At 38.9% G+C, this 131,257-nt stretch overlaps 1 protein-coding gene across 3 annotated transcripts; it reads right to left on the bottom strand.

The window, feature by feature from the left end:
- Positions 1 to 10,769: 10,769 nt before the first annotated feature.
- Positions 10,770 to 127,501, bottom strand: ATXN7L1 (ataxin 7 like 1). Of its 3 annotated transcripts, none has more exons than XM_050898167.1 (12): positions 127,421 to 127,501; positions 126,826 to 126,894; positions 86,423 to 86,527; positions 43,987 to 44,209; positions 34,847 to 35,130; positions 29,836 to 29,918; positions 28,721 to 28,977; positions 26,297 to 26,489; positions 23,706 to 23,827; positions 19,548 to 20,502; positions 15,279 to 15,353; positions 10,770 to 11,333 (listed from the first exon to the last, which is right to left on the bottom strand). In XM_050898167.1, the coding sequence occupies exons 2-12, from the start codon at positions 126,842 to 126,844 to the stop codon at positions 11,292 to 11,294; spliced, it is 2,358 nt and encodes a 785-aa protein (XP_050754124.1). In that variant the 5' UTR covers positions 126,845 to 126,894; positions 127,421 to 127,501; the 3' UTR covers positions 10,770 to 11,291. The 3 variants fall into 3 exon arrangements, with proteins under 3 accessions (XP_050754124.1, XP_050754139.1, XP_050754132.1); XM_050898182.1 differs by having other exon boundaries at positions 10,770 to 11,330; positions 127,421 to 127,500; XM_050898175.1 differs by lacking the exons at positions 86,423 to 86,527; positions 126,826 to 126,894; positions 127,421 to 127,501 and adding an exon at positions 49,376 to 49,419.
- Positions 127,502 to 131,257: the final 3,756 nt, after the last annotated feature.

Genomic DNA, 131,257 nt, shown 5'->3' with positions numbered 1-131,257 from the left:
ACATCAAAGAACCTAGCTTAAGTTACTAACGATATTCTGCAAAAGGCTCAGCTTTTGTTACAATAGGTATTAAGTCTTTCAACAAAATTCAATTTATATAAGCAGGACACTTTAAACACATGAAAATAGATTTGATCCTTTAGTTCTTGATTAAAACTCAATTAGCAGTATCTCTATAACGGAACCAGAAAACTTTCAGATGTTTGTCAAATCCTGTTTTTCTCAGTCACCAGAAGTTCAATTTCTCTGACAACAGTCCATGTGAGCTTCTCACAAATTGTCCTAAATAGACTACCAGGAGTCTTGAGGGTTGTAATGAAGAGGAACAGGGACTGCAGGTCAGAAATGAAGCTGGCTGGTTGCAGAACAAGCATTTGTCTTGCTGAGGAAAACCGGCAGATGGACATGTTATTCCAAATGGGAGTGTTAGAAGACTGAAGTCTAGGGCTGTGGGAAGAGACAGGAGCAACAAGGGCTGGGAAAGATGCCTAGGTCTGCCATACGCTTACTGTGAACATGCTGAGTAGCAGCTCCTTTAATGCGTTACCTGCCTCTGCTCCTCCTCAACATGGACATTAAAAAGCACTCTGTGTTAGGGAGCATGGGGTGGAGCTGTAGGGATTGGGTCCTGCCATTTCTGTAGCTGCTTTGGAAGAGCTCCGCTGCACCCTTCCATTGTGTATCATCTGCAAGGACTTCCAAGATACAGGTGAGTTCCTCGCCAGGGGATTTTACAGTATACATTTATAAGGGAAAGTGCTTAACAGCAGAAATATTAAGCTTCTGGGTATTAATTCTCTCAACAGCCAGAACCCTTTCTTTTGGTTTTGTTTTTTTGTTTTTGGTTTTGTTTGTTTGTTTGGTTTTGTTTTTACTGTATAGAACAGCAGAATATTTTAGGTTGGAATGGACCTCTGGAGATCATGCGGTCAACCTGCCTCCCTCCTCAAACTGGGCTAAAAGTTGAGATCAGGTTGTTCACAGCCTTGTTCAGTCAAGTTTTTACTATCTATCTCCAACATGGAGATTACACAACATCGCTTGGTCCCTGTTCCAGTGCTCAACTACATTGCAAAGAATTTTTGCCTTGTGTCTAATCAGAATTCCCCTTGCTCTACCTTGTGTCTATTGCTTCTTGACATTTTGTTGTGCACCACCAGGAAGAGTCTGGCTCCATCTTTTCTACAATCACCCATCTGTAGCTGAAGACAGCATTCAGACCCTTCTCCTCTCCTTAATCTTCTTGTCTTAAAACTGAACATTTTTTTTTAGCCTATCCTTATACATCATATGCTTCATCTATGTACAGTGGAGGCCCAAACTGGACATGGTTCTGCAGATGCAGTCTCTCAAGTGACAAAACGGAGGGTGACAATCAGTTCCTGCTGACTGCTGCCTACATTGTTACTGCTGCAGCTCAGGCTGTGGTTAGCTTTCAGCACCCCAGGGGCCCTTTACTGACTCATGTTCAGCTTGTCCACCGGCCCCTTTTCCTGCAAAGTTGCTTTCTTGCCAGTCAGCACCCAGCTTGTTCAATGACATGGGGTTATGCCTCCCTCCCAGGTGTAGGACTCTGCATTTGTCTTTGATGAACCTAGTGAGGTTCCTGTCAAGCCCAATTTTCTAGCCTGTTGAACTCCCTCTGAAGGACAGCCCTACTGTATCAATCACCTCGCTACCCCCAATTTGTTGTTATCCATGAATCTGCAACCCATCCCAACATCCAGGATGGTAATGAAACCCTTCAGCATTATTTGGCCCAGTATTAACCCCTGAGGCATGTTACTAGTAACAACCAACCAACCAGACTTCAAACGGCTGACCTCAGCCTTCTGAGCCCTGCTGTCAAGATGATTTTCCACCCACCTTATAGTCCACGCCTTGAATCCATATCTCTCCAATTTATCATAAGAATACAAAAGCAGCTGGTGTCAAAAGCCTTGCTAAGGTCAAAGGAAACAACATTCACTGTGCTCTGGTCAGTACCTGAAGGCACTCATTTCATCACAGAAGGCAAGCAGGTTGGTCAGGCATAGTTTCTCCTTAGTAAATCCATGTTGTCTGGACATGGCTTCTAGGAGAGTTTGTTCCATAATCTGCCTAGGATTGAGGTTGGGCTGGGCAGCCTGTAGTTCCCTGCGTCTTTCTTGAAAATGGGCATTGCATTGGCCTTTTTCCAGTCCTTAAAACCCTGTACCCTGTTCACCATGATCTTTCAAGGATGATAGCAGCCTTGTAATGATATCAGCCTGCATCCTTCAGTCGAGCCCAGCTTTTCCCATAGACTGGTATAGATACAAAGTAGTTCTTTACTCAGGCTTCCTCTTATGCGGGTAGTACCTCACACCCCAGACTCTGCCCAAAGATCTGAGCACAGACCCCTCCAGTTAAAACCTGAAGCAAAGGCAGCACCAAGTGTACCTCAGTCGTTTCCATGTCCTTTGTCACTAGGTTACCCACCCCATGTAGTGGGGCCCACATTTACTTAGCCTTCCTTCCATGTTAATATACAGAAAGTGTCCTTCACATCCCTCACTAATTCCAACTCCAGCTGAGCTTTGGCTTTCCTAGTTCTGCTTCAGCATGCCTAGGCAGCGTTTCCATATTCCTCCAGGGTAGCCCACCCCTGCTTCCACAGTCTGTATACTCACGTTTCAGATTTGATTTCAGTCAGGAGTTCCCCATTCAGCCATGCTGGCCTTCTCCCATATCTGCTCAACTGCCTGCATATCAGAACGGACCGTTCTTGTGCTTCAGTTAGCTCCCCTGGGCCCTTCAGAGCAGTCTTCTGTGGGGTTCTGCCAACAAAATGTCTGCAGGAGACAAAGTCTGCTCTCCTAAATTCCAGGGTTGCAATTCTACTATTTATCTTCCTCACTTCCCTCAGAATCTTAAGCTTTGCTATCTCATAGTCACTGCTGCCAAGGCTGCCACCAATGTCAATGTTCCCAGCCAGCCCTTCCTTATGTGTGAGTAGCACGTCTAGCATAGCCAGACTCAGCTTGTTGAGCACTTCTGTCAGTAGCCTGACAGAAGTAGCCTGCATCACTTGTGCCTCCACCACGTTGCCATCCCAGTCCCTCCACAAGAACAAGAGCCTGCAGTCGTAAGGCTAAGCTGTGAATGTGGTTTTTTTCAGTCAACTGCAAAATAAAGAGTAAACCTGCCATCAAAAATCATATACTGGGAAAAATTAAATATCAGGAATTAGAAAAATACTTCCAGTTACTGTTTCTGAGTCAAAGAGAAGTAAAAATAGGTCACAAAAAGGCTAGTTCAGTATCAGGAGACTTAGCTCTCTTCTTACAGAACTGGCCACTTCCCAGTTGACTGAAAACCCAAGAAATTGATTTCCTAGAACTATGGTGGGACTCTTGCTGAAGGCAAAGGGAAAAAAGAAGTTACTTAGCAGGAGCCTTCATTCTTTGAGATACATAGTATATTTGTCTGTTTAAGTGTGGGTCTGAGCCCATAGCTCTTAAGACCACAGATGCTTTTATTCTAACAGTATCTGTAGAGCAAGTTCACACTACACAGGGTGGTGGAGATCAGAGATCCATCTCCATCGCCTTAGTTTTTCTGACCCCCCCCCAGTCCAAAAAGAGACATTTTGAACAACAGAAAGGCTGGGCATGCAGTTAGGAAGCAAAAGTAAGTGTGGATTATGCATCTCCAAAGACTCATGTTACTGATGAGTAACCTCTGTCTTTTCCTGTATTTGACTGTAAGTCCACGTGTCTATTCTAATGGTAGTCACTTCAGTCAGTACGCTGTAAAAGCACAGTTACCAGGAAGAGGTCTTGGAGTGCTTCCTGATGTCAGCATTGCTCTACCAAATCCAACACTTCTGGATGCATCAACATTTGGTGAAGGTGAATGTCAATGTAGGTGATTTCCCACAGGTGTCAAGAATAGACATGCTCTTCCTATGTCCTGGTTTTAGCTGGGATAGAGTTAATTTTCTTCCTAGTAACTGGTACAGTGCTGTGTTTTGGATTTAGTGTGAGAATAATGTTGATAACACGCTGATGTTTTAGTTGTTGCTAAGTAGCGTTTATTCTAAGTTATGGACTTTTCAGTTTCCCATGCTCTGCCAGCAAGCAGGTGTGCAAGAAGCTGGGAGGGAGCAGAGCCGGGGCAGCTGACCTGAACTAGCCAAAGGGGTATTCCATACCATGGAACGTCATGCCCAGTATATAAACACGGGGGAGTTGGCTGGGAGGGGCAGATCACTGCTCTGGCATCAGTCAGTGGGTGGTGAGCAATTGCATTGTGCATCACTTGTCTTTTCTTGGTTGTGGGTTGGGGGTTTTTCTGGTTTTTTTTTTTTTTTGAGATAAGAGCTATTTAATAACTAAAGTAAAATAAAATATAATACTACTAAAAATATAATAATAATAATAATTGTAATGAAAAGGAATATAACAAAAAAATGGTTTTGTTTTAAAAAAAAAAAAGGGTTTTTTTTGGTTTCCAGCCGAAACCAGGACATCGTATAAGCTGCAATAATGCAAGTGCTATAACAGAGAATGTGCTGATTACTGGGGATAGCAGATTTAGAAAATAATGCCATCTAGTCTGTTACACAGTTAGCCATCCTTAGTGTAAAGATGCTCATGATTCCTCAAAAGAAAAGATTAACATTCTTAGAGAACGTGTTAAGTGCTTGGTTCTGTGAATGTAAAAAGACAAGGCTTAGAGTGGACAGTAGTTTCTCTGCCTCATCCTATGCTGTCTTAGAAACAAAGCAGGTAAATTGATTCAAAGGAAACTCTGCCAGTGAAATATCTATCTAGGAAAGACATAGTAGAGTGAGAAAGGCCAATAACAAGGTCTTGGGTGTCACCAGTGAGTGGGAATTATAGCTACCAAAAAAGCTGGTTAATGAACAACATAAAGACCAAGCAATGAAGAGGGTTTGGTATTAGAAAAATACCCTAAGAAGGCCCTATGGAGTATTTCTGAGAAAATGACCCTACAAGATGAGTCCTTGAGAGAGGAGTTAAATTGTCATTATTGCTTTCTTCACATTTGGATCATAGGACAGGAGGTCTGTAGTCCAGCTTCCTGCTCAAAGCAGGGTCAACTCTGAGGTCAGACCAGGTTGCTCAGAGATGTATCCAGCTTGGGCTTGAAAACCTCAGAAGTTGGAGATTGCACCTACCTCTCTATAAGCAACTTGTTCTAACGCTTGACTGTCTCCATGACAGGAGGGTTTTTCCTTGTATCCAGTCTGAACCTGCCTTTTATCAACTTATGTCCATTGTTTCTCACCCTCCCACCGTGCAGCACTGCAGAGCCTGGCTCTCATCTCCTAGTGACCTCCTCATAGGTATTGGCAGGCTGCTGTTATGTCCCCTTAAGTCAGGGCAAGTGGCAAGTTGGAGCAAGAGGTTCATTACAGTGCTGACCCACTTGCTTTGTGCTTCAATTTCTTTTCCCCTTTTCTTTTCCTTTCTTGGCAACCTCATAAGGGATTTTGAAGGCAAGCCTGGGCCCAAAGGCCCTGGACAGAAGCTCGAGATGGAGAAGCTAGTATCTTTCAGGCTTCATTGGCATTTAACTGCAGATGAAAGGAGTTCAGGATTGGAAGATCAGCAGTGGCAGTCATGGGAGTGAGTGGTCCAGTAATATGCTAGGGGCAAAGTAGAAGAGGCATTAGAGAATTGTCTGTTAGAAAGGAAAGGCCCAACACGAGGTCTGTTATGCACTGCAGGAGCAAACATGCACTTGGCTTGTTCTAGGTTAAGGAGCACAAATGGAGCATTTCCCTTTGAATGTTTTTTTTTTTTCTTCGGAAGCTTCCATGCTCAGGATGTGAAGCTGTAGGCCTTGGAAGCACTCTGCAAAATAACACAAGTGAAAACCAGCTTTCTGCACCTTCTTGGTGTCTCCTTGCTAATGAAGCAGCAAGCCCAGTGTGTTGGTATTACTGTTCAGGCTATGCGGCCCAAACACGACCTAAAGAGAATTAACAAGGAAGGAGTAACTCAAGGCAACATTAAAAAAACCCCCAAACCCAAAAAACCCCACAATACCCCAAAACACACCACAACCCCCCCCGGACTGATTATGGGTAAAAATAAGAGAAAACTAAAGAAAAAGGAAGGCAAATAGTTGCAATTTAAGAGCAGAGCTGACCAGAAGGGAAATTTTCTTGTGTAGGCTGTTGAGAGTATCTTCAGAACTAAGGTGACAGGCCTATATATTCTGCATCTGTGGCGGGAAACTCTAAAGGGTTGAGCCTGAGTAATCCTTTTCCAGTGACCTGTCTACTCACCTGTGACACAGCTCTCCAAATCAGCACTGAGTAAATTTGCCATTGGGAAGGGATGATGGTTTCTCTTCTGCAGTGATGCTTACTCTGTCACCATTTCCTCCTCTGCCTGAGTAGGGGCCAGGCTGGAAATAGCTGACACAGACACAGGACTCACAGGGTTGCACTCATGAGTTCATCAGGCCATTCATTGTATTTACACCAACAGGCCTTTATACCTGTAGCATTCTGTAAATATACTCTGTTCATGCTAGACAACTTTTCTGAAAAACTAGTCTCTTGTGGTGTCGCATCAACCATGTTAGTAACTGCTCCAAGTTCATCAAACCCAGATTCAATTTCAGACTTATATCTTTCAGGTTTGGGAAATCTGCAAAGGGGCAGCTGAATGTTGTGCACTGTCTTGAATCCCTACTGGTGTCCTTACCCTCAAATCAAGTTCTCCTGGATCCTGATTGTTACTTCTGGCAAGCTTCCCCTAAACAGCGGAAGCTTCCCTAAAGCTTCCCTTCTCCCTTCTGTAGGGAGAGCAGATTACAGACTAGATCTAAATATTTCTGCAGGTCAGCCATAAACAACAAAAAACTACACACAGAAGAATCCTGCCCATGTCATTTGTGATGCATTACAAAATGAGAACTGAGTATGCATACCATCTACCGTGGATTCTCCAGTCGAAGGGCAAACAGCGATCTGCTGCTGAATTATCAGCTTTATCTTTCTTCTACTTAGGAAAGTATGTTTTAGAAGAGGTCTGTACTTGTTTTGAGTAGTAGCTTTCAAGAGGTACTCAAGGAGCAGAATAGCATAAAAATTTGCATGAAATAAACATTCTTGTGTTCCGAAGTCTGAATCTGTTGTATGAATCTCCTCCAAATATTTCTGGAATCAGTATTTGGCATTTCTTCCAATTGTGAATCCTGACAGATTTGGAAGAGTAAAACAGATACTGGTTGCACACAGCAATGACTTTCTTCTAAAATAAATAGTTCTGTGGTAAAAACAGAAGCATAAAAACTAGAGTGCAATGAATAAAAAAGTTACAGTGTGATCTGCTTCCCTCTGAAACTGGTGGTATTTAGAGCATGTTAGATAATACAAGCAAAAGAGTACTGCTACAAGCAAAATACTTGTTGCATAACCAAAAAAAGGGTGGAGGAACCAACTCCAAATAGAGAACAGCTTGTAAATCATTCTAATGAACCTGCAAGTGCTAAAAAATTACTCAGATTTATATTTGGAAAATAAATTCAGTGGTCTTTGGCCTTTGCTGGCCATGGGCAATGACGACAAGCAACTAATAACTCATGGTTGCAATATTCCATTTTCTTGGCTGTAGCTTTAATTTCTAATGGCTGCTAGAAATAGAAAAGCATCTTCCAAACACAGTGTCACTCTTCAGCCATACATGGGGACCACGCTATCCGATGAAACTTCAGTATCTACTGTTACTTCATGATGTTTGGTTGGAAAAGATAAACTCAAGATTAAAAAAAAAAAGTTTTCAAAATACAAGCAGCTCAGGCCAAGGCACAAATTGGACAGTGAAGAGGAAGTTCAGGATTAGCTTTTATGACAGGTATCAGAACATGCAAGACATTACACAAAAAGCTGTTTACCTAGAAGGTAAAATTTTCCTCCTTCGATTCCTGTTTCCTGTAACGCAGGCCAGCTTTCTGTCTCCTCTGCCAGTTCTGAGTGTATGCATACAAAAATGCAGTTTGCAGTCCAAATTTCTTGCTTTTAAAAAAGATCATACCATAATTGTGAGCATCTTCCCTACAGTATCTCCAAGACTGAGTTTCCAGATACTTCATAAAAGGAGCAGAAAAATGTACATCTTGCCCAGATTTGCAGAAGAGGTTTGTGCGAGAGAAAAAACTGCAGTCCTCTCTGCAGAGCTGACAAGCCCATGAACAATTTAAGTCTCATTTGATCTGTAATTGGAACAGGCTTTACACAGAACAAGAATCTTAACACCTAGATAAAAGTTGCATTTTTAGTATTAGCAGTGATAAAAAGACTGGTTATAAATTTGTACTGCCCATTGAAGTGAGAATTCCTAAATCTAGCAGCTGTAGCAAAGTTAATTCTTACACTGATAAGGAATGAGAAAACGCATTCAGCTAAGGAAAGGAATTTTAAAATGATTTATCAGTGCAAAAACCTCAGTAGCTGATCATCACACATGTCCTGACATGTAAATACAGAAATATTTTTGACGTGAATGCCAAAAGTAATCCCAGGGCAATTCAGCCCTGTACAGAGAGCTGGGCAGATCTTTTGTACTACTAGTTGAATTCTCAGTGCTGGCTATCTGCACAGTCTGTTTCAGCCTCTGGGAAGAAAAAGGGCAGTCTTGCAATACATACCATTTTTGCTTTGCAAAGATAAATAATGACAAAACCCATCTGTTTCTTACAAACATATAAATTATTTTATTTACAAAGCCATGTTACAAAAAAAAAAATAATAATAAAGCAAAAAACAAAAAATACAATCGCTCACTAGAGAATATCTCCAGGCCCGGTGTTGAACCATGGCAGTATCAATCAGATACATGTTTGTTCTGTTTTTCCTTTTTTCAACTGTAAGCCATAGAATTTACTATTTACACCTACTTTAGACATTTATTCTGCTTACAATTATCACAAGCATGGAATGAATTCTATTTGATACTGCTAATACATAAAGGTGCAGGACAAAGAATGAAAATACTTAGTGTTACAAAATATGGATTGTAGAAAAGAAATTGGCTGTACAAGTATGGCATTTTTTTTTCTTAGAATGATTGGACATGCTTTCTTCAAAAGTCTTCTGGAAAAGGTTCTAAAATCTGTAGTAGGAAAGCACAATATAGCAGGTGCAAATTCATTTCTGTGCAACAACAGTTATTTAATATATCCCATGACTGACCAGCTATGCAAAACCCACAGAGTTTTGTTAAAGTGCCATGGGTCAACAGCATAACAAAATATAAGGTGTAAATAGAAAAATTTCTTTTTTTCTTCTTTTTTTTAAAACAATAGTTCACTGAGAATCAGCAATAATAGAATATGCTGTATAAACTATTCTCTACAAAGGTCGATCAGCACTATTTACAATTGTTACATCAATACAAAAGAAGGCATACAAGTTATCCAAGTTGCTTTTTATGGCTGACGGGCCTATGCATTGCGTATGTGTAACAACCAAAGCTTCTGAGCCTCTATTGCTGGAAACAAATCACAAGATTTTCAGGCAAATGGGGAAGAAAAAGAACTACCGAGTGAATGCTACACTAATAATGCATTATAGGCTGGTCCAGTTTGTATCCATGTTTTTCAAATTTTTACTTCCATTTCACTTTTCAGGCTGAAATTTTTGATACATATAATTAAATAATGATTCTTTGATGATGAAAGAACACTGTGGGATTTTACTTCGTGCTTAACTTTCCTGAAATGCTGTCAGGTGTAAGCCAGTTGAAAAAAAATTTAAGCAGCATTCAAAGGACAGGCTCCATATTCCAGCTTTCCAATTAAAAGATGCATGGAAAGAGCTAAAGCTTCCTAAAACTACAAAATTGCTCCTTCAGTCATTGATTAGCATTATTTCTCAGAAGCAACCACTGAATCTCACAACCACTGTTTTCCCTCAACAACTAGAAATAGCAGTTCATTGATTACAGAGGATGACTTTGTTACTGAGATTTTTAAACTCCTGCAGTTTTATAACTCAAAATAAATTAAAAAAAATCAACATAGTACTGCTCCTAAAACTGAACAAGACAAAAATTGTGCAAAAATAACAAAGATATGTACACATTTTTCAGTCTGAAGAAATGTACAATAAAAACATAATTCAAAGAACATTTTAAAAATATAAACATTGCTTAAACTTTCCTAAGTTTCATACTGTTTCTGAAACTATACCGGTCAGTTAGCTCTGAAGTATAGCAAAACATAAATTATTACAAAATTAACACTATAAAAATTTATTTTAAGAATATTTCTAAACTTTTTTCAAAGGGTCTAGCCTTGTTTATAATTGCTTAAACATTTTTAGTCTTAAAATTTGCCTTAAGCCTTCTTTTTTTAAAAAAGAAAGTAGTAATAATCTCCCTATTTGCAGTCTCTCGCCTTTCCCCAAGATGTAAATAAACCAGCATATAAGTGCACTTTTAACACCGTAGAAATAAAAATTAACTCCTCTGTACTATTGTTCCAGTACCTAGTATTGGCTTCCTGATTATAAAATCTATATTTTATTAAAAAATTATTCAGTAATCCTATAAGAAACACTGTCAGTGCAATTCTATTAATGCAAGCCAATCTGCTCGACTCCTGTCCTTGCAAACTCAAACTGTTTACTGAAGTTATCAAGTGCTATGATCTTAAGGGTCTAGAAATCCACCCAGATACGGGGATTTTACATGTTGAGCCCCTGATAACATTAATTACAGTTTGGTGCAAAAATCTGCTATACATTGATTGAAGTATAGATTCCTTAAGAGCCTGATCCTGGAAGAGGCTGAACACTCGGAATTCCCACTGAAATTATTAAATGCTGTAGGTACAGAGCACCAGTCAGGATTAGTCCCTAAAGTTGCAGTGCCCCAGCTGTTTGCAAATTACTAAGAAATGCACTCAATTTTTATCCATAGGACAAGCTTAAATACAGAATTACTGTAATTTTTATTTAATGAAAAAATTTGGAGATCCTTTAAATAAATTCAAATCATGATCTGGATTTTTTTTGGAATGTCCGCTGTGTTCTGATAAGGAAACAAAGGGAGCATTGCAACGCTAACAGCTTTAAAAGGCATGAAACATAACCAAGCAGAACACACAGATCAGTGGCAAATACAAGTGAAAAACTAAACAAATCACTATTACAGTTTTCTGTAAATTTAATTCTCTTTAAAACCACAAATTCATAAAAGGTTAAATCCATCTGCAGGACATAGAAAAGAAAAACCCTGTGGAGTAGGGCTGCTGAGAGCTAGAGATTATAGGCTGGTTCCTTTTCCTTGTTATGGAAGAGTCCTTATTCTACCAGTCCGGTTTGATGTCTTCTAAAAGAGAAACCAGAGCCAGGTTCAAAATCACAAAATGTCTTTCAGTATACAATACTTTAATAACATCTGTGTCTGACAGAACTGAAAGCAGGAATTTATTTCAAGTCCCTGAACTAAATTCCCTCCCTGTTTACTGATTACATTAGATCGTTAAGAAAAGGAACTGCTTTCAATAAACAGTGTATTTCCTTTTGGGACTGTCTGATTTTAGTAAGCTTTGGTGAATCTCATGTTCATTAACTTGATGTATCATTACAAATAAAAAGCAGCAATTAGACGACAACTCTGAAGAATCTTTTCCTCTACACAGCATGTTTTCATGCACAAGGAATCCCCACACAGCATACACGTTGTCACCTTCCCTTAATAAAATGATCTAGTTACTCAGTATTTAAAAACCACCACATACTGAGGTCTTGAAGTGTTAACACATTCAGGCACCTAAAAGCACTATGAAGACAAAAACACTTGATTAGTTATAAACCTAGAACAAGGATAAAATCTGGAGAAAACAAGCTTTTAATACGTAATTTTTATTAACAGGCACAAATAATTTGACTGTAAAACTACCATTCCATTAATGTTTGTTAAAAACCAAGTAGTTTTTGTAGGGAAAAGTAATATTTTTTTTTTTTATTAAAGCAACAATAGTTGGAAAAACAGGCACGCTTTTATGTATACAAGCCTGCGTTCAGGTCTCAAACAGATGCAGCAACATTCAAATTACACATGAATTGAGAACAATTTGTCCAAGTTTAACCTGACTGAGTTTAATGCAACGGGAGAGAGCAGACAGGCCCACAACAGTTATCCTCACAATCCACCAGTCCCCCCACAGGAGCAGCTGAGAGTACAGTGCACTTCAACAAATGCAGCTAATGACCAAAAGAAACTACTAGGGTGAAATCAAAACAACCACGGGGCACCTTTATCTCACAACTGAATAACGAGAAACACCCAGTTATCGGTGGCAGGTGACTTTTACAGCACTGCCGGATGTCCTCTCAGCTCCGACTGGACACCTTCGGAAGGTGAGCGGGGAAGCTAGCTTTCTCAGTAGGACTGCACGCAGGCGATCACACGTTCAAACGAGACTGGGTTTACAGCCTACTGCAATTTCCTGAATGCCTCATTCTCACCCAGTCACTCAACCCTGTGTTAAGGACCCCTCTCCTCTTGAGAAACAACAATCTTCTCCTCCCTTCTTACTCCCCCTCTGCACCAGCAGACAAACCCCGACAGGTTGCCTGACCAGGTAACACCGTGGAAGCAGTCCAGGGTAATTGCTCTGCACACACATTTAGCTTGACAGCTGCAATTCTACTTCAAACTGCATTGTTAAAAGTCTGTTGTTCTGACTTGTATTCGTGAAAACTTGCCTGATTTTTCCAACTATAAACCCCAGTGTATAGCAGAGATTCTCTGCCTACAGACCTTGCTTCACTTGGAGTCCCTGATTATCATGGTTATAACACCACTAACATTAAAAATGAGAGCTCAGATTCCCCCAGTAACACCTTTACTGACACAGCATACACTTGCAGATCCACTTATTGTTACCTAATTAATAACACCTTTATAAAGAAATATTATAGTACAGTTTAAGACTAGAATTTTTTTTAGAGACTATTCAGTTGCTAGATTGGTGTCCTGGTTTCGGCTAGGACAGAGTTAATTTTCTTCCTAGTAGCTGGTATAGTGCTGTGTTTTGGATTTAGTAGGAAAAGAATGTTGATAACACACCGATGTTTTTAGTTGTTGCTAAGTAGTGTTTATACTAAGTCAAGGATTTTTCAGCTTCTCGTGCCCAGCCAGCAAGAAGGCTGGAGGGGCACAAGAAGCTGGGAGGGGACACCATCAGGACAGCTGACCCAAATTGGCCAAAGAGCTATTCCATACCATATGACATCATGCCCAGTATATAAACTGGGGGGAGTTAACTGGGAGGGGGGATCGCGGCTCGGGAACTAACTGGGCATCGGTCAACGAGTGGTGAGCAATTGCATTGTGCACCACTTACTTTGTATAGTTTAATTCTTTTAATAATATGACAATAGCAATACTATTATTATCATTATCATTGTTTTTCATTCCTTTCTGTCCTATTAAACTGTCTTTATCTCAACTCACGAGTTTTTTTCCTGATTCTCTCCCCCATCCCAGGGGTGGGGGGGGCAGTGAGCAAGCGGCTGCGTGGTGCTTAGCTGCCGGCTGGGGTTAAACCACGACAATTGGAGATGAAAGCTGCCAACAAAGCAGCTCAGCTTTATGTTGACAGTGACAAGCATTTATTAGATAGGCAATCATTATTCATGGTTCCAAATACTACAATCCTGTGTTAAGAGTTAAAAAAAAAAAAAGTTTAATAAAAGTTAATACAAAAGAAAATCAAGATGTATTCTGAGCTCCATATTCAACTACCAAACTGACAGAAACATATTTTTAACAATAAAGAGTTTGTGGGGCTTAAAACAAGCACACACTTCTATTTTCGACAAAGTTACGGAAACAGGCAGCTGAAAAGCTCAGCAATAGCTTCTGTTTACATAAGGCTGCCACAAAATTAACGTTTTGTACTGTTAGGTTTTCCCCATGGGATCTAGGCGACAGATCCCAACAAGCTCTGCTCCTCAGGTAGTGTGTATTTTATACTAGCACAGGAGCAGGAGGTTAAAGCAAAGACAGTTTTGCACTCAGAACAGCTTTATCCCATGTTTGTTACTGGCAGTGGGATGACAGTGTCTCACACAGGAAAATGCCAGTCCCTAGAAGTATGAAGAAACTTTCCACTTTTTTCCCTTTAGAGTAGTTCTTCCATACGTATACTGCTTTGCATTCAGCACCAAGAGAAAAAAAAAAATTTACTGTTTGGGAGTTCATCTCAAGATGTGAGCGATTCAGAGTATTTTTAATGGGGATACAGTTGTGGGTTATCATTACTACAATCATTACTATTCTTTTGCTGTGTCTACACAGCAGAAACTAAGCAGCACAGCCATTTGGAATAACTACTCCTGTATAACTTAGCCAGAATATGTAACAGAATTCTAAAATACTGACTGGTTGTACAGAAAAATCCTCTGGTATTTTTGTTTAGTTGTGACTACACCTTGCCGAGATGGGAAACCTCTTCATACCAAGGATCTTGAGAATGAATTCTTGATAAACTACTCAACTTGGAGAGTCAAACAGTAGGAACCAGAATAAAAAAAATAAACTAGTCTATCAGTCCTCCAGACAGATGAGGGCTGGATCACAGGTCAAGCACCTGTCCTCACAAAAAAGGTGAGTTACAGAATTTATTATAATTATCTGACTAGTAGTCTGTGTGATAAACAGGTAGGGTGGGAGCGCTAAGGATTTCTCACAGAACTCAGATTATGGATTAAGGATTTCTCACAGGATTTTCTCACAGAACTCAGATTATGCTTAGCTTAGTTATGCTTTCAGATTAGTTTCTCTGAACAGCCAAATGCCCTGTCTTCTCTGTCCTGTTTCTGTCCTCCCTTTACTGCTTTCACTTCTGGCCTATTTTTAAATGCTGTCCCTCCTGTGCCAGTTTGGGGACTCTGCTGTGCCATCTCGCTCAGCAGGGGAAGTTGGACACAAAAACCACAGCAGCTTAGCTGGATCCTGTGCAGACAGTTTCCGCTGCTGCTGAGTTTGTATCACCGAAGCAACAGCCAGTGAGCAGCACGTAAGCCAACCTGAGGTGTATTACAGGTGGTGAAAAACAAGCAGAAAACTTGTTATTCATAAATCTCGGAGGGGAAAATAGCTGGAAAAAAAATTAAGTAAGAAGAAATCTAACATTAGTTCACCGAGAGACAGGTTCTATAGAATTGTATTCATACAGAAATTGTATTTTAAAGTTTTACAGTATTAAATATTTCAAAACCGCTTACAGACGACTTAAGTACACTTTCTTTTAAAGCAACTTACTTGTCTGTTGTGTACTGGATTTGATGTACTCGAAGGACTGGATTGTGACAAAGCTACACTGCTATTTTTTCCAATCTGAAAGACATTAATTGAGCAGTATTGAGAGGCATATTTGTCAGTTGAATGCAGATGCTGGTAATGGCCTTCCCTTTCCTTTGTAAAGTGGCACTAACTGCTTTGCATTTGGAACACAGGTATTTTGCTATTGCAAAAGATACACTTCAGATAGAATCGTAATTATCTCTCAGAGCCTGGATACTTTACATAAACTCTTAAAAGGCACATAAATACTATTACAGGTCAGAAAACAACATAAGAAACAGTTATGAAGGGAATATAGACTGTAAACACCCACCTCTCGACCAAAATACTAGTTTCTCTAGTTACTGGAGTCACTTAGTGCAGCTAGTCAGCACCTGAAAGAGCACAGAGTGCTCAAGGTCACAGACTCCTCCCCAGGGGACCTTCCCCACTCCAGGGGAGTTTCAAGCAAGTGGCCAAGCACCATAGCATGTCCTAAGTTACTCCATTTTCTTCCAGAGAGAGTCTTCATTTTTTATTGCTCAATAAAGCAAATATTAACCAGAAGAATCAAACTCAAGAGGTTTAAATTTGCAATTGTATCAATTTACTGCATCAGAGAATTTCTTTGGGAATGAGTGCAAATTGATAGTACACATACATACATTTTAAAATTACTTAGTTAAAATACTGCAATATTCAATCTGCATATTTCAGTGCTTGAGAGATTACAGCACTCTGCAAGGGCAGTCTGTCTTAGGTTTTTCTACAATGACCCATAAACATAGTGTAGATATTTCTGTTGCAATACAAAAGGGGAGACAGCTGTTGAGTCAGGAGTACTTCCTCGGGGGTTACAAGGCTGATAAAAATTAACCATGGACACCTGCCTACAAATGGCAGATGACTGGAGTTCTAATAGTTATTCACAAGGTCAATGGACTTCAAGTAACATCAACTTTAATCATCTGATGAAGAGGTAGCAAGGACCTGTCTTCTAAATAGTGAGAAATGCAGTTGCAAGTTTCTTACTGAATAGATGGGACTGTGGCATTGGCTGGCAGGGTTTTCACCAAGATCAATTTTCTCCTTCCCTTCTGCAACATCATTCGTTGTTTTGCCATTTCACATATATAGCGAAAGGTAGCCTTTGTCCACCTCTCCCTATCTGCCCTTTCTCACACAGTGACTGTTTAAACAGTGTTCTCTGTTCACATTCTAACCAGAAGAAATGTTTAAAGTTTTTATTTACAGCCAGTTCTGAAGGTGCACAAAGCCAGCTCCCACGGCGCACAAAGATGAAAAGGGTAGGCTTCTGTCTGTCCCGTTCCCTTTAGCTTGTTGTTTTGCATGCCACAGCTGTAGTAATGTGCTTTTCTGCAATATACAAATCTTGACTAAAGCTACACAACCTTGTAAAATCTTTCCTAGCCATTCAGCTCATCATGACACACCTGCAAACCTTTCTTCTCTACATCCACCATTATAACGTTCATAAAACCCTTCCATAATAAAATACATGTCCGTCTTTTAAATGAAAAAATAGCCACTAGGAAATCGACTTGCTGAGATCCTAGAATCATGAGAGGGAATATTATACCTCTTTAGGCTTTCCTTCATTCAGTGCTCCTATGACTACCAGACTGACTCTCTACCTAAGACAAAGCAAGGAGCGACACAGCTTGCAGCACTGTGGTCAGCTTTGGGCTGCTGTACCATCCTGTCTTCATTCAGAGCTGGAAGGGCAGCGCTCCAGAACAGAGGGGAAATTCAGACAGACTGAACAGTTACAGCACCCAGTGAAAATAAGAAAGATTCCCAGTTGTGTTGGGTCTTTAATGATGGGAACACCATTTCAAAAGGATTAGGGTGAGGCCAAGACTCAAATCCTTTGTTTTCTTCCTCTTTGAAAAATAAAGTATACTTCAAAACCCAATGACTAACACTTTCAGTTACTATCTATCCAGGCCAGACTTCAATTAAATTAGAAAAAAAATATACCTGAGCCTATCACCAGTCACTTGGATCCTTTTTCTGTGTTCCTAGTCTCTTTATTTAATTTGCCCTATTACATCAAGGAACAGGAGCAAGATTTTAAGTAATACTGATTTTTTTGGTGGAATTTTTACTGTGATTGCATTTCCAGAACACAGCAAGTCAAAACGGCACAGCTTAAAAGTGATTTCAAGTATTGTATTCTCCAGAGCTGTAATATTCACATGTAGAGTACGTAATATTATTTGACCCATATGCTTAAGTGGGTAAAAATTTCATTTATTTACAGCACAAATAAACAGTAGGAAATGTCTATTTTGTATTGCATACAATTGCAGTATCCTTGTCACAAAGACAGTTAGCTGCCAGCCAGACATCTGAAACACAATCAACTCCACTTTACCTCCTATTTTTGATTACTAGTGTAGCTCCAAAGACCAGCAGTATAAGAGGAAAGTGTGACCAACTTTTACATATATACACACACATATATGCATGTATACATATATATGTATATGTACCTGTACATTTATATAAAAACATTACGTTTAAAAATCTGTATATCATTACACTCATTACGTATATTGAACCTTTTACTTAAGGAAAAAATATTAGTGTGAATTACATTATTTACAAATATTCAAAAAAGACCTCTGATTGATTCTTTGTGGTTTATTTACTTCCATTACTGTGCAACACGCTGAAATACATCACAAACTGGAACAGGAATGTCCCACAGGAACAGATTTAGTTACTAGGGGAGTCAGAATTTGCACTCAGAACCTCCTGCGTATATATAAGACTTCCTCAGACTGCACTAGCTACCGATACAGTCTATGTACTGTGAAAAGACGGTAAAATCCACTTCCTACTACCGATGTTTGTACCAAAGTAACAGTCTGTACTTAACTTTTTCTTCCCATTTGAGATCATATATCTCAGGGCAATTTAATCTTTTTGGGCACAAACATATTTAAAAAATTAGATGTGTGACGGAATGAAGAATTTACAGCATCCTCCACTGACTTCAGTGACTTCAAGATTGGTTCTGATTACAGGACACATTTAAAAGGCTTAAAATAGAACGACAATGCCACTACCCATTTTTAAAAGCCAAACAAGTCATCTCAGTTGCACTTCTGCTGAAGCAGGAAAGAGAAAATATACCTGCTAAGCCATTCTTTGAGACCTTCATTCTGTCTGCTATACCATTTATTCCTTTCTTCCACTCCCATTACTGTCTGCTATTACCTATGGATTGCCTTGCCCAAGATTACCCTCTCCATTTCCAAATTCCATTTTACGTGCAATATCCTTAGGAAATGAGAGTTTCCCAAACAAAAAATTTTTCCTAAGCTAACTTCTCTGGATTTTCTGAGCTATTCTATTTGCTATGGTTTTGTCTTCCAGTCGCCAGGGCCAAGCTTTGTTTTCTGTGCACTGCACAGCACTGGACACGGTAGCAGAATGAAACTGTAGATCATTATAAAGATCGCATTGGCAGTTTTTCCACCAAATTTTACTTCACATATACTTTTGTCCTTATATAGCATCACTGAAAGAGAAATCAAAGCTCTATTGCTAGTGACAATGAAGTAAGAGTGTGTAACCTTATCTGTTGCACTGACTTCAATATTCTGAACACATGCACACTAAAAAAGATAACCAAATGTCCACTCAAGGTCCTCTGGTTAAGATCTTAATTTCTTAATTTTTCCAGTTTCAAGCAGGAAACGGCATCTGAGGTCAGCCATCTCAGACTCTCCCCAGGGGAAAGGTAGATGTAAGCGTTTTACATAAGAGAAATGAGGAGACTTGCGTAACACTAAGAAATTAATCAGCAACAAGTTTGGGAAAAGAAACAAACAGAAATGCTGACTCTTATCTTCCTGTTTTAATGACACAATTTATTTCAGACAGATGAGAATTAAGATAAAAATTAATTTCTGAAAATTATTTATCCATTCTGGACATTCAATTTTACTTTCAGAGATACAAATGGCTACTTTATTAATTGAATTAAAAACCTCATAAAAATATTTTAAGAAAGTAGATTTTTTTTTTTAACTCTGAAAACATCTTTCTATGATTGGTACAAAACAAATACAAATATGTTTCTGTATTAACCTAGAAAGTAAGTTGTGTGATGAAAAACAGTCTGAAGCAAACATAGTATTTTCTTTTCAGAACGCATGAAATATTTCAAGTAAGTCAGACATGACCTGCAAAAAAATAACTGGAAGAGTCCCTTACCTGCCGAGAGATGGAGCTGCTTGTAGGATCTGGCACCGCAGAAATAAGGTTGGCAGTGCTCTTTCTATGAACACTATTCATACCAGGCATTTTAGTGATTTTACAGGCTTTGCTACTAGAACTAGAGTTTTTACGTTTTTTTCCTTCTGATTTGTCAAAAGAAAGGGGTAGAGAAGACACTGCATTATGTGCTCCCAGGGAGTGGTCCCCTGGGTGGTGCACAAGAGAAGATACAGACAGATTAGAAGAGTCAATACTGCTTACTACCATGCTCATATGTTTCACTGAGTCTGTTGAACTACTTGATAATGAAGTCCGTCCTGAGGGCTCCGATTTGGCACTGAGTGGGCTTGTTCCGTTATTTGTATTGTGCACAGACATGCTGTTATAGGAAGATGTAGCCTGATAGGAGTTCAAAGTTGAACTGGGGTTCAGGACACAGTTCTTTTTGTGGGACCCTGCAAATGAAGACGAGGAAGATGTCTGCAAAGATAATGAGGATGATGACGACGAAGATGACGATGACTGCGGCTTTTTCTTTTTGTTACTTGAAGACTCATCGCTCCGAGATGACAGGTCTTTCACTTTTGAGGATTTGCTGGTTTTTGTTTTGGATGGCTTGTGGGATGGGGAAGGGATGACTGCTGGCACTGGTGACACAGCTGATGGCGCCTTAAAAGTTGAGTCCATGATACTTAGGCTTGCAGCCACATGAGGAAAAGCTGTAGTGTGTGACATAATGGAATTCGTATCTGATGTCGTCACAAAGGCTGCATTTGATAACATGGCTGACGTCATTATGTAAGAAGAAGAAGTAATTCTTGAACTGATAGGTGTTGAAGGAATATACACAGCATTGGGGTTGCTGAAAGGCTGTAAGACTGATGCTGGAAAAGGAGTGGAGACATGCGCTGCTGGAGAAGGCATGGGACTATCTGCCGCAGGAGGAATTTTCCTAAATAGAGAAGGAAAAACAAAAAAAAAAAAAAAAAAAAAACAAAAAAGAAAAAAGAAGAAGATATTTAGATACATAAAAAATTCCATCCAAACAATGCAGATAGAAAACAATTTCTGGGAAGGACAAACTTAGTAAAAAAGGCAAACCTAGTTCATTCTAATTTTGATTCCTATTCTACCAATCACACACATTTTAATATTCACTGTTCAAAATCAGCTCTGCATTCTACAACAGCTTAAAAATGCTTTTACTTGTGATTTTTTTCTTCCTCTTTTTAAACTTGCAACTCCATTATGAAGTTCTTTGGGATTTAACACGAACAACAAAACCCAAACCACATGTGTTTTAATGTTGTAAAGATTCAGGAAAGCTGGATTATGAAGTATATTCTCCTAAAAATTAATTTTGAAATGAGGCACATTAAATCTGTGAAGGCAGCAGAGACCTAACAGAAAATGATTAGGTAAAGAACTATGCAGCGTAATTTTCCCTATAAAATTCTGTCATGGCACATGAGCCCTAAACTGTGTAACTCAGTTAAACCAGAACTGAGCTCCACTTCAGCACAAGTGCCCCATGTAGCAATTAAGTGCATAGTGTTACAATTTAATCACTTTATTACAAATTTAATTTCCTTTTTTCCTCTCCTGTTTTACCAAACAATTAAAAAATGCAAATAAAATGCCTGATGGTGGGATCTATAAACATTCTAGTCACTATGTTTCATTCATTGCATATGTTTTGCTTGAAAGTTCAAGCTGTGGACAGTTTCAATATCAACCTAAACTCACAGGTTGGATTTGCTGAGGGTAGTAAATGAGCCAGTCTGGGGGTTTGTGAAGCCCTTAGTCACTGAGCTTAAAGAGGAGAGCGCATCCCTTTCCAAGTGCAGTGCTATTCCCAACAGCTCATCTGAGAGCTGGTTAGGCGGGATTAACTAGGTAAGTTATTGATTAATTTCACTGATATTGAAAAATTGACAAAATATTAAACAATGCTTGAGAAGCTTTATAACTAGTTGAATACTATCCCGAGAATAAAATCTAATAATATTACCTGTGAAATTAGTAGATTGTATTCAAATTCCTTTCTATTCAGCCATCATCTTCTCTTATTTTATCTAGTCCAGTGTTAACAAAGAACCAGACTTCCATAATGTCTCTTGGAAAATTATCATGTAAGCTTTTCTCATTATTTAGACTAAAATTTAATTCACAGTTTAATCCTATTTCTCTTTGTTAAGAAGCTGTACAATCACCATAACTCTGCCCTTGTTATCCTCACTGCTGACACCTTTTCAGTTTTTAAAGGCTTACTCTTGCCCTCAAAGAACTATGATAAAAGAGCAGCACTGGGTGTGCTGTTTTATCATAAATCAAATCCTAATTACAAGTGTTCTCTGCTGGTATTCTTCCTATGGAGACTGTCAGACAGAACACTGTTTATGGCACAATTACATAAGGGATTACATACAGTCCATGCCGCCAGAAAAGAGGAAGTCCTACTGCCTGTGACTTGCTACGCAAACAAAGCTGCTTATCAGATCCATTCCTCAGTTCATTTTTAAAGAAAGGCCAATAATTCTTACCCACCTTTGTAAAGTTCTTTGAGAACTAGGGATAAAAAGTACTTTGTAAATGTTATTATCGTTCTCAAAATATGGCCTTGCATCGCTTTACCCTTTGTCTCAGCTGGATGAGCCACAGCTACAGAGCTGCACTAGCACTGGTTATAAAACAACAGCTTTACGCATACCCCTGCTTGGGGAAGACAGGAAAAGATCAGTCCAGAGGAGGGTTGAGGACAACAGAAGAATACAATAGGGGTTAAGCACTGTGAGCTTCCTGTGTTACACAGACAAGTAAGTACGGATGGAATTCATTAAAATATTAGAGATTACATAAACAGCTAGAATTTGGGAAAACATTTACAATTGGATTTAGTGGGAGCAGGATGAGGCCTGTTTATTTCTTGTGTCATGTAACTACTACAGAGGTTATTTTTGGTTTTTGTGACAGTAGTGGTACTAGTGACACATTTTCTCAGATGCCTGAGTATCTTTTCTCCTGACAAACAAAGCCAATAGATAACAAGTTTTAATCTTCCTATTTAAGGAAACCAAATTAGTTTTATTTGTGGAAGGCGACAGACACTAGTTAACCGCCAAATTTACAAAGTAGAAGAGAGGAACCCCTTGCAGATCAAGCATGATCTGTCTCTGTAAACAGACATGAAACTGGCCCTTTTACGGCAAACCCAACCATTTCCAAACTATGTCTCCCAGCACAGTAGCACTGTTATCATCAAGTTACCAGGTTAGTCAGACAAGCCAAGCTTTAGTGTTTCAAAAATATATTTAAATAAAAATCAAACCTTGTTTATCTAATGGCTGGCATCCAATGAATATAACACAGTCCTGATAATAAACAGTGACATGAAACACTGCACTTTAGTGTCATTACATGGGAAGAATGCATATTCTGTAGCAGAATACCCCCAAAAAAATCAATCCTATCTGCAGATGCCATGAGCTTTTCAAGTATTTATTTTTTTAAAAGAATTAGCATCTTTTTTAGAAGTGCAGTCTATTTTAATGTATCTGTGTAGCCAAGCCTATAGTGCTTGGAACCTGCATATGTGATATAGAGGTGCTTCAATAGTGAGTAGTAATCAGAATTTTAAGACCCCAAAGCCAGTAAGAGCACTATGGACTAAAAAACTGTCATATTCCATCTTATGCACAGGCAAATGTGTGCTGAGTTCCTTATCTTACAACATGTGGGTCTTACAGAGCAAAGTCTGAATGGGTGATATGGGTGCAGGATACAGGTATAAAAATCTAGGCAAAATCTAACCTGTGTGTTATAAAACGGTATGGTATCAAAACATAGCTCCAAACCCAGAAAACACCGAGCTTTAATGCTTTTAAGTAATGTTAACAGAACTACTGAATTATTCCTCCCCAGATTCAGAGGGCCTAAAAAAAAAGTCCTAAATCTGGCAGAAATTTACATCGGAATAGGAGATTGTTCTGTTGTGCTGCATATTCCTTAACAGAGAAGAGAAAATTTGTACTCATATTACTGCTATGCCTTAATACAGTGGTAATTTTACAAATGCTTCCCATGGAGTGTTTAATTCAGAAGTTTTACAGAATTAAAAATGTTAAACTACCCACCAAGTGTAAAAATCCCACTTACTTCCACATCTGTGAGTTCAAGTGTTTTTCTACCATGGAGTTTAGTGCGAATCGAAAATGGTCCCATCTTCTGTCAAAGACATAATACCCTCTTCCCATTAAGCGACTGCCGTATGAACAAAACTGAAAGAAAAGACATTGCAACGCTGTTTATAAAAAAATATTTCTACATTATAAAATAATTATCATTTATAGATCAAGGAACACCTTTGTAATTTGTATCATGCATATAAGACACCTTTAAAAAGGTGTTTTTCACTATCTGCAGCATAAATACTTTTTGCATGATATATGGAATACGTGCATAATGTTTCAGCTTACTGTAAAGTATACTTCACACTTCATTAACAAGTCAGTTTACTATCAGGTGCCTATGTGTGACAGGGAAAGAATATAAATGCCGAGGTACTGTTAAGGAAGCAATTCTGGCTAATAATACTCTTACTGCCTCAGAAAGACAGTTATGCTATTCTGTGCACATTAAATCTCATAATTGTGTAACAGGAATAAAAATGTAACTGAAGAGGAAAAAGGTGCAATGGGAGCATCTTTAGTATCTATTTAATGAACAAACAAACCAGTGACATTTCAGTAAAAAAAAAAATTATCATCCATGGCACCTGCGCTACAACAGAACACCGGATACGCTCTTCACAGTGTATGAAAATCATCTAGAGGAGTAGTAAATATTTTGAGAATTCTGCAGAGCTCAGGAGTATTTGCACCGCTTCCTCTGGCGAACTTCCTGAAAAGTCCTACTACACTGAAACGGTATGATCAGGAATCTACCCTTTCTTCAGTTCAGTCTTACTGATCTCACATTACGTAGAGAACTGCCGCAACACCTATTTGTGGGAGAGAAACCTGTTATACATCATCCTCAGAAAACAAGACAACTCTCCATCATGCAGGGACCAAGTCACACAAAATCTGGCTGAGAGCAGAAGCTACTGATGCAGTGGAAAAGCATCCCTTTAAAGTACTTTTCACCTTAACGGACAGCGAGTGGTGACTGTAACCGTTTATCTTAAGTCTGTTTCACAACAAGGTTAAACAGGTTAATTAAAACCACCACCTAAGTTGATAAACTAGCCTCACCTCCCAGAGGCACAGATCAGTTACCACTAAGAGGTAGTTTAGGAAGCTACTGCCTTTTCCCCATCAATTACTACCACCTAGCTGGGAGAGGGACTATGTAAGGAAAACAGTCCGCTTCAATATGAAATTTAGCAAGTTAGCATGAACTACGCTGAAGGCGATTTACACCGTCTTTTCTGACTTCACGCTGATATGGACTAAGAACAGTTGTGCTATCAGTAACTGCTTCAGTTGAGAGATGCTAAGATTTCAAAGAACAGATGAGTTGGTGGGATTTGCCTTGAAACAGAACTAGGATCCTAAAACAAAATGGCTATCGACAGCCATGCCTCACTGATGATGCCTGTACAAGAACTGGCTGCACTTAGATTATTTTTTAAATTGTGTGGACAGACATGCAGTGAGCCTTTAGTTTTTAATTAAAAGAGAAGCAGTCAGCAAAACCAAAGTAGAATACAAGACTACCAAGGAAGCAGGATGTTCCTGCATATCATAGTATTATACGGACTATAATAATTCTTATTTTCTGTGTATGTACCAAATACAGAATTTCATCTGACAGTCATTTTATGTTCAGCTCATACTTTTTCCTGGTATCGGACAGTAACAAGTTCTTCTTTGCTCTAGGGAATATAGACAATGCTACAGTTATCACAGTGTTCGTTTTATTCTGCCTATCATACAGAAAACACGTAAGTGAAGTCTTCATTAATTTTATTCCTTGGCTCAACTTTGATGAGAACCAACTGCTTAGAAGTTCAAGAGTTCTCCCATTGCTTCTTGGTTTGTACAGTGTAAACAAACTCACACCGCAGAGATAATGCCACAAGGCAGCTCTTACCACTTACAATGAAATTTCTCACTAATTTTCACACGGGAGAAAGACAAAAACAGCTGCCAGAGAGGCACACACTTAAGCCACTGCAAAGGCAGATGGCCTATGCCATGCTCTACACTTTCCATTTTTAGATGAATGAAGCAATAGCTTCTCAGTCCACATACACTCACATAAATGATATTTAATTACTGCTTCAAACCAGACTACAAAAATCAACGAAGCACTGTAATAGCCCTTTGCTTGCCATATGATTTTCAGAACTATAACCAATTGCAAGGTACAGTTTCGTAAGAATTACGACAACAAAGAGATTATCTGTTCATATCACATTTAAAACAATGCAACTTTCCTCAGTTGAGCAGAATTACACCTGAGTTGCAGGCTACTGAGAAGAAAATCTAAAACTAGAACTTCTGATTTTTTGCTGCTTATCCTCTTCTGCAACCTAGCAATGTTTGTCACATGCACTGACCAGTCTTCTCTTCCTACCTTATCCCATCCATACCATTTTCTGTCAAATGTATTTGTTCTCTTTAGAATACAGTTTTCAGAATGTAAGGTCCTCATTCCTTACATTTTTACCTAATTAATTCTTTTTTCTCCCCTCTCTAATTACATAAGAATAATGGCAAGGCATGCCAGAGACAGACACATACCCCAAGAGGTCTGGGATGGTGTCCAGAAAAATGACAGTCTAATTTCTCAGATTCTTCAGCTCCATCCACTTCTCCTTCATCACTGGACAATCTGCTCGTTAAATCTCCTCCCATGGAAGGCAGTGGCAGTTCTGGTACGTACCCACTGTGGTTTGAAGAACTGTTGCTGTTTATGCTATTTGCAGATGACGGTCTAGAAGGAGAGTATATATTTAAATCATCAGTGTTCAAAGGCTCTGCAAACCTGCCTGCTGGAGTCAAGCATCAAAGTTAATCATACCAGAAATGATCGTACAAAGAAGGACAGTAAAAGATACAGAATAGCTGACATTTGGTCTTGTCAGAAATATATCATGGATTACCATCAAGTTAATGTTAGCAGAAGCACTTTTGTATTGCCTGAAATTTTAAATTTGCCATGAAGTTGAGTTTCAGATCTTGAGAGAGGCAAAGTACATTAAAAACGCAAACAAAAATCAGATGTGTAAAATCTTCTTACATTGCACCATTACTCTGCTACTTGATTAAACCCAAGGGTCCAGTTATGAAATTTTAGTTCATACCAAAATCCTACTGAAATTAGTGTACTAAATATAACAACAGTGTTTAGCTGACACTCTCTACAGCTAGATTAGTAAGTGAAGTAACTGGGAGGACCTCTTACAGCATGTAGGTTTTCTTTACCTTTGTCTAAAATCCGATAAAACAAAGTCGGAATGCCTTTGCACCACAGGGCACAGTGGTGCCTTGCCTTTCAAAAGTAGCTTTGAAACAAACTAGATTAGAAGTGGGCATGCAAAAGGATTCTCAATTACAGTCTGTACAACCAAGTACGTATGTGGACCTCTGAGGCTGGAGGAGATGTCCGCGTTGAGCAAAATCTGAAGAAGATCATCTTCAATCTCACGAAGTTATGCCATCAGGACACAGCAGTCACTAAGACTGTGGACAGGTGCCCTCTTCTGAACTGAGCAGGGATTGCTCACCAATGTCCGTCAGCTAGAAATAACTGCTGCAGTTGCTGTTGCAAGGGATAGATTGTGCGAGTGCTCCTTAGCCCTCAGGAAAAGTCAGCCAGGTCGAGCCAGTCACCATCAGTGAAACCAGCAAGCTTTGCCTCAGCAGAGCAGGGAGCACTCACATAACCTCTTCCAGCAGCGGCAGAGCTGCAGGCTTGCTGGCTCCCAGCAGAGCAGTAGCGAGGCTTTCCTCTGGCACGGCTGCTTGCAAAAACAGACAGGACGACAGAACTACCTTTGCAATTTCTTCAGCTGACTCTCACTGAATCGCATTCCAGTTTTGCTTCTTTGACTGTAACACCTACTAAAAACAATGTCTGTCTGTCCCTCTGTGCGCCTCTCTATGTAAGGACTGTGTAAGGTCACTCCTCTTACAAGAATTTTGCAGACTTGTCACCGATTTATCTATGGGTATTCTTTCGTTGTCCTTTCACTCAAACCCTGGAAGGCCCACCTCTGCCACTGTATGAATAAAATTTCATTATGGCTTGATGAACACACAGAAAACATTGGAAATGGCTGTCTCTGTAAGACTTGAGATAGCAAATACAACAAATCTCTCTTTGAAATAGGGACTATCTTAGTACAAAAGCCCCCAAATGGGCACCCAATCCTGATCAAGGCTTCTGCAAAGAAAAGAAATCTGAAACAAAGTAAACATGAACAAAACCAACTAGTTTAGCTCTATCTACTCCAGCCAAAACGAGTACCAAAAAAACCCCCAAACAAACAAAACATACGGGAAGTTTACCAGAGGATAATTAGAATTCAGTAGATCCAATACCTCATTCTAGTTTTTCTAAAGGGATGTCTTTAGAAGTCTGCACCGTCTGTCTGAACACTGTTTTTGTCCCTTCTAAAGAAAATCTTCAAAATGAGGAAAGACATGCTATGGACAGTTTCAAATCAACAGTTTTAAGAACCAGCTGCTTACATTGTCATTTACACTAAATTACACCTTTTTTTACAAGACATTCCGTTGATGTAATTGGTGAAGTATTTGCAGAGAAAAATTCTACATAGATGTGCAGAATTTCAGCACTGATACCTACCCTGACTCATGTAAACAGACTTTTATTCCCAAATGTGCCAGAATAACTTGAATGTAAACTTTCCTAATTATTACTGACCATTTTAGCCAAAAAATGCAGTTAGTCTGAGATTCTGAGCCGACGGTGGCCACCACTCGTTACCTCATTCCCAATCAGACCACAGGCTACCATGGAGAGATTTAGATAAGATAAGCATAGTCTATCTTCTACTGCTAGCAGAAACTCTTATATTAATATGTTTTACTTCATGCCTAAAGAAGTACCAAATGCTTATAAAATAAACTGTATGAAAGACTAAGACATTTCTTACAGCACCTTCAGAATGCAACATTCCACACTGGAGAATTGCTTACCTTGGAAGTACAGAATTTGGTGGTCTAGATTTTGCAGGAGATGTTACTTTAGATTCTTGCCCAGAGTTCACTGAAGATCCTGACAGAGAGTCTTGTGCTGGTGTGGGCTGGCTCTGATAGCTTTCTCTTGCAGATGGTGGATGCTCTTTGTCTTTTGCAACTTCTTTTTCCCTGGATCGAGCTTTGTGTTCAGCTAGAAGGATGTCAAACTGTTTTTTACGGCCTGGAACTGCTCGTCGATGATTAAGTGAATGAGTCTAAAAATAGGGTGGTTAAAAAGCATTTGTGTGTGCATGACATTGTTTATGAGTCCTCTATACTTCCGATACACCACAACTCTAAAAGATAAAATCTACTTCAAACAACTTTAGCCACAGTTATGGAAATAAAGCTGTTATTCCACATTATCTTTGATAATTTATGAAGTCATTCTTAAGAAATGCCAACATCAAGGCTAAAATTACTTTTTGCAACAATTTTCATATAATAGAGGCTATTGACTTACCTTTTCCAAGACAGAAAATATAATTCCAATAATTTTAAAATATTAAGTAGTAACATCATTGTAGCTCTTAACTTGCAATGAAAAATTTATTTCATTGGATTGAAAAATGTGAATACATTTTAAAGCGAATTTAACTGATCATCTCTACTGACAGGCAGCCCATACACATACAAATGTTCATTATAAATGTCTTACATTGCTGCTACTTTTTGACATGAGACTTACTGCTATCACGAGGGCAGCCTCCAAGTAATTTATTATACAAAAATCATGTTAATTTTTTACTAAAAATTGACTATACGTCAACATTGTTGCACACATGAACCAAAAAAGGAGCATTTAAAATAACACTTGTGCTTCTACATGAAACGTTAATGCTTTTTGCATAACAAAGTGACAAGAAAAAAAAAATCGTTTTAGAAATATCAGTGGAATAATGCAGATGCTCTGATTCAAAGAAACAGAATTACTCAAAAGAATTACCTGAAGACAGCGTCTGAATACCATACCCATTGTCTGTAAGACAGGAGCAGGTATGACCTCTCAAACTACTGTGGTAGGATTAAAACTATAACAAAGCATCTGATATTTTATCTTCTAAGAAAAATACCTTGCAGGTGAGCGATCTTGTGCAAGGTTTCTTTGTTTCAGGATCCAGTACTCCACAGTGTTTATTTGGGTCAAATTCTCTTTCTGTTTGATGGGGGGGTGGGTAGAAAAAGGAGAAAAAATAGATTATTACAGAAATTTTAACCAGAGTAGCTATAGAACTTTGCCTGATAGAACTTAATTCAACCAGGCTCAGCCTGAACCACTGATCCCAACCCCAGCACCCCATGGCCACGTACATCTCTCATACAGGTGTGCATTTTTTTGGTCCTTACATGTTTCAAACTATTTAGAGCAGGATTTCAGTCACTGACTTCATAGAAATAAGTCTGCTTACAGAGCTGTACTCAACAGAGTGGCCCAAACACAGGACCAAGCCAAAAACCTGCAAGTTCAATTCCTTCTCTAATGCTGACTGCCTGTGAGGCCGTGAAATACAGCATGTGCAAATCTAGCTTCTGAGTTTGGCTAAGACACATATAGACTAAATATCACAAGTGCTTTGAACAACATTTCTTTGACATACTCAGAAACTCTGAAAAACAACCCATGGTGTCTCAAAAGTTAATGCACAATTACTAGTGGCATTTTAAAAACAAAATTGATCTAAATCTGTCCTCTAAATCTATGTAAAAATAATGTGTATGTTAGTTCTTATTTCCCTAAGTGAAGGGAGGCATGGAGTTTAACGTTTGCAGAGATTATGAAAAAAAGGCATTTACATGAGTTCAACTCATGATTAACATTAAAAGTGCATTAATATTTAATATGTTGTATTTGCATATTTCATTTTCATTAATATTTTAGTATTTATATACCACAGATAGCATCACCTCCTTTAGGTTATGTTAATATAATTTTAGGGTTTGCACTACAGAGCTGTAACAAAACTACAGGCATATGCTTTTTAGTTTATGCCACCAAAAAAATCCACCATTATCTTTATATACCTTGACATCACATGTTTTAATTGGCAGACTGGTTTGCTTTTGTTTGATAGTGGAATATAAACTATTTGCCAAAGCCGATTTCAACTATGCAGTGGTGTTACATTCAGATATAATAAACGTCCTGTACTGAAATACAACATTTAATCTGAGGGTCTAAAAATTCTTTATAAACAAACAAATCAGAGCTAAGATGAAGACAGCAATTCACAGCTATGTTACAATGTTATGACAGCATCACAGCAAGTAGAACAGCCGGAAGAAGAAACGTGAGGCCAAGTAGCCTACGTTAGACAACAACTGTCCTCCAGATATCAAAACTACTAGCGGTTTTATGTATTCTGCTATATGGACTTAAAAATGATAAAGCAAACATGAAATGGTTATGTTATCGACCTATTAGCAGAGACATATCAAAAAGTGAGCTTGGAAAAAACAGTTGGCACTGTTTTTTTGGCGAGATCTACAAAGGGACTGAAATCTGTCACAAGTAGTTGTAGTTTCTGTGGCCTTTACAGCACAACAGAAACAGAAAAGTAGCTGCATATGACTAAATATAATAAACATTTTTTTTCTACTTAATGGATGAAAACACATGTTCATGAACTAAAGGAGTTAATTACTCCTGGTTTTTGAGTGTATGATGTTCCTATCACAGTTTCCTGAATCACCCGCCTAAAAACCCTCAATGCAAATTAAAAACCAAACTAAATAGACTATATGGACTTATAAATATGCCTTCAAATAAAAAATCCTGAGGGTAATCATAAGGCTGTGGAATGTGTTCCGAAAGTCACCAAGCGAGGACTGTTTTGGACCAACAGGGAAACATACTTCAAAAATCAAAAGTGCTCCCTTTGGGAGCATCCAGATTGCTACTTGTCAGTAAGTGTCCCAACCAAGCAAGACTTGCAGGACTGATTATAGCAAAGCCAGTTATTAGGAAACCATATAGAGGTAAAATCAACATAGGGAATTAGAGACAGAAAAAGTGGAAGCCTCCACCATCTACCGAACAACAAAATAACATGCTTTCCCTGAGAAACAGAAAATACTAAACAAACAGGGAACCGCTTCTCCTGGCTGAAACATGCATGGCTGTTCCGGAGAAATCGTGAACATCTAATTGCCAGCTACAGACGTGCCTGGTTTGGGCAGCACATTAAATGAAGATTATAATCTTCTTATCAATAACGAAATGCAGCTTCTGACTACCTCTGTATTAGGGAATGTGTAGCTTGAGAACCCCTAGATTCCTGTGCACAGGCACAGCTTGAGAAAGCTGCTTCTCCAGAATGGATTCCACTTCTTCAGGTTCAGTGGACGAAGCAAAGAGCATTCATTATAACCTCACTGAAAGAAGAGGAAGGGCCAAAACTGAATTGTCTCAAACTCCTGTTTGCAACACAACAGATATTCCTGGTGTAAACTGGGCATCTGCATTCTTTAACTTCACCCCAAAGAGAACAAGAACTAGGGAAGATTTAGGAAAAAAAAATTTTTTTTTTTTTTTTTTTTGCAGTTTGCGACTAGGGAACGCTGATCCACTTATGCTGGGCAGCTACAGACTGTCTTTTGTGGTTCCACAAGCTGTTTCCTCTCTCTCACCAATGACAGCGCTCCTGAAAAGAGGGCAGGTTCATTCATCACCCAAACAACCACCAGCTCTCCGCAAAGGAAAAAAAAAAACAAATTTCAGCCACAGTCAGGGAAATGGTGTGAGAGGGAGTGGAGGTTGCTAAAAAGGAAAGAAAACAGATGTAAACTGGCCAGACCTATTAAGGAGCTTCAAAAATTAACAGCTGTACAGTTGCACAGCAGCAGACTGAGGGAAACCTAAATCCCCTAGCCACCGTCTCATTCTTTTAATGTGAAATGAATGAAATTTATGGGCTATCTAAAATAATCATCTCGTTGACCTTCCCAGATCTTTTTCTCAGCCTTTGCACAGTCCTGTATAATAATGGAAAGGAATCCATCATAGTGACACACAATCTACAGGCAATTCATCTACAGTGCTCTCAGGACTTCTCCTATTTGCATCATCGCTAAATTATTGCGTTGCTGCATCAATACATGAGGCAGTAGAAGCAAGACTGAACAGATTCTAAATCTGATGACAGAGGAGCTTTAAAAAAAAGTATCAATTCTGTGGATTTGTTAACCATATAAAAGTAAACTAATGCCTATCAGAGTGCTCAAACAGTCCTGTGCAGAAATTTCCACCAGTGAAACGTTCCCTAGCCTAGAAGGCACTGCAAGGAACAGCTTAGAGACAGAATAGCGATGGAGTCACCTCCACAGAAAAAGCAAGCAAGCTGAAGGAAGGCCCTACATAAATGATTCTCATTTATGAACACATTTCAGCAAGCACTTGTACAAAAAAGGTACAAGTATCACCTACAGCCCTGCGGTGGTACGTGGTGACATGAGGAAAACAAGTATCTCAAACAGTATCAGTTTCAATTGCCCAAGTAGGAATTCAGAATTGATTAGCTAAATGAAGCATCTAAACCATTAAGGGAAATAACAGGTTAAAAGAAACCAATATTTTAAATTAACTGCAAAATATACAGAGTTTTTATTAGAATAACAAATTGGATCTTAGCAAGTGAAATGTAAGGTTTAAAAGCCTAATCAGCTACTTTCTCATAATATTTTTTCGTTTTGTGGAGCACTATAAATGAACAACGGTTCTGTTTTCTATATATGCCACCTTTAACTAGTTAAGAAAGCAATCAGTGTACTGAATCCTTTAAGGCAATGGCGTTGTTCCATACCCCACACAGCCCTAGCAAACACCTCGCACTGGTCTGGAATCAAGCCAAGGTAGCAGTACCACAGGCTAACTGCCAAATTTGAGAAAATGAAAAAAATAAACCTGATATTCAGTCAAAAAATAGGGCACACTCATTAACTGGAAATGAAAGCATTTATCTTGTACAACTTATACTTGGTTCATAACTAGTGCACATTTAGAAATCATGTGAACTACCTTTCTGCCAAAGTGACGATCTAATGCGGATCATGCTGCCGTTAGCAAAATTAGCCTTTCAGTACACACAAGAAGTTCCTGCCCAAATCACAAAGTACTGCCAGCTGATGAATAGACCCTGCACAGCTTCTGAAGCCGTAAACTTGAGTTGGTTACTTTCGCTTTAAAAAAAAAAAAAAAAAAAAAAAAAAAATCCCTCAAAATACTTTGTTTCCTTTCATTCAGAACAAAAATAGGTTTTCAGCTTTAGGGGGCAAATTCTCTACTCACTGCCCAACAGCTGGCATGGGTCACCTCTGGGGAAGTCCACGGAAAATAATTCTTCCTCCCAATGGACGGCAACCTTTCTAACAGAGCCTCTGCCCTCCCACGAAGGGGCGTTCTGTGCTTCGGTGGCAGATTTGCACGGGGACCTACATCCTCAATACTGGTCTGCCTAAGACCATCCAGGGCATTTCCACATTTAATGTCGCTCCCGCAACCCCACCGTCCTGTCTTCCTGAGAAAGATCAAGATCCCCGCACTACAATGTCTTCGCTCCAGTGTGAATCACAGGGGGAGCGGGGTGGAGGGGAATTATGACTTTTAAGACTTCCCCAGCACTTCCCATATCTTCTTAGAATTTTCTGGTAAAAATCATGACTCAGTGGATAATCCAATGTCTTAAACCTTCAACTGTTCAACTTGACCATGACTATACTAAAGTCACCTAACCAAGGCACATGTTCTTTTGTTGTAAACAGACCCAAATTACATAATGGCTTGAGAAAGGCTTCTGCCTTTCTGTTTTAATGAATTCACTTCCTTAAAAATTTATGTTTGGCTTGACCAGTTGAGAAACACATTAAACACTCTAATTTCAAGCTAAACAGAGTGTGTACTTTGAAAATATTGTACGCATGCTAAGAGTGTGAAAGCTTTCTTTTTCATATATGCAAACTGGCATCTTACAGTAAAAAAATCAAACCCAAAAGAGGCTACAGCATTTTATTAGTACATTATTTCTGAGCTATAGAGATATTAATGAAGAAAGCGGACTACCTCAAAAGATGAACTACAACATCACTCACCTGAAAGTCTTTTGTAAGGCTTGTTACTGCTTTTAGTGCCATTTTGGTGTTTCTTGTCTATTGATGGAGCTACAATTCCTTTGCCGTTCAGAATCTTTTCTGGTGACGGTGGCACTGACTTGGATGTCAAACCAGATTTAACCAAGGTTGGAGCAGGTATGGTGGATGAAGAGGCTGAGGAGGAGGTGATGGTGGTAGTGGTTGCAGAATTCATTTTAACATTGGCACCATCTGCCTTCACTAGGTTAGGAATTTTCTCTAGACTGACTACTGGAACAGGAACGCTGCAAAACCAAAGAAAAATCTTCACGTTATGTTTTCTGTACCAAGGATTTACAGTTACTTAATCCCCTTCCAGAGATATAAAAATTTTGATGCAAGTGACACAATATCTTCAGACCAGACTAAAATGAAATACTTAGTGCCATTATTGACTATTTTTGTTCAACCAAATGTTTACAAAACCAGGCATCTGTAAAGCCTGGCAATGTAGGGAATTATGAAATGAACCTTTTTATTCTTTTTTAAGATCCAATTCCCTACTACTCATAAACAAAATAAGTCTTTGGTACTAAGCAAAACATACCCCCTTACATATATGGTCTCATGCCTTTAACACAAGCACATATCAGATATGTGTATGCTGTACTAAACTCACCATGATAACAAAGTAGTTTGCTAACAATATTAATATTTTTAAATAAACACAAAAATAATTCATTTGCTCAGATGTGTCTGAATGACATACAAGTTCTGGAAACAAGGAGAAAAGAGATTTTAAGCATAGAAATCTTAACAGCGGTCCCTTTATAACTATTAAAATCCTTGATGAATTGAGCATTACTAAAATGTATTTTTAATAAAATCTTATGAAATTAAAAATAAAAAGTCCCAATATAATTATTAGCTTAGTTGGTCCTTTTCAGAATAAAGTTTGCAATAAATAACTTCTCCTAACTTAACTACCATCACAGCATATTTGTGACACTAACAAATGTTACCTTCTCAATTTGGCAGCAAAAAAGACTGAGACAACTCCAACATTATTTTAACATTTCCGGCTCCTATCTGCATGAGGAAATACCCAACAATGATAGCTGCTTTTTACCTACCCAACAACTCCAAAATTGGATGTCTTGTGACTACCAATTAATATATAAATTATACACCCCTCCTTACTGAAACAAACCCAGAGAAAAAATATTAATTTAAAAAACTAAATTCTCAGAGCTTTAAGCCCAGGTTTCATTGGAGGCTGCAAATGAAAACATCTCACTCAGTTCTTCCCATACACTGCCTGAAGAGTTGCTTTTGCCAAATAGTTGACTATCTGCCTTGTAAGCAAATTCACCCACGGATCATGCAAAAATGACAATTTTCAGATGATCATTCCACAGTGAGTAAACAAAAGAAACACAAGTTTTCTTAAATACAAATGCAATGGTAATGTTTAAAAGGTAAACCAAATTCCTCATCTAGAAGCATGAGAGCCTCCTTAACAGTATTCCTATCTTTTCCTTTCTGAATTGCACAGAACTAAGCTAACCTCTGTAATTTTAACCCCCAGCATAAAGGTGACACTCGAGGAGGCTGTCCCACACAGAAAAACTTCTTAAAACTCAGTGATTCTTTAATCTATTATTATCTTAAAGGTTTAACTTGATGCACATGCTTAAATGAATGTATTTATAAAGAGTGCGAAATTACTCCTTAGCAAACTGTACTCAAAGAACAATCTGCTTCTTGCACGTCACTGCAGTAATTTTGCATGGCAGTGCAGAGCTTCTACAAGTGCATTACTCATGTGACGTTTGTTAAACACACAACCGCTGCTAAATCAGTATATATTCTGAAGTGTGCTGGCATGTTGCAGTTCAGGTAAGCGGAGTTTCTTGCCAGAGACCACACTGTTGTCAGTGTCCCAAAACAGGCAACGTTTCCCCGTCTGCACATCACTGTATGGTTTGGGGCTTCCCTCCATTCACAAGTCTCACATAATTTCAGTTTTTTGTGTCTGAAAAAATGGCATCTTCGCTGCATTCCTCCTACGGAAGGAGTGGTTAACAGGTGTGGAGTTTCTACAATCAGAAAAAGATGACTTTGAGATGGCATTCTCCATGGGACACCCTTCGGAAACATCGGAAGCAGGATCCAAAATAACTCAAGTCCTGACCTTCCTGGGCGACTACAAAACCTCTGTTTCTCTGTAGCTGCTGAAGATGATAAGCAAAAAGTGCGGCTGGAGCGGACTCTCCCGTACCGGAAAGCTGTTAATCTTTGTTCTAAGGGTATTTTAACATAGAAAAATGTATGAACCTAGATATAAACAATACATGTATAAAACTAAAAAGAAGATTTAGACACCAAGACATATTCTGGAACTGGAATTAAATTATATGAAACTTCGATATCCTGTGGTACCATAAATACAGCAGTCAGCTAGTCAGAATACACATCTGACTGCAGTGAAATGTGGAGCATTGGCCAGTAACTAAGCAAAAAAATGTAACTTACTCACAAAACCAGAACTGCATAGATATTTCAATGAATGCAAACATGGAGCTATGAAAGAGAGGATTTGCTCCTCTACTTTTTTTAACTGCTCTGAATTTATTAAGTTAAATGACAGACAAAAATTATAACATCTCAGGGTAGGAATTAATTTTTTTTTGCTTTTAAACAGATGGCAATTACATTTTCTGAAAACAGGAGAATTTTTTTACCCTAGATCAAGTCGTTTTACTATAGAAAAACTATGTAAAAACATATGAACAAATCTTCATGCCTAAGTTCTATCTTAATTCAAAGTACTGACACATAGTGAAAGGGTCAAGTTCATTATCTCGTCTAGCAGCAAAATACAGTTAATAAATATGAAAAAAGTTTCTCTGTTTTGCAGTGCCCAGAACCTCAAATCCTAGGGCACATACGGATGGATCACTGTGACAATGAAAAAAGCCCAGGGGAGGGAACATTTTCACTTAGTTTTGTTACGGATCAACAAGTCAACCTTCATTATGCACTTCATTGCAATGTAGAAGAAAAAAGAAAAATACTCCAGTATTTGAAGACACACATTCTATAGGACTCCTGGCAGTCTACAGTAAATTATTTGAGATTTTAGAAGCTACAGATGATAATGTCTCTTTTTTTTTTTTTTTTTTTTTTAAATATAAGTGGGTAGTGCATTCAACATTAAGGAACTCTAGTTTCACCTTAGCATAACACATAAAGATGAATCGATAACCAAACAGCAAATTGGAAGCTGCACAGGACCAGTGACAATGGTCAACTACTCAGAACTAAAAAAGTAAATAAATCACAAATGCTTGTATTTATATTTGATGGTTAAAGACAGTTCTTTTCCCAAACTGAGTTTTTTGAGTGAAAATTGAGAATTTCTTTTAAAAGTTTGTTAGCAAAATAAAAAATAAGGTTTTTAATCTTATTTACTATATTTTAAAAAGACTTTTTGAATGAAGAGCCTGTTTAGATTTATTAAACACAACTGCGGAGAAGGACAATTATAAAAATGACACGCAATAAACAAAAACTGAGGAAGGGCACACAACAAACAGTAAAAATGAGAAAAATGGGAGTACAGATCATTGCCAAAGATAGGTGAGAAAAATCTGTATTCAGTAAAGACAAGTTTACATTTTTTTTTTTTTTACAAAATAAATTCTAATAATAATAGCAGTATCTACCTAAAGGACAGTAAAATAGTTATTAGCGATGCAAAAATGACAGAAACGTTCCGTATTTCTTCTATACTAAGAAGGAAGCATGATAACGCTCTCCAATCAGATAAAAATGTTTTTTGATTCCCTCAGTAAGTGTAAAGAGCCAGCTGAAAAATCATGATTTTTTTTTTTTATTTTTTTTTAACATAAGCAAACCTGGATAATGTGGCCATGAGTTCCGAAAGAGTTGAAAAGATATTGGGTCTCAGCATATTAATTTCTAATTGAATCTTGGAATATTTGGCAACTTAGAGAAGCTAGCTGAGTGCTCCTGTTGCATCCACACTGAAAACCCAAACCAGAGTGTCTTGGAAGAAATAATGGAAAAGCTAATAAAAATAAACGGATAAACAATTAGTTCACATGGTTTTGCTGAAAATCAGATCTTGGCAAAAAAATCTGGTTGCACTTTTTGACAAGGTTACCAGTTAAGCTGACAAAGGTAACTGTGAAAATGTTCCAACTTTTGAAAGGCGTTGTAAAACACAAATAAGAACACTTTAAAAGCAAATGTTAAACAACATAAAATTAAAAACTAGTTTTTCAGAGATTTATGATTCAATAAGGGTGTTTGCTAGGGGGATCTTTTAGCCATCATTACTAAGTCTAACATGACCAAAAACTTCACTGGTCTTCAGCAATAAATATAAGATTACTGGTGACAACATTTGCTGATGGAATCAGGATCGAGGGAAACTAAATAATGAAGAGACAAAGGCAGTTATAAAAAGTAGCACGGAGTGTTTGGTAAAGTTCATTAATTCAAAAAGATACTTTAATACAAGCAAATGTAAAGGTACACATGAAATAACAAGCTATTCAGTCTGCCCTGAAATACGGGGAAACAACATACTGGAAAATAGTGACAAAAATATTTAGTGGTCACAGTGGATAAGCAATATGACCTTTTACTGTATTGTTATATTAAAAAAGGGATATGGCAAATAAGTTTAAGGAACAAATTTAGTTTTCATACGTCCCTGGTTATGCTGATACTGGAATATGGCCTCCAGTGTTGCTAACCAGTGGTTCAATACCAATGGTGATGAATTAGAAGGGAACCAGAAAAAGGCGACAAAAATATCCGAGCGCTACACGAAGTTCTTGATCATGACAGGCTTCAAAAGCTCATTCTCTTTTTCAGATAAGATAATTGATTTCCTTCTGTTTTCTCATGTTCTTGGTCAGGTACTTGGACTAGATAATCACTGTAGGTCCCTTCCAACTGAAATTATTCTATTCTATTCCACCCTATTCTATGCTATTCCACCTTATTCTATTCTATTCAACCTTATTCTATTCTATCCCACCTTATTCTATTCTATCTTATCCTATCCTAACTACTCCTTCAGCAGAACCCGCGACAAACTCCCGAAACAAGAGTGAATTTCCCTCCTAAGTATCTTGTGGCAATTTTTTTAGTTCCAAGCCATTGCTTGTCACTGTCATTCCCAAGCAAGAAAAATAATTGTAGTATGTCACAACACTCCTTGTACCTGGAGCTCCTTATTACCTCTGTTTTCCTTTCTTCAGGCTTTTAAAAATTATTTTTCCTTGCTGTTATGTAACTTTGCTGGGTCATTCATAACTATATTCATGCTAAAATCTCAGCCACTCATTCAACTCTCTTCAAATTTGTGTGAAAAGAAAGTCATAAACATTTAAAAACATAAAACATTGCTCTATTCTACATTGCTGGGATTGCCTCTACAATGTAACAAAGTATTTGTGATTTAGTGTTAGAACATGTGGTCCAAGTTAATTCTGCTGAATTTTGTTTCCAATTCCATGCTGCAGTAGGAATATCCTTAAATCTTGACTAGCTTCGCGTTCTCAACCTCAGTAAGAATAATGGTATTTCCTAACACAAAAAAATAAAGACTAAGAGATGATTAAAAAAAATCCTTTGAAAAGTGACATTATAAATTGTAAATGATTACCCATAGGTAATCATTTGTGATCCTATTTCTGTTTACAGAAAGAGTGTCAGTTTTCTACATGTTGATGAAAGCCACATCATTTCCATCTCATTTTCTTCATTTTCAGAACTTCTGGCAGGCAATGGCTAATCTGCATGGAGAGAGGTCAAGGAGACTTGCTTCAGCTGGTACCTCAAGGCTAGCTTTAACACTTTACCCCAATTTGACACTGCCTCAGGATCATGGATGGGTGGAAATGAACACCCTGTGGCATCACAGCACCAAAATCCTCCATGGCAGTGCTCAGAAGCTGCGCTGGGGCACGGCAAGTGAAGTGGCATCCTTTGGGCAGGTCAACAGCGAGGGAGAGAGCTCCTGCCCGCAGGAATGCCTTTTATAAAGGGTAAGTATCTGGGCTATTCTTATGAATTATGATCGCTTGTTCATTATTATTGTTATTACTACCAATCATCTTATTCTTTGCCTTTTTCTCTCTATTTTCTACCCTTTTGCTATACCTCTTACCACCTCAACTGCAAGCTTCAGAAAACGATGGTTTACATTTATCTTCTGCACAGCGCAGTGGTGCTCCAGCACTGCTCCAGTCTCTAAGCACTGCCGTATTAATAGCAACAATGTTAGAGAGATACAGGGGAAAAAAATCAGAGCTGACAGATATTTCTGGATGATGTATTCACAATAATCCTTCATATTCCAGCCACAAGAAGGGAAGTATTAAAACAGCGGCTACAAAAATGAAATAGTTCCAGATCTCTTTCATCTGATCATTCTGATCATGCTTTTTAAAGCATTAGCCGAGGAGCACCACGAACCTCGGCAGCACATCTTAGAACAACACAGGATGCAAAGAAGAGAAAGAGCTACTCGGCCAATGTTTAAGATGATGACTCAACCAAAACTATAATGAATTAAACAACAGAAGAGTTGGGTCTACATGCAGGCAGGCATGACAACAGACAGATCTACTGGGCCATGCTGTTGCAGAGTCCATTGCTGAAATACTACTACGGATTGTAACAGCTAAAATTTAAAAGAGATGCCGTATGAAAGGATCAGGCAAGCACAACCAAGGTTATTCCAGGTCTGGAAAGCAATCATTACAAGTGATACAACTCCTGAATTAAGCTAATCTGATAACTGTCTGGAAGAACCTATGTCAAGTAAATATTTGTGGTACAAGACTACAACGTAACAGACAAAAGCACTGAATTAACTGGAAGCTTCTGAGGATGATAAACCACAACACACTTGGATACATGATGAATCCTATTTGCATTTTTGAGACAAATGTATTTGTGTCAATTGAGTATTTCTGTCTAAAAGATAAGTGGGTGACATTCTATGGCTTGTACAGACAGCTGAATGGAAGGCATAATCTTAAAAAAGAATAAATTTTATGAATAATTTCTCCGTTGAGAAAATCAGACCTGCTGAATATTTTCTAGAATTCTAAATAAAAATTATAATCCACTAATGGAACAGGAACGAACACTTTCTTCTGTAACAGCTGTCAGCTCTCTATAACCTGTGATGATTATCGGACTGATTTTTTCTTTAACAAGTCATGTAATCTAAGGCACTTAACAGTAAATTTTGAAAGACAATTTCATTGATCTCCACTTCAGACTGTTTGTGATTTGTTATGTGTTTATTACAATATCTTTAACTACCATATGCCGCATTTTTCCCCACTGGTAAACAAAACCACAGTATTATCTCCCAGCAGAGCCGCAACAATTGGATAATTCACAGGTACAACTACTGACATATTCATTGCCAAAGTATTAACAGAGCAGTGCAACAGTTTTAAATGGCTAAATCTACCTTGTTAATCATCAGTAAATGTTTGGGATGTTTCCCAATAAAGGGAAAAGGGATTGATGGAAATGCTCGGTTATTTTGTTCCCTTCCAGCTTTTACTGACTGACAGAATGCCATCTGTTGCCAGAACGGAAGATATTGTTTATAGATTCAGTTAGTATGCTGAAATGTGGGTAAGTTGCTATCTGTAACACTAGGATAAGAAACGGGTTTACAGTCAATAGTGTTAATACTCTAAAGTTCTTTCTGATTTTCTTTTAATTAGACTTAAAAAAAAAAATCCTCTCCTGTATAAAATTGCTCTCCAACATTCAGAAGAAAAGGTCACTATTCAGTCAATATTTTTTTAAAATAGTAAATGAGGCACACCTTAACTAGAATAGCCCCTATCTCATCTCTCTGTGTGTGCGTGTATGTAATCTAAACATCCAAATTTTCTATTTTCAGAGTTTTATACCATAATTGTCCACAATGCTCATCATGCTTATAGAGCTGGTGGGTTCAGATTTATAGAAAGATTAGATTTTGATCGTTTGTTCCAGTGCAAAGTAAATTCTACAGCTAGGCAGAAGCTGCTCTCTTTGAAATCATACCAACTAGTGCACATTGCAGGTAGAAAACATGAGCTATTACTTTAACATAATTTGAGTTTATGCTTTGTCTCATGAGTGAATGGTTTGCATTAGATTATTTACTGCTTTAAGGCAGTTGTGTCCAGAAACCCTACCTAAAATCATGACCTTCTTATGCTAGATATTACATATAAAAGGGAAGGATCTTTACACAGTAAGTAGATAAAGCTTAAGAAAAAGGAAGTCCTACTATCTCAAGTTCACAGACACACAACTGAGGCCGATGAGACTAAGCCGTTACAGTAGCCTGTGCAGAACCAGGAACTGAACCCAGATCTCTTGAGTCACCAACCTAGTGACCTAATCACAAAGCATCTTTTCTGTAGATAACTAAAGACAAAACAGTTTCTTATGGGATAAAATAGTGACCCAGTTCTGCTCTCATTTACATTTTTGCAACTCTGCTGCTATCATCACAGTCACAGGAGGATGGGCCTGGCAGTCTCAAAGCCTATATGTGTATATATATCACAGCACATGATGTAAGACTCCCCCAAAATAGTGATTTTTGCAGCCAGAATTTTCTTCGGTCTTCTTATAAGGCATCAGACATTATCAAAATACAGTATGAGCTCCAACAGCAGCTGCTGTTGAAGATAAATGACTACAACCAGTAAGTTTTCATGAACATCAGCTAAGCCAATATTAAGAACTCTGCAAAAATTATCCTACTGTTTAAAAGCATCAGTTTTAAGGGCTGATACTGTAATGGAAGATGGACCTTAAAGATAGCAAACTGGGTCAATATCTCACTTGCTATATGCATCTTAGAAAAGCAGACATTTGATGGAACATCAGAAAAGTAATCCAGTCCTTTTTCCTCTTCCTATATATTTTTTTTAATTTAAAAACATCCCAGTTTCCTCCCTTAGGAAATGTAGAAGCTTAAACTGTAAACTTAGATAAGATGAGAACATGGATTTTTTTGATGACTGTGAAATATACATAGAGATACTTACTTTTTGAACACCAACATCTTTGGTAACTAGTATTTTGGTACTTACCATGGTTTATCCCGTGATACTTTTGAAGGAAAGACTGTGTGCTGTTTGCTACTGGAGGTAAGTAGATTGTCTTTGGGCGTTTTGAATGGCTTTGAGTTGCTGCTGACAGGGTTATGGCCGCTGATACAGGATTTCGGTTTCATCTGTACTAGGGATGTCCTGGAATTGCAGGCTGGAGAAGCTGGAGAAGGGGAAGGTTTACACATTGAACCGTGTCTTCGTTCTGTAATGGAAAAATAATAAACTTTACAGCATTTCATAGGCTAAAAGAAAAAAAAAGAAGTCAGGGAAGAGGAAACTGTTGTGAATGTCACCAAGCCAAATGATAATTAAAAAAAAAAATCAACTCTGTGAAGTGCTCTGAAAAATGTAAAAAATAGTAAAATAAATGCTAATAATCTCCCAGAAAATTTCACCAAGAAATCTCAAACCATTTTTTAAGAAATAAGCAACCACCAGCATCTGTGTGAGGTACACTAGGTGTCCTAGCTCTTTCACGTAAAAAGGAAAGAGGAGAGTATGTAACAACAGCTCAGATGACTCGGTGAAATACTCTGTGACAGACAGGAGCTTGCTTCTATAATGGTTTATGAAGAATTCATGTAACCTGATTATTGGGCAGTTTATGACTATCTTGTTTCAAGTTTAATGGGAAGCTATAAGGAAAGAAACCGGAAGACTGAGAAGTAGGTGGTCTACTGCTCCCAGCCCTTCCAGAGAGGCAGGCTCTGCCTGGTTCGTAGCTTGGAGGTTATCTCCAAGCACCAAGCAAGGTAAAAGCTTGTTTTTTTCCACACAGAGCAAATGGCAAGTGCAAAAAAGCAGGAAGTTTATGTATCAGTTACAAACATTGCATCTAGAGGTCAGGCCCTTGTGTAAGCACTGTTCACCCTCACACAAGAGTCCTCTTAAGTACTGCAAAAAGCAAGGCCTTGCTGACCCCACAACAGAAGAATAGGCTTCAGGACAGACAGACTTCAGTAAAATTGTTTGGGTTTGGTTATTATTGGTTGTTATTATTGTTTTTTAAAATCTAAATGCCCTATCCCTGATATTGTTAAATAAAAAAAGATTGTTTTAAGAAGGTATTTGGCCATTCTTTACAAATTATATACTTCTCCAGGGAAGAAGCGCTAGTGCTTGGCCAGCTGGCTGCATCACAGTGTGCTGCAAACAATGGGCTTGGTGCTGTGAACTTAAGCACAACTACAAAGTATTACAAGAGATGAGAGCTTTTTTTGCTGAGAGGTGCTATAAATCCTTAACAGTCCTGTCCCCCCATTTGCGGCAACACCCTTTCCCCAACCCCTTCGCCCTGCAGCCAGCCAGCCCTGGAGCTCCCCAGCCAGAGGCAGCGGGCAGCATGGGCAGGCTGGGGGAAGAGGAATTTTCCAGTCAGCAGCAGCTGACTCCAGCTTGCCGGCACCCTGGCACCAAGAGCCTCCACGGCGAGGATCAGCCAGGTACCCCCATTACTGACACAGTAATCAAACGCAGCAAGCGTAATTTAAGTATAGACCGAGAACTTCAGACAAGCTGGAGTTTCTCCTTCAACACGCAGCAAGACGCTTCCTTGTCTAAAGCCTTCAGCACTCAACTTGAAGAATCCAAGTGGGTGCTACTCTTTGAGCTTGCACAGCATTGCCCCGTCAGCCAAGAGCAGGTTAAGGAAGCAACAGCGACCTGCTGCTGCAAGGGAAGGTTTTGTATTTACATCACCAACCCTGCGCTTGCTAGTTTGGCATTTCAAGGATAACTAAGAAAAATTGTCCCACAGAGAATCAAAACATGGCAATTTGTCTGGCATCCTCACAAGTAAAAACTTGCCAGTAGTAGAAGGATTCATCCATGATTAATTTGCAATAGGCGAATACCTCAAGAAGAAAGAGAAATGCTTAAAAAAAAATGTAAAGAATATTCCAAACTGTTTCTATTTTATCTCCAATGACTAAATAAAGGCATTTTCTATTAAAGATCAAGCACTTCCATATCTTCATATTCACAGCTTTAATTACAAATGCTGAAATTGTCTCCAGATTCTCCTGCAACTGAAGAACAAAACAGTCTTAATTTTTTTTAAATACAAAAAGTATCTCCCCTCACCCCCCCAAATGCCAGCTGCCATTTACCAGTTTTCACCCCACCACACGTCTCGGTGTGCAGCCTCTGCCTTTAAAAGTCCTTTGCAGGATGCAGTTAATTTACATTCATTTCACTTCACATTTGTGGCAACAACCGTGTAAGCTACGCATCTGCCTCTGAAATGCAGAGTTCCATTCACAGAGTATTTATTTCGTTAAATAATAGTTATTGTTTCAAGATCCACCAACCTTCTCAGAAACAATTTAAATTAGCTTAATAAAAATTTGCAACTTTCCCATTAGTTACTTGAGGACTGATGAAAAGGAACAGCTATGTAACCAACAAAACCAAGCTGTATATAAAATGAAACTTGGGAACAAACATGATTTCCATACACAAATTATATAAATTTAGGATTAATTACTCCAATCTTCACCACGGCTACTGATTTTCTCAAGACCGACTACCTTCTAGTAAACTGTGTCTTTGATATCATCCCTATGGATACATTTGGAAGTGAAATACACTACTCTGTTATTAAAATTAATCTGCCGGAAAGATGGACATTCAAGATACTGACCATCTAAAATTATATTTCAAAGTCATCTAAGTATCACATGCCATAGCAAGTTATTTTTTAACAGTCTCTTTACACTGGATTTTTAGTCAAGCTAAACATTGGATGCTTTTCCCTAGACAAATTTCTCAATTTATTAACTCCCAAGAGCAAACCAGTACATTAACTTAGGATTTTTTACTATAACATAGAAAATGGTGGAAGAGGCACTGTTGTGATATGACAATGTAATAAAGTGCACCCCACTATTTTAAATAAATGTTTACTTAAAAGATAGGAAAGGAAAAGATTATAAGATTACTTATTTTATCTGACTGTCAGATTGGTGGTCATTCTTGTGATCAGAACCAACTGCTATATTTGGCGTTTCCTTTTACCTGCTCAAACTCCCCTCTTCCCCCAAAACATGGCTACTGAAAGTCTTCCACATTTTAGACAGACTCTGATACATATTTGAGAATTATCAGCATTACCCAGCTTCTCTTGAAATCTCCTAGAAGCAAAATGGAAATTATGACCACTGTAAAGTCATACAGGAGGAAGAACGTAAATAGCCAGTGCCACACAACCGTCGGTGTTCTCAGACACTGCTCGGATGGGTAAAATCCGCACGTTTACTCATGTAAGCGAACATCACTTTAGTGTCAGCAGGAGAAGATGGCAGCAACACCTTGCAGGTAGGGCCACAGTGGAGAGCTGGAAGAGTAACTCCCTCCAAGGGGGCAGAAAACCACTGTTTGAGCTGGGCAAGCACAGCCGCAGGAGGCTGGACTTGCTGAAGGCATGAAACCTCATAGACAAATCTCGATGGTGCGGGCATAAATCATAACTGCATATTGATATATTCCTTCTCAAGAGCTATTAAGTCACCTCTCGCTTCCTCCTTCCTTACTACATATGTGGTAGTGAATCAGCCTTAGACATTGGTAATAAGTTTCAAAGAATAATAATGGGAATATATGACAAAGCAAGAAGGCTGTCAGCTGTCAAAATCAACTGCTTAAACCAGGTGGCGGTGCTCCTCTATCAAACTGAGTTTCCCGGTCATCCATTTTTTAAAAATTTCTACTAATTTGTCTATTCATGTTTTACATATATACAACGAATTACACACAATATAAAAATCTGCTATTATACAGCCTATGTAATAAATTAATATGTGAATAAAAGACATTTGCACATCCAATAGTTGTTATAAAATTAGATATTCACATACTAACATATTCAGGAGACAACCATCCATCTGTGTAAAAATTTCCATGCTCGTTTGCAGTTCATGTGTAGACAGATCAGATCTAGCAGGGCAGGTGAACTCGTACACACACAGCTATGGACATGGCTGTCCCTGTTTACATACAGAAGTGGCATAGTCACTGAACATACATGAACCTAAAGCAGAATGAAAACTTTTGCCCCTAAAAAATGAAAAAATCCTGCAAGGCAACTAGAAAACCAGTTATCACTCATAAGATACTACCCTAAATTCTACATGCGTTTCAGTTTCTGCAGAAGCCTGCAATGCTATGAATGTGTGCTTAAGTTTAAAATATGAAAGAGAACTTTTCCTATTCATTTAAATACTTCCAAATGGATGTTTACACTCCACATAAATAACACATATTCTGTTTTGTTTCTAAATACCAGTTGCTGTCAAATCCAAGAGCAGAGAGAACACAATCAAAGTTACAATCCTCTTTACCGCATTAATCCTCCTGCAACCTCTCAGCTGTCTCAGCGCAGCCGCTGCAGCAAGTGACAAGCAACATGTGACTTCTGCTGTCAAACAGTTAATGTATTAATGACATTAATCTCGGAGGAAAGTTTAACACTCTCTCACTGAATTAACTGCACTTTCTAAAGAACCAATTTCAGATCAATATCTGTTACTTTTTCTAGTTAGTGGCAAGAGTCTAAAAGCCCAATGCTACATATTGTCCTAATGTGCATTGCAAACTCTACATCAGTAGCATTGCGAACGATCTTAAACTATTCCAGGAGATTCTCCACGTCCTATGGAAACATGGATATAGTCCAACTTTCTCAGCCAAATCTGAATTGTTTGTAGATGTGAAGTCCTTATGTTGTTGGAGACTTAACAGTCCCTGAACCTCCAGAGCTTCTCTCCCATGCCTTTGTACTCCATTTCTAATTCTCCTTCCTGCATCCTACACAATGCAACCCCCTACCTTTCCCCAAAACCTCTGCTGCAGCTGCCAAAGTCCTCTAGGTCTGCCTTTGAATCTGTAATTCCACTGGATCCTTTCTGACGGGTCACCAGGGAATACTAGCAGCTGTTTTGCAGGAAACGCCACATCTCCTTCTAATCATAAGCAAAAAAGCAAAGCAATAGAGAGGCAACATGAGCTCCACAGCCACAAGCACAGCGTGTGGGAAAAAGAGGCAAAACCACATTCTGAGTAGAAAGTCTCTTCTCGAATTTTTGCCTCGACTCTCTCACACAAGATCAAGCACTCACTTAGCTCACAGCAAACCTCACAGACAACGACAGAACAGTAAATATGTTGCCAGCAAAATACGCCAACCATATGTTTCCAGGTGGACTGCAGTAGTTTTGTACCCAAAAAGATCTTTATATGATCCTGAAACTGCAGATATCTCTTATTTGGACTACAAACAAAAAACATTTCTTAGTATATCCCACCTACATCCATTCTTACCCAACACGCGCTACTCAAAATTGATCAAATCAAGTGAACAGTTTTTGCCTACAGTTAAGTGTCTTCTCCATCGGTGAGACACAGAAGATTGCAAAGGAAAAAAGTCACGATACAGCTTGAGCGTAGATAAAGATATGCCTTTGGTCTTTCAGTATTTTTTTGCAGGTAGTTGAAACAAAACAAAAAAAAATTCCCTCTAACGTTGTCAGAAGAGAAAGACTAGAACTTTGTCAGCACTAGTCATTTTGAAACATTACTCTTATTTAGCACGATCCGACTTCCTGCGTACAAGAGGCCTAAAGCAAAAATCAATTTTAGGTTGACCCACAAATAACTCAGAGACCCAGTCTTACAGATTATAGCCTGGTATTACATTTGGTAGAAACAAACAAAACATAATTGCTAAAACCCAGAAAGGTGAGAAAGTTATTTGCCGTTAGTAAACATTTACAGTAATACAACTCCTTTTAAGCTTGTATTCATCATAACCCTTGAGTTCATAGCCCTTTTACTTAAAATAGCATAAAGTAACTGATCCGACTGCCCTTAACACAATATGAATACTGTTTGTTATTCCCCATTTACAATATTTAAGCAGATGGTAATGAAATTTAGTATCTCATCCACAACGAGATTATGTTCCAGTAACATATCACAGTCCTGTTGATGAAGATGTTACTTATGGTAACTCCATACACTACCTATGCAGAAATTACAGTTTTTCTATTTACAGCATATCCTGAGGTGTTTTGTTGCACAGCCCTTCACTATGCAAAGTTGAGCAATGTATACTTACAATTTCAGTAAATAGTAAGTGAAACCTGCCACCTTGTACTGATCTCAGTTCAAAGTTTGCAAATGTACTTGGCATTAATTCTAATAAAACCAAAACAGAAAAAACCCACACATGCCCAAAAAGCGACAGCCAGCGACCAGAAAACTGAACAACTAGACTGCTCGCAGAAATGTGTCGTCCTGCAGTAACTGGCAGCTGGTTCATAACAAGAGTTCATAAACACCTTGTAAGCACTTTCATTTTGCAGCCACAGTCTGAAAAAAACCTAACAAAATCCAGTACATGAGGTTAAGCAAAAATAAACTTGGATTTGATGTTAGCAAACTACAGCATAACGTTGCAAGACCGAAGGATAACTTTACCAGCTTTTCTGACAAAACACTATTCCAAGTCCAGCTGAAAAAGTTTGGAAATAATATCCGCAAACCGTTCCACCCTTCTTGCACTGCGCACTGGAAAGGAAACAGCACAGTCGGTTTCATTTTGATACTTCTTGTAAACTGACAAAGGAAATAAACTGCCAGCTCAAACCCCCGGACTGATCCACTGCATAAAACGCTGCTCGACAATCGCAAGCTTCATTCCAGGTCAAATGACATAATTGGGAAATTATCAAGTGCTAAAATAACCACCGTTCTGCTGGTGTTTATTTACAATAAACACAAGCTTCACTTTCTGACATAAACCCACTAAAACAATTCTCCATTTCACAAAGTCTACAAGCGAGTAGGATCAGCAAAATTATGCAAAACATCCTGCTAGAAGAAGAAATGTAAACTGAGCCACTTACAGAGAGAAGCAGGCTGCCAACTTAATCTGATTCTACGACGACTGTAAACATGTACTTTTGGAACGTGAAACGATTCACATTGCCACAGATGCCGTCAGAGAAACCCAGCAACGTGATTAGGTATTCTGCACACGGTAAAAAATCAGGCAGATGACCTGCCGCAGCAAATACCAGATCAGCGCTCGCACACACCAACTGTTTTGACTACAGGCACTTGTTAAGCACCAAGTTTCAGGTCCTACCAGTTGGACACCAGAACTGATCCTGTGCCAAGAACAACAAGAGCTGAAAACGGCTGCGGGGTTTTTTTCTTTTCTTTTTTTTTTTTTTTTTTTTTTAATAATTGTTGATACAACTCAAGTAACTGCAGAAATGAACCAAAGTGCAAAATTAAAAGCAGCAAAAAACACAAGTGTATATTTAGAGGAAGACACTGCATTTTTTTCTGTCTTGATTCAGGAAAGGAGGAGGGTGTTTGTGTTTAACACAGTCGGACGAACCTGCTCTTTTCCTGAAAAATCTTTTATTTATGGGGTAACTTGGCACTTGCCAGGGTAATTATAAGAGACAGGAGGAATAATCTCTAGAATATCACTAAATTACACTTAAGTGGCCAAATCTCTTAAAACCGGCCAAATTCCATAAAAAGCCACACACTCAGCATTTCCCAGAACACTTCCATTCCTCTTTGGTAGAAAGCATAAAAAAAAAAAAAAAAAAGGGTCAAACAGAACTCCAGCACGGCAAAAAAATGCTTCAAATAGTGCGATTAATTACACTAAATGTAAAATGAAGCTGCTGGGTACTTCTCTGCTTCTTTTGCAAGGATTTTGAGATCTAAAGACGAAGCTCCAAGGTATCACTGATGTATCAGAGAGACAGGAAAATGATGGAAGAGCGAATACCTTGCCCTGGTGACAATGTCAGTCTTCACATCACTGAGCTGGAAGACCTAGATTTAACTCTGGTGTCAAGGCCCGTTTCTTTGGCTATAAAAGGGGATATTAATGATTTAGGGTATTAACTTGATTAAAAAAAAGAGTTAGAGATTTAAGCAGGAATTCATCACTTCTCGTAATGACACAATTCCACACGTGTAATCAGCATTTGCCACCTGACGCACTGCTACTGCAGAAAAAACAACAATTTTCAGCTATAAGTCATACATATTTCTCAGCTCAGCAAGGCCAAAAATCCTCAGGCAAAAAAGAAATAACAGAGCAAGTGAATCCCAGGTACACACTTTTTTGAGTGACACTCTACCAAAGAAAAGCAAGAAGAGCTTATGCACAGAAATTTCCCGTTCTGCTGGCGGAGATGCTCTGGTAGTCCAACATAAAACTAGTGAGACATCCCGATGTGTCTGGTACGTTTGAGGTAAATACCATCTCACACCTCGTGTCCGGTGCTTACACCACAAGGACAGCCCTCACCATCCTTTTGCACCAGTTCCTCTGCACTGGTATCTTATTACGCGCTGACCACTGTAATGGTATTTCCACCATTTTCGTTCTCAGAGCAAGGAAATGTATTATCAGCCCTAAATTTAGGGCAGCTACATCAGGTGAAATGCTAAAATATTTCTAGCAATCAAGCAACAGTACTTTCCTTCAAGCAAAGGTAAGCACCGCCGACAAATCAGAATTTTGTGGGTGATTTTATATGTGAAAAGAAACCTTTTATTTGGCTATTTGTTGGATGTAAGAAAAAAGTACCTTTACATTTAACGCTGAAATATAATATGAGCAACAGCACTTGTTTATTAAATATACAAATTTAAGAGCAACTCATGTATTCATTCCTCCAAACACCCGACTTAAATAATTTTACTCCAGACACACTGTTGCAAATAGAGGAAAATTTACTATTGCCATCCTCTCATGCTTCATATTGTGTAACAGACCTGTTTCCTCAGGCCTCAGGCAGATCTTTCACATTCAAGGTCATTTGATGATACATATTTTTATTTATTTACTTATACTTATCAGGTAAGATATTTCACTGTATCTCTATCTCCATCTTTAATGATATTTACAAAACAATAACAAAAAAATTGATTTATGTACATTATTGTTTTAGGAAATCATCAGATGTTTCCCCTCATCTATCATAAAACTATTACAGAAAACTGATACTTCTTTAATGGTTTACTTAATCCAAAGAGATATAACAGCATTTCTTTTCACAGATAAGAAAAGATAAGCCATAGAAGAGTGAGATGGGACTATTGAGGTGGTTTGGCAAAAAACAATGCTGTACTACGACTCCAAGAAAACAAGCTATTGTTTTTAGGAGACTTATGTTCTTCATCTGTTTTTGTGCACAATATCATGTCAGATTTTATTCAATATCAAGATAAGACATCACCAGCTCATTTTATTGTTCCTTGGAAGAAACTTGTACAAAAATGGTAACTTTACTGAAATTAGCCCAGAATAATACCTTTGCAGGACTTTTATATAATCTATTGTTTAACCCTTCTGGCTTTTTCAGCTCTAACTGTTATTTGGGATCCAAAACCAGCATCTGGTGAAACAATATATTTCTTAACAAGCTGTTTTATAAGCAGAGAAATAATGAAAAATGTTTTTCTAAAAATCCGTGGGTTTGATCCCTAAATTTGCTCTGTCTCTGTTACCCTGAGCTTCTCTGCCCCCCCGGACCCTCACTGTTTCATCCCATATCCACAGTCCTTTGCTCCCCAGCAAGAGAGACAAGATAAACTCTGTCTGGTCTGTAGGTACACGTGTGACAACTGTCAGTACAAGCGTGCTACTGCCACATGAAACACTGTTCTCTGGGGGCACATTAATTAAGGTTTCTCTCCACAGTTGCTGATTTTCACAAGATTACCGAAACTTCATATTTTTGAACCAAATTAGCAAAGATTTAAAAATTCTTAGACAAAATTGGTATAATCACATAAGCCTTATTGCTATTATTATTACTACTACTACTACTACTGTCATTATTACGATAATTATCATCTTTTAGGAAACTCAAGTTAAAATTTATATATGAAATTTTTTTTACTTGCTTTTCTGTGTTTGCCACTCCTCATGGATATTCCCAGGTATCAAATTAATCCCCTTGGAATATTCTGACATCTTTTGAAAATCCAGGTAACCAAACAGATCTGCCCAACTAAGGACACTGTTTCGTTTTGAAAACTGAATGAGCTTATATTTAAGTTTCAATTCGCTTTATCAAACCCTGCTACAAAAGCAGCATAACTGTCAGTGCAGAATATTTCCTCATTCCAGACGTTTTACATAAATCAGCTCACTCATCTTTCAGGCACATTATTTGCCATAGGTAATAAAATCTATTATTTAGAATGCTGCAGGAATACCCACAAGTGATAACCCTCTAATACACAGCCTCCAAAGTGAATGTGCAAAATAATTCCTGAAGAGGTCACTTGTTCCTGTTTCCCTCACTACATACAATAGCTCTTAAAAACAAGAAACCAAACTCTCAACCTTCTACAGAACAAAACTGAACAGACAACACTGAAAGACATACTCAAACACAAAAGTGGGTTTGTAGGGCATTTTTTATCTGTTCCTCTCCCTTAAAAATCTCTTTAGTTCTACATTTACATGCAACTTCAGATCTAAAAAGATGGCTTCTATTTTAACTTGCATCATTTATGACTTCTAACTGTGCAAACTAAAGAAACTCAGACCTAATCGCACATGAATGAAATAGATGCACATCAACCTGAGAGTCCAAGTGACAACTACTTCGTATTCTGCCTCTGAAAGCGCCTCTTAACCATTCTTCACTGCAATGAACTTCACGTATTACAAATTACTTGTTTTGGATAAACTATTTACCTGTTCACAATACAGCTTTCCCGTCATTGCCCTGAATAGGAGAAAGTGTTATATGTCTACAATTTTAAATGTCTGTTCTACCTACATAAAAGATTTCTTTCAAATGGGCCTTTACTCAGTTTTTTCAAGCTACTATATAATGAATAACAAATCGAGACTTCCCAAATTTGTTGAAGCATGGTCAGTGTTTCAGATGCTGTGTGAAGAAAGGTATTTTCCAAGGCCACACAGCGATTAGAGTGTGGATCTGAATTTAAGGCATTCCAAGTTTATTCATCCACTCATGCTGCCTCTGTCATGTATTAATGTGGCAAGAATGGCACAGGGGAAAGAGACAGATGATTTCCATTACAACTACCTACAAAGGTGCATGAACTGCACAACGTGGCACAGCTGTGACAGCACAGCTGTGCAATTCAGCTTTCCCTCCTACCACTTCCAATGCCTTGAACAACCTGTCATCCAGTGCAGGTGGTTCCAACTTTCTATGCATCTTCTCAGAAGCACACACATGCTATATTTTAGAAAAACTTTTAGGAAAAAATAAATGTGTAGATGGTCATCAGCTGAAGACACGGGATATTTTTCCTATGAAGTTCTCTAATTACTTTCTATAATTACTTACATAAGCTCATTGAGGAAAAAAAAATCACTTCTTATTAAAACAAGGCATAGCTCAACTCAGAACAATTCTTGCGAGTTTTAACATGGACAGTAAGCAAACAAACCAAGATCATTAGAAGTCCAACTTGCAAGCAAGTCCATACAAAGTAATGTACCTTCTTTACCTGAAGACATTTAACTATGAGATATGCAGCAAGAGGTCTCCGAGAACAAGCACGCAATAAACATCTTTCCAAGGTATCAAATGTTTGACATGTATCAGTCATTTTTGATTTAAAGCACCCGACTCAACTGGAGCATAGGTAAAACATATTAGGACGATAATTTCCTACCAGGGCTTAGCTGGCTTTTTATAGTGCTAGAACCTGGCTTCATCCATGCTTGGTGTAACATGTCACTTCAGGTGGGAAGAATGAAGAGTACATCTGTTTGTCAAGAGACCAGAGTAGCCTTTGGTCAGCCAAGAAATGATTACAGGGGGAGTAAGCTTGGAAGCTAACAGGAAGAAGAGAAAACAATTTTAAGACAAGGATTTCAAAGTGGGTTATTTATAGAGTCAACACTCAATTATCCATGGTCAGATTATCTGTACCAGAGATGCAGAAACAAATCAGCCCCAGCTGGGTCTCATTAGCCTAGGTGCAGCTCGGTGCAAATGTTCCTATACTTCTAGGGATGGCGTGGGTCCAGAAATTATGCAACAACTTTTTTCAGCATGAAAAGGACTTAAGTCCTTTTTTTTTTTTAGCACTTCGGTTGTCTCTGTATGGCATTTCCAAAAGCAAGAGCATTGGGGAAAATGGCAAAGACTCCAGATGAAGCCACCGTCTTCCAGCGTTAACCCCGTGCTCTGGGTCCCAAGAAGTTTTATTAACTCGGGCACAGCGTCAAGCCCGAGCTGGCTGCGTGCATTCCTGCCATGCTGCGTCAGGGCTGTGTCGTCCGCCTGGATGCCAGGGAGCTGGGGAGCTCGGTGCAGACAAGCACAAGGTACTTGTGACAACGCAGGAGCCGGGCAGCAGCCAGGATGGCAAACACTAATAAACCCAAATACAGCTGGGATGGCCTCCGTGCAGAGGGACTGAGCTGTGAGATCACTTGAGATTATGATTTACAGTTAAGTCATTTAAACGAGATATTCTAAATAAGGGAAAACTTAAAACACAAGTGCTTTCCTAACTGTAAGAAAAACACAGCAACAGACAATACCAATCCAGCTTGAAGCTGTTTTCCCGGCCACGATGCCAAAAGTGTAATTGACAGTGAAATAAAAAGGTAGACAGGGAAGGAAATGGAAAAAATCCAACATTCTATTTCCTACCTGCCAATTGCTTCCTCTGAATCAGACTCTCTGTGTTCATGCTGAAGGGCTGAAACCTTTCTCCATCTGTCAGGAGATAGCAAACTCCAGAAGAGACTTTATGCTCTTTAGACTCTTCTGGAAGTTGTCCCTCCTCATCAAATTGATGCTGCTATAGTTGAAAGAAATCCTACTGTTTAAAGATAACAAGAGATACTTCTAAATTGGAGGAGTTTGAGATTCAGTTTATTTTTTTCCAGCAATGGGAGTCACTTGACCAAAGAGGCAGGGAAAGGACAACAAGCAGGATACTGGCATGAAAAATCTCAGCTATAATCAGCTGACTCCAGCTTGATTACAGAGGAGGAACTAAACTCTGTATTTGGCAAATGGATCACAGAGCAAGTCTTTTCTAAAGCTTTTTGCTGAGTCTGCCAATTGGTAGCTAGACAGTACAGCAGATTTAACCACCAATGGCTAACAAGTGAACCAAAACTAACCATGCCTGAACTATCACCCCTGGGATTTGCCTACTGTATCCAAACATTGAGAGAAAAAGGTTTATTTACACTGAAGAGTACGTGTAGCAGAGAACTGCTCAAGTAGTTTCAAATGATAGCAAGAAACAGAGGGTCACAGCTTAGGACGAGGTAGAAGAGGGTTACCTATCCCACCAGAACATCATTGTAACACTTGAGGAAATCTGCAGGTCCTAAATCTACAACCTTATTACCTCTCCTTTCCTTCTCCCTAGTCCCAAATGCCTTGACTTTCCAGGTTGCTTAAGGTCTGAAAAACAAGTAATTCAAGAAAAACAATAGTTCAAAACCAAAATTCGCTATGATAGATGTTACTTATCAGAGAGCTCTGGCAGTTTTAGTTGTTACTATATCTCCTCACATTTCAGATCCCTAAATGCCTACTGCCTGAAAGGTGACAGCAGCGGAAGTTACAGAAGGTTTATTGCCTTTGCTGTTTTACCTCAGGACATGAAGTTTATTCTCGGTATTAGGGACTAACATATTTTGGAAGGTGTAACATTTAGCAAACAAAAACAGAAAACATATCTTCTGCTGTACAGTATTTGCAGGTCTTGTGTATGGTATTTATCTTGGAATACATACTAATGAGGACAGCAGCACAAGCACTAGAAGGGAGAGGACTCAATTACTGTAAACAACTTGGAGCAAAAGACGAAGACCGTTAAACATTCAACAATGCACATCAAGGGAAGGTTTAAAAGTTTTCACCTCTTATTTACTGTAACAAGTTTAGGTCAACACTCCCCTCCTCCCCCCCATCAAACTAGGAAACACCATAAATGCAAAACCACTGCACTACCTCACTGCCCTGCTGAAAGTCTCAATCGCTGTAAGGTTTGAGGAAAGACACCCAAGGTATTTCCCCTTGCTGGGGGCTACAGCCACAGCAAATTTCAGCCTGTAACTTCCACGTAAATTAGCTGCGTATCTGTCAAGCACATACACGCGAACCGCACTTACATAAACTTTCCGCTCCATTACTGCTCCCCCCACCCCAAGATATCAATTCCAGCCAGGAACCTGATTAGCAACAGACTGTGAAACACTTTCAGAGAACTCCAGAGGTGGCACTTACAAAAGGACAGTGAAATTTTATGGCCTGAAGGCCCCACAGCAAAGCATGGCGGCTGGCATCGGGCCTTGTGTGTTACAGCTGCAGTCATACCACGGATCAAACAGAGATGCAATTCTATTTCTGTTCTTCCTCCCTTTCAAATCATTCCTGGCTCACCTTTGGCTTCAACCTGGTATAATACATGGCTGAATTACGGTGTAGGAATAGAGACCGGGCACGTCGTATAACATAACCTTGAGTCTTTCAGCAACTGCTTCCTAGAATAGGCTGCTCTCATCCTGCCAGTGCAGCATGTATTGCTGTCCCCAGATGTAGCCTTGTAGATTCAGTACATTGAAACAGGCTTGCTGAACCCGCTTTCACAAGCAATCTTGATTCATCCTGTATTGGGGACCTCTCTCTTTTTAATAATTTTATGCCAATTTACCAGTCACAAATCTTACATGCTCCCCCCGCCCCGGTTAGCTGTAAAATTGTTAAATACTGTAGTGATATGGACTACTTTTGTATGACTTCTGTCTTCCTCTTCATAATTACCTGTCAAAATCTGTTACACAGCGAGTTTAAAACAAATCATTCTATGCTGGTTTTGTATTTTAATTAAACATACAGCAATACTGGTCAGATACCTCAGGATATTTCTAGCTTTACAGAAATCAGAGCTCATTTAACAGCCATAGTATTTCACAGATTTAGACAGATACCACTTCCATCAGATAACACTGGTTTCAGGTAAACAAGCAGGTTTTCTTTTTTCCCCTGAAAACTCTAATAAAGTTTTCTAGTGTCACTTAGATTTCAGAGTTGTAACCATTTAAAAAAATAATGTAATGGAGATACGGAAGTTTAAGTTTTTTTCTCCTTCTAAGTTCATTAGTACAAATAGAGGGAGGCTGTAATCCATGCACACAGCAAGTAATTCAGCTGTAATTCATACTACAGCATAGCAGAGGTAAAGCGGTAATGCCGACATTAAACCTGATACTACGTAGCCCTTAAAGCTTGCAGGTAATCCCTCTCTTTCCAAGAACTCCACACTGAGAGGAATCAGATACATTTAAAGAATAACTCAGTATCATGAAAGTACTCACTTCCTTTTAATTTAAACTTACACATCTAGAACCATATCAAAGCTTCCAAAAGCAAATGCTCAGCAAATGCCTTGTTCTTTATTTAAAAAGCTCTATGGAATATATAGAAAAGAGTCCATAAAAAGTTGACAGCTGCTAATTGAAGAGTCAGCAGTTTCCCATTATAGTGGCACATTGTGTTTAAACTGCTTTGGCACCACTGTCATGTTATTAATCAAATAAAAAAAAAAACCCTTTGAATGACATATTTCTAAAATACTACCTATTACCAATGTAATCAGACACAGTTCACACTATTGTTTTTTTACCACACTGTGACATGTGAAATATATGTGGCAGAGCAAAACATAGAACATACAAATACATACTATGCATATGGGAGAAATCATGACAACTTCTTTGCATATATGGGTCTAGCTAACTTTCTAGTTACCTGCCTCTGTTTTTCTTTAACCTTTCCAAAGCAGCTGCAAATGGAGCTTAGTGTCTGCTCACAAGTTAAAAATCTTTGCAGTAATTTGTGTACATTTGTGCAGATAAAAATAAAAATCACAGACTATATTAGATTCCAACACCGTAAGCAACATGAGCTATCGTATTTGCACAACAGCATGCTGATATAGTTGGGGAAAAAAAAAATAATGACAGTACAGATAAGCAAGGGTCAAAGTTCTGGTTATGCTTGAAGTTTCAGTATTGGCACTTCCTGTTCTGAGACCAAAATACTCTTAATTAAATCTATTTTGTCCTTCTATGCTAAAGTAATGAACTACTATTCTCCCCTCCCTTCATATATCTACTTCTGCTCACTTACATTGTCATAAACCATTAGGCCAGTTTTAAAAGGTCTTCAGTCCACAGGAGGCATTGCCACAATTAGTCATACAGGCCAGAGCTGCGCTTAGCTTTCCTGCACGAAGCGCAGCCCAGGAGAAACCTCCCGGAGCGGGGTGGGAGTTGCAAGGTACCCTTGCACCCTTTAACATCTTGGCCAGTTTGGAGACCGTTAAGAGTTGCTGACAACCCTTCGGTACATGCCACCTCCCTCCACATTATACAGTTATCTAAAACTGTGGATGTTTCTCTCCAGCAACAGTTGCGTCCTATAACCTCGTGCGGGTCCTGCAACAGGTTTCTCACGCCGCTCATCCTCAGTGGCAACAAACCAACCCAGGGCCTTTAGCGACCCAGACTCACATTCAGACCCCGCTCCAAAAAACCCATCAGCGACACCTTCCCCTGGTGTGCTGACAGGTCCACCTACGGAGCCTCCGGAGCCCACCTTCGGCAGAGGCTGCGAGGCTGCCGGGCCGCCCGGCGCGGTCAGCGGCGGGGAGGCTGCCGCGGGAGCCGGGAGCGGGCCGGGAGCTCCCCCTCCCGGGCCCGCCGCCCGCCGGCAGCGCCCCGTAAACAAGAGACGTATTTATTGACGCATGCTCCCGGGGGGAGGGGGGGGAGCATTAATCTTTTTTTTTTTTTCCCCTCCCTATTCAACACAACGAGCAGGAAAAGCCCAAACAGCAAATAGCTCAGGATCGGCAGAGTAAACGCAAAAATTTTCATCGTGAAAACCCTATTTCATTTATCACTTGATTCTTCTCCTGAAAAGCTGTCAAACTCCTAATTTAGTTTAGGAAGGCAAGTCCTTCAAGCAGACAACGAGCCAGCAGCTCCACAGCTTCAGCCACCTCCAGTAAGGTTACACGCTCCGTCCACCTCTCTCAGACTCTAGCACTTGCTAAACTCCACAGAATAATGCACAGTAACCAGTAATTAAAAATTACGCTTCTGAGAATCTGATTGTCTTTAATTTTTTACACAGTGGTGTCCAAGTGCACCCAGAATTAAGATCCTGTTACAGTCAGCTGCTGGATAAACACTAAGTTCTTTATCACCTATTTTTCTTCTTACAAGTACTCCGTACTCACAAGTACACAGATATCAGAGCTATGGTGTCACCACCCAAAATAAAAAGCTACATCAACAAGCTGAGCTTTGCTGCGGCACAGCTCTGCGTGTTAAAGCATCCTCAAGCCTAACCTCACCCAGCCGACTGCTACTGGAAACAGTGGGTTCCCCGTTAACAGGAAATACTTCCTTCGGCATAACTGGCAAGATTTGGAATGGAAGTGTGTTTAATGGTTACCCGATGCCATTATGAGTGACTGGTTTCAATCATATTTAAAAGGGCAGCCCCTCAGCTCTCCCCACATACATGCAACTCCTCTTGCAGCCGAGTAGTTGTTGGCTTGTCCACCAAAACCAGCCAAAAACATGAATTTGCAGCAGACCAGCATGGGACCCCAGTTTAAATGTAAATTTATTCTCACAGCTGTGTCCAACATGAAACACACTGACAAATGCAAGCTCACATCATAAGGTACTTACAAAAGTTTTAGGATTAAATTCTATATATTTGCACACGTGTGGAGCAGTGTTGCCCAGGAAATTAAGCTGGAAGATGCCTCTGGAGTGCTGCGTTCCCCAACTGCACACCCTCCCTGACTCTGCAGAGATCCCAGTGGGGCAGGAGCAGGAATGGCCCCAATTCATTCAAGTTTCTTTCTTAATCACAGAATCCTCTGCCTGAGGCCTTGGAAGAAGAGAAAGCAGACGGGGAGCGTGAAAACACAGAACCAGGACTCTCAAAGATTAGTTACGGTAAGTAAGCTCTTCAGCGGGCACTGCGGACCCTTCTGGCAATGGTTTCAATAGGGCAGAAGACAGAACTGGATTCAAGACATCTTGACCCACTGGACCCAAAATGGAGCCCAGAAATTTAGTCAACAGATCTTTGAAGGTGCATAACCTGCTGGTTTGTGGGTTTTTTTAAATTTAATTTGAACATGGGGCTTGAAGTCAAAAATAAAACAGATTATATGTTTGGGGCATGAACCTACCTCAGCAAAATAATCCTGAATGCTTCTGGGATTTCTGTGCAGGAAAGCATTCACTGCAGGTATACACGCCTCACAGAAGAGGCAATCACTGAAGCCAAGGAATAATGAAACAAAATGAAATATGGAAGAAGTAAGCAGAAAAGAAACAAGTAATAGGTATAGAAATAATAGGTAAGTAATATCAACATGTAAATAAATAATAAGACAAATAGTTAAGTAAAAAGTTTAAAACTGACTGGAAAAAAATCCAGCAAAAATATATGCTCATAAAAAGCTCCACCAAAGCTGAGAAATTGAAGGCTGAAAGAAACTACGGGTTGTGTTGCATACCTCCATCATTTTATGGCTAGGATGTTAGACACTGCTAATACCTATTTGTATGTCTCAGGTTGATGCCTGTGGAGCAGCTGTCAAAGCATGCTGTAACACATAATCCTGGGGATCCACGGAACTGCAAGGCTGCTGCAAAGTGAGTGGTGATTGCTGCCTCATGTGAGCATGTGATAAAGGTCATATTGCGGGTCTTGAATGGCCAGTAAGTCATTGCGTGGTTCTGAATGTTTAAAATACAACACAGGGTAATGTTAAGGAAGGGTTAACTTCCACATAGAAACAAAACAAAGCACCAGAACTTGGGGGCGGGGCGGGGATCCATAGTAACCATGCAAACAACCTAGCAGAAGTAAATTGAAAATGATGCTTTCGCTATCTGAAAATAAAACCCCATCTTCTGAAAAGCAAGACTAATGTTAGCTTTTGTTTAAGATACAATCAGGATGTTGACAGTTTTCTGTATCTTAATATTAGGCATCTCAAGTGATCCATCGACAGATCGCCTGAACCAAATGTTTCAGGAAGTGATAACCAATGCTTTCATTTTCAATCTAAAAAGGGGAATTTACCAACAATATCAAGATGCTTATTTAAATATAAAAGGACTTCTACAGTTGAGATGAAGACCACAGACATTTACCTTATAGATTAACTTCTTGTAAGTGGTTTTCTTTATACAATGTGATACTAACAGAGACAGTTTGTGCTAATGACAGACAAGTTCTGCACTCAATCATACAGAGAAAATATCGCACAGTAAATAATTATTTTCTAACTCCAGAATCTTAATACAGAAGTTTTAGCTACAGAATCCACAATCTGTAAAAAGGCTGAGAACAAAACAAGCCAATAGTTAAAGTACAATTCATTGTAAGTAATATGGGGGAAAAAAAAGGATTTTTTTCGTAAAGGATCACTCTGCTCATCTCACAGGCTTTAATTAAGTGGCTAAGAAATAAGGAGCAGCTAAGAGTGATTCCTTTGTAACCTGCTTTTTTAAGGCTATAAATGTGGCTCTGGTAATAGTAGTACTACATAAAAATATTAAGGAGACTACCTATTTACCAATGCTTGGATATAGACATTAACTTGCCTGATGTCAGCATGAAGTTAGGATATCAGGGTGTTTTTAAGACTATCTTGAAAAGAAAACATCTAATCTCTGTAATTAGTTTTGGACTGATGGAGCTGGGTTTGTCCCTATTGAAAAACAAAAAGCGATATGCCAGCAGCACTTCACAGCAACTTTTTTGTGCTATGCACGAGAAGAATATTCCCATAGAGTTTTCAATAGGACGCCCCACATTTAAATATTAAGTGCTTTTCTGATGGAGACTGGCACTATCAGACAGCTTGCACATTTAAGCTACTTGAACTTGGGAACATTTCTTACTACACAGTACACAGAGACCGCCTAGTCTGGAATGCGTTCTGGGACTAAAACTTTAAAATGCAGAAACAAGAGTCCAATCTGTTGGGAGGATACATGTTTCTTGCTAAAGCTGTGCGGGCCTAAAATAGTGCCAAAATTAATGTTCTTTCCTCATACTGCTAGGTAGGTCAACATGCAGGGTTTTTTTTTCCCACCTAGAAACAAGGCTACAGCTTCAGCAATTCAGCACCAGCAAAAACAACAGAACAGACTTCAGGCAAAAAACTTAACCTGACAGAAACAAAACACCAGCACATATATTTGAGTGGCAGCTGTATGAAGTGTTTCGGGTTTTTCTGTAATTGTATATTAATCTCACTCTGAGCTCCAAATCAGATTTCTTATGTTTCAGTGCCATGGATATTTCAGCACCAAAGGACAATTAGAGAAGTGCAAGTCAGGGCACTTGGGAAAGCCAAAATTGTACTGATTTTGCCTCCAGAGATTATTTCAGAAGAATCTCTAAAACTCCAGCTGATCATTGCTGCAGACGGCTCGTAAAAACTACCAACAGGTATCTTATCTAAACCATATTTAGCAGAAAACAGGAGAGGGAACCCAGATTTCTATGAATTCCCAGTATCCTGACTCAACAACTCCAACAGATCAAGCATCTGATCCGTTTTCAGAAACACACTCTATGAAGCTGTGTTTGTGGCCTATAAAACACTCCTGCTACTCTTAAAGCATCATAGACCTTCATAAACAAATCAAACAACTGTTGTTGTACTAAGGAAAAGCACAAAGCCTCGACTACCAGGTGGTGCTTGACAGACACTCAGTTATGCTTACGTTACCCTACAGATCAGACTGATGCCTCAGCAGTCCCGAATTTTCACAGCAGCTCCTCCAGAAAGGCCATGGCATTCTGGCTTCTTGTTTAACCTCTTGGAAACGAAAAGGGATGAATGCAGGTTTAACTGAGGAATGCCTTAGTCCTGCACAGTTCACTCCTAGATCCATAAATTAGACTATTATTTTTTGGAAATCCTAGAAGGCCTGAGATATATCCATACCCTGAGATACTCCCTTTTTTCCTGCTTGTCCTATCCATGTATCTGGGACTTGTCCGTATTTCAGGCAAGGAACAGCCACTCCAGTCCCTTTCACTTGATTGCAGTCAGTCCTTGCATGAGGTTTGCCCCATCCTTCCCATACAGAGATGTATGACAAACAGTTCTCTCCCTTTTCATTCTTCATCCAGGCCAAAGTGCTGCCCATTTAGAAGTCAATATGCATACAAGTGACATTTTAAAAACAGCTTCAAATACTGTAAAAACATAAGAAAAGACAACCTACCATCTGCTTTCTTAGGAAAAACATCTTTCTTCAAAAAGTGCTTATTTAATGTCTAGCACAGGGTTTCTCTTTCTTAGTCATGATCCCTAGCGGTTCCTTAGAGGTAAGTTTCTCTTATTAAAAATAAAGTATTGTAACAACAAAATTAAGAACAAAATTTTGTTTCCATTTTGAGTTGAACACAGTTTTCTTGCTGTAAAACTTCTAACCTAAATCGTCTAAGCAAGTTAAAGTACCAAGAAGTGAGCACACTGTCTTTCCAAAACGTAGCTAGAGTTAATATTGTACAAACACATAAAACCCAGTCCTTGTTCTCAATTGCTTATAAATGATGATATCAAACACTTGGGCACCTCACCAGCGCCATGGAGTTCAGCAGTACCACTATAAGTGCAGCGTCGTGCTTATGTACTTCTAGGATAACTGATGAAACTAACCCAACAAGGAACGATCATTCGTCCTCCAACACTTAAACCTGCAATTCTTCAAGCAAGCTCATGGAGACAACAGATCCTTCAGTACTTCTCTCATACAACTTTTTCCACTGCTCTAGGGCTCTGAAAGCTTTTGAATATTTTTAAAGAATATTTACATGTTAAATGATACAAAAAGAGCTAATGAATGCACAAGTAAAATATGCAAAAATAGTGTTTCTTATAGGAGCAATGCTGCTGTACATTGTAGTGGTTTCCTAAGTTTATTACTTTTGTCCTCGTACACATATTGCTTCCTTAAGGTGTTACATGGAAAAGGCCTCAAAGGTATCCTTTAACCACTTAGAGCAAATGAGCAAACTTGTTGCTTGATGTGTGCAATGCTGCATGCATCTTCACAAGCACCCCAATGTTACATTTCTCAGCTGTGAGATTCCACAATCCCAGGTACTAGTTGGTATCTTTTACTGACTTAATTTAACTAATAATAAAGGTTTTATTTCGATTAGTCTCGCATTAGAATCAGTGATTGAGATTTAAATTAAATTCACAAAATTTTCACGTCCTGTGGGTATGCACGTTTTGACAGTACTGCAAAAATGTACTGCAAGTTGCATAGAAGTTGATTGAAACCGTCAAAACAGTATTTAATTGCTTGCTGACATGTACCTCAACATTGACCTATGAAAAAAAGTCCAGAGTGGATTTATCTGAACATACAAAAGTACACTCAGAAAACATGTTTTAAAGTCACTTGCATGCATGGAAGGAATACAGGTTTTATTAATACATTTTTAATTCCTGAATCACACATCGCAGCCTTTTTCCATTATTTGCTCTGCGACTACATGTACCAACTCAGACTGCCAGAATTATTTTTCCACATAATGGATATTATAGAATTCTACTTTTAAGATTCAAAAATATTAAAAAAAAGTTTTAAACATAAAAATTTCCTTACTTCTTTTGTTCTGTACCCCCACCTTTGAAAAACTGTAACATCTGTGCAGTCTCATTAAACACATCTGCTCAGATAATGTACAATAAAAGCAATCCATAAGTAAAATTCACAAAGTTTTTGCAGAAACTTGTATTCAATCTATTATCTCTTCCCTCCTGAATTGAATGCTGCAGAAGGCAATATTTTAGATATGCAATCCAGCAGTCCTCACCATTTTTTCCCCATTTAATTCTCATTTTCTATAATTTACAACTTTTACTTTACTCCTATGCAGTCGGAATATGTGGAGTTTTAGAGTTGTCCTTCTAGACTTTCTGTCTTTTGATAATATTAACAGGCTTAGTCCACACATTAAAACTTACTCCCTATCACATCCTTCAGGGCTGTGAATTCCTATTAGAAATGAGCATGCCTTTTGGGGGAAAAACAAATAGCATGCCACCACCAATTCTTAGATATATCAACAGTCTGTAGATACCAACTACCAAAAAAATACTCAAATTCAAGCAGCCCAGAAAAATACCACTTTACGATTAATTCAAACAGTAAATCTTTCCTCTTCAAGGTCAGGTGTCCTTTTCAAAAGATATGCTTTTAAGATTGTAGTTTAGATAAGACAGGCAGAGCTGATTTAATAATTAATTGCTGCTGCTGTTCCCTCTGTAAGTGCTACTCTGAACCATGCATTCTCCCTGCTTTTTCCTTGCACCATCTCTGGTGTTCCCCTGCCGCCCTGATGGGCGAGCTTAGCTTGCCAAACCAGCAGAAAACTAACCAAAGAAAGGGGGAAAAGGTGTGAAACCACAAATAAATCAAAGTGAATAGCTTTCTCCTATTATTCAATAGCAAGTTGAATAGTGTCACTACAGGGTGAGACGAGCAGCAGAAGCACTGCAGGTAAGGAAGAGGATCCCAGGACTAGGTAGGAAGGGCGAGATGAGAGGAGCGGGCTCTGCCCTCTCTGCAGCAGCGTGCCATTAGATCCATTCAGGTGCCCATCAGATACCCAACGAGCGACAACCTGGCACAGTGATAGCCAACAGAGCTGTAAAAAGGGCACCGATGTCACCAACAGAGAAAACATCCTGGAGAGATGATAACATTTTAAAGCTGCTGAAAGTTTTGATGCTGTTGAAACAGGTTCTTGCTTAATTTACAAGGACTGCGGCTGTCACTCGGTGATCAATCCTTGCTGGAAAAGAGCACTGTTAGACCTCATGAGCTGGGCCTGCTCTCACAGCTGAGCCTCCAACCTGTATTGTCTTCTTCCAATCTACCAACATTTACCATCAAGGCTCAACAGTTTATTCCCACAAAACATCACTGACCACTGTCCCATTTATAACCATGTTATTTGGGGAAACAATGGCAAGCGTTAACAGTCTGGCATCAGTTGCCTGGTACTTGTACTACACTGGCTGGTCTTAGCTAACCTAGCTGCCTTCAGTTATGGCCTTCATACAGTAGAGAGGACATGACAAATGTGGTAAGAATGAGTACCTAACTCTTCATACAGTAATATTTTTAGAAATGTAATCAGGAGTCTGTAAAGAACTGGATACAAAAGGAGTAAAACTCTTCATTCACTATCTCTGTACATCACCAAGAAACAGCTTGCTTCATTTTCAAGAACAAAACACTAGAATAACTTAGAGCTGCTGAGCCTACTGGACACTACAGACCTACTTCATCAATGACTTTTACATATCTAAGACAAGACTATTAGAGAAGTAATACAGAGGCACAGGGAATTTGTTGTAACACTTCTATACTCAGTGCACCTTGCTAGACTTGGGACTCAACGCTATCATATTATTAGTACCTTACTTGTGAGACTAATACATTTCATGACAAAAAAAATCTAATCCTGCCACTGAAAATTCTCTAGAACCTAAACTTTAAAATAAAAACATTTTGCATTTTTAATTTGCCCCAAAGTTTTCAAATAAAAGATGAATTGGAAATACAACAGTTGCACTGTTTATTTTCTCTCTTAGTTAATTAAAACCCATTTTTTTTTAGTTAAATTGAGAATTTAAAAAAACCCACCTCACTACATTAAAACTAAGTTCTACATTAAAACAAAGTTTCACTATACTAAAACCAGTAAGTCAGCATGGAATAAATAAAACATACGTTGCCCATCAAAAGAAAAACCAGTATGAAAGACAGTGTAACACTGTTAGGCATGAAGATGTAAATGTTCATTTGCACCACAAGCAAAGTGGTTATTGCATTTCTTGCAACACTATATGAATATTCCATACCTTAAGGAAAGAGAGATCACTAAAGCAACAGGCATCAGGAAGCCTTTCGATAATGTAAGAATAGATGGATTGCAATGAAAGTTAAAAAAGCAAACTGCTACAATATGAGAACTTTTCTGTAAATGGCTAATCCACATTAATAAAAACACTACTAAACGTCACTGCAATTAATCTTTTACTTTAGATTAATATCGACTAAGACAAAATATATTTTAATATAACAGTGTGGTTTACATTTTAAAATTGTTTAGTCATTTTTGCCATCAGTACAATCTAATGTTTCTAAGAATGCAAGTTATTTTTATTAGGCAGCCAGCTGCAGACATTGCTGCAACTATGTTAAGTTCCAGAAAAACTGGAAAAATTACCATTCATATGCTTTCAAAAGCTTCCTGAACACGTGAATGGAAGCTGTGTTTGAATGGCAAAAGTCAAACAATTTTGAAACTAGATTAAAGGAAATAAGTAGTGATTTATTTGCAATGTATCTTTTTATTCCACATAAAACTGCTTGTGCTTAGTGACCAAGATTTGGTCCATGCTCACAAGAAGGCACTACTGCAATGATGTATTATGAAATAATCTTTAAGAAATGAACTATGAGCAACTGCTTTAAAGAATTACTTTCATGCACACAGCGCTAGGGGAGGCAATGATGAGTAATGGGGAGAGGCACTGCTCGGCCAGCTGAGTCCCACAGCGTGGGGGAGGCACTGCATACCAAAGAATGCTTGCAGGGAAGGTAAAGCAGACACACTTACATTGTGGTGAAAATATAAGGCAATAAAATAAATAACCTGCTCAGCCTTTCCTCCTGTAGTGGGGTTTTTTTTATGATTAAAATCAGCTGCTAAGTGTCAGTGTAATTATATGAAAATTCCCTTTGCTATCAATTACATAAAGCTAATACTGAATGACTACGTCACATATAGATGTCTATACTGTCTTCACCTAAAGACAGGTAAGCTGAGGTCTCCATGTTCGTATCACATAATACGTGCAAAGCCCACATGATAAAATCTTACTTTTTGTAATGATACTGAGTCTCGAAATATCAACATTCTTCCATTTTACAGATAAATCAACAGACAAAAGGTATTTAAGCCACAGCACAGCTTCCTATACAATACTCAGCATAGCTGTCATTCTTCAATTTAAACAAGTTATTAATTACTACAGCTTCACCCAGCAACACTTCTTATGCATATTTCTAGATGATCTAATTAAACTTCTTGTTCTTAGTAAAAAAAACAGAGTTTAGTTTTTGCAAATAGGTATACTTTATTTTTTAAACAACAAAAATAGACAATGTTTCAAAATTTCCAGAAGTATCTTTAGGTGATCTGAATCAGACACTTAATACATCCACTGCAGTCTCTAAGGGTGTAAAAAGTAGCATCAGCTAATATTACGTTGACCACACTTTATCCTCTGAGCATGTAAGGAATGGCACTAGCACAGCACTGTGGCCACTCAACTTTATCAAATCTTAGAAAACTTACATGGAAGTTCTTGGCAGAAACTTTGCAGACTCAGAGCCCCAAAACCATTTCTCCCAAACAAGACCAGTACACACCTTGCTAACCAAGGGGATCTCAAAGAAGCCAGTCATACCTGCATAACGTAACATGCCGGTGCTATATCTATGGTCCTCCTTCAACTTGGAGAGTTGAATTATTTAAGAACAAACTGACCTCCTCCAAATTAACCATAAAATGGAACATTTTAAAAAACAATTGGGACTGATCCGTGTGGTTCAGCTGAAGCTGAGCTTTAAAGCGAAGCGTATCAGAAAAATGAGAACGGCAAAGCTTAACCAGTAAAACCAGCTTAGGTCAATACTGATGCTGTCTCATCCAATGTAAACGTCTTATGTGAATTGCACTAAGAAAAAGTCGTAGTTTAAAGGGGGGGAGGGGGGGGGAGAAAGCAGGGCCAGGCAGGGTGAAACAGAGCCTTTAAAAGCCCAGCACGATTTGCAACACAAACGCTGAGGGGCAAGCAGCTTCCTCTTTGAATGAAGCAAGGGTCTAACCCCTTCCTGTGTCACAACTCCCCGCGCTTACTTAATACGTTTTCTACTGGCAGTAAAACAAACATCAATTCTATCAGCTTCACAGACACACGTGTATCAAAAAAGACACCATATTGATATTACATCCGGTTTTAGAGGAGATAGAAGACGCATTTTAATGAGCACCTTCAGATCTTTGCTGTCTGGCCTGCCCAGTAAGATTACTTGTGATGAAACAGCTTATAACTTATACTTTATAAATTAACATCAACTTAAGTTTTTTAAGCAGAAGCTGTACAGCCACATAAGAACACTAAATGACTGCTCTAAAATTTACAAGAAAAACACAAAAAGACCATAAAGAAAATGCTACCTTGGCATCCAATGTAACTCCAAAAGTACGCTGTACAAAGCGGAGTTAAGCCACGCTTTATGCATTCATTTCCTTCACCGACATAAAATGCCCAGGTCAGATCTTCAGTTAGCTGACTCTTACACAGACACACACACAAGTTTCAGATGATGATGTTAATTGAAACTAAGAAGGCTGTAATACTTTTTCAAGAAGATTTTCTCATAAAAGAGGTTTCAAAAAATGAAAGTAGTGGACCCCTCAAAATCCTGTTTGGGTAGATCTGAGTGGAGTACAGTTTGTACTTGCCAAAGCTAAAGAAGGGAAGGCTGCAAAATAAAGGTGTGATAAGATGCAGCAGCAGAGATGACAGTTTTGTTAGATCATAAACACGTAAAAGCATCACCTGTTTTACTTGCTTAACAGTTGATATTATGCAACTCTGACTGCAGAGAGTCAGCTGGCATGCATATATTCTCTTGCCATTAATCAGAACTTTCCAATAGATATTCTAACTTTCCTTAAGCATTAAAGAAAATAATTATATTGTGTTTTCTTTTTTGTGTTGTATGTATGTTTTGAATAAAATAAAATAAATCAATCCAACCCTACATTAAACGTCAAACTTTAAAAAAAAAACAAAACCAAGACACAAGGCAATTCTACTAAAATGACATTAAGCTAAGATAGTTTAAAAATGGAAAATCTTTCTGTTTTATAAAATGGAACTATGGAGCAAAAACTCAATCAATAACTACTGGTTAAAACAAAGTCTTGCATTAAGCTAGCTGAATTTTTAAGTGTTCAGTGGAATATATTTGTTTCTATAGCTCTCTTCTGAAATCATGATACTTGAAGCTCTATGTATCATTTATTTGAACTTTGCTTAATCTCAGTGATACTATCTAGCTAGAATTGTCACATCCATACCTGTGAGTTAAAAAACAAAACCAAACCCAAGTTGTCTGCTTAAACAGTGCTTCTGGTGCAAATGCTGGCAACAACTTTGTAATTCCTTCATGTAACTGCATCACATGGTAAGCAACTGGAAATAAGACTGTCCTAGCACAAGGGCTACTGAGTAACTTGAATCCGTCTCTGCGGATGAAAGCAAAGCAGAAGAGACTGAAGCCAACTTTGCCAGGTTTCACTGACACAGATCTCAGAAACGCAAGGGAGAAAGGCACTTCACCTTTACCTGCCTGCATTTCCAAAGTCTGCCTTTATATTTTGACTTTTCATCACATGAAGAGCGAACAGGCCACTCACAGGCTCAAGATGACTGGGCATCCTCAAGTCAGGGCAGAAGCAACAATTCAGCTTTGTTCTCTTATGCCTCTCTACAACCATTTGCTGTGAGTGCTAAGACAGAATTGCGATGGGAAGGCAGGAAAGCACGTGGATAAAACTGGCACAAAGTGTCGAGGAGGAACGACCTCAGAGTGTGCACAGGCAGGATCTTCACTTGATCCATGCTAACTGTAAGATAAAATCTTTTCAACCGTCTGTTTCCAAGAACTCCAAAATTTGGGAATGACTGAATAGGTATCATAGTGATCTCAAAACTACTAATGTCTGTGAGACATGGTAGTCTAGTATTTGCGGTTTTGTTTCTCTAGTTTATAAAAATAAACTAGAGTGAAAGCTGTGAACATAACATGGACTGGATATGAAAATATCCTGACCTGCCTCTCTTTCTAGTTCCCTTAAAAAAACCCCAAAACCCTGCAAAGTGTGTTCCTCGCTGCAGCATTGCTGTTGACCTTTCATTCTTGCCCTTTTTCAAATGCAAAGACAGGCTAATTTTGATATGATTTATCACCAGTCTGCCAGATAAGGCTTATGGAGCAGTAGGGATCTGGGCCATGGAAGAGAAGAAACCCCAAAATACTCCAGTTCTTCCCAAGTCTGACAAACAGACACTAGATGAAGTTTTCACGACTCCCAGGACTCCAAGTTAGGAAATGTGAACTGTGGTACTGGGACTGTGGGTAACGTCCTTGTGCATGTCCTTCCTCTGCTCTTGGGGGAAAATATAGAGGGTTGTTTTTCTGGTTTGGTTTTTTCCTCCGCATCCTGTCGTCTTTGTCCCCCCCGTCCCGCCCTGAAAAAAAACCCCTGACCTCAATAGGGCAAATGTTACAGGGCACCTGGGGTATTATCATGCCAAATGTTAGGGAATATTTAACTTGGTGCACATATAGCCCATAGCTCTCCACAGCCGCCAGACCGACTGGACATGAGCTGTGCAGCGATGAGACAGATGAATCATAAGGGAACGCTCAGGCTTTGTCAACCAACCCACTGCTGGTAACTGCTGTCTGAGCATCCTGACTGTCCTCAAAATTATTTTATATTCAGGACACATCAGTAGTTATCACTGATCCAACAAACACAGGACCTGATATTATTATGGCTTTTTTCCCCCCAAATATCAATTTATGATTCTCTGACAATTCTGTGACTGGCTTTATTTCTCTTTTATGACCAGCTACTTTGGCTTGGTTCAGAGAGTGGATTTGTTTTCAAAATTCTGACTGATAAAATACTAAATATTTCTAAATTTTTTTTTTATTAAAAAGCCATTTAAGTGCTAAGTCTCTAAACAAGAGAAAGGTGGGGAACTGCAGTTAGATGACTACTTCCCTGATTAAAGCATGCACCTTTCTGTAACCAGTCTGAATCCAAATCTTCCTCTCTGCAGAAGAGGGCTCTGACTACAAGGACAAAGTATTGTGAAGGGTGTTGAGGGGGTTTGTTCTCCCTCCCTCCTGCTGAAATTATTTCAAACTTTTATAAACACATTTACTGAACCACAGATTGGATCCCAGGTGAGTATCTTACTTGTCGAAGTCAGGGATTAACTCTCTCTCTTACTCTGTTCAACAGCTATTTAATTATTTTATGCAAAATAAAAACATCAATAGGAGAGAAGAAATCAGTGTGGACTTGAACGTTTGTCTTCCAGTAGCAGAAGCACCCAGTCCCTCAGCCTGCAGGTAATTCTGAGCCTCTCTCAATCCTTTCCCTTCCTTTTCCATATAAAACACACAATTGGAGAAGCAGGCAAAGCCTCGCAAGCAGAGTTGTTCCACCACTCCCTGGCAGATGGGACCCCAGCTCCCATCAGCATTTCTTTATGGAAAGCAGAACACAGTCCACATGAGTGATTACAAACACCCATGGACACCGGGTAGCCTGCTTAAGGTGCTCTTGATTCAACTCCCCTCAGATTAGGGAAGAAAAGGGTAAATAGGATGTCCCACACTGCACATTAACTATTCTGATCTCCACACTAGTGGCTAAAGGATCAGCATTCATTTTGCAGATCTGGACTTTCATGTCCTCTGTTTTTTCTTCAGTCTCCTAAAAGGAAGATTTTTACCTCAGGCCAACTGCAACACTTCACCTCTACAGGTACGAAATTTATTTTGGTAAGAAAAATTAGTTATACTCAAGCCATTTCTTTAATGCAAAAAACCTGTATGTTTTCTTCTTCAGCAAGCTATAGAAAAAAAATCCCATTTTTTCCAAACGCATCTACCCAGGAAGTGGCAATAAACCACTCCCTAGTAGTTATTCTAGAATTAAGGCTACAATTGCATTCGGGGTGCAATGGATTGATCAGCCAATATATATGTATACATACAGAAATGCACATGTACACATAGACACATATGCATAAATAAAACTTTGCTTCTTTTCTAGTCCCGACAAAAATGACCTTCATGGTACAGAAGCTCCAAAGGACTTGGAGATCCTGTCTCCAACTGAAGCAGTGGCAGAGGAGGCTGCAAAGTGGCTTGACAGAGCCGGACCACCTGTATTCACCCAGGAGCTCCCCAGAAGCCACAGATGCAGTTATTGAGCTATTAACAAGCAAGCAAAGCCTCTCACTGAAAACCACCTTGTACCTTAAGATCAGAAGGCAACATCGACATCTGGAGGAATGCAAAGAAATAGAGAGTAGCAAGTCTGCAATGTATCCAAGCCAGAAGGGCTAGACGCTGTAAGAAGGAACCAAGTTAGCGTACATACGGATAAGTATGATATACTGGGGAAAAGTCAGTGCAGTTTTGTGAAAGACTGTTATGAGTCACAGATGCCCTGGAAGGCCTAAAGGGACATGTGGACAAGGGAAATCCAATTGACACAGTCTACTTAAATTTCCAAGTGAAACAAGGCCATGTATTTATGTTTCTTAAAGGAAAGAGAACTGTTGTGAGACAGGAAGGAGGGTTCCAACCCCCACCCGGAGGCTAAGAAACTACTTACAGAGCAAGGAAAAAAGGGGTAAAAATGGTTCTCAAAGAAAGAACACGAGGATGCACTGGTCTCCACAGTTCACGCAACCTGATCACCATCAAACACACACTAAAGCAATCTGAAACACCTATAATCAACATCAACATTTTCAGTATTGTTGGCCCATTACCGGTCCATGTTTCAGCTTGCACAGATGTCTTCCTGCCTCAGTATTTTGAGGTAAAAGTGGCACAAAAAATGAGCTAATCCTTCTCCTAGCAAACTGAATTAAAAAATGAAACAATTTTTCAATCACCAATCTCAAACCTAAAACTAGATTTAAAAAAAAAAAAAAGTAAAATGCTCTAGTTACACAATTAGTAAAGCACAACATCGATGATACACTCATGAAAAGAATACCTTATACAACACAGGGAATAAATTGAAAGCAGGCGTATCAAATAATGATACATTAATGCTTGCCTTAAACACATTTCTCATATCCAATGCTTGATATTTTATGTAAGTATGGTATTAGTTATACTTCACTAGTTGCAGAGCAGATGCTAGGTATGATAAAAGATTATTTCACAGAAACAAGAAGCCTATCCAAAAAAAGCGGGGGGGGGGGGGGGGGGGGGGGGAATCTGTTATTTCCCAGAATACTAGTCAAAGAAAATGTTCCTGGTTAACAGCATCACTAGTCTCACAAACATACATAGCTAATGAGACAAGTTTCCTAAATTTTATTTAGGTATCTTAACAATAGGCAGGTTTTGGTGCAGGAAGCTAAATCAAGTATTTGAAATTGAATCAAAATCAAAATATACACGTAGTGAGGTGAATGAGTTGCCCATCATCATTTGCCTAACATTTTAAACAGTTTTCATTATATCTTGTAGAATATAATTTCATTAATCTATCTAGATGAATGAAAAAAAAATTTATTTTGAAAACAGAAGCCTACAGTGTGTCTAACCTATCTGTAATAATAAAATATATTTTAGAACAAGGCCTAATTCAATATTTTAGATTTTAATATGACAATTATTACGTTAATATCACCAGTTAAATAGAATAGCAATAAGCTATTAAGATAATTATATGAATCACTGCAGGACTGTGAAATGCGAAACACACGGAGCTTCAGCTGTATTTGAAATGATGCGAATTTTAAGTACAGTATTTTATGCATGCAAATAAAATGTTTTGAATAGATTTGGCACTGGTCAGGTACCAAGAGGTTGTGTACTACTATTACAATGAAATAAACAGAACTCACTAGATTTTAAACATGGAGCTGTGACAAACATGCTTGCATACTAGAGGAAAAAAATCATATTAAAATAAACAAGAAGAAATATTTTAAAAATTAAGAAGGTATAAAAAATCTGGGATAAATATTATTACTGAAAATTGTGGGAAAAGTATCTAAAGTAGATTTGCAAGCCTTGTACTAGCTAGTTTATCACAGCTGAGATTTCCCTCTACTAAAAAATAAGGTTTTTTTTAAACACCAAATAAAAAAAATATTTCTTCATGAAAGGCATTTAATGTAACTACTTCCAACTTGAAAAAAACATAAAACTCTTGAACTACAGCTCGGTATTTATTTCAATTGCTCTCCATTGCACCTCTATGAAAAAGGACATCTGACTGCCCCATCATCCTCCTGCATGTCAAGGGACTTTTGTCTTCCCCACTGCACCCCAAGTGGCCTGCAGATGTTAGAAAAGGCAACGGAAACGTTGGAAAGCAGTATTTCAGACTATCAGAAGCAGTACTTCTGGAAAGTAACAAACAGCCATTCCAGTTTTCTTTCCACTCATCGTTGTACGTAACAAGGTAGTCTAATTCTGGCAACAGTGAGGGCCAGAGCTATATACTGGGGTCATCCAACCTCCTCCCAGGCCCGGTTCTCCAGCTCTGAAGGGAGCCCTGAACGCGCAAGATGAGTTGCACCTCCAGCCCCACCTGCCACCTCACATGAAGACTCAGCAACCACAACTCCTGGCACAGGAGATGTTCAGCTGCTAGAGAAGACACTACCCCAAAATTGCTGCTGTTTCCTTTGGGAAAAGCCAATAGTCAATGGACAAGAATCAACCTTATGAACCAGCTTATAGTAAAAATTTTAGTACAAGGAGAGTAAGAAGTTCCTAAACTTGTAATATGCTTTGCAAGAAATTGCTAAACGATTACATAGTAGAAATTGCAACAGTTAGAAAATTAACTAAACCCAAGACGTTTAGACAACTGCTAAAAGTCATGGTCAATGGGCAGGGCTATATGCAGACAAGACTTCTACAGACTTGAAATGGAACTTAGAATATTTGGTAGTGACTAATCCAAATGTTAATTACCTTCCGTAACACATGCAGAGTGAAACACTGTACTACCAAAAAAACCCATACCCCACCCTCAAAAACCCCACCACATCTTCCTTGTCTGATCACATGCAGGATAAACAAAGAGATAACAGAGAGAAGAGACTTGCTCTTAACACTTCTATACTTTTGAATACAGTGAAGAAACAATGACTTCTTATTTGGGCCTTTGGCAAATTCAGATTCCACTTCAAATTTCCTTTCTTTACAGTGCATCACAACTTGATATAAAAAAGGATTTGTTCTTGCATATCTTTTACTCATCAAAACACTTCCAAACAGTGAATTCAAAAAGCTCTTAATTCTGTCTTGGACTTTATCTAGGAATAGGACCATGAACTCCTTTTTTGAAATTATTTTTAAAAACGTTCCTTCTTTAAGATGGAAGACATCCACCTTATTCAGACCAAACAAGACACACTATGGAAAACTTCAAGCCAAATACTCCTACTTTAAATTTTGAATTTTGCCAATTTTTAGAGGTTACGATGGAAAATTTTCACTATACCTTTCCCCTCTCCCCCACTATCACAACTCCTATCCCTCCACCAGTGAAGCAGCTGCAAGAATGATGCACTAAACGCAGCCATGTAAATTATAGTATGTAGGAGATTAAACTTAAGCCTAATGCTACAGTCAACCTTCAACAGCTGAGTTCTATTAATGGACACTCCTTAAAAGAAATCCTTATTGGTTACTATTTAAAACTACATCTCTATTAAAATCTTGACTGAAAGAAATTACAAGTGATATGTATCTCCCATCAATGCCATGACAACACCCAGTTCAAGTATGTACTGCATCCTTTACCGCAATTTATATGAAATAAAAAAAATACAGAACGGTTCAATAATGAAATACTATCAATGAATACACTACGCAAAAGAGATAAGCTAATTTATAATGATAGGAATTATGTGTAAACTAGAACAATACACTTCCAGTACACTGAAAAGCCCAGTGTCATTATTACTCTTTCAATCTACTTCTATGTGGATTTATTTAAGATCAGCATCGTAAAATTACAGCACAGTCAAGGCACTGTAAAGGCACAACTTAATAGAAAAAATTAGGGAAAAGACAATTAATCAATGTTTTATTTCCAGACTTTTCAATTTCATACCCAGGTCCAGAAATAGGTAAGGAGGGCAAGGGCGGGGGGGGAAGGTTACTATGTTTAATAGCAACTGCATACACGTGTAGCATTCTGTTCACCTCTGATCGTTTTCTTCTGTTGAATACTCACTGCTCCCCAACGCACAATCCTTTGAGATTCAATGCTGCCAAAATGTTCCTGCTTTCTCGTTCAAAGAATCTTTTGCACGAAGAAATTTTCAATTATTGACACATCAACCTAGGGCAAATTTTTGAAGTGCAGAAGTTATCCATGGGAAGTCGTCAGCTTCCTACTTACACTACTCACTGACCTTGTATCTCTCTAGCATATCTATTTCTATATCTGAACTTCCCTGTTTTAGGCTCTGTCACTGACGATGAATTAGTAACAACAAAGAAAGCAGTTTAAGCAGTGGGATGATAGTAGAAAATATAAAAAAAGCAAACCCTATCAAATATTGTGTGACTTGTTTCTAACCAAGCAGGTCAGCAGGTCTGAACACAACTCCACTTCTAATTCACACACTAGACTAAGAAAACACAACAAACTCCTTCCAGCCTCAAGCAGATCTCAGCAACCTGCTGTTACGTTTGCTGTTGCTCTGAGCATCAGCTGCACATTTTTCAGTCCCTACTACAGTCCGTCCCCCTTGGATCTGGGTGTTACTCCCTACATTCAGGTTTACTTTGTCTGATACATCTCCAATGGAAAAAGCATGTGCTAGTCTTGTTTTAGCCTGGGTTATGGTGTGCCTGGCGGTTAGGACATTTTCCTCTCCTAGGAGGTAGAAGATGAGAGAATAGCTGCTAGGGGGTAAGGCTACTAAATCCAAATCTCTTGCTTTCTGGACAAGTAATTACAGAGAAGGCAGGATTTTTTTGTTGTTTTCTTGAATGAACATGGATGGCCTTGTCAATGTATCTTTCATTGAGCTCTCTCCAGGGCATGTATGAAAAAACCAAGCTGTTTGCAGTCCTGGATGAGCACAGTAGCCAATACTGAGGTGACCAACACTGTCACACGTACGAGCAGCTAAGGATTTTTATTTATTGCTTCAATTTGAATCAAGTATTAAAATGTCAGTTGATTAACTTTTATGCATCTAAATGCTTTTCTGAATCTGGCCAGAGTCTATCAGCAGTTAGGATATAGAGCTGGTCTCTCCAAGGAGTAAACAAAGACAGATTTTGCATTTCTGTACCTATTCAGAGTCTCAAGAATTGCTGACAGTCTAAAAATATGGCACTCCAAGAATATGTAGGGAAAAAGATGAATTCAAAGGAGTACTGTTTTAGTTTTGCCTCTTCAAGGGTAATATTCGCTGTACCTGGATTGTCCGTGCAGCAAAGTACTATTTAAATTCTATGGGAATGGCACAAAAGATGGCTTGTGACTGCGGTTTCACAGTGACCGCCATTACATTGAGCTTGGAGAACTTGCAATGACACGGACATGACAGACCCACATAACCTGCATGTACCATTGCAGGAACTACAGCTTAGATTTTCATCGCAGACAGGAGACAGAGGTTTATGCCACTGGTTGTACTTTGGTCTCGAGAACAAGATTTCTGATAGGAAGACTGTAAAGCTGAAGGGAATTCTTTGTATGCTTTCAGCTACTAGGGGTTTCCAATTTAAAGTAATGGAAATGAAAGTTACAGACAAAATCAGTGTATCCTAGGCAATTGCACAAGTAAAAATGTACAAATAAGGTACACACAAAACATTCAATTCCTTCTCGCCCCACCCCCACCAAAAGAAAAAGAAAAAGAAAACTAGGATTCTTGTCAGTCTAGCTGCTCCTGTTTCCATATTTAACAAAAAGCAGGAGGGACGAGAGTAGTTTTCGTTATTTTAATTCTCTTATGCAGTGAAACCTAACCATGTGACAACCAGAAAGTTATTCAATCAATAATGTTATCATATAACAAGTTTTGACAAGGCTGTGAAAAAGGAAAATTGCAGTAACAGGAGAATCAGTCAAAATGTCATTGTCCTTGAAGGGCACAAGAGTGCTCCCCCTGATAAAAGGTCAAATGCAATGAATAAAATATTAACAACTACAAAACCCCAAACAGCTGTATTTAATAAAAAACAAGGCACTGAATAATTGAAAATAATATAACAAACTGAATAATCCATCAAATGTGACAACGATACCCATATCAAAATCCTTATGCAAAAAAGATGCCAGCTAGTAATGTTCCAGCTAGCGTTAAGAAAGCAAATCATTCTTACTCATACTGTAAGCTCAGCCTTCTTGTCTTTAATCGTGGTTCATTAAATTGTAACGCACAACTAGTACAATGTAAAATAGCTAGTCTGAGTAATTAAAAATACATACCTCTCTTAGGAAAATAATTATGATATGGAAGGAAAAATAATTTATTTATATTCTTCAGTGCTCCATTACTTTCTAGTTTGTTTTTCTTTTAAATAACATTTATACAGCCAAACAGAAGGATAAAAAGGAAATATTCCTTTTCCAACTTTCATGAGGATGTCAACACAAGGATTTATAACTCAGAAGCAATGAAAATCAAGGGTAGTTTTTTTCTTTTTTAAGGAATAAGAACTTCTACGTCTTAATTAGAAGCCTGTTAGAATAACCTTAGAGACAGGCAGGATAGATAGCAATAAGCCTCCAATAAAGAAATTAGCAAAAGAAGAGATCTTCATGGTCATTTCTCCTTGACGAAGCAAAACTGTTCTCCTCTGTATGCTACAACTTCATCAAATGGGGATCTTAACTATTCAGTTCATTAAGATACCCTCCACAGTTTTGAAAACTGTTCCAGACTGCATTTGGAAACTTTCTTTGATGGTTATACTGCAGTTATTGTTTAATCAAGCTGCATTATTTAGCTTTGCTAATTCACCTCTTCCCCCTAACTTTACTTCTAACACTTTCCCGTCATTAATTTATTTCCTCATATTAAATGAAAAAGTCAAGATGTTTTGACAAGCTCTCTATATGTACACTGCTTGTTCTTCACTGTGGAAGAGCTACCTTTTATGAGGGATTTTCCTTTCAACAGGAAAAGAGCAAAGTTAACGAGCCTATTATCGTATGGAACATTTTAAAAAAAAATAACCAGAACTGTATCTGATGCTCTTTAGTCTAGTAAAGGACAACGCAGTATAAGAATATGAAGCTTTACTCTCTGTGGGGCCAAAGGAAAATAGAAATGTCTCCTGGGAAATGGTACGGGCCTGTCTTAACAAGTAACAGACAGACTGTTACAGAATTGGAGTTAACAGAAGTCATATGGACAGAGCTCAGCATAGGCTGCCACCCTAAAAATCTCCTAGAAAACAGATATATTGGAGAAAAAAACCCAAACAAACAGCAAGAACATTACGGTACTTCAGAGATACTAAACCACCACATTTTTGGTGTCCCAAGAAGTGCTCTGTATCTTCACTGAGGTTGGCATTTGAGAACAAAGTCTCAAAACTAAAATACCCCACATGCCAAGTACACTTAGAAATGCTACAAGCTGCTTAACTAGACTGATTTCTCATTTCAAACTACTTTATGGATAAATAAATACAACTACATGTTCACATATTTAAAAAAAAATCTAAGATATTGTACCACTGCAACAAGTTACTCAAAAGAACTGGCTTCAGAAGCAAACACCACTATTTCAATCCTATTGTTGATGACATTATGATATACTATTTTCTAAGTGCACAATAATACTGAATGACCTCAAGAAATTATTTGATTTATATGGTTTATCCAGCAGCCTGTAACAGCAAGTCTCTCTTTCAGTTGGGCTTACGCCATACGTACATGAATGGTTTAATCCTTACAAATGAATATAAATGTTTATTCCACAGATACAAGGACGTGAAACTGCTCTTAAAAATAATTCACTATTTCTCTGACTTAGAGGCTAGAACAGATCTACTACTTTGCAACACTGAGCTTTACACTGTGTTTATTACAAAGACTCTCAAGTCCAGCAAGCTAGTCCTCTAATTAGCCAGATCTCTTTTTTACCTTCCTGATTTCTACTGGTCTAAGGTTCTATGATGCATTGCCTCCCATTAAAAAAGCCTGAACCACAACCAGCTTCTTCTCTTTTTCTGCTTGATATTCCAGGAATCAAACCCTTAAAAGTTAAATAACAACATCTGCCTCTATAATCTTCACAACTTCCCAGAGGTATCAAGGATGGCTGCCACACGTCTGAAATTAGAGACAAATGAAACAGTGGGTCTTCTTACACTCTGGAGAAAGGCAAATGCCAGCAAGGGCTCAAGAGAAGTGTTACAAAAACATTTGCTAAACTAAGCATTCCAGTGCTGCTCCAAAGCCAAGATGTTCAAGTTACAATGCAGGGAACCTAGAAACATAAAGCACGTGTCTGGCACGGACCTAAATCCTTACTGAGAGAATATGGACTGGATCTTACCAGGGATATTAGTAACAAACCACGCTTTGTGGGAGATTCTGGGATAGATCTCTACTAGTCCTTGTCAGTAGCAATAAAGACTCCCCATGACACAGCCTTCAAGAGCCAAAAAATCAGTAGTGGCTTTTAATGCTTTCTCATTCCATTGTCTTTGTTACAGCTTTAAAGTTGTGATTCCAGACATGTAAAATCATGCATTTTATGGTAAATATGATAGTCTAAAATACCTCAAAGTCTACTGACAGGCATGTTCAGCCTCACTCAATTTACAGGTATGCTGCTGCATGGCCTAACTAATTAAACAAAATCTGATCCACCAAATTGATTGTGTCTAACAGGTGATAAAACTCTAAATAAAACTGAAAACTAAATATTCCTACTTCACAGAAGAGCCCAGTGCAGCCAGAACCAATGTCTCAAACGAAGCCTTCTCCAGACTTTTCTCAATGGACTACTGATATCATAACATACCCAGTGAGAGATTATTCGGCCACAAGCAGCTCATGGTTGATCTGTTTTCTAATGCAAGATTTTTATCATTTTCTCACCAGACAATGCAACTACAGATCAATTAATAAGATCTGTGTAGCTCTTCTTTAGATCTTACTCATTTCTTATGAAAACAACTATATGTTAGTAGACGCATGTCACTTACACAATATGTAGTACTTTTAACAGATTAACTTCTTGGAAATAAATTATTAGTTATTTTACAATAATTCTCAAGACCTCCAAGAAACCTTCTCTCTTCTAAACCTTCTTTCATATCGTTTTAGTACATCACCTTTACTGTTTTTTCTTTAAAACAAAATATTTTATCGATACACTTAAAGCTCTTCCATAGGCCTTTCAGCAATATTCCAGTACACCTTTCCTGAAACAAGTCTGACTAGATTAAGTACAATCTTGAAGAGGTAACACCTTTGGTCAATTACTTTCAGTATTCTCCATTTCTTGTAATACAGTCTACTTTTTTTCTTTTTTTAAAGTCTTTATTGACCTTAGGCTCTTAAATCAAGCAATTCAGAATTTAACGCTCAATTCTTCAGTGTAATAGGATTGCTATAATGAAGATGAAGTAAAAGGAATTGTATAAATAATGGAGTAATGGAGAAAACAGAAAAAAGGGCAGTGACTCACAGGATCTTTGCAGTTTGCAGGCAACACACAAACAGTGATGGTAACTTGTTACTTCCAAAGAGCTCAAAAAGTTCCTTCTAACGTGGATTACTTTACTCTCATCTAGAAGAAACATCATTCTATATGCCTCCTACATGAAAACAGAACCAACTTTCATACTGCTCCCCAAACCAGAAGGTCATGCCCAGGAAATGGCACAATTACGGAAGGCTACAGCAAGGTGTTATATAGGTGGTTCTTTTCTGTAGTGGATCTTTTACTAACGCACCAGTTCAATGTTTATGGTACCCACTGTACTTATGACCATATGCAGAGAAGCTTTTCTGTCACTGAAAGAATCATAAGATATCTGAAGCTGGGCAGGAAGAAACCACATATGACCAAGGGCAAGAAACAAATATTGAAAAAAATAGCAGGATGGCTTGTTGAAACACTGAAATTAACACCTGCCCCCACCATTAAATTAATAAGTCCTTCTCCCACTATACTAATACTTTCAGATCTTTTCTTATTCACTTGATATAAACACTATATTCCACTATTAGCATTTTTTCACAATTATTTTGATCTAGGCCAAAGGCAGTGGTGAGTTGTACAACTGGCTTTCAACATGAATGCAGTTGCTCCTGGTTGGTTGTTAGCAGTCCATCCATACAAACCCAAGGTAATATTTTGGTAATATCTCTTTAAAAGTAAATAAACTTTTCTGTTTTCTGTTCATCGCACTTACATTTTCCCCTTACTCAGTTGCTTTGCTGCCAAGAAGACTGAAAGGGGCACAGGATTTGTGAAGTTTATTTGTTGTATATAGGCAAGGAATATCTTGCTGGGTCTTTTTTTTTTTTTCTTAATGTATTTAATTGATTCCATCCTCAGTACTAGCTGCCTTTCATTATTATGCAATCACATTCAAATTAATTTGATTAAACTGAATTTGATTTAACCTCATGCAAAGCTAGCCATTCCAGTCACATTTTGCAATTCTTTAAAAAAACCTCCACAGAAACAAACCACGGGACAAATAACAAATAAACCACTGGATAAGTAATAAATAAACCAGAGTTTAGGATGAAGTTTTTCAGGAATATTTGAAAGTAGTTTGTTAATCAATAGCAAAAATTTCTAACTAAAGTAGTTCTGCTTACAAATAATCAACATAAAAATTGTCATCTTGCTGTTGTCATACTAATTGAGAAATAAATATCTGCACATTTCTGCAGCTTCTCAAATGAACATTTTTCAAGAGAATCTTAAGAAATGTGACTCAACATGACAATTACGTAAAAAAATTAAACCCTATGATAAATATAAAAATAAACTCTGTATACACCTATACATAAATCTCATCAGAAAACAATCCAGAACATCCACCTTCTAGTTAACGTAGATCAGTATCACAGCCCTCACTTTGCAGCTTTGATAAAAGACAATCCAATGTTATGTCATAATAGTTTTAGCCTAGCTAGTATCTAACTAACAGGATTTATTTGTCGTAATAGGTTAATTTAGTATAATAAGTTCAACTTGAAAAGCCCAGCTTCCAGAACAACTAATTTAACTTCCTCTACAGGAAATATGCTTATTTGAAGGCATTGCTGGTATTTTCTGTGGAAAGAACACAAGATAACCAGAAAAGTGTATCTGCAATGCCTCTGTCATGATCGTATGCAATGATTCTTAAGAGAACCATACGCCAGTTTGGCACTGTAATTCAGGAAAGAAAACATTCACTTACCGCAGTGTGACTGGAAAACCTGTGGCTTGACTACCTGATTGCAGATATTGCACACTACAAGATAGAAATCATCATGAGCTGGATAATGGCCAAATAAGTGCATATCTGTGGGAAAGTTAAAAATATATACAAGAATTAGAAATTATGCTTTAAATATATATTAAGAAAAAAAATTGAAAATACTGTAGGGCCACTACTGTTATATTAATTTATACAAAGCAAATACACTGCTCCATAAGAGCTTCTTACTATTTTAAAGAGATTTTTTTTTCCCTCTTCTGGGTTTCAAGGTCCTATACTAATGCTACAGTCTCATCCCTCAGTCTGAGTCAGAACACAGGCAGCAACACCTTTGTCTTAACACTCACTGCCGAGAAGTGGAATAAGCATTTCTGTACCGGTCAACTGTTGAAACAGTAAAAGAATAAGTCTGTTAAAATCTCTGCCTAAAGATCCTTTTAGAAAACATGGTGCACGGGTTATGCTCCATGTTACAATATTCCAAGCTTGACTACAGATTGCTAGAGAAAGTCTCCTGCTTAAAAGCTAGTTATAGTAACCAAGGTCAAGGATCCTACGGCTTAAAATACAGTCAGGAATGTCATCCCTGCTTTGAACCAGATATCATGACATGAAATTTCTCATTCTGTGCGAATGTCCCTCCTAGTTCAAACGCCCTGCTGTTTGTTTCCTCAACAAAAACTCTGGGAAGTTGGTTAATGAGGTGTTTCTCAGTGACAGCATGAGGAATTTCATGAAATCAAAAGATGGGTACAGTCAGACGATGACAGGCACTTGTCCCTCTCAGCTGAAACACATAATGCAATACATGCATTCTTAAGCCATTACAAACACAGAGTAAAATGGGCTTAAATTACTACTGAAGGCCTCAGAGCTCTAAGATTACAAGTGAGGTAACTTGTTTCACTCTGCATTGCTATAGCTTAAGAACAAGCACACACACTCATCCACCACAGCTCAGCTTAGAGGGCAGAAACTCCAGTCACTTTTCTGGACTTCGGTGTGATCATGTCACCACGCCCAGTGTTGTTAACGAAGGTGTTGCTGCATTAGTAAGCCTGTGCCAAGTATAGGCTGCACAGACCGTGCTACCTCTCAGAACAGGGCAGTGACATCTTTATTTAAAGATGTCGTAAAATGGCATTCCAGTGTTATTCAGCAGCATCCGAAATCTATTACAGAACTTGTAAATGCAGCTTCTGACTCAGACTATCAACCTGGTGCCTTTTAAACAGGAGGAAAAATGAGAAGGCCCTCAGTGAAGACAAACATGCACAACAGCAGCCGTGATTGATAAACATCAACGACTAAATCCTACTTCTCCAATAAGTCATGTTTTTCTTTAAAAATAGTGATTTCTTTGAAGAAGTGACTCAAGTAGGTACCTTATTTCATTAGCTCTTAACCAAAGCATACATTTTGGCCCTAGAACTATTTTTATAAGTAATTCTGCCCTGCCCTGTACCGCTATGTAAGTAACATCACTGCTTACGATGGCAGTACTTGGCATGATGAAGTGCAAAGTGTCTTCAGTCCCTGAAAACGCCACAGAGGAACAGGGCACCCCTCTCACAGTAATTCAGGCAGTATTACAAGTAGATCCAAACAAGCTCGTTCAAGCATCCTTGGGCAAAAACCAGCACCACCGACCCACAGGTATTTCATAGTCTGATATGATGTGAATTGTTCCTTTATCCCCTGAAAACCAAAAGCCTCTCTCTATGTTACTGCTCACACCAGGCTATGAAGTCCAGTTGAAAGGTTAACGAATCATGACCCCCTCACAGTGCTCTTGGATTAACTCAAGCCTTTAAATGCATTACAGCCAGATGAATGCAATCAACACATTCAACTTAAAGTTAAAAGAACGGTAGTGGTGAGGTATAAAATCCTTTGGTAATTTCTTGGTGTAGTTAGTGTAAGTACTGATGAAGCCAAAACTGCACAGTTAGATTAAATCAAATCCTCTCTACTAGTAAAACAAACAAAACCCTAAGCAGGGTCTGGCCTGTTTATTTTATTTCTTGTTTTAATGTGATAAGTCAGTGATCTTAAAAATCACTTTACATTGGCAATTCTTAGCCAAGGATATTTTTGATCAGAACCTACAGATTTCCACTAACAGCATTGTAAACTCCACAGAAAGGAGTATTTCTTCCAGGTATAATTTGACACAAAGCCTCAGCTCAAAAACATGCATTTAATTACAGTTATGAAATATTTAAAAAATGGTTAAAACATCTCAACAACTTGAAACATTTTTTTCTGTTGTTTGAATGGTCTGGTGACAACCTTCTTATGAAAACATACAGACTTTGCCCTTTACAAACACAAAAGTTACAACTTTTTTCCATTTTAAATTCCTTAAGTCCATTTAACCTTCACAGCTCTGTATACTAGCCTTTACAATATGCCCAGCTCTGAGGCGTACGAAGTCCAGCTGAGTCTGAGTCTGAGTTGTTATGAAGTCTCGCTGCATGGAGTAACTTATAAAAACACATAAGGTATTAATACTGGAGAAATCGATCCAAGGACATAGATGGAATAAGAAATCAGGTTAGTTCACAGGATCACAAAATCATCTATGTTTTCACCAGGCACTGTCAAGGAGACAGAGTAGTGAAGGAAAAGTCCTGGTACCTGCGAGCTTGCTGCACAACCCTGGCAAACAGCACTGCACTTAATGGGTAAATGGCACCATTTGAGTTTCTATGATACTGAGGTAGCAGAAGTTGATATGCAAAGAAACCGCACAGATGTGTAGGAGAATGCACCAAACTGCTGCTGTGAGAAACACAGCATGAAAACGATGCACAGATGCAGAGTAAGTGACATCCTGAAGCAGCACTTTGGAAGTTTTTTCATTTTGCAGATGCCTAGAAATAGCCCAGTGGAGGTGCAAGCATCTATTGTAAATGTGAATCTTCTAATATGAATTGAACTTATTAGCTACCTGTCAAAAGTCCACTTAAATTAATCCAAGAATCTCAAGCACACAAGACTACAGGTTGGAAATCAGAAATAAGAATCACACTACACAAATAAATTGTTATTACTGAATTAGAATAGCTAAAAAACTTAAATTAAACACTATCTTTCAGACTGGATTCCTTAAAAGCCTCACTATGCAGGAGTTTGTAAGAGGAAAATACATCAAGTCCAAACAGGTTTAATTAACTATTAGTTCATTGATGTTAACAAGATTGGCACAAATCAGTTTTCATGATTAAACTCATGATTTGTAAGCACACACAGAGTATATATAAGTTACTTTTTAATTAAAACTGTATGAAGCATTAATATTGTCTCCCTAGAAATTCCAACTGGGGACACGCTTTACAAGGTGTAATAACATTACAAATGCAATCCATATCAAAGAATTTACAATGAAGAAAGCAAGGAAAGTTTGAAATGAAAAAGAAAGCAGAAAATATAAGCAACTATATATCTTTTTATACATGTTTTCTTGTTTTTAATAAGAATAGTTCAATGCTACCATGTCCTACTTGAAGTGACCAGGACTGAAGGGTTATTCTGGACACTGATATCATTCTTAGATGAGATTACAGCCATTTGACAATCTAGACCTTGTACGTGCAGCAAAAAAGACAACGGCCTCTCCAAACAAAAATTTGTCTTCTAAAGGCAACAATCACACCTCCTTGCTTGCTTAGTCGGAAGCAATGGTGATAAGCTTTTCAGGAAAGGTTAATTTTGGAGAACGCAGCTCTCTCCAAAGTTAGCTCAGGAAAGACTTCTTCACAGAAAAAGGTAAGACCACTGAAGAAGACAGCAGATAATCAGTGAATAAGGTTAGCAACTACCAAATAGTGCTGAAATAATTCTCAAAGTACAAAAAGAACAGGGAGGGACAGAAGAGCAACTGCGAAGAGTATTTATTTTCTACCAAAACTTGGGTCTCCCCTAAAAGTGAAACAAAGTGACCAAGGTCTGCATGACTCACCGCAAAGTGGCATGGTGGTCTCTACCAGAGCCTGTGATCTGCTTGTTCCCTATGTGCAAATACAGATAGCTGCAAGTCTTGAGACAGAAAGAGCTTGCCCAGCCCTTCTGGTAAGTAAAAGCAGTCCACGGCCCCCATCACAGTTACCTCATTTTACTGGAAGATTCCTTCAGTAGATTCGAAGTAGACTCTTGATGGCAAGAAAGAACAGATAACTTATTTTCCAGTACCCACACCCTTCGCGGAAGTGCTGTCTACACATACCCCACTCCTTGCAGTACTGAATCGTCGTCCCCTCAAAACGAAATCTTTTGGCCAGCCGTGTCTGTTGATACTGTACGCCAACAAAAGCCTTGCTTGAAAATGAGCTATTCGACTAACAGGATGTGAGAGTCCCATATCATGTGAAAAACATGCAAGATAGGTGGAAATCAGAGACAGTGAATGCTGACTGTAGGAAATATGACTTTCCTAGATTGAAATCTTAAACCAAATATTACTTTGTGTATACTTTGCTATGGCGCTTGGAAAATAAATATAACTTCTGCTTATAGTTTTTATATTACTAACATTTGCAAATAAAAAGACAGCTGTAGCCATATGACATAGTTTTGTAAGACATCAACTTGGTAAAATGTGCATTAAAAACACAAATACCATAGAAACAAAAGAAAATGCTGCTTCTGCAAATTGTGGCACAAACACAAAAATGCAGGTGTCAGATATGACTTTTTATCTTCTCCAGTAACACACACAAAGGAATTATTTTTAGTAACAATCAAAGCCAGATGACTTATATGAAGTTTCTTCTCTATTATTATATAATTTATAATCATTTACATCCAACTGTATAATAAAACACAAGCTAGAAATAATCTAAAACATTCTTCCACTGCAGAATTAAGGTTGTCAAACAGTAAGACCTCACAATATTGCGTGGGAAATTAAATTTTTAATGTGATCTTTTGCTATAAATTATACACACTTTAAACATCCTCTTATATCTGTTGCTCCACTAAATATACACACAAAGTCTGCTTTGAAAAATATTAGTGATGTTTATGTGTAAAGAGAGAGAAGTGGAGGGAGGAGGGGAGAGAGAGAAAGACTATTCAAGACACACTGGTTTAAAACTAACAAAGAAAAGCTAAAAAAAAAGGCAATGGCAAAAATGGCAATGGACAAAACCAAATCCATGTGGTTTCTCCAGCTCCTGGAAATACAGATTTTCAAACTCTGTGTCTAGAAATGTGCTCCATATTTCCCTCTTGTTCCACAGAAGTGACAAATCCATCCATCATTCAAAAATGGAGGAATGCACAAAATCTTTCAGTGCATTGATTACTTCTACATTTGAGATTACTTAAAAAACTTAGTAATTTGAATGGTGAATTGAAACTTGAAACTGAAACAATAAAAAGACATCTTCTGGGTATTACTCAGACAGCAGTTAAACACGGTTGCATAGACAGTATAGTCTTAGAAATAAATGTCACACACTTTCCATTTAACATCAGCTTCATTCTCCCCCAAGTATGGTTTTCCTTTAGTTTTCCTTTTTCCTTTAGTTTTCCTTTTTTATGCAAAACCCAGTAAGTTGCTTCAGTAATTAGTTAGCCAGTATAAATTGCATTTTATCCCTGAAAATACCAGAGAGTCACAGTTGCAATTAATCACAGAATAATTCAAGCTGAAAGAGATTGCTGGATGTCATTTACTCCAAGCCCCTGCTCAAATCATGGCTAACTTCAGGGTCAGAACCACAAAGTAATGCTCAAGTTCACTTCTTTTCTGATGGAAAAATGCAGGTCATGCCTGAAGTAACCATGAAATTGAAGAAAAAGTAAAATTAAAATATTCAGGACAGAACTAACATAGGGCTAAACACAATTGTCATAAGTCCTGACTGATGTCCTTTGGGTGTTAATACAAGGAACTGAAGATTCAAGTGATTAATGAGAAGAAAACAGAAATACTGGACTTTTCAACAACAGCAATAATAAATGAAACACAACAGTGACAAAATAAAAAAAAAAAAAACGCAGGGAAAAAACAGTAAATAGACTTAACAAGAGTCAGCGTGGTAAAGAGTCAAGGTGATGACACCTTTAAACCAGACCAATAACTTCAAATGGTATGCTGCCTCCCAGGTCAGAGCAATCATGAGGATGCTGGCAATCCTAAAGAATGTTGGGAATTTTTCATTAATTATAGTTTATACAGGAAATACTACCCCCAATGACTTGGAAAGATTTTGTACTACACTGCCTTATCTAGGCATTTTGAAACTGTATTGAAGATGGAAGTGGTGCCTTCCATTCCCAAAGACCCATAACAAAAGCAAAACCAAAAAGTTCATAATTGCAAATTAGCGATCTAAACAAATATTGTGGATTAACAGTATCTGCATACCTTTTGTAACAACAATGTTTGGAAGGGATTATAAAGTAAGCTATACATCACTGACATTACTATTTTGCATAAGACACTATATATCAAAAAAACAAAAAGAAAAAAGAAACAAACATGGGAAAATGTAACAAAGCTTTTCTTCCACAATTCTGAAGACTTTTATGAAATATATGTAGGCTATTTGCCATCCCAGTCTACAATAATCTGGCAACACAGGACCGGACTTGCCTGGGCTACCAGATTAATGTATCACAAGAATACTGGAAGAGAAAATCCAAAACTCACAGGTCTAGAAAGTATGCTGCATACCTACGACACCACGAAATCTCAGCTTTTCACATTTTAAGATACCTAGAGGATAAGACAGTAGCTAATATAAGTTTTTCCTCCTTGAAAAACCTACTTCTTAAAACTTGCTTATATGGAGGCACATGGCCCCTTACCTCCTGGAGTAGGCAGAAGACAGCTCATCTGCTTATGCAGTCTTTATTTCACTCTCTGTACACAACTCAGATAAAGTACAGCCTCCAACACCAAATAACTAGTAAAGTGCTCAGCTACTCTCTCGTGTTTGCAAAGGCATTTAATTTCTTCTCTAACAATCTTCCTTCTGTAACACTGTACGACACTCAAACGTTGTTTTGCAATTTTCTGCAGTTCCACAAGAACGTAAACTGATCAAAGTTAGGCACTGGTATGGCCCTTTTTGACTCCAAGCCTCTCATTCTTGCCCCTCCCTTGTGCTTGTACCATCAATTAACTGATTACACAAAGAGTCAAATACAAGACAACTCTGAACCAGGAGCAAAGTAGCGAGAGGAAGGACAAAACAAAACAGGAAAAAGTTTTCTGACCGTTTAATTCCATGAGCTGCCCCCACTGCAGAACCTGATGAATGCCACCACTAGCATAATGAGGGGAAGGAAATGCAGAGCCCAGAACTGGAAAGCAGGAGGACCAACAGAACCAAGACCAGTTAAAACCACTGTGGAGCAGCCGTGCCTCTCTAGCTCGCACTGAAATCTGTCACACATGTATCTGTGCAATATTAAAGACACTTGGCTCCAAAAGAAGCTTTGTAAAAAAAAGGCTACTTGTCTCTCAGTTAAAGATAGCAGTAAACAAATTTATTTATACTGTATAAAAACATTCAGAAGCCTATCATCTCCTCTTACGTAATTCTTTATGTTTGTAACACTTCAGATTACTGAACTGATGTTCAAAACCAGGTTCCCACTTCACCATTTAACTTTTCAATTATTTTGTGCAATGTAACCAGACAGGTTAACTTTTACCTTTTCAGTTCCTGAACACACTGGCTTTCCTGCCTGTCCTTCAGTTAAAGAGCCTCCTCATTTCTGATGTGAAGGGTGTAGGTAATACTACTAAGAAACCAGTGCACATTAAGAGAGGGTCATATGCCACTGAGGTCTGTTTGGATGGTTATGAGAATTTTAGTTAAAGCTTTCTTTTTAATTTTTTATCATCAGAGTTTGAACTACAGGACAAATACAAACATTAAAGCTGCTAAAATATATTAATGAAGTTTAGTGAACATTTGCATTTGGCCGCTGCAGCCCAGGGCTAGAGTGACAGGGGATGGTCCTGGAAAGGACCAGCTAGAGCAAAGACAGACCATTCACTGCCTTGACCATGCTCTGCACCAGCCCTTCTCTTGCAAGTCTGCATGGAAGAATTTGGAGAGTGGAACAAGGCTGAAAGGCAAGGCAAAATACAGTTTAGCAGGGTGACAGGCAATAAAACCCATGCTTGTAATTGAAATGAACATCATTCAATTACATAATATTTAGTTTTAACTAGATAAGTGTAATCATAACATATGAACACAAGGCAATTGTAACAACTCTGGTAACACCAAACTATTGCCTACAAAATTATAACTGTTCTTACATTTCTCTTTAATTATTAGATTACACTTCAGGGAAATTATCTCAAGGAGCATCCTCCTCATGAACCTGGATTTTGAGCTGCCTCCCATTTTACATATAACAACATATTCCAGAAACTAGAGCAACTGCTTACAAAGTCTACTATCATAAAATTGTACAACATCAATACCTGGAAAAAAATCCCGTTATGCAGTAAAATAGATACCATTTAAGCATATTAAGGCCCAAAGACAGAAACAAAAGAAAAAAAATCCCAAACCTTCCACACATCAGTTAAATAATTTGCCTCAAAAATCAAGGTGAGCAAAATACAAGGAAGAAGTGGCTTTCATGTGTTTAAAAGCAAGCTAGAAGAGTCATGTAAATGTAGACAGTATCTTCAATCAGACCAACAGGTAAACAGTTAGATCTGGCTTTTGGGCTTTAAGGAGATATGTGCCCCAAAATGTCTCTATTTTCCCCTACCAGCTACAGTTAGTCTAATTAAAGATATCACCTCCAGCTACAAATTTCATCTTGCTTATGTCTGGAAATCTTCAGAACAGCATTGTTAAATGACAGCAAAAATTAAATTACTGAGGGGCAAGGAAACATTAAAAGATACGTTATTTATAAGGATCCGACTATGCACTCCTGTATCCAGAAGCAGAGGTGACATCCCATTTGTAGAATATATAGCATAACTGTCCCCAGACTCCTGAGTATGGAGAGCATGGCAAAGAAGTCCTGATCAGGAGACTTTCTTACCCTGCAGAAACAGTGGATTTCTCTTAGATGCTCACATATATTACTATCAAAAACCTTGGAGAGCGAGCACGGCTGCACACAGGTGTGCACACAAAGGATGGAGAACGTGCAGGAGGATTATCAGTCTCTGCATTAGACTTCTGATTTCTCAACTTCCCGCAGGCAGGCATAAGGGGAGGAATGGCTGGAAATCATCTTCATTTCCCTCATAATTCAAAGTGAACATCATGCACCTTGACTAGAGAGTCTCCATGAACCACTATATAGCAACAGAACAATTCTTTCTTCCTTGAACATATATCAAGAGAATTCTCACTGCAAATGAGACTTGTCAGCACAAGTAGTATCCTTCATGGATGATGGGACTAAATTTCAGCTCAGATTGATGTATGGCCCTCCTGAATTAGATGTCTGACCTTTAGCAATAGTTAGAGGGTTGCACAGCATACATACTTTCCCAGAGACTTCTACAGCAGGTGGACTCTGCCAGCTTCTCTGCTGGGAGAGCAGACCTTGACACAGGAAGAGATATCAGGTCTGCGAGTTAACTACAGTAACTCACAGAAATACAGAGTGTTTCAGCTTTTGATTTTCTGCCATAAGATAGTTAAGCTTTCTGATGCCTAGCCAAATAAACTAAAGAGGCAAGGAAACAACAGGAACATACTGGTCCTGCAGAAGTAGTAAGGTAAAGATCTGGAGATATCAAATGCTGCCTGAAATATATGGGGTCTTTTTATTTTTTTTCCTCAGTATTTCATGTATTTCTAAGCTACAGAAGTACTCAGGCTACGCAGAGGGTACCTGGGACTGCTTCTCAGCTTTCACCTTTGGCATTACAACAGCTGATGATTGCTGCGGGCAATAGCTTGGTATTGCTGTCCTTCCTTAGCGGAGTGAGCAACCCTTGTTGGAGCCCGAGACATTAATGGGTTTCAGAAAAGCATATTGGACTTCTGCAAGTCATTAGAGTCCTGAAAATCCAATTATATTAGTCTGTCTAGAGCCAAAGGTGAAAACACAGTATTGGTGACAATTAGGGAGTCTTCTGCTGGAAAGATGGGCCATTCAAATACTCCTACCATACATCTTTTTGATAGTCTGGCACCAAGAGTTTGGCTAAGAATGCTAATGGGGAAGGAGACTTCTCCCCTTTTATCTGTGATGAAGACCGTCTTCTTTATACCTCTACAGCTGTACTGGTATCCATCCAAACATAGGTGGTTTCCAAGACTGCCAAGACTGGCACCAATCCAGCCAACAAGGCAAATGGTGTTTGAGGGAGTGGAAAAAAAGGCTTTTCAGGTCCTTTGAAGCAAAACCTGCAGAAATCGAAGGAGACAGCTCGGCTTGACAGATGGGAAAACATACCTACTTTATGGTAACAGAAAACAACTATTCTTTCAGGAAGTTGTCTATATACAAGGTATTGTGGTTTACTACAGAGCCTGTATTAATGCAGGTTATAGACTGGTACCAGTGGACCTGGATCTGCCTAAATCTTGCTCTCTGAGGGCAGATTTAGTTGGAAGAACACTGCTAACACTTGCACCCTGCATAGCAGTCTGCCGCTTCTCTTCACATCTGGATTGTTACAAAGCTTCCCCGTCCTTTTGTTACGAGACTGATCTCTTCTTTCTTTCTGAGCTTCTTGGTCAGCACTTGGTTTGATCCCATTTGGTGCTAGACTTACACAAGCAGCAAAGCTTAGTCCAGAGGATGGTGATCAGATCACAGCAGTTGAAACAAAAGATAAAGAAAAAAGGTTGAGAATGGGCATGTTTAACTTCAGCTTAGTAGTAACATAAGATACTCACCAAGCACAATCTTGCTGTCATGACATGAAACTAGGGGAGAGCTGCAACCGTTACCATCCCCTCCTGACTTTGTACACGAAAGACTTTAGCTTTCCAAGCCTGCTGGAAGAACCTGACAGTTAAAAATACTTGGTCTCACATATGAGAGTGGCATGCACTACTGCAGTGGGATCAGCAGCAACATCTACTCCAAGTACCTGTTCCATGTACATAAGACATTTCTTCCTTACAGGACACCAATTAAGACTTTTTAAAAGAAATAAAAATGCAAGAATTTTCATTCTGGAGAAAATGCAGGTCTTTCTCTACTCCAAAGCAAATCTTGCAAATATCTTTTAATGTTCAAATTTAGTTGACAATTGCTAGCTGACTACCTCAGAGAACAAAATGAGCTCTTGTGACATTATTAGAATAGCTGAGGAACAGCCAGAGTGACCAGAGAAATTTATTCAGTTCTTAGTTCACCATAAATGTCGCTTCTGATTGTGGCTGGCTGAAGAGGTGAGAAGACAGCATAAGCTACTGTCAATTTCTCTTCTGTATCACAGCACAATAACCCTAACAGTTCACTATAATCAGTAAGTATTCACTAATGACGGTGGTATGCTATTAGTTGATTTCAAAGCAGCAGGGTTTCTACATGGACTTAGTGCAAAGACTTGAAGCTTTCTGTTGTGCAAGTCAAAATAAATACCTGAAATCAAAATAAATTAATAACCCATCTGTAAACTACACAACAGTACATCTGTACTACAGATCATCTTTACAGTGGGTCAGGGTGAATACTAAAGTGTTTTTGCCTTATTTTTCCCCATTTGCTAAAACCATAGCTTCAATGATCTTATATTAAGTGATCAAATATTAAGTGATCTGAAAAATAAAGTCTGAAAGGAAAATAACTTCTCTGATCTTTGACTTTTTTTTTTTAAGGAAATGTTGAATACAGACATAGTAGGGACTACTGAACATGGAGCAAAAAACCAGCAATCTTTTAAATACAATTGATTTGTAATACTTTATTTTAGTAGTTCCATCATTTGGAGTGCTGGTAATGAAATACTACAAGGATTGCAGGTTTTCTTCTTTCATTTTCTTGTCAATGCACACTAACAAAAAGATGTTATCTATGCGGTAAAACAGTCCTCAGGAGAAAAATCCCACGACTGAAAAAACCCTTCACTCATTTCTTCTGTGCAGACTGCCATGAAACAGACTTTAATCCTCCAACTGGTGTTTTCTTCATAAACACTCAGCAAGACACAACTGGCACTCACACGCTAGCCTGCAAAGCTGTATTATCTTCTGCAGAAGAGCAACTCTGGTTTAAGGCAGTACAACTGCACTGAAGGAGAGAGCTGGCTTAATTCCTGGCTCCTGAACAACATTCTTGCATGACCCTGATTAGATTTTTCTGTGCCTCAGTATCCCATCTCTAAAATCAGGATAATATGCTCTTTGTCTGAACTGCCTGTTTAGATTGCAGCCTTTCAGTGTTCTCTTACTATTTGTCCATACACTGCAGCCACAATGGGGCCCTTCATTTTGGCTGGGACCTCACTATGACTATAGAACAAGCAATGAATAAGATAACTTCCAGTATGTTTTAGAAGCGGTGTGTGACAATTGGGATGCTATCACAAAGATTTATTAAAGAAGTCTTAATAATGTTTAAAGGAACATTTTCATATCCAAGTGCCATATATAATTGCAGCAAATATTCTTCTTTGTTGACATTTTCAAATAAAATTTTTGTTATGCATTCTTTACAGAAAGCTCGCTTTTTTGAGTAAGAACATAAGTTATTAAGGGTTAAAAAAAGTCCTACAAAAATGAAATTTTCACAGCTTTCTAGCTCAGCTCTTTAGTAACAAGATGATTATTATTATAATAAAAGTTTAATAATAAAAATAGCATCATCAGGAAAATATTTCTCAGACAATGACTAATGAGTATACTCTTATAATTTTTCTAGCAGGGAAAATGATGAGTAAATGAGCAAAAAACATTGAGAAAAATAAAATCCCTAATCTCACCTATGGCATTTTGCAAAATGCTAAGTATCTCATTGCTTGTCCATGTACAGGAAGAGCGGATCCATATGCTGTTCCCATTTCATCAAGTGTTGTTATGGGTGCCTTTACTGCTGTCGGAGTATCCATTACTGCTGAAGAAGTCAGTATTTCTTTATACTCCACAACTCAGCCATCAGAAAACTCACAGAAAACTCAAACCTAGTTCCTCCCCTCCCAAAGTGTTCTGTACAGTTTTACAATTAAGTTACTACTTCTTTATGACAAATAACGAAAACCCCTGTTGTTTGAGTAGACCTAAGAAAAAGATGCTATGTCCAGTAAAAGTGCAAGTTTGGTGTATATCATCTTTCACTACTAGGTTGCTACTTCACAGCAAATCGCTAACGATTAGTACTGTCCATTAAATATTTGGTGACTGCTGTATACCTAAATTTGTTAAGAAAAAGTTTGCCTACAGACATAACCACAGGTAGATCCAGGACATCACTGGTACACTATAATAGAAATTGAGCTAATCTTTAGCAAATCACATCATAGAATACTATGAGGGAATTTGCTGTTTACCTGCTCTATAGCCAATTTCAGTTTCTGGGTCTGTCAGCTCTTCAAAAGCATAGCTAAAAAAAAGTCAAACATAACTAAGTGTCTAAATACTTTGCATCTCAAAGCAATCACAAGCACCCTCTGAAACTAATCAGTCATGACATTTACAACGCATATGCACTTTACAAGCAAAACAATCTGCAGCATTCAAAAGCTGACTGAACAAATTAGAGGGCACTTTCTGTGCAGCCACATATATCAATTTCTATTTTTTTTTTCCCCAGTAATTGCCTGGCTTTTTCCAATCCCCAAGTCCATCACCAAAGGTACTTCTGTTCTGTTACTTCACTTCTCCCTTCAAAAGCCAAGGGCAAGAATATGTTTTAATTTAAGAACTCTCTTCTCACCCAAGATGGAAGGTGTCTGCTCATTCTTAATCAACAGCTGGTATTAAATGAAAATGTATTGTGTAAATGTATTGTCTAAAAGGACACAAATAATTCTTATGTCAATCCTCCGTGCTTTTTCTGTATTGTCTCCTACACCTATAACAGCACCTCGCTTCAGGAATATTGCCTCTCATGTAACTCGTCTCTCCTAGAAGTTATTTTCAGATAAGACTTTCAATAAGATCATCTTTTTCCTTCACACATTTCCAAATGAAATGGATTTCATTCTCTTTCTTGTTGGTGTGCAGATCAAGGTAGCGCTTACAGTGCTCGACTGTGCTTTTTTTCAGTTAGAGTACCTTATACCAAAGAAAAATATATGAGAAAAAGTTCATTAATGGATAACAGGATATGGAAATATGAATGAGAAACTTTTTAACCAAAGTCTGAACATACAAAAACTCTACCCAAGGCCACTTAGACAAAACAGTTAAAACAGGTGATAACATTTCCTGCAGACTGAAGAGCAGTCTTTAGTTCCACTAACATACAACTCCAGAAAATAGCTCTCTTGTTTTAAGAATTCTGCTCTCAAGGGAATAATTATCCTTGCGAGTACAATCGGTCAAATATTTTTACTGTCTGAAAAAGAATACATACATCAGCAGCTCTTACACTGAGATTTATATAGTACACTTACATGCACACCACAAACATTTTCCAGGATAGGAATATGCTCCTACTGGTTAAACACGTTAAGTAGACAAACTAGTCTGGCAATGCAGCACTTCGTACTGGTACAGTAGTCTCTTCCCTATTCCAGGGGATAAAAGCACAGTTTTGCTAGACTAACTGAGCCCATGCCAAGAGCCTGCTGCACACCTCAGGGAGCGTTCTTACCTCCAAGAGACACAACTCTTAGAGAAGAACATGGTCACGAAGGGCTCAGGTCAGTACAAGTCTGTATGCCACTAAAGTGTCCATCAAATCTTCGATATGAACATCCTAAAGCATATGTACATGCCACATTCAGAGGTACTCCCTTCATTCCCACTCCCTCCTCTTCCAGCGGTGCTACTAACAGTTTGTCACAGGTACAGGATCAACCAATACTTAAAGCCTCAAAATAAAGCTCTGCAGTTAAAGGAGCAAACTCCGCTACCAAGACATGCTCATGAGATTCGCTGCCATTAGGTGAGAGAAAAATGAAAATTTTTTTGTTGTTGCTACGTCAGGCAGAAACGGCCTTAAGAAACTTGAGGAGCTTTTACCAACTAAAGAATGAGCAAAAGAACTGTAAGTATTTCCCCTCTGAAATATCAGGATATTTCCATTCTGAAGACTTTCAAAAAAATTCAGAGCGAGTCTAAAGAAATCTGCCCATCTAGTAGTACTGAAACAGCAAAAGAAAGAAATGAAAAAGCAATGGAAGACACATGTGTTACTCGTATCTGTCAAAAAAAATCTGCACTTGTTATGCTGCACAGTACCTACTCATAATACAAATCATCAGTTTAATATGGTCACTCAAAGGCATACACACTAATATAATAAAAGCTATTAATGGGGCTCTTTCCTTTTAATGAAAGAAAGCAGCAGTTTATTAGTTCAATCACATTATTGTTCTATTTCCATTTCTGCCACACTGAATACTGCACAAGTCATCTTCTGACCTGCACCTATGTAATTCTCACTATTTAACAAGCAAAAAATTATGCAACAATTTCATTTTCACATTCTCAAACAGAGACTTGGAAAAGCTTCAGTTGTCTTTGGAGCTGCTTTGTTTGTTTGTTTCCTGGACAGGAGAAAAAGGTGGCTTTTGGGAAATGAACTACTCAAAATATGGGAAGATAACTGTTTTTCCTAATTTTAATCTTAAGTATATGACTACTACAAGGATCTTTCCAGCCCACTCTTCTTCACATTACCTCACTTTCTACTATTTGGCAGCAGCAATGACTTACTAGTAATTGGTTAGTACTTCTGGGGTACTACTTCAAATACCACAAGGTAGCATTTCTGAGGCTTGAGAAGTCTTTTTAAAGAAAGACCACTGCATGTTATCAAATCAGCAGGCTGACTCAGATCTTGAGATGTGCTACACTGACTGAAAACGTAAGAACGTTTTAGAGCCATTTGACCACGGAGGTAGCGAGCCTGCTTCTCAATGCAGCCCCTTGAGTCCAGCTTCCTTGCAGTGGGTACGCTGCAGCTTCATTGCTATTGACACCCGACTGAGATTAGGATACGAAGGGCTCAGCCATTTTTACTGGGGAGCTAAGAACATCCTAGGAACACGCACAAAGAAAACTGCACTGAGATTAAAGCAAGCCGCTGAAAATGGGTCTGCTCAGTGACTGTCTCAGGTTTGCGGCACGAACATGCAAAAGGTCAGCAACCACATTTACTGACACGACCTGGTCCCAGAAGTGATGCTTACACCAGCACCCCGCTTCCCAGATTAACGTCATCCACCTAACAGATCACTGACATGAGCGGACCACTTAACACTTCTTATGCTGCAGCCTGATGCCTGTCAACTTTGCTTAGAAGGAATCTCCCTTCCAGCATTATACTATTCTGAGGATTTGGGTGTAGCAAAGCAGTTATTAATTTATTTCATCCAGTATTACAGTGTTGTGCTAGCTCTGCAACAGTATAAAAAAAAAAAAAATAAATCAACAAAACAGTTCTGTTTAAAGACTGATTCTTCATATGTTTAGAATCCATGTTTTTTCAGCTTTTCTCCAAGTCTGCTGTGCCTCCTAGTACTCCATGATTTATCTAATTGTAGGGTCATTGGAACAAGAGGTTTACTAGATAGAGTCCAAGACACAGCTTTTCAGAGACACTCTCAATTCTCTGGCACACACCTGGCTTCAGCAGTGATAGCGCCTTGAACAGACAGAAGAAAAAGGAGATAAAGAAGCAAAAATGCACTGCCTTGTCTCATGCATTTAAGGTACACTCCAGCATCATAAAGCAATAAAAAGTCATCAAGATTCACGGACAGAGACCACTTAAGAGACTTTTTCACCAACCCCATTAAACAAAAATATCCTCCACGCTATTACAAGGAACAAACCTTACCCCCATTTACTGTAACAGTATGGGTCCTTGGAGGGCTGTTACTAATCACTGTGCAATCCAACAGACAGGACAGTGGACAAAGGAGGAGTCAAACCCTGCATTCCTTCATCGCCTACTGGGAAAACTTTTAGCCAAATTTCTTGAATTCTTAGCATCTTTCCCTGTACATCAGGAGGAATTATGTACATTGTAACTCCTAATTAAACACTTTCAAATTTACTGATGAAAAGCATCACACAAGAAAATAAGTATATCCATTATTACGCATATCTTAATATATGTTAACGCCTCATCTGCAAGTTTATGTGATAACTACAATGGCATAAGTGACAGCTAATTCCTATCATAACATTTCATCTGGAAAAAACCCACTGGTATTACTACTTTTCCAAAAGACTGAGTTCAACAAAATTCAGCTTCTGAAAAAAAACCCAGAAGATAGCCTAAATATGGTACAGCAGCCATGCGAGTGAACATCTGTCCATGGAGAATTGTTTGCATGTTCTCCAAGTGAAACTACCTCGAGGATCAAAAGCTAACTCTGGAGCTGCTTGTGTGAGCTGAAGCTGCTTCAGTGTGAAAAAGGTACATACGTATCTTGAGGGATGCAACGTATCTCAACGCAGGACTGCATTGTGTATGCTGTTGTAGCACCAGACCTGTGGAAGGTACCTGCCTCAGGGATCCTGGCAGCAGTTGGGTGAGAGATTAATACGGTGCACGGATTTAATGAAGGGTAAACGAATATAACATCAGACAGAATCACTATTCTAACCAAAAGAGGCTGTGAAATTCTTTGTTAAGGAGGCTAAATACCTGAGTATAGAAAAAACGCAGTATGCACTAACACCCCACTCAGCACAGTACAAGGAATGACCATATACATCTGTAAAGTGCATATTTGGAGTATCACTCACAAAACCTCCAAGTTAGTGACATGCACCTTCCTTCTGAAACTTCTGTTTGATAGACATGTGAGTTTTGTTGAACTCTGTATCTGAACGGCATGAGACATCACTTGCTAACGTAAACTCCCTGTTAATGAAGCTACTGTAAATGATCTATCCAACTACTCTGCAATCAAATACCATCCTGTTTCTGAGATTATTGCAAATAGTTTTTCCAACACAAAGGATATTCTGTAGTTATCAGAGCAGAAAGGTTGAATGGTCCATTTATTTTTTTTTTCCCAAGCATTCACAATAAAAAGCCTCTGCCTAAAGAAAACTCTTAAGCCCAGAATATATTTTCTTCCATAATGTTAAAATATAAAGCATCTTCAAAGCTTCTGTCATAGGCAGAGGATTCCTAAACCAGTTTCATACCTCAGAGTGCATTTGTTCTTTTAAGTCTCCAAGTTCAAGTGCAGTACATCATTTGATACCTAAACAGAATCAAATGGCCACACTTTAAAACTTGTCTCTCAATTGTGAGCATTAAAGAGTCAAGAATCTTTGCAGTTTATAAAACTGAACTACTTTTATTTTGATTAGAACAACATGTTTCTGTAATGTAAAAAGCCTCCAAGAGCTGTTAAAAAAAAATTTTTAAAAAATCACTAACTATGGGGAAGCACATACTCTGAGTAAGTTACTAGGACGCATAGTTACTGCATGACTATACAATAGAGTTAAGGCAGTCTGGATACCTTACCTATAAATTTCTTTACTGATTTAATGAGTTTCTTTAATGTCTGAAATATTACTTTATAACTTCATCACTCATATTTGCAATACTTGAAGGATACTTGCACCATCAATTTAACTATTAAAAATCTTGTAATATTACCACATTTTCTCAACATAGTTTTATGTTAGTGAATAACAAAAAAGAGATTTTTTTTTTCTTCCTGACTGTATCATCCTAAACTCTTCATAAACACAAATCAGAACTTGCTAATTACAATTCTATGTCTTTATTGCTTAAGTGGAAGCAGTTTCCATTTCATGCACCAGCTGAATTTTATGGCTAACACTATCAAAGTCATCATCTATTAAATTCAACAACAATATACTAACAATTTCAATGGAAAACATGGGCCTAACTAAGATCCAACCCTGGATTCAAAATCGTAGTTTATAACTGCACATACATAAAGTGGGAAGATTTAGTTTCATCTAAGAGTTATATTTTACAGCAAGGAGAATGTTGCAACTATCTACCACTTGCAGTTCAGAAGCTGGCCATTTGGCCATTCACAATTAATTTATTTTGGTTCAGTATCAACAGGGTAGCTACAGAAATTAACAGATGACAGCTCCCCCATCAAAGAAAGGAGGGGAAAAAAAAAGAAAAGAAAAAAAGAAAAGAAAAAAGGGAGCAATCCTGAAAAAGAAATTATAATACAATAAAAATCACTAGCAATCATTCATGCCCGGTTAATTACCAAAACATGCCCCAATTCTTATTAAAATAACATACACGTAGCTAGCTCACAATCACTGTTTACATTCCAAGATAATTTACAAGTGCTTTACAACTGCATGTTTCAGTAACCTTACAAGGACTTTTATTCCTCTGTGGAAACAGAGCATTACAAAATGTCAAACTTGTTGCAGAACTGCTGATGAAACTGTGAATAAAATCATCTCTGCTAAAATTCCACCAAAGAGAGACACTATACAAAAAAGAATTAAAGCATTCCTCCCATGTGAATATTTCTTCTTTGCAAAAAAGTATTCAAAAATTTATGTAAATAATACAGGACTATTTTTTCCAGTTCTATCATCAACTGTTATTTCATACACTGGAATCGTATTTCACTTTAGTAAAGTTACGGAACAAATGTACCAAGGCCTAAATTTATATTTTAATGACTGGATTACTATATTATCATCATGACATCTGCATACAAGGATATAAGGATCTCCTTAAGTAACATGCGCTGATTTGACTGCGTGGCTTTCAATTACATTCAGAAGACTTCTAGATTTTACAACCTCCAAACATAAATGAAAAAGAAATGTTCTCATTTTCAAAATGGTCAACATTCTGAACTTTTAAGAAAGATTTTGGACACGTAAGGTGAGCAAGATCATTCATAATGGGAGCTATGCTGCTGTTAATGAAAACTTTGCCCTCTACTTTGCTGTGCAGAGTGCTGAACACACATACCAAAGAAACTGTAAGCCATCAGTAGCCCAGACACCATCAAAACTTGGGACACTCTAGGCAAACAAAAACTTAATCATTTACCACACTTCTTGATTCCTTCAAACAGATTCTGGCAATTTGCAAGCTCCCATAGTATTCCCATTAGGCATATCTGAAGCACTTACACATAAAGCAAATTAGGCAAGAGGGCACGCTACTAGCCAGGACACATTCCCCAAAACTTCAGAAGATACACTCCCAGGACTCTACCATGGTGTGAAATCCTCCCCTGCTCCTCTGCCCTATCCTTCTTCTCCAGGGTAATTTCCTCTCACCTCTAGCCCTCTGTGCCCTTTCACCTGCCCAAACCCCTCTAATTAAAAACAAACCTATGGCAGAAAATGCCAGGAGCAACTCAAAACCAGGTAAAAGAAGATATCACATACAACAGCAAGTTACTTGCTGCAAAATGTCTCTCTGAATGAACCAACTCCATAGGAGCACTCTGAGTCAGTTTGCTCTCATAAAAAGAAAATAATGAACTGATACCTGCTAAAGTGAAGGAAAGCCTCCTTCAAGCTATGGAACATGTACAGTAGCATCAAATTGCTACTCTGCCAGCTGCTTGGATCTAAGCCCTAATTCTGAGGAAAAAAAACCCCCCACAATTCAAAGCTATCTGAAGCTTCAATACACAGGTTAGTAGAGTGCAGTCCACAAATATTCCTGTATAAATAATACACTCCAAGGCAAGGTTTGCCAGTGCTGTCTGGACAGAGACCTGGATTTTGCTAACAACGTAACTTTGTTTGACTGCAAGTACAGCAAAATTTTAAACACAATAAAACAACAACAAAAAAGTACAACTATTCTGATGACAAAATCTCTTCCATAAGATAGCCCAATAAGACTGGCACTTTCTGGAGAGATACAGAAAAGCTATTTTTCTCTCCTCAAAGGAAGAATTAAAACTTAACTTGCCAGCAGCAGTATAAAGCTGTGGCTGGTCTCAGTCTCCAAGTTCCCACATATGCACCTGGTCCTCCATTACCCTGCTCTTCATAAAAATACCAATGGTTACTCAAAGGGAGGCAAAGGGGGATGTAGCCTCTGTACAGATGCAACTAGCTACACTGTGTAAGTAACAAGATATAGGTCTTTGGGGAACATAGTTGAAAATGTGCCATGTGCTGCAATTACATGCAGCAATTTTTTTTTTTTTTTAATCACCTCAGCCTCATACAATCTCCAAATGAAGGTGCATCTAACCAAAGCACTCCAGCAACACAACTGGAGATTTATCTTATGTGTTTGGAGCAAGTCACCTGGCCTCTCCATGTTTCTGTTTCTCCATCTGTGACACTTCACAGAAAGCTTGAGAGGCTTAATTTATTACGTAGCCTGCCAAGTGCTTTAGACAAGTGTGTTATTAAAGCATTAAAACTGTGTTCATTGGTTCTGAAAGGGTAAACCTTTTGTCAAACCAAAATAAAACCAACAATGTCCTTAAAAGAATGCTACACTTTTTAAATGCAGAAGTATCATGTTTACCTTATTTGCCTTTATAGAAAAAAAAAATCTCCAGACTTTAGGTATTTTATTACAGTAGGACATCAAAGATCTGACTTTCTTCTGAACCCCCTCTGCCTCCACTAGCTGTTACACTCCTGAAGGAGATGATAAGCAGAGAGAAACAAACCAGTAACACCAAATGAAGGTGATGTGCCCAGGCCACAGGGGAAGACCTCTACACACCAAGGCCCATCAGCAATCTTTAACTGACAGCAGATGTCAACTACAGGTCACCTGATCAGGGCAGAAAACAGTCTGGATGCTAATACAGACAAGGGCAAACTGTTCCCAACACCTGCAAAAGACAATATATTAATACTGGCAGTGAACACTATTTAAGCACTAGACTTCTTTCAAAGCAGTATCCACGTGGAAGTTTTATATCTATACAAACCCAAAGTTCAGGCTTTCGCTCTTTTGTAAATGTTGCTTTTGCTGCAATATCACTGAGAGAATTCTCACGAAGCCATTCCTGGCAAGAGAAACAGTCCACCTAAAATACTGACAACGGACAAGGATCATCTAAAAATACTGGCTATATAATACAGACACATATTGACCAACTCCCAAACACTAGTTCCACTTAAGAGTATATAATAGATACTTTTTATAGCTAAAACCAATTACTATAAGAGACAGCTGAAACAAAGTAAGAAACTCAAAAGAGAGCCTGATAAGTAACAGTACTGATTTCTTGCAATTTTTCAAATTATTAAAACATAAATAGCAAAGTAAGACAAATATTCTCCAACATATCACAGATTAAAAACAGCTTTCATTTAGTCAAAAGACCCCCAGTACACTGTATAAAAGTTGTAACATCAGATGAGGGAACATAACTGATGCCTTGAAAGAGGGTCATTTTGAATCACCAGATACTTAAGAAAAATCTCCAAACCCAAAAGCAAACATGATTACAGACAATTTTCTAAATATATATGTATACACATATACATATATTTTTAGGATATCTGCCTGTAGATTTTCAGCATATAAATATGGCAACGCTGCAGTGCCATCCTTCATCTTGTTCTTGCTAAGCTTTTTGTGTGCTTTATATCTTTCAGACTGCAAATGTATATTTGTACTACACTTTGCTGCTAGTTTATCCAGCACACAATTTAAAAGACAGCCTGATGCAACTGTCAGGATTGTGCACTACGTCTCTGCATCCTTAAGCTCCCACATCAGCACGAAGTATTTCAGTCTCACACTTCCAAGTCCACACTGCAGAACCTACCCTGCCTATAGCATCCTGAAGAGTCACTATAGTAAAAGTAACATTTTTTCCTCCTGAAAGGTCAGTGTGGCTCTCTCTCAGCAGGTGACCGGCATTAAGAAAGTAGAGTTTCTGTTCAATCAGACGCACAGAGATGGAAGTACTCCTCTCCTGGAGCTGGCATCTGACCTCTGTGCCATATCAAGTACATACTGTTTAGCAAGAGCTAACGGGCTTCTTTATATTGCTGCCATTCAGGACAGGAACTCTTCTGGTGTGAGTGACTGCTGTCATTTGTCTCCTGCAGCAGCACACCTTGACATTTTGGTAAGGGGAGTGGGGAGGAGAGGAAGGGCTTCTTCGTAATCAATAGACATCAGATGGAAACACATAGTTCAAGATGCCCTGCCTTTTGATAGGGAGGACACTGACACAAAAAGCCAAGGAAATACCCAGAATGGTTTGGTGCTGGCATGTGCTATATGAGGTTCTGAAGCTCTGCAGCTTGTTTCTTCTGAAGCAACCACAACTTTTGGAGGATGGCGGTCCTGATCCATTTAGACTTTGAGACTGTGGCATGACAATCTAGAGTATGATTTTTTTCAACATGTACCTTGTTCCTGTAGAAGGCAAATGAGAAATAAGAACTTTGGTGCTGTTAACTTTGAGCTTGAATAACAGCCATGAATAACCTACCTCACAGGAAGGTGAAGCCTTGAGCTTTCTACAGTACAATGGGGTTTCCATACATTTTAAAGATCTTTATCTGACAGCAATAGTGAGATAGCTCTGCCTAATACACAGCCCATCAAACCACTGCCTTGGCTGGTCACACCATGCAGGCAGAATAACTTTATCTGACTGCTTCCTCTCATTTTTAATGAATCTGTCCCTACTGCAGGGTATCAGTCTCCTTTAACTCCTGCTTTCAGATTAGAAATTACACTTTTTAGTGCCTTACGTCAAATCAAATATCATCTTTGGTTGTTGTATTTGCCGTAGCCTCAAATACAATTTACCTGAATGCAAGAATGGATTACATGATGCTGGGAAGGTTAAGTAGACCAATCATCTGCTTGATCTTAGCATGGTTGTCAGTATTCTACAGAGAATACTGGCCCAATGGCAGATCCTGGCCTAATCCAACATTTGTGAAATTGTGGATAGAGGGATCTACATAGTGAGGGGACCATGACAGGGACACTCAGTCCAAACATTCAGTCCAGCTCACTACACAAGTAACACACTAAAGGCGACTCCAAGTGTAAACTTCTAAATATTTTGTAACTACTCAGCTAAGAACTGATGGATCAGACACTTGTCAAGCTGTGCCACCTTGTCACAGGCAGCAACAAGGAACTGAGGAAGATTCAGATTCCCTGGGCCTTTAGAACCCCCTCATGGTACTAGTGCAAGGTAGCACAGGACACGTGTGACCCTGTACATTCCTGACCAGAAACAGCCTGAGCTCACACACAGAGAATTCAAATGGCTCTAGAACAGAACACACACTGACACACGTTTGGAGCAAACCTCATCCTCCAATTCAGAGTTTGCTTTAGCCTTTCCAACTGCAGGAAAAAAACAAACAAAAAAACCCCCATCTATTCTGCAGTCCTGAAATTCTTAGTTTTTGTTGGGTGTGTAAGCCCAAAAACCTAACATTTCATAAAAAGAAATCCAATATTGCATATTTTCTTTTTAGAACCTCAATTCATGCTGCCTTCTTTTACAAGTTTTTGGAGGCGGCAATACTGGTAAGGGGATGAGGGAGGAGAACTTATAAACTTGAGATGCAGTATATTTACTTTCCACTTATTTTGTATACAGTGCTTACAAGAGTTACAGGACCACCGACACTGGGGAAACCTCTGAAAGTGTGTCTTCACTGAAAGAAGGTTAGGTGCTTCCTTTAACCCCCCCCCCCCAGCATCTCTCATCTAAGTTGAATGGTATCTTAAAGCAGCATTGATTGGCCTTGCTGTGGGCATAACCAGGAGAAAAGATGACACTTTCACTAAGACTGGTGATGATTTTACAACAAAGAGGCAAACTAAATGATGCAAGTGCTAATGTCCTTCAAAAGATTCCTACTATTTCTTTTGCAAAACCAGGACAAAAAGAGTTCTCACACAATTCATTAGAAATTACAGAGTCTCTTACCTTACCACAAAGATTGACCTGCTATGTCCTCATAAATCCATGGACAAGAAGGCAGCACCAGGAAAAACATGTTAACAAAGGCTGTTTTGCTTTGCAAACAAAGTAAAGCCAAAGGCGGTGTTCGGGCCCAGCTGTCAGTTACATGAACTTACAGTGAGAAGGCATAAACTATCTGCAATGCTTCTGAGAATGCTAACAATTATATTGGTAAATGATTAAGTTATGCTTAGAATTAACGAATGGAGGGATATTTGTGTTTTTGATTACCAGGAAAATATAAAAGGAGAATGGAAAGCATTACTTCCTCTTTTACCTGCTATTAAAGGATGGTCCCTTCTCACCCATCCCGCTAGAAAGCTGCCTTTTTGCTTTGATCACCTCATCTTTCACATGAACTTCTTTTTTAACAAAAGAAGCATTTAAAATGTATGAAATTTTAGGGAGGAGAGGAATTAAGAACAAAAATCTTCCTTACTATTTGTACTGAATTTCTATGTTAAAACAGGCCATAGAATTTCATCATATTATTCTAGCTTCACACCCAAGCTTTCCGGCTGGCTAAAGCACCAGGTGCTTCCTGGGAAAGCACCAGGGCCTTATGCAAGGATTTTGTGCAACAGAGAGCCTACTACATCCCTTGATAAGCTGTTCCTATTTAATTGTATAATTAGAAAACTGCACCTTATTTCTAGGCTGAACTGATCTAGCTTCAGCTTTCAGCTATGAGAATCCCCTTAATCTTGCTGACAAAGAACCATCTAACTGTCAGACACCTTCGCCCTGTCTAAGTACTTATAGACTTATCAGGTAGCCTCTATCGTCTGTTGATAAACTAAATAGATTGAGCTTCTTAAATCTTCCACTCTAAAGGTGATTATCCAGACCTCAAATTAACGCAGATTTTTCTGAACTCCTTCCAGTTTTTCCAACACCTGATGTGCACATCAGAACTGGGATACAGTATTTCAGTAAAGCTGTATAAAAAGTAGTAGTATTCACCTCCCTCCTACTCTCCCCATCATGCACTTTCAGCCTTCAAGACTGCTTTTCACAGGAAGTAATACTTAAATTAATCAACCCTCTAAGGTAATTCTTCCATCCCTACTTATATTCTAGATAGAAGTTCTTCCTAACACAACAAATTCAGAATGGACCATGACCAAATTTACTTTTGTTTGTTATAAAGAAAAAATATATGTATTTTTTTAACCCCAGTTGCATAAGCCCTATGTGTGGTGGAATGTATGAACTCAGTGCCTGTATTTTACAAAAGAAAAACTGCAGAGAAAAAGATTATGTTGCAATCATGTAATAGTTACCCAATTCAAAGCTACCTCTTTAAACTACTATTTCCTTCAATAAACTCACCACTCCCAGCCTATTTTGCACTATGGCGTTCTGATGCTCACTTGTATATTCACCTCTTGAGGTGCTGGGTGGCCACAGCAGATTCTATTTTCAGCAAAATCCAGTGGGCACAACGAAAGATTGCTTCAGGCTACAGGCAGTGTTCTACCAGACAAAAGGCAGAGCTGCAGACTAGTCATGGAGGATTTGCTAATGTTATAAATCTACCCATGTAGTGAAAATTAATTGCCAGTTATAATCTTCAATTATTACTGTATCACCAGCTAGCTTCCCTTCTTATCTTGGATGAAAAAGAACCCAAGAAAAATCACGAAGTATCTAGGATGACCAATTCCACAAACAGAAACAAAAAGCAAACTGCCAAAAAAAATCCAAATAGAGATTATAAGATCATATCCTATCATATCTGGTAAAGTATACATGGTCCTCACTGGCAGAGCAGGTGCAGAAAAGATGATGCTAGTGACGTTTGCACAGGAAAGGAGCAAGCAATGTAGCTTTTGGAGCAGTAACATCAAATTCTACTTTTCAGTAATTTTAAAATGATAGAAAAGCACTATACTAGTATTTGTGGCGAATTGCTAAAATATAGTGAAGTACTGTGTTTTTTTGCTATAATAAGAACTGGCCCATTCTCATAAGCTTGGTTTGGGTAACTGTTCTTTGATAGAAAGATTAACCTCAACAATGTATTTCGAAAGATGGCAGTCTTTGATCACTGCTTAACTTTAATGAGCAAAATTTGGTGCCAATGGGAGCATCATCTTTTGGAAACCAGTAAACAGAGCGCTAGTCAGTAAAGCCTACCTTTCCCTGTGAGAGGTCATGGCAACGTGCGTTGGTCATTTTGCCTTTTTTTTTTTTTTTGGTAAATAAACACATTCTACGTACCTGTATTCTCTTTGTAATCTAGAAATAAGGTACTGTTCCATTCCCTTCCTTTCCTTTCCAAATCATTATGTAATAACATATTTCAGTGAGGACTGGATTACACTCTACCAGTACACAGTAGACTTTCAGCATTCTTTCATTTAATTCCAGTGCAGGTAGGATTAGGCTTTCAGCAGCAGCCATATTTGCGTTCAGAGATGCCCCTGCCCCCTTTCAGTGACAAATGGATTAATTTCTGCACATAGCTGGTAGAACACTTTGGGCTTTTTTCCAATGAAAGGTGATCTATAAACATTATCAGTAGTTAACTTGTTTATTCTCATGATTTATTCCCATTCACTCCCTCTGCCTCTCCTCATACTGACAGGTGGGCTGTAGACATGAATCACATTTCATACCCTTCTTTTGGATATACACACACTGTCCCGATTATTACTCAAAGCAGCTTTAATACATGATTTTGAACACAGGGAAAGTCTCTCTCACAACCTCATAGTATTAAAATGAACAAGCTTTTAAAAGCACTTGTTCTGTGTATTGTTTTCATAGCACTCTATGCTTGCACATGGTACGTCAGAAATCTGCCACAAAAAGCCCACGTTCAAGGGGTTCTCCTGAAATAAATTCAAACTTCAGAGGAATTTGGACACAACAGACTCACTCTAAGGATGAAAGTCTATAACAAGAGTCAAAGCCGCTTAGAATTTTGCATGTCATTTATCCTCTGATCCTGTAATATACAAACAAATGGGCATAAAGGAACTAATACAGAAGAAGGAGGAGTATGGAAGACTGACAAATGTTGTTGCATACACAACGTGTTAGTTTCCCTTCACTTTTTGCCTAGTATCAAAACTAGGGCACCATTCAAGAGAACAGATGAGGTTGAAGCCTAATAAAAAAGGGAATGTTTAAGTATTTGGAGAACAGAGGGCATGCTTAGGGAACAGAGTTAAAGATTAAGATTTATCTTTCAATATTTGTGTTATTTTTGCAGTTTGGCAATTACAATTAGTTTCACTTTCCAGCTCCAAGACAGTAAGACAATATTAACAAAACAGTGAGAGTTTATTTTTACAAATAAACTGCTTTCACTAGAAATCTGTTCTCTACATTACCTTCCTGTGCGCTATACTATCAGCTTTGATGCCTCCTTCCTCCACATCAACTAATTATTCTCTACCTCCTTCAAATTCCTCCTTAAAATAGCTGCCTGCATGAAATTTTTCAACATTCATAGACTGATTTTTGTCTTCACAACATACACTGCTTATGGCTTTATCTGAAATGCATTGCAAGCTCTCTGAAATATAGACCATATCTTCCTGTTTTTTAAAGCTACCACTTTTATACATGTTATATCATTTGAACAATGTTACACATCTCTTTAGAACTTTTCCAAATATATACTTAATAACAAGGAATTAAAAAAAAAAAACAAATCCCGCACACACAAAAACTCACATTCAGGATAAACTTTTACCTTCCAGGAAAGCGATAAAGGCTTACAATAGCTTTGATTTGCCAAAGAGCTTGGAAAATAAACAGTCAGAATAGTGACAGGTATCTTGAAAAGCTGGAAACAAAAATAAATGCTGCACAGTAAAACTTGTAGCATTGCCTCCTTCAGCGATGCAGTCAAGAATAATTTTTTCTGATGAACAAGAAACCCAAAAATATGTAAAGCTGCATTACCTCTTTCAAAATCTAAATACCTACAAGGCCTGGTAACATTCACACCCAGTGTGAGTTATGAGAGTAGCTGAAGAAAACTTACACCAAGCACAGAATGTACAAAGACTCTATTAAAAGCACTATATACACAGCTCACCATAATTTCAAGAGCTGAAACATTTTTTTCTCCCATTTCTCCTTATATTTTTCCACTGCCATGCATTCAGTTTTTTAGCATATTTGCCCAAGGTTCTCCAAGTCTTAAAAAGCCAAAAATAAAACAAAAGCATGAATACAGATTAGAACCACAAAACTTTATGATAGTGCACAAAAAACCCTGAGAGACCCTGAAGAGAAAATCTGGAGACTTTTTTTCTTTTCTTTTTTCCTCATTAACTCTGCAAAACAATGTGTATAAGCTGTTGGGATGACTGAACATTGATAACATACAGGGACAGGCAGAAAGTTGCTTGGGAAAGGCAGGCAAGGTAATGGATAAAACCTTCCAAGTCATGTAATCCTCTGTGCGTGAGCAAACAACTCTTTTCTGCAGCATTCTCCTCTTCCTGTCTCTTTCCTTGCAGAGATGTTTAGATCTACTAAAGAGATGTGAACACCTGAGATTAACTTCTTAAACACTGAGGAGCCTGCATCATGAATGACAGGGATTCCATATAACACCTCAAAAAATCATTAAGTCCTGCTTTCTCAGGAGGGGAAAAAAAAAAAAAAGTGCTGTATCATAAAGCATGCCTGTCTGTAGCATGTAGACAGCAACAAGCTTGCTTTGCCCTGCAAGACAAGCAAAAGCCATACAACCATGTTTACTGCAGCACTGCACCCAAGCTCTGATGATACACCCTGCGCAGCGTGACATTAGCCGGGGCCCAGTCCATGATAACGTAGTCCTATGGCCTTGTCCTGGCTCTGGAAGCAGGAAGCACAAGTCAGTATCAGTATGCAACAGATCACGTAGACATATTGTCTACTTATGAGGCACTGCAAAGAACAGAACTACTGAGCTAGAAACCAGCAAGTAAACTACTTTCATGTCCATCACACGATGTGATAGATATGACCAGTCACCAAAGCACAGAAGCATTCTGCTGCCACAGCCATGGTCTGCACACTCTGTGAGAGTGTGGATTTCTGGATTTCTCCAAAATGCTGCTCTTCTTCAAGGCTTTGAACTTTCTCAAAGGCACGTGATGGATTCAAGCACGGGGTTGACAGAGAGCACAAACTGCCAGCAGTCTTCTCTCCAGTCATCTCCAAAAGAATCTTTCATCCGAGAACCTGACTCAAAGGCTGACCTGGCATATACTGAATGGCATCAATTTACTCTCTCAGCACTGCTCATTATTCTCATCCCATTATTTCTGATACCCAGGACTCCACCCTCTTTCACACTGACACAGTATTTTTTGCCCTTTTTGTTTCCACCCTTCACAGCTTTTGCTTCTCCTTCCTACAACTAGGTCCAACTCCACCAATCCTGAACCCACGCTCATCTTAAATATCCATTTCCTTTGCTTTATTCTTGCCTGTCCTAGAATTTGCAGTGGAAAAGGAAACCAGTCTGGAAATGAGGTTATTGCACATTTTCTCTCTCTCTTCTGCTGCTTACTAAGCTGTGCCATTCCTCCAGTTGAGCTGAACCCACACCTGCAATTTCAGCCTTTTTTCCTCCTACTTTTGACTCACTCCTCAAACCTTTTCTCTTGTATCCATTTCTTTCTCCACAATAGAATGCAAATATTTATTCCAAGAGAAAGTCAGAAAACATAATAATCATTTCACGTTCTCCCTTCCCACTCTCTTTCTCTTCCTTACAGCTCTCCCTTCTTCCTCGTACCATAGATACGAAACACATCTGTCCCACTTTCCACTTGCCTCACTCACATCACCCCATACCTCACATCTCCTTTCTCCTCTTGCTCTGATGGAACGGCAGGACAGCCACCCAGTCTTGCCTATGTCTGCAAGTCTACTTCTGACCCCTTGCTTCTCTAACTACACTACTTCTCTTTCTATCCTTCTTTCACCTCTAAGCTCATTATGAACTGCCTGATAACAAATTACACTTTTCATTTGTCTCTAACTTCAGCCTGAATTCCCTTCAGCTGTCCCTTGCACTACACTGAAACTATTTTCACTAAAATGTCTAAAAACCTTTTACTATTGCAACATCAAAATAAGTTAATAATTTCCATCTTCCATAACCCTTGTGTGTTCTTCATAAAAATTAAATGCCTTTCTCCTTTTGAAGCATTCATTCTCCTTTTCTGACTTCCATGACTCTACCCTCTCCTGCTTCCCTTCCTCCCTGTATCAATCCCTTCACAGGTCACGGGGAGGCTCCTTATTCCTCCTTTGTCTGCTAGTAGGGCTCCATTGAGCTACATCTTTTGCCCCTTCCCTTATGTCTGGGAATTTCATCCACAAACTCAGCTCCTAAGGAGACAGGTCTCAAACAGAGTAAATTTATGTCTGAACAAAAAAATCTCAGTCTATCTTTCTGACACGTCTTGTCACTGAGTAGCTGTCAGCTTCAGCTCAATACAGCTAGAACAGAACTTAGATCTCACCTCTCCCATCCTCTTTTCTCCACCTCCTCTCTTGATCACTGTGGACAGCATTATCATCTTGCCCATCATTCAGATATGAAATACTACGTCATCTTTGACAATGACTTCTCTCTCGATCCGCTCATTCAGATATAGACGTAGCCTATATCTAAATGATTCCTCCTGTCTTGCATCCTTAGGACAAAGTCTTCTCTAAACGTCTTCAGAGCTAAAGGTTTGTCCGGGCCTTCACCTCACATAAGTTACTAAAATTTCTTCTTTTTCGTCTTGACAAACATTATCCCGCTTGTTCACACTGTTCCAAAAGTTCTTTCTTCTATATTGTCATAGTGATCTGCCATTATTCTTTCTGTATCCTTCTATGCATAATCCTCCATTCCAACTTTAAACACTGGGAACAACTCATCTTTGCTTTCCAGGCTCCTCTGTCTTATCTACACTATACTGTCCACATCCACCTGCTATCACACCATTTGCTCACATTTCTAGTTGGCTCATGATGTCAGTATCCATTTACTAAGCTTTTAACAACCAGTCTGTATTTTCATTCAGGCCAACTTCCACACTTGAGTAAGGATACCTTTCAAGCTCTTGCAAAACTACTTCACTGCCCTCCGAACATCACCTTAAAGCTGTCCTTGCCACAATTCTAAGAAAGCCACTTTAGTTTAGGCTGAAGCCTACCACCTATCACGTTGAGCAACTAAGTGCTTCTGTTTGTCAATATTAAAATTCCTGCTTTGTCATATATTAAAAAATTAGTTCTCTGCAGCAAAACGATTTCACAACACACACATGCACACACCCTTCCTCCCTGCGCTGGTATCCTGCACAGTAGCATCTAGTCTCTGATGGGGCTGCTAGGCATTAGGATCATGCAAATAATACTGCCTCCCTAATCATGGCAGTAACAGATGAATTACTTATATTCATCCAGATCACTGTCCTCTGACTGTCTCCATTATCAGCCCCCAAAAAAACAGGTATTGGCTCTGTCAGTGGTGGTTGTGGTGGCATGGGTCCAACAAACTCTTCAGATTTAAACCATCAGTAGCCTCCTGTCTCAATGAGACATAACTAAGAGCAGCTTAAAAAATAACTGGATATGCTAACTACCACCTGATAATCTATCTAACCTGGACAATCACAAGTGGCCAGCCGAAGGGCCACCTGAGGACAGAATACCTATCAGAGATTCAAAGATGAACACACATGATGATTTACACTTCTGTAAATCTCTGCTTCCATTCTCACCATTTCAGCTCAGAACAATGACAAGCTGAAGTCACCTTATTCTGCCACTGGAGAGGTCCAGTCCCATCCTGTTTTGTCTTGCTAGAGAAGACACCTTTGATCCAACAAACTTGTCAACAACTATTACTTATATGACATTAGCAGTGTTCAATCCAAATATAACTTCAAATTCCCAGTCTCTGCCCGCTCCCTATGTCTAGCCCCCTGCAGTAGGAAAAGGAAGAGAAAGAATGACTGGACAGAAAACATCAAACACTGTATATTAGAAAAAAATTATGAACAAAACTAACAAAGAAAAGAGCACAGCACAGAATCAAACCCCATGAACTCTTGCCCTTTTCCAGTCATTCTTACATCTTGATGTTACTTCATCAGTCACCCTTCTGTCTCTTCTGCTGAACACCTGCTCCAAGGGAACGGAAAGGGAAGCAAGCCAAAACCCCTTGTGTACTGTGCACAGCTCTGTCACAATACAACTGCTTCCGTTTTACAGATGATTCAGGAGGGGCCTGGGGATTAAGTGAAACTGCACTAGACGTATATTGGTACCAGCAGTTGTGCAGAACCTAGAACTTCTGTCTTCAAGTTCTTTGCTACTTCTGGCTGATGCTCTTTCTGATCTGGGAAAACTCCACTCCTTTTTTGCCAAACACCACACATTTTATAAATACATGCACACAGAAACCAAAAAGCAGGAAGACCAAATAATTCTAAATTCTAATTGCTGTCAAGAATACAGATAAATAGGAAGATGTGTTGGGCTTAAGGGCTGTAGTATTAATAGAACTTAGTAAAATATGAAAGGAAATTGCTGAATAAGAAACACCACATTTCAGAAGTAAGGAAGACATCTCTATTTCTATTGAGCACAAGACCAAGAGCAACCAGAAAGCCCACTTCTCCAGCAACATCAGTGGCTTTCAAGCATAACTTTTAATAAGCCATACAACAAGTTATGACAAAACCACTCCCTTAAAATCTTCAACATTCAACCATAGAAAGGGATACAAAAAAGAAAAAGAGAGAAATAATGCATGCAATAGTTGGTTTTCCTTTGTGCCACATTGGTCTTAAGTAACTGTGCTGGATTCCATCTCCAATTTGAGTCAGCTTAGCTGCACAGCACTACGATAAAAAATGGAATCACTTTACCCACATAGCGTCTATCTTTCTTATCCAGCAAGAGGACCATCAAAGACTTCTTGCCATAGACTTGCTGAGAGACCTCTGTTAAACGCCCTTACCGTACCATGACAGCATTCACCATAGGTTTTTTGGCATATAAATTACCTAAAGACATCAGCTTCACCTGGCATCCTGCACCATTAACTCCTGAATCAGCTTTTTCAAGGACAAGCTGAAGAACTTCTGCACCAAGTAGAACTTGTAAGACAGAAAGATCCAGTAACTTAATCCATACCCATATAAACTGAAAATCTTTCTTGCTAGTTATTCCAAAATTACTCTTAATAACAAGTTGTCATGGCACTAATACAACCTTATGGTGGAGTTAACTCTTGAAGAAATACTCATATCAATACACTATTTTTACTGAACATGATCTTTCTTAGTAATGCATGCAGTGTTAGAAATCTAAACTTTCACTGGGACTACCAGAAACTTACGCTTTCTGCCTACAGGACTTCTGTGATCCACAACTTAAAATGTGATTTGAAACATGTTTTCTATAGGATTTTCCAATGCTTCCATCTCATACACCTCAGCCTTGGTTAAATGGCTAACATTTTTTGCCCCAAAGGTAAAACAGAACCTGATAATGAGCTAATTTTTAATTAACTAGAACAAAAGGCCCATTTCAAGGAAATTACTCGATTTCACAGTGGAAATGGTTCAACTCTTGTGTAATCTTTTTTTATACATGGAAACCTATATTTCATCTATAAACTATTAACCACACACAGAGGCAGATCAACAAGAAAACACACACGTTTTTATATCTCAATCAAAATTAGATACAAGAAGTCATTTCACTTTCTGTGGCGACAACAGGGCTTGGGGTACACAAGTAAACATGTCATTTCCCTCTTTCTCAAGTCCAGTTACAAATTACAACAAGTAGAAGGAATGTCAGAGACAGATCTTTAGTGACAGTGCTGTCAGTTGACAGAAAATCACACATGGTTTCCCCAACAGCGATCAAAAGAGGTACCTTAAACTACAGGAGATCTAACCTCTTCAGAATAACTGTTGCACAAATACTGGGAGAAGTATCACCTGAACTCCATCAAGATATGTGCCACCTAACAAAACCAGAATTTTTAAAGAAGTAATTTATAGAACAACAGTTTTAGATACATATTCAAAAACATCAAAATCCTGATTCAAAACACAGAATGCCTGATCAGAGAGCCCTACCATTACTCCACTCTTTTTATCCAGTGTGTGGGCTGATGAACTAAAGGACAGGTTTCAGAAAATAACTATGTAACTATGAGGATAAACTACAATTCTGACTAAATTTCTGGGCACTATCATACATAATGTTTCATTCTTCCTCTGTCACCATTCCTTGAGACACATTTAATGAGGTGACAGCCACAACCAGGAGCCACGCCACCCCCCTGCAGAAGCTGTCCATGGGAAAAAAAAATAAAAATATCGGAGTCAAGATATCGTATACCAAACTGATCAGGCATTTAAACACCAGAATGCACACCAGAATTCAATCCCACTGTCATTTCTCATCCTAAAGAAAAACACCATGGGGACCTTTCCTCACTATTCTTATTCCCAGCACAAAGATAAGAATGGTAAGAAAAAGTTTCTCTTGACAACAGCCACAGTTTTGTACCCTGCCAATTCTCAGTTATTTCAGTCATCAAGCTCCACCTGAATATTACATCTGTTTAAGAACCAGTATCTCTGGAAGACCTTACTAGCTTACAGGGAAGAGAAAGAAAATTATACAACATTCACCCCTCTCTTTTGCCCACTGCAAAACCAAAACGAAAACCAACCCCAAATCACCAACTAAGGCGGTCTAAATTCAATAACCTTACCTCTTTCTTTTGGGGTATGTGTTTAAAATTATAATTTCCTTTCCCTCTCAGCCCTTTCCAACATTCCCTACCACCACAAAAAGATGAAAGATGAAGGTGGCTAAGAAAAACAAGAATGTTTTATTCTTAAATTTTTGTTTGGTATGTTTTTAAAAGGAGACAAAAAACACCATCGGCAAACCACTAGTAAACAAAAAGTAAATAATAATTTAAAAAAAAAAAAAAGATCAACTCCAATCCCTATGCTTACATTAACCAGCTGGTTTTGTCTTCTCTTCTTTCACAGTCTCCTCATAAATAATTTTAGTTCTCTTCCTCTTGCTTTTCATGAAGTAGAATGTTGTATGCTACAACCTTTTTTCCCTATAGAAGAGTTCCCTACCATCGCCCAACCTCCTTACTTCTTATTTTTCCATGTAGAATGATAAAATCATCAAGATATTTTTCTGAAGAATAAAAAAATACTGAAAGCAAAACTAATCAGTACCCCTTTAATTTTCTTCTGATGTTGCCAGAGGATTTACCAAAAAGCTTTCCATCAGATATTTATGTGGGAAGTCAAACTAGGAAAAATATATTGTAAATAACTATCCAATAGATTTAAAAATCCAGTTTGCAAGTGTAATCGTCAAGTAAAATGGTCAAGTTTGGGGCTGCGCAATAATGATAGAAAATCTCTAATTTTAACACAACATCAGAAAAACAGAATAGAATTTTTTACGTAACATCCTTAACGTTAAACAATAATGAGTCAGTATGGTTAGTGAAAAGATTATCTAAGACAAAACACACACATCATCAGATTGAAACATCAATAATACAAACCCACTGAACTGAGAAACTGAAGTTGACTACGACACCAAGTACCCAGATATAGATCTAAATCCCATAGGTCATATTTAACCCTGCTGTAGTTCACGAAGATACACAGGATATCTTCTGCTCCTTTACAGCCTGTGCCTACCTTGAAACACTCACAGCACTTAATGCTTGCACATTTACTAAACTGATTATTAAGAGTTCTGTACGTAAAACCAAAAAATCACACTCTTCTATTATTTTCTTAAATATTGTATAAAGTAAAACATATGCCTCCAAAATTAATCTAAAATCAGTTACAGGTTATGACTGATAATAAAAGATCACTGTATCTATCTCAGGCATACAGTTACTGCGACTTTTTACAGGACACAAATTGTCAAATAAATATAGACTCCTTTTACTACGCATACTATCTACAAGAAAATCTTCAATTCTTCAAATATGCCATTCAACTTTTTAAAATTCAATATAAATTCTAAATGCTGCTCCAATTGTGATAACCCCTCTTTTAGCTAAGCTGGCTGGTTGGTAGTGATTTGTCAGATAAGTTACACATACTGTTTCTGTTTCCTGATTAGATAAGCAGTTAAGTTTGGGTTTTTTTTTTTTTTCCTGGCACAAACATTTATGCATAAGATTTTTCATTTTCTGTGAACACTTGCAACTTCATAATCCCCTCTCCACAAATCTACATGCCAGTAAAAGTCAACCATGGACATACTGCATTTGCTAAAGGAAAACATAAAGTAAGTATTAGCATGCAAAAAGCAATTCCGTCTACAAAACTGAACAAATGTTCAGGAAATTTCTCTCCCTCTGTGCTGCCTACATATACACTGTAGAATAAAGGAGAGCAGTGAGCAATATTTCTACGTCTTTACTTCTGCCCTAAAGATGGGGCACAGGGGGCACATGGCGTCGGTGCATCTCTTGCATTACAGAAATGAACAGCATAGCCAGACTGCGACTCCTTTGCCCAGGGATGTGCCAAGAAGCATCAAACACTTGGGCAGGAGGAGATCTGGCAGCGTTTCTCCCCACTACCACTGGGGAATGCTGCCTCCCAGGTCCCCGCCTGGGCCAACAGGAGGAGGAAGAGCAGCCCATCACTCTAAACATATACAGTGCACAACCAGAAAGGAGGCAGCGACACAAGGATGAAGCTGGCTGAAATTACTTTTTGACATCTGACATCATTTTTTCCTACAAAACCAAAGTGAAACACCTTGTTGTGGCCTGGAGGAGACCATCGTCTTCCCACCCCTTCCCTCCACCATGTTCTCCACACAGTTTCACTAGTCTAAAAAGGCTTCTTGCTTAACTGCTTCCAAGGGAATGGCCACATAAATTTGGTCGCATCGACTAAAGTTGACAAAATGCAGACAAATACTACAAGCAGTAAATGCGATGAGATGGATTTTACACTATCTTTATCAAACAGGACAGTAATTTTTCATACTTAAAGTCCTGTCCATCCGTCATCCCCCAGTTACCTTACACAAGTAAAGTCTGATTTTTCTAAGACATCGCTTACTATCTCCTGGCACCACAAATGCCATAAGAAGGCCTACTCAAATAGATAAGATTGCAAAGAAAAATGAATTGGGTTTGGTATTAAGACGTACCGCTACCACAACCCTTGTCTATGAACAAAGCAGACAAAAAAAGTCAATGTCACACGACACATGTGCAAGATCAGAATAAGCGCACAAGCGTTTCTGCAAGTACAGGAGCGATGTTTTCTGCAGATCAATCTAACTCTTCAAATTTTTCCCCACCTTTATTAATAAGGACAGTGAGGATCAAGGAAGATTTACAGTGGGTGCTCAGACACACAGATGGGTGTGGTGACAACACCTGTATTAACAGACTGCTTAAGTGAATCCAGTAGAAATATTTCAACACATACTCATTTATTCAAACTTCATGAAAGTTCTAAGTGATCCAAAGCAAATTACTACTTGGAAGCAACAAAATTCCTAAAGCTTTGCATTTTCTAAATGCAACAGTCAGTTTTGGTTTTTTAAACTGTATTATAATGCAAGTACTATAAAAGCTAGTAAGTGCTTCACACTTGTCACTATCATAACGTCAGCAATGACATTCCACTTTGTTTGGAAATAATTTTTCTGGATAGTGAGTCTATACAGAGCTCCTTTGATGGAGTCTCTAACCCCCTGAAAAACAAACAATGAGAAACTACAGCTGATAATCTAAACTGAATCATTCTAGGAAACAATTTGCATATTATGTACGACTAAGGAGTAGGGATGCGCTTCCACCTTTATGTTTCAAGTAAGTTTATAGTAAGAATTTGTGTTCAAGGACTTCTAGGCACAAAACATTTTATCTCAATAAATTAAGCTCCTTATGAAGGCTGAGCTCCAGTAGCAAGATTTTTCTTTGATTACTTCTGAATCAAACATACACTCAACATTACTGATAGATGTACAAACTGTTTGAGCCTTGAACCTTTTACCTATAAATATACTACATGAAAATCCCAGTTCTGCCTCTAAGTTATTTTTGGGCTGGCAAGATACAGAGGTTCAGGCACGTAAGAATCAAGACATGAACACAATCAAGCTTGGCATCTCTATAATGGTCTTTCAAAAGGGAGGTTTTATCGTATTTTAAATAATTTTGTTTAATGTGTACTCCATGCAATTTTATAGTTCATCACACAAATCTATGTTACTGATTAATTCATTCTTTTTTCAAGAGCTTGTTTAGGAAACATAAGATTCCTTTAAGCTGCCAAGATGCTGAAAATTAAATGCATGTGTAATGACAACTATAATATAACGAGAAACTTAACATCATTTCAGAATATATATTATGACATTACAGGTAATAGCGGGATTTCTCTCAGCATCAGTAAGTCACACCGAAGTTTCACTATGATGGGATCGTTCATTATGAACTGACTTCACAAGAAATTTTTCTCATGACAGAAAGGTTGTATATGTATACTGCTTTCTTAACAGAACAAACGGAAAGCTACATGAAAATGTCCCAAACCATTTCACTAGTGGCATTAGGTGTTACCCCAGCATGATGTTAACGACGCACATCACAAACAAAATGTGTAAATTTGATTTGCCTACGCTCACCACTAAAGCTTCTCCTCTCGCAACTGACAGAACTGTGTCAGGCATGGCATATTAGCAAATACCATTAGCCTGGAATTTGCCTGTTCATACTCACGGTACCAGAAAACCTTATGGCCCAAATAACCTATTATATTTGGTTTTGCATAATACGCATGGCTTAGCCTAACGTAAGATAATATTAGACGTTGGCTGCTCAGTTGACTGTAAGTCACACTCAGCAGTGAGAATGAAAAAATAAATGCGATTTGAGCTACAGCGAACCAACTCAAAGATCGTAACAGACCATTTCTCTCCACAAGTGAAAATGTTTTTCACTACAGTCGCTGATGATAATATAACGTTTAAAGTTGATGAACGGGTTTATACGCTTATCTTCACACAGAAGCAAGTGAAACGTTGCACCAAGGGACAGGGTCCTCGAAAAATTCCAATATGGCCACTGATGTGTAGTTGTCTTTTGACTTAAAATTGCCTTATCTTTTACCGCGTCTGTCAGTCGCACGCATACACCTGTTATACTCGTACTTCAAAAGAAGTTGACACAGTGACAGTCATCTGCGTGTATCCAACCCTGAAACATTCTTCACAGCAGAGAGATCCATATGCTATTAGACTACTCTGTCAAGGCCAAACCACAGTCATCCACAGCCACCAAGAGACAGACAGGTAGAGAGGTGTGCCAGCACTATCCACTTACCTTCTTTATTAAGCCTCATAACCTCCCTGCTTTTTCCACCCTCCTTTCCAGCCTCTTCTAGATCTACACCTGCAGAAGAGAAGCAGAGTCAGGAAGCGCCGAGGGCCCAGAGGTGTGCATTTATTGTTTGGCGGGGGGAGGACGAGAGGTGAGGAGGTGAGCAGTGTTTCTATTTGCAACAGCAAAAGCACAATGGTCGGGGCATCTGCGAGGGAGCGGAACGGCCGGGCCCCCCGCGGCAGCACCCTCCGGTCCCCCCCGCAGCATCCTCCGGCCCCTCCGCGCCGCGCATCCTCCCCCTCGCCCCCTTCCCCCACCGCGGCGCCGGCCCAGCGGCGGAGCCCGCGCCGCGGGGCAGCGGCACGGCGCGGCGTGCGCCAGCGCCTCCCGCACACATGGCACCGGGGCTCGGCGCGTCAGCTGAGCGCCCGGGGGGCGGCACCTCCCGCCGCGCCGCGCGGCCCCGGGTGGTGGGGGGGGGGGGGGGGGGGGGGGGGCGGCCCGGCCGGGCCCCCGGCCCCTGGCCCCGCCGCCGTGCGTGCGCTCCGGGGGAGGGGAGCGGCGTGCCGAGCCGCGGGCCGGTCCCTGCCCTTACTGTGCGGGGGGGCGGCGCCGTGCGCGTGCGGGGGGGCGGCCTCCCGCACCCAGGCGGCCCAGGGCTGGCCCAGGAACGCCTCGGGACTGGGCACGGGCCGCTCCAGGGCCGCCATGGCGCCGCGCCTGCTCCTGCCTCCTTGTTGCTTTTCCCGTTTCCTTCGGCGGCGGCGAGCGAGCGAGCGAGACACGGGATTCGAGAACGCCGCACGTCATCCTCGGGACGTTCCGCCGCCCACACGGGGGTAGTGTCAGCCCCTGCTCCCTATCAGATCGGGCTCCCCGCCGCCCAGCGCGCATGCCCGCGCCCCCCGCGCCTGCGCGCCGCGCCCCGCGACGCCGCCGGCAGCCGGGCCTGCCGCCCGCCCCGAGGGGGGCGCCGGACCCGCGCCGCCCCCGCGTCGCGCCGGCCGCGCGCTGCCCATTCGCGCCCCGGCGCAGCGTCGCCGCCCGGCCCGGCCCGGCCCGGCCCAGCGGAGCCGCCGCCGCGCGGAGCGGAGCGGAGCGGGGCCGGCGGCCGAAGAGCCTCGCCGGGAAGGCAGCCGCTGGCGTTGCGCGCCCCGGGGTTGCGTGCCCCGCGTCTCGCAGCGCCCCGCAGTAAGTCCCTGGGACGCGCTTTCGGTAATTGCGGCACGGCCCCCGCGCCCCAGCGCGGCCCGGAAACGGCCCCGGATTGTGGTGTCGGGGCTCCCCCCCCCTCCCCGACTTCTTCCAGCTGCGCTCCTGTGGATCACCTATAACCATAACCACAGCCATTTTGTTGTCCAAATACTACCTAATCTGTGTTTGAGTACAGGCTTCGTCTGTTTGCAAATGGTTTTTTTCTTGTTTTGGTGTTTTAGGCTGCGGTACAGCAGTTCTGAACTCGCAGGTCCCACTCCTCTCAAATAATACTGAGGTTTTCATCTCGCTGTACATAATCTATGGGATGTCCATGCTTTTCATTTAATTTTAGGACTCTGTCATTTTTGGTTTATTTCTCCATTGAGGTAAGAATAGAAAATAACACTACCGTGAAAATTTTTGCACTCAGTATGCCTAATTTGGGTAAGGAGTTACAGCGTAAGCCTACTGCTCCAGCTCACACCTATTAAGCCAAACATAAACACCACTGGTGAAGGGCTTGGTTTCATTTAAGCAGCCTCACTGACTCCACATGCAGCATCTTTCATACAGCTGTACAGCCCCAGCAGGAGTACTGATGATTGGAGTTTATGGCTCAACAGACACTTCTTGGAGTGGTGGTGTGGGCTTTACGTGGTCCCTTCCCTGTCCTACCTCTCTTCCCAGCCACTCATTTAAGACCCTTTGTCACCATTCACTTTTTGCTGGTTCAAACCATTGTGGGACCGCGCTGAAGCAGAGCATGGAATTAATCTAGCCTCAAGAAAAGAGAATAGCTTTTAGGGCCCACTCAGGGGTTGGAGCGGTGGCCAGAGGGGCAGGACAGGAGTTGCTGAAGTCAGTACTGCTGCCTGCAGAAAGGTACATGGTACTACAGTCTACAATGGATTTAAGTAAATTTCTTACAGTTTCATTAAGACTAGGCTCCTTACAGTGCTAAAACAGGTAAACATTTAAGGCAAAGGACAAACACCGTTTGCCTTATATATGCTGCCAACAGATGCAGTGTTAAATACAGACAACATTCACGCCCCACCTCTTCCAAAAAGTAGCTGGAATATACAAGTCCCATCCTTAATACCCAGAGGCAAGCCTAAACGCTCTCATACCATATGGCCTGGCCAGAGTGCCTCCAGTCACGTAACATTAGCTACGAGAAACTACAGGAACACAATTCAAACAATCAAAGAAGCAGAAAGCTCACCAAAGTATGCCTCAAAAGAGAACCAGTCAATCACAGCAGGCTTATTAGCAACCAACGTGAAGCAGCCATAAGATGCGTGACCTTAGATATATTGTACACGGAATTTCCAGAAGCAGGAAGGGTAGTTGTGGTACAATAAAAAGCCCTGGCAAGACCTGTTCTGGAATATTAAGTACAGTTCTAGCCACCAGTTTACATTCATCTTCCTTCAAAATGGGGAAAGGGTTATCAGAATGATCAGAGGAATTAAGAGTCTATCATGTAAGAAGAGCTTGACTTAGTCTAGCAAAATTCAGCTGGGAATGGATATGATTGATGTTTTTAATTATAAGGAGACATAATCATCAGTGAGGAAGAAAAAGTAAAGAATAGACATAAACTGCTTATGTTGAGGTTGAAAACCCTGCTCACTACACATAAAACTCTTTGGTCAGGAATAGCAAGATGGAATTCCTTAGGAGGAATGATAAATGACATGAAGTTAATAGTCAACCATGTTTGTCACTTGTGCTCAAATTCACTGCAAGATAGTTGAGCAAAAGTCTTGACAGCGGCCAAATAGTCTCATAATTAAAGAAGTTACACTGCACAGCTTATACCATAATGCTTCTGTGATTACCCAAGACATGTATCTGGAGAGAAGATACAAAAGAAAGGCATGTGAGCACCCAGGAAATCCCCATCAATGAAAACCGATGTAAGATTTCAGGGAAGTACATATGGCCAAACATCTAACTAATATTAAATACTGCCACAGGATACATAAGCAATAAATCAGTTCCTAACCACACAACTGAGAAAAAAGGGGAGGGGGAAACTATTGCTGCCACAAACCAAGCAAAAAAAGTGAAGAAACTTTCCAACTTTAACACATGGCACTAATCTACATGCTGCTTACCATGACACACTGCAGAACTACAGTCTAGGCTCTAACAGAAACAGACCATATGAAGGAAAATTAGCATGAAATCAAAGATGCAAGATGTACTAATTCCTTCCTAAAAAGAAACAATCCAGTGACTTAGTTTGAGAGAAAGGTTTCCAAAGCCCTCCCAAAGGAATTCTTCCTCCTCCCTACCATATGTATTGAAGAACAACATTATCATTAAACAAATGGTTCCACAATCATCAGAACAAATATGCCTGACTGTCCAATGAGCAGCATCTTTTGTTTGAAAGTGCAAGTTCTGCTTTGATTGCATCTATGCTACCTCTGTGATCTGCACCAAGGAATGAACCCCATCCCTGAGTGAACTATAGATCAGTTTGTCTCCATTGGCTTGTAGGGTGCAAGTCCTGAAGCTGCAGAAAAGTAGCCTCCGTTCTGCGCCAGGGCTCCTCCCCAAGAACACTACTTATTTCACTCCAGATTGGAGCCAAATCGAACTACTGTATGTAGCATGGACAACTGTGTGTTATGCTCTAGAGCCCTATAGTGAAATAGGAAGGGAGCCGATCTGACATCATTACAGAAGTTTTTCCCATGGTTGGGAATATATGTAGTTCTCTCTTGTGAATGTGAACTCAGGCAGCAGCTTTACTGTAGCAAGGGCCTTCAGATGGTTTCTTCTTCCCTTTTCCTGGCATCTGCTTTCACAAAATTTGTAGAAAGACAATTCTATTTAAGACTTTTACTCCTCTTCCAAATTTGTTTGTATTAATCAATGGATCCAAAAGTTATGGGTAGAGAGGAAAAAAGGGAGGGAAAGGCACAAACATGATCACAGAAGACTTATTTCCATAGGAAATGAGTAAAAAAACTGCACATGAAAGTGCAGATTAAACATCCTCTCTTTCTTTTCCACCTGCTCACTGATACAGAAATTAAATTCTTCTATGACCTTGAACAAGTCACTCTGCCATAGAAAAATAATTAAGTCAGTCAGAAAAGGTACTTCTTTCCTTCCCCAGTCCCTGTGGATCTTGTTTTATTTCAACTGCCAAGTAGAGGCTTCCTTTTACTATGTGGTTTTTCAGAATTTAATATAATACAGCCTTGATCTTGGTTGC

This window comes from Gymnogyps californianus, chromosome 1, assembly GCF_018139145.2.
Source record: "Gymnogyps californianus isolate 813 chromosome 1, ASM1813914v2, whole genome shotgun sequence".
Classification (NCBI taxonomy): Eukaryota; Metazoa; Chordata; class Aves; order Accipitriformes; family Cathartidae; genus Gymnogyps; species Gymnogyps californianus.
This window is presented reverse-complemented; position numbering and strand designations above follow the sequence as displayed.

Coding starts and splice junctions, on each gene's coding strand:
- ATXN7L1 (XM_050898167.1), bottom strand. Junction 26,490..28,720: donor CCAAATTCTGTACTTCCAAG/GTAAGCAATTCT, acceptor CTCTCCTTCTAG/ACCGTCATCTGCAAATAGCA. Junction 23,828..26,296: donor ACCATCCCAGACCTCTTGGG/GTATGTGTCTGT, acceptor CTTTTCTTTCAG/TTTTGTTCATACGGCAGTCG.